This window comes from Urocitellus parryii, chromosome 4 (assembly GCF_045843805.1).
Source record: "Urocitellus parryii isolate mUroPar1 chromosome 4, mUroPar1.hap1, whole genome shotgun sequence".
Lineage (NCBI taxonomy): Eukaryota > Metazoa > Chordata > Mammalia > Rodentia > Sciuridae > Urocitellus > Urocitellus parryii.
This window is the reverse complement of record NC_135534.1, coordinates 113,386,003-113,512,622: the sequence shown is the minus strand read 5'-3', so window position 1 is coordinate 113,512,622 and position 126,620 is coordinate 113,386,003. Positions and strand designations below refer to the sequence as shown.

Below are 126,620 nucleotides of genomic sequence, written 5' to 3'. Positions count from 1 at the left end.
GGCTGCTTCTCCCGAAAACTGCAGGAACAGAAGACAGCAGCCCAGCTCTTAAGGCGCACAGCTTTATAGCTCAGAAAGTACACAAAGGGAGGTTTAAGAACTTACAGATAACAAAATTAATGAGGGTCATTAGAGTTTCAGAGAGGGTTGTTATCTGGTCAGGGAGAGCCAGGCATGGGTGAGTTCAAGGCACAGGTAGGCATTCCAAGCAAGTTTAAAAATCGCAGTAATTTATAGTAAAGATGAAATTAACTTTTCATGCCTTTGTAGCGAGATGGCTCCCAATCTTAAGAGGGAACTAGTCTGGGTTTGTCATCCCCCCCTTTCCTTATGTGTCCCTTTCAAATCTTTGATAGGATAGGGGAAGAGCACTGAGGGAATTTTAATCCCTCAGGTAACAGTCTCCAACTTCTCGAACTCACCCAAAACCAGTCTCCCTGATCCAACCTGACATAATTTACTCATTTATATTGACTGTCTATCTATTTTGGTCCATTGTTGTAAGAAGAGGGACAATGCTCATTTTGGCTTTTTCTGAGCTGAGAAGAGGTGTCGTGAGGGTGCACAGTGTGAGGGATGTGAGTTCCCTTTTAGAAGACAGTTCAGTTTGACGTCTGGTTGGGGAAGAACAGGTTGTAAAGTCATCTGGGAATGGGTGCTTCTATGAGATAAACAAAAACCATGAATACTGAATAAATGTTGTAGCAGTTGGAACTTGTCACTGTATAATAGAAGTCCTCTCACCAGGAGGTGTGAGGGCCGAGAAATTAAGATATATTTTTTCACCAGGAGAAGCTGTCCCCATAATAAGGCCAGAGTGGACAAGGCTTTTATATAGGAATGTAAATCTTTATCGTCTTTAAAATTATCAGGAATGTAAACACAACATTTAACTTTTAATGTTGCAGATGTCCACTTCTATGAGACGTGGTTAAACTACTCAATGTCATCTGATCTTGTAAGATGTTGCTGGTATGACCTCCGTGTCTAGTAGAAATCCCTTTATTTCTGTTACTTAGGGCTAGATAATCATACTAGCAAACATCAAGCCTACCTGTGTAAGTTAGGAATATCTATAGGCCTTAAATTAACTAAAAACTTCTGACTCTTGCAGTTCCTCTTGATAGTCTCTTTTGATAGTTATCAGGCATTCCTGCCTGAGAATCCCTCTTTGTAGCCTCCAGTCTTATTTTGGGGGGCTAACACAAGGTATATACCTTAAGTTACCTTTTATTATTGTTATTATTTAAAATGTCCAGGAATAGCTGTGTTTTGGTTTTAACTGTTTTTGCTAAGTGTTTAAGATGAAACAGTCAAACTGACTTTTGTTTTTGTCTATTGTTAACAGTTAGCTGAGTTTCCATGGGAGTCACTCCTAGGGGAACTTAAGAGCAACTTCTTAGTTCTGTAGTGCCATTTGCACTAGGATGGGTCCAGGTCTTGCTCAACCATGTGGCTTCCCTCAAGAGATGTCTTCCTTCTCCAATGACCCTTCTCTTCATAAAAAATGCATTGATTGGCTTTCTGTTCTCCAGGGGTCTCATTAATCTCCCTGATCGGGAGGTTATGTGGCCCAGAGTTGCAAAGCTCTTTAGAGAAGTCCCCTGTTCCATGGATTCAGACTGACTCAGAGGGCAAGAGCCAAATATTGGTTTTTCTGGCCCTTTTAATTTAACTTTAATTTTAAAACTTAATCTCAAACATCCAGCAAATAAATTTTTAACAGCCTTATATTAAGAGTACTGGGCTTTAATGTCTGTAACTTTATAATTATTCATCTTTTTATTAATTGGGATCTGTATTATCCTATCTGTCTTGTAGGTGATGGCTTATTATCTCAAACTAACCCATGTTGTGTTCTTAAAGCAACACTTCTGTAAAACACTAACAGGGAATCTTTAGATCACTTATAAGGAAATTACAAAATAAAATTAACAAGAGTAAAAACACTTAGTTCATGTAACAGCTACCCTGAATTTTTGGCTGAGTTATACATTATATCCCCTGTTTGAGATCCTGGTAATCTTGACAGAAAAAAACAAAAACAAAAAAAAAAAAACAAACTTTTGAACATAACTTTAAATGAACTAAAATCTGGCCTACTGCTTTCATAATCCTTCTCACATGTAGTAAGATGGGATACAGAGCCTCATCTCAGGTAAGGCAGGGCTCTTTATAAATCTTAATTGTTTTAGTTCTAAAGCTGATCTTTGTATTTTTAAATATCATTTTACAAAGTTTTCATAAATTGAGGTCACATGAACATTAGCTAACACCATATGATATCACATTTAAAACATGAATTAAAGAAAGGCTGAAAGTTTTTAACCTTTACATAGATTAGGCTCTCATTAACTTAAAAATACATTTAAATTGTTCCCCAATGTAAAAAGTAACATAAAACTTTACATATCTTATTGATAACAGGTAAATAAATCCCCAATATATTTTTTACCATACAACTTCCGAACACCAGCTTGATATAATGCTCTTTCAAAGTTTCTACCTTACAGACTTGTATACCTGGAAGATATGAGCACATTAATAGCATCACAATTACATTGATGTTTCTACATTAACCAAGTTTAGCTTTTAAAGAAATGGCAGTACAGTGCTCTAAAATAACAGTTCTTATTTAACCAGTTGTTTAATTTTTATTTTTGCTTGCTCTAGAAAAAAATAAAACTTAATAAACACAATGTTATGGGTAAACTTATGTTTTAAGAAATTTTTGTCTCTTTAACACATGACTGATTTTTACAAACTTATACAGACCTTAGTAAATCAATCAGATATCTAACAAAAGTACTCATGAATGAGTAATCCCATATCAAATTTACTTTACTTATTTATCAAAATATTAGACAAATGTATTGAACAGTGTAAACCATTTTTTGTTGAAGGAAAATTCCTAGAACCAAGGCATATTAGACATTTTATAGACATTAATATTTTATGAGTTTTTTGAACACCTAGAAAAACTTGTAAGCTTAAATTTAAAGACATTTATTTTTATCTGTTTATCCAATTTAAATTGAACCATTTAAATCACATGAATTAAAGATCTTTGGATCCATTTTTTTTAATTTGTTTTTATGAGCGCTCCTTATATATGTTAATTTGTACATCATATATATGATATACAGATATATGTAAATATAGACATACAACACATAACAAAAGTGTGCACACATAACAATAGTAAAGGCATTGTAGCTTTTCGCAGGTGAAATCTCCATTGCAATGTTTCAAAAACTCCACAGTTGGTCAAAGACAGAACTGATCAGAAAAACATTAACCTAGGTCTGTAGGATCAAAATCAAGAGCTCAAAAAAATGCAGAATCTAAGGAAAAAACAAGAGTCCTAGAAAAAAAAATACTGGCCAGTAATTAGTAAATACCATACAATTTACTTTTTTTTTTTTTTTTTTTTTTAGGCCTCAGATCAGTCTCCTACTGAGCTTGCAGGCTTCTTTCATTTGCATTTCAACATAAGTCTTGGCTGAGGTCTGAAGGAGCAGGGAAAAACTGCTATTTTGAGCAGACACCCCAGGCCTAAGGCATTTTAACCATAAGTCATAATTTTCAGGTTCCGATGTTGAAAATTATGATACAAGTTTAAGATACAATTCACAAAATTTTATATCTTTACATCTTGTTTTGTCAACAGATACCATACTATGATTTACTATCCTTGTCCAAATTAATGCACTGGTACACACAGTAACATTTTCCCAGGCTACCCAATTCAAAATTGGTGAAAAAAAGACTGAATGATTGGGAAGTTACTTGCCAACTTGGAAGTAGAGTTCTTTAGTTTTCCATCCTAAGTATTTAAGCTCTCTGGCATAAATTATCTGAAATCATAAACTAAACAATTACCTAAACCCAACTTTTAACTGCAGCATTGTGCAATGCATCAAAAACCCATTCAGATACCAGATTGTTACAATAAAACATCATCTTTTAGACACACATTCAGCCAAGATCATTCCCAAGAAACAATTTATAATATCAACACACTATTGCACATGTCTTAAAGGGTCAGAAACAAAGACACAGGACAGACAGAGAGGAGCTCCAGACTATGGCTGACAGACAGAAACCTTTAAAACAGAGCAGATAAGAGAAAAATCTCCTACACCAGTGGCACCATAGATGTCCCCACAAGGGGACCAGATGTTTTCACAGAGGGGCCACCTGAAATATAAAATCAAGGGTCTCCATGGCGACTTTACTGCAGTAAGTGCCTCCTTTTTCTTTTTCTCTTTTTAAGAAGACAGAGGTGGCATAATCCTTACAGTGCAGGGAAGGAAGAAGGGAATTCCCCGAAGCAACAGGGCTTCGGCAGCTGCTGGGAGTCCCTTAGTCCCTCCTTTTACTTACAGGATTCCACCCCAAGCACGCTCCATCTCCTAACATTTCAGTAGTCAGCTCTCAAAAAAAAAGTTCGGGGGGGGGGGGTTGTATCAAAATTTGTAACTGAAAGTTCGTTTCCAGCAGTCTGGTCTTGTGGTCTGGTAGGGCAGGGTCATCTCGCTGGGGCCTCCAAAATGTTAGACCAGGACGAAAGAAAAGACCACTGACTCCAATTAAAATCAAGTTAAAGCAAGCTTATTATTTCGACTGGCGGGCTGCCTTTTCCTCCCCAAACGTCGGGAACAAGGCAGCCGCCCCACCTTTCCTACAGCCCAGCTTTACAGCCCAGAAAGTTACACAAAGGGGGGTTACAGATAACAGAACTCTGACAAGCATCACACTAATGGTAGTTTACATTTTTTTTTTTTTTTTTGCTGGCCCCAACATCAGAATTTATGAGGACCATTAGAGCCTCAGAGAGAGTCGTTGTCTGGCCAGGGAAGGCCAATATTTATGAGGTGTCACTAAAGTTTCAGAGAGGGCTGCTATCTGGTCAGAGAGCCAGGCATGGGTGAGTTCAAGGCACGGGCAGGCATTCCAAGCAGGTTCAGAATTTGCAGTAATTTATAGTAAAGCCGAAATTAGCTTTTCATGGCTTTGTGGCAAGATGGCTCCCAATTTTAATAAAAGATCAGGTTGGGTCTATCACTAATAACCCTCTTTTTTCTTCACATTTGGAAACAATCCTTGAAAATTTTCGAGTTGAGGCAAATTATTTTATTTTAATGGAAAGAAATACTTTATTTTATTTACAATACTCTTAATTGGAACAGTTGAAACTTTTGGGCCTTTGTATATAGAATTACATCTGTTTACCATTTTATGAAAACACAATGTTTAAGTATATAGAATTATGCCCTTTGGGAGTTTAAATTTTTAGTAAAAACTTTTTAGTGCTGACAAAGTAACTTTAAATCCTTTCTTTCATTTACCAGTTTATAAAAACATCAGTAATGTTACCCAGTGGAATTGAAGGAGTCAAGAGTACATGATATTACATTTAACAGTTACCAATTTAATCTTGTAAGTTAATCGGATGTCTAACAAACAAAATTACTGATAAATATGAGTAATCCCATGTCAAATCTATTTATTTATTTTATCAAAATATCAAGACAAGTAAATTGAACAATATTAGCTGTTTTCCTTGTTGAAGAAAATTTCTAGAACCAAGGAATATTAGACATGTTATAGACATTAATAATATCTTATTAATTAAGCTTTTTGATCACCTTGAGAGACTTGTGAGTTGTTTAATTTTAAAGACATATTTATTTTTATCTCTTTACCCAATTTAAATTGAACCATTTTAAATCATGTGTATTAAAGGTATTTGGATTCAATTTTTATTTTATTTTATTTTTTTAGCACAGAAAGTTACACAAAGCGGGGTTTGAGAACTTACAGATAACAAAATTAATGAGGATCATTAGAGCTTCAGAGAGGGTTGTTATCTGGTCAGGGAGAGCCAGGCATGGGTGAGTTCAAGGCACAGGTAGGCATTCCAAGCAAGTTTAGAAATCACAGTAGTTTATAGTAAAGACAAAATTAGCTTTTCATGCCTTTGTGGCAAGATGGCTCCCAATCTTAAGAGGAAAGTAAGCTGGATGGATCAGGAGATATAGCTAAGTGGTATAGTACCTGGGAGTTCAATGCTCAGGACTCCAAAATCAATAAACAAAAAGATAAAATAAAAAGTCTTTTGTGGGACTGAGGATATAAGTCAGTGGTAGAGCACTTGCCTAGCATTCAAGAGGTCCAGGTTTTGATTTCCAGCACTGGAGGGAAAAAAAGCCTTTTCAAATTCTCATCAAGTTTTAGCCAAGGCAAGCGGAAAATATTCCTGGCTCCCCTTCTCTCCCCACTTTTTCCCTCTGATAATCATCTTCTTTTTTTTTAGAATTTTTTTTAAGAGAGAATTTTTTAATATTGATATTTTAGTTTTTTGGTGGACACAACATCTTTGTATGTGGTGCTGAGGATTGAACCATGGCCAAAAGCATGCCAGGGAGCACACTACCAATTGAGCCACCTCCCTAGCCCCTGATAATCATCTCCTTGAAGTTTGTGTTTTAAAAGGGATGCTTTTGGGGGCTGGGGATGTGGCTCAAGCAGTAATGTGCTTTCCTGGCATGCGCGGGGCGCTGGGTTCGATCCTCAGCACCACGTACAAATAAAATAAAGATGCTGTGTCCACCAAAAACTACAAATATTAAAAAAAAATAAAAAAAGGGATGGTTTTTCAGATAAGACTAGATAGGAGATTTATATCTCAAAGGCATAGAGAAATAATGGAAGTTTTCATTCAGAAGTAATTGGAGGGGGAAATATTTGCCTGTTAGAGGTTTAGGATAAGGACTGGTTTGACTTTTTCTTAAGTGCAGGATAGTGTAGTGTCCTAACATTTTGCAGTAGGTACAGTTGATACCAGTGTTGAAGATTAAACACCACAAACAGTGAGGCAAATATAAAAAGCAAGTTTTACTTAAGAAAGGGACAGAGGTAGCCGACTTCTCAGAGAATGGGGCCCAGAGCTGGGTGCCCATGGGAGTAAGGGTGTCTTGCTCTTTCATAGACCATGGACTGGAAACTCCACCTTCCTTTTTTCTTCTTCTTTGTTTACTGTACCTAAGGGCAGGAAGGAATAGTATTGGGGTAATCACTATCAACTCCTTGTGTTGGGACTTATGATCCTAGAGGTTAGCTGTTAGCAACCTTTTGTCTTTTCTTTGGTAACCAGCCCTCATCTTCTCAACCCCATCAGTCATTATCTATACTGACTTCCAGACCTTCTCTCCCCTGCCTCAGTTTGTTGAGGAATGTGACATTTCCTGTCCTTCAAGCTGGGGGTGGGGGACAGTTGTAGGCAGATTGCTTTTTGGCAGAGAAAATGTAGGTAGTCAATACAGTGGGCTTATTTTATAGATTATTCTCTTAACTTCCTACCATCCTCATCTGTTTGTCCCCTTACATAGTCATCCTGGGAAGTATAGGTGAGGTTTGAGATTTGGAAAGAAGTGGTTATATTCATCAACTTTCTGTTACTGTAACAAAATGCCTCAGATAATCAGCTTATAAAGTTAATGGATTTATTGTGGCTCATGGTTTTGGAGTTTCCAGTCCATGATTATTTGGGTCCATTGCTTTGAGCCTGTGATAATAAAACTGGATTGGTAGTTCAGCTCTTAGTAATCATGCAGGCAGCACACTTAACTCATTGCCAAGGAGGAAGGGAAAGGAGCCAGAGTCCCCCAGTCCCTTTCATGGGCATACCCCCTATGACCTAAGGACCTCCCACTTGATCCTGTCTCCCAGTGGTGCCACCTGGGACCAAGCCTTTTCTATACATGGAAACATTTGGGAAACATTCAAGATCCAAACTATTACAGTGGGCTTGCTTTTAAAAACACATTCTTGCTTCTATAAAGGCTTAATTTTCAAGACAAGAACAGTGACTTTTCATTCCCCTAAGAATTAGGTTACAGCTTGCATGATTACTAAGAGCTGATCTATCAATCCAGTTTTATTACCTTTAACTTGTTTCTATCAGGGAAAAGATCTCCAAGATGGGAATCAATATTTCTTTCTTCCAAATTTAGAGTTGTTTGTCTCTGAAAAATTTTAATAAACCAGTTTGTTTATTTCTGAATATATAATTTCATGTTAACTTAGGAGAAAAGGCAAAGAAATAGGTTCCTGTCACTCTGTAAATATAATCAGCCCTCCATATCTACAGGTTTTACATCTTAGGATTCAATAAACCAATGATTGAAAAGATTTAGGAAAAAAATTCACATGTGCACTGAATTTGTACATAACTTTTTAAATTGTTAATGCCTAAATAATGTAATATAATGTCTATTTACATAGTATTTATAATACCTAAAGCAATCTAGAGATGATTTGAAGTACATGGAAGAATGTGCCTAGGTTATATGCAAATACATCATTTTATATAAGGGACTGGCGAAATGTCGGAGGAAGAGACCACCAAGAGACTGCCTCATGCAACAGCAAAGGGTTTATTTGGGGACCAGCATGCTGGGGCTCAGAGCTCACTAGAGCAAAGAGAGATAGAGCCCTGAGAACAGCTTAAGCAGAGCTTATATACTTTTCTTGGAGAGGGCAGGGAGGGAAGTTCATTGACGGGTCAGGGCGAGTGGGCAGTTTGCCTGCAACCGAGTGAGGGAGTGCATCCTGCAGTTTGGCAGTTGGGGACAGCACATTCTGGGAACAAGATTAGCAAACAGTTCTCAGGATTTTAACAGTGTTTTGTTAAGCATACAGAAAAACAGAGTGACAACTACCTATTTTATTAACCTTTCAATTTTATATGAGGGATTTGAGCATCTATGGCTTTTATGACCTAGGGGTATTCTACCACTGAGCCACAAACCCAGCTACCTGCCCTTTTATTGAGATAAAGTCTTGCTAAGTAGCTGAGGTTGGCCTCTAACTTGCCTCATCCTCCCAAATTGCTGGGATTTCAGGTATGTGTCACACACCACACCCTGTGCGTCTGTGGATTTTGATATCTTGATTTGGTGTGTGGGTGGTTCCTGGAACCAGTCCCTTGGAGAATACTGAGAAATAACTGTATAAATCACAGTTTTCTACCAAAATTATACCTACCAATGACTGATTTGGCCAAAGTGAATAAGCATCCATGAGACCAAAACAGGTCAGTCATTTATAAGAAACCAGGGTTTACATCCAGAGAGGGAGCAAAAAGAGCCCTTCCAAAAAGAGCCCTTCACTCTTAAAGATGACCAAAATAAAGAAAAGCTTTGTTAGCAGCTAGAAGAGTATAACCTGCATTTTTGTCCAGGCATTTTGTGTGTGTGTGTGTGTGTGTGTGTGTGTGTGTGTGTGTTACTGGGAATTGAACTCAGGGGCACATCCCCAGCCCTATTTTTTTATTTTATTTAGAGACAGGGTCTCACTGAGTTGCTTAGTGCCTCCTTAAGTTGCTGATGCTGGCTTTGAACTCTAGATCCTCCTGTCTCAGCCTCCCAAGCTGCTGTATTATAGGTGTGCACCACCGTGCCTGGCGAGAACAGATGTTTTAAAAAAGCAAACTAGACTCCTAAATCTCTGTTTTCCTATCTTATTTTGTGATCTCTTTCCCCCATATTCCTGACCCTATTGTGCCATATATTAAGAGGCCCCCATTGGAGACCAAACTGATATGGTCACTTGACTTTGGACTTTCAGCTCCACCCAAAATAAATTTGTAAAATAAATTTAAAAGTACCCAGTCTTAGGTATTTTGTTATAGCAATAGAAAACAAACTAAGATACCTCCCTTTCTCCACCAGGCATTGCAGGTAAAAAAGCAGTGTGATAGTAGAAGCAAATGTGACTCCATTTTGTTTTATGACTTCATCCATGCCAAGTAGAAGGGTCATGACCAGGGCAAAATGTTCTTTTCCTTTTGCTATAGAAACCTTTAAGAACACGAACTACATAATGGGGCATTGTTTCTGTAACTGGGGTGACTGGGCTAGAGGTTAGCTGATAGCAACCTTTTGTCTTTTCTTTGGTAACCAGCCCTCATCTTCTCAACCCCATCAGTCATTATCTATACTATATTATCATTATCTATCTATATATCCAGAACTTCTCTCCCCTGCCTCAGTTTGTTGAGGAATGTGATTGGTTAGCCTTCCTGCCACTTGAGTGCACTCCCCCACTTCTGTAACCTGGCTTGCTTGCATTGGCTAGACCCCCGAACATCCCTTTTGCGTTTTCAGGCTTATAAGGAGTGCCCTTGCAATTGTTCGGGGCTGATCAGGGGAACAGCTTTATGTTCTGGTCAGCCACCACCAGTGTGCTTCAATAAAGGCTTGATTTGATTACACATGAGTGATCTGGAAGTTAGTTTATGAAACCCCAGGACGAAGCTTTAACTATAACAGCAAGAAGATCTCATTTTGGTTAAGAATTCTTAGTGTTTCTGTTTGCTTCCACCAGGATTTCCTCTATAGGGCTCAAGAGTGAGTAAAGTATCTCAAAATCTTCTGTCTCAGCAAATACAGGAGGAGAAAACAATTTTTTTCTCAACCCTCATAAATTAATAGTTGGGGATATTCTTAAGACAGATTAATAAGAGAAAAACGAGTAATGTGTGTAGTGCACATCATGTGGGAGAAAAGCAGTACAAGATGTTCAAAGCAGTGGCTTGGAATGTCTTAAATTTTATTATTTTTTCCTATTTTTAAAATTTTTATTTTTTTACTTGCTCTTATTATACATGACAGCATAATGCATTTTGATTCACTATACACAAATGGAGCACAACTTTTCATTTCTCTGGTTGTACATGATATGGAGACGCACCACATGTGCAGTCATACATATACCTAAGGTAATGATGTAATGATATTATTCTCATCCCACCATCTTTCCTACCCTCATAGTAATAAATCTCAGAGTAATGACAAGACAAAGGAGCAGGTAGTTTTAGGCTTTAGTGGTGAAAAAACTGAGAAGGTAAGTTTGTGGGAAGAAAGTGGGCTTACAGCTTGATCTGCTAAGGTCTGAGTTGATAAGACTGTCTCCAATATATGAGGATTTAAGTTCTGTCTTTAGGTGGGAAAAGAGGGAGGGGAGGTAGAAAGACCTTCTGTTTTATTAATTTTCTATATCTTTAGACAGGAAAATCAGAGTCCTTCTGCATTTTAACAATCCTCAGTAATTTAGGGAGAAATATTTTGGTTTCAATATGGTAGGTGGACCTTGAAGCTGTAAGCTATTTTAAGAGCAATTACCAATCTCTAGAAATCTAGGGCATGATTCAAGGAATGCAAGACCTGAGCCTATGGAAGGATGTGAGAGAATGTCCTATAGAGCTAAGGTCTCTAAAGGTCTGGCCCCTCAATGAAAGGGTTACCTTAAGAAAAGCTACCCCTCTAATGGAGAAAAGATTGGAAAACCTACCTGCCTTAACCTCTACTCCAGGAGAATAGAAAAGATCTAAGAATAGGCTGGTAGTGTAGTTCAGTGGTACAGCACATGCTTAGCATTCTGAAGACCATGAGTTCCATCCCCAGCACCACGAAAAAAAAAATTTCAAAACTAAGAATTCATAACCACAAGCAAGTCTTGATATTCATAATTGCCTACAGGAAACTCAAACTGAAAAAAATCTATTTAAACTAATCTTCTTGTCTTTATTGACTGCTTACTGTATTCCATTTGAATCCAGAAGAAGTGTAAATTTGTAACTCTTTAAGACATAGTTTTAGATCTCGCTCAAATGGCTTCACAGATAGTTAATTCTGAGCTTGAACTATGCAAAGAATAGAAAAAAGAACCACACTCTAACTATTCTAAAAAGCTGGAATACCTGGGCATAGTGTGGTGCATGCTTATAATCCAAACAGTTTGGGAGGCTGAGGTTGGAAGATCACAAGATCGAGGCTAGCCTCAGCAACTTAGTGAGGCCCTAAGCAATATAAACCCTGTCTTAAAATAAAAAATAAATAAGGGCTGGGGATGTAGCTCAGTGGTACCTCTGAGTTCAATTCCCAGTACCAATAAAGAAAAGGAGGGGAAAAAAAGCCAATATGACTTTGGCAACAACCAAAAGAGGGATAATACAAGAAATGATAATTAAGGGTTAATCCTATATTTGAGCATAAATGTAAAAACCCTAAAGGAATTGTTAGCTGAATCCTGTGATTTATGAAAAATGTAATACATCATAGTGAAGTTGAGTCTCCATGAGAAATGTAAAGCTGACTTTACAGCAGAAAAATCTAATGTTATTTATTGCATTAAAGCAGGAAGTCATCTCAGTAAGTGTGGAAATGAATTTAAAATTCATTGAAAATAGTAAAATCTTAGCCAGTTGGAAACAGCAAAAAACTCTAATCTGTTAAAAATATATCCCATATAAAAATATATGGCGGGAGGTGGGGGCTAGGGTTGTGGCTCAATGGTAAAGCACTTGCCTCGCACGTGTGTGGCCCTAGGTTCGATCCTCAACACCACATAAAAATAAATAAAACGAAGGTATTGTGTCCAACAACTAAATATAATATATATAAATAAATGTATACACACACATAAACACACACACACACACACACCTGTCATTCCAGGGAGGCTGAGGGAGGAGGATTGCAAGTTTGAGGCCAATCTGGGCAACTTAGTGAGACCCTGTCTCAAAATTATTTTTAAAGAGGGCTGGGGATATAGTTCAATGGTAGAATATGTGCCTAGCATGCTCCCTGGGGATATAGATCCTGGGTTTGACCCCACCCCACTCCCCCCCAAAAATGTACCAAAAACCACAACAAACTTTTTAGGGTACTGGAATTGAACCCAGGAATGCTCTACCATTGTGATACAGCCTTTTTTCCCCCCTTTGTGTGGGAGGGGGGTGGAGGTACTGGGATTGAACTCAGAGGTCACACCCCCAGCCCTTTTTATTTTATTCTGAGACTATTTCACTAAATTGGTAGGGCTGGTCTTGAAATTGTAATCCTCCTGCCTCAGCCTCCCAAGTCACTGGTAATGCAGGCATGTATTACCATATCTGGCTATAACACAATAGTAAAATGTTTGAAACATTCCCTTTAAGGTAAGGAGACAAGGATTATTACTGTTGTCACTCCTTTCAACATTTCACTAGAAGTTCTAGAAGACAAAGAAGGAACTAAATTTTGGTTTGTTTTGCAAATTATATGACTGTATTTATAGAAAACCCAATAAAATCTGTAGTCTTGTAGAATAAAAAATTCAGCATGTTGTTAGTATTAGATCAATAATAAATTTCAATCCTTTAGGCCAGTAATACATAAGCAAGTATATAATTTTAAAATGGCTTTTTACAGTAGCAACAAAATGTGAAGTACTAAGGAATAAATCTAATAAAAGATGAAACTAACCAATATGGAAAGGATATATCTTTATTGAAACACATTTTAATACATAAATGGAGACATACCATTTTTATAGGTATAATGGTTCTGTCATCAAAACATCTGTTCTCCCTAAATAAATCCAAATTCAATGTATGTTCAATAAAAATACTCACGGGCTTTTTCCTAGAACCTGAAAAACTGAAGAAACAGTGGAAGAGTAAAGGAATCAGAAAAGTCAAAGTAATATAAATGCATAAAAACAGTAGGGAGAATTGACTGAAAAGCTATCAAAGTTTATTAAAACCTTGACAGTATGGCAGGGCTGGGGATATAGCTCAGCTGGTAGAGTGCTTGCCTCTTATGCAGAAAGCCCTGGGTTCAATCCCCAGCACCACACAAAGAAAACCAGTACATGAAGGGACAAACAAAGGAGAATGGAGAACCTGGTAACAGATCCCCACATATAATAATTCATGACTGCAATGCAGTGGTGAGATCACAATCAGTGAGAGAAAGAATGGATTAGTCAGTAACTGATAGAAAATGAAGGGAAAAAATTATAACTCTGACTTTAAAAAATCAAGAACAAAACACCCCTACCTTAGAAATCCAGGTGGGTTAAAAACCTAAATGTGACAAATACTTATAGAAGGAAATAACAGAAGTAGGGAAGAATTTCCTAAGACATAAAAAGCACAGACAAAAAAGTAATAGGTAAATATTTTATATTAAAATAAAACTTTAAAAAAAGATAATATTGCCATATATTTAAAAACATCTAATAATTTAGAGCTATGTGCTTTAATATTAAGGAAGAGACTTTGACATCTTCTAATAAAACTGAAGATTTATATTATTTACTACTTGCCTTTCCCCACTTAAGCTAAACCCTAGAAAATTGTAATCACAGAATCATGTGCAAAAAGTTGACAGGCTCATTTGTTTTTAGTAGCAAAATGTTGGAAACCTAATATCCATTTGAGAAGAATATATAACAATAGTGGTATATTTACATAGTGGAATGAAAGGAAATTAACTGAAGTAAAACTTGCCAGCACGGATAAATCTCACAGTGAACAAAGAAAGGAACCCACAGCATACAAACACTATAATGCCATTTGTATAAAATATAAAACCATGTAGAATTAAACATGGTTTGATCATACAAACATAATAACTTTATGGAGAAAACCTACTAAGTTTAAAGTTCAGAATAGTGGTTATTTTTGATGAGAGAACTGGAATTCAGGGGCTAAAAGAAGCACCTTAGAGGTGATAAAGGTTTTTTTTTTTCAATGCTGGGAATTGAACCCAGAGTGTTGCACATTAGGCAAGTGTTCTGCCACTGAGCTATACCCACAGCCCAAGGTTTTACTTCTTAAGTTGTGCTGCAGGGGCATGAGTTGCTACATCATAGTATTCCTTAATTCTTTTATATATAATAATTCATACTTTAAAAATTTAGCTAGGCGTGGTGACACACACCTGTAATCTCAGCAACTCATGAGGCTGAAGCAAGAGGATCACAAATTCAAGGCCAACCTGGGCAACTTAGCAAGACCCTATCTCAAAAAGGAAAATAGAAATGAGGCTGGAAATGTAGCTTGGTGGTAAAGTGCCCCTGGGGTTGATGTCCAGTATCATGAAAAAATGACAAACTTATTGAGAACAGATAAATGAAACCCTGCCTATCTCACAAGGAATATAGTCTGCTGCTGGAAGAACAATGTTGAGTCCTTCCAGTCCAAGGCAAAAACAACTACTATGAAAGCATCAGCTCCAATCAAAGCCAGACCTCTCATGGGGTTCCCAGTTACCACAGGATCAGCAGGCTATTTTTTTTTTTTTTTTGGTGCTGGGGATAGAACCCAAGGCCTCAGGCATGCTTGGCAAGCATTCTACCTCTGAGCTACATCCCCAGCCCAAATCAGTAGACTTTGATCCAGGTGAGGGGTGATCCCTGAGCCCTGGTTTTCCTTCTCCCACCCCCACCCCCAGTTCTTCCATCTACTGTACATTCAGAATGGTTTCTACGTTTGTTTCTTTTCTTTCTTTTTCTTTTCTTTCTTTCTTTTTTTTTTTGTTTTTTTTTTTAGTACCAGGAATTAAATTTAGGGGTATTTGATCACCAAGTCACATCTCCAGCCCTAGTTTGCATTTTATTTACAGACAGGGTTTCACTGAGTTGCCTAGCTCCTTGCTTTTGCTGAGGCTCGCTTTGAACTCTCAATCCTCCTGTCTCAGCTTCCCAAGCTGCAGGTATTATAGGTGTGTGCCACTGTGCCTGGCAACGTCTGTTTCTTTTTTGGTGCTGGAGATTAAACCCCGGGCCTCATGCATGCTAGGCATATGATCTACCCTGAGGTACATCTGCAATCCTAGATTTGCATATTTAATGGCACTTGTGCAATAAATAAAATACAGCACAGTGCTGTCTGCACCTTTCATCCAGCTTTCTAAAGTGAGTCCATGTCTCTCGGAGAGAGAACAGCAGTAGTGTGTATGAAGGACTTGACACCTGTTGCTTTCTTCTGATGCCTGTTCCAGGGCTTCTCCAGGCAACTGGGAAGTGCATCCATTCTGAGACCTGCAGTCTAGGCTTCCAGCTCATTGACAGTTGCGTGCTTCTTTAGGAGGGTTGCCTATCTACCCAGTGCCCAGTACCAGGGAAGGAGACAGGTATGTGCCAGGCTTCCTGTCCAGTTAGGCAGCAGGCAAAAGACTGCTGACCCTGCTGGTATCAGCACTTCCTACCAACTTCTATTTCTGGCTTCCTGGGGGACTCCCCTGCTTCCTCATTGTCTTCCTGGGGAGTCCCCAGCTTCCTTGTGGCCTTCCTGGGGAAGTCCCCACCTTCCTTGTGGCCTTCCTGGGGGAGTCCCTGACTTCTCCATGGCCTTCCTGGGGAGCCCACAGTAATAGAAGCCTGATGGGTAGTCTGATCCTAGGGTCACTATAAAATGCTGCAGACTCTGGCTCCTGATGTCTCATTTTATCTGCTTGAATCTGACGCCTTATATAGGCTATATCTAGCTTTATTCCAATTTCCTTGGTCCCATGATAACATAAGAAGTGTCAACTGAGCGTCTGCAGATCTGAAAGAGACCAAACAGAATCATAGGAATTGTCAACCTCCTCAAACACAGCATCTTTATTCCCCCCTTACTGGTCCCTGTGTCTTTGTCTTCTTTTTATTATGTTTCTTCCTTAACCACTGTAATATAATTGTCCCTCCTCTGAGTATGTTCATCATATGAAATTCTAATTATTTTGCTCCTTTTTGCCTTACTAAACTGATATCCCTCCTGGCATTTCCCAGATCTTGATAGACATCTCCAACTAATCTTAGTGAGAAACTTCATACTATTACTGTTACCACCAGCTAATACATATACAGGGTTTGATATGTGCTAGGCCTTGCCTGTAATGAATACTTAACATGTACTAGGTCATACTCTGAACACTTACTGATTATACCTACTATTCTTTCTCTTTTAAGTTCCTGGGTGTTGAACCCAGGGACACTTAAACACTGAGCTCCATCTCCAGTCCTTTTCATTTTGAGATAGAGTCTTGCTAAATTACTTAGGGACTTGCTAAGTTGCTGAGGCTGACCTCTAACTTGCAGTCCTCTTGCCTCAGCCTCCTAAATCGCTGGGATTACAGGCATATGCCACCATGCCCAGCTATACAATTCTTGTTTTACAGTAATGGAAGTCTGATAAGCAATAAGAAAATCAAGGCACACAGGAGTTAAATAACTTGCCTATAGGAGTAACTGCTCACATAATAGATAAAGAAGCCAGGATCCAAACCCAGTCTTTTCCAGAGCCTGCACTTTAAACTACCAGGAGCTATAATGGCTGTCTCCTAAAGGCAATGTAGATCAGATTCTGAGGTTGAGTCCCCTCCCCTTCTTTCACCCTTCCATAGCTTACAACGTATGACAGCTTCCTTGACTTGGTGAAAGCCACGATCAGGACCTCTGCCATCAACATAGTACATGAATCGGAGCTCAGGAGGGTAGGCATCTCTGGTCAGTCCAGTCAGCAAGGGGATGGTGCAGCCCTCGGCCCCGGGTGCCTCAGTCAAAGCCTGCAGCATCTGGTACTTGCACCAAGGATCATGAAGGAAGCCTGGAGTGATAAGCAGCACACGGCAGTGACTACTGCTCAGTGCTTGGCACAGCTCGGATACAATGGCGCCACCTGGGGTTGCATCCCGAAGCTGCAGGAAGCAGCGTAGGCTGGCAGTACTGCTCTCCAGGTAGGAGACCAGTTCCTGGGCAGCTGTCAGGTCCTCCTCACTGTGGCATACACAGACGTCATAGTCTTTGCTCCAGCGGCCCCTGCTGCTGCTGGTATCCATGTGTGCTGATGATGGGTTGGAAGACATGACTGAATTGGGATTTGAGGGTCGGTGGCTATCCTGTGAGGCTGACTGTGAACCATCACTGGAGTGGCTTTCTGGGTTAACAGGCATCTTCTTGGGCTTCTTCAATAGGGCTTGCCTGAACCAATCTGTAGTGGGGGGAAACATACTGCTCAGGCCTACATCTTTCCAGGCTACCTCCTCACACATGGAGGAGTCTCACCACAAGGGAGGCAGGATTCCTGCCAGCTCCCTGCATTGGGAAACACCTTACTCGCAGAGATTTAGCTATGCCAACTTGTTATCCCTTTAGGCCTTGCCTAAGAGTTCTTTCTATCTTGAAAGGATTCAAGAATACATGAGAACTCTAGAATCCTTATTTGGGAGTGTTTTATCAGCTTGATTAAGAGATGTCCTTAGCCAGGTGAGTAATGCACAATAGGGGGATCCTGTAGCCTCTGATGGAAGTGTGCAATGCTCAGCTAGGCCTGGGTACCAGAAATGTGGTCTTAGCTACAAAGGAGGCTGAGCAGGAGATCACTAGAGCCCAGGAGTTTGAGACCAGTGTGGATCACTCAGTGAGACACTGTCTCAAAAACAAGAAAAAAATAGAGATGGCCTTGCCCTGCTCCAAGTCTTTTGATACCTAGTACCCCACCCCTTAAGTAGAATATTTCACTAGAACTAGATGGTCAAACATCTGCATATAGAGCTATGTATGCTGGTAAAGATCACCCTGTTCCAAAGCCCACTTCTAACACTGAGATGAGGTGGCTTTAGGTTAGGGTGGGATGCCCACTGTGGAAAGGAAAGGGCAGGGGGGCTTGTATCTGTTTACCTCCAAGAAATCCTAGATGTTGCTAAGTAGGCAACACGAATCTAGGAAAGAAAGCTACTGCTCTGGCAAAGCACAGGGCTTACTGATTCAAAATCTACACTTTGGAGCCAGGCACATAGATTTGGTTGTGTCCTACTGCTTATTCTATAACCTTAAGCAAGTCAGTCTAGATCTCCATTTCCTTTATCTATAAAATGTGTTCATTTTAGTTGTTGTTGAAGGTTAACTGAGATAATGCAATATCTCATATATTATAAGTACTCCATAATAATATTAAAACTCAGCTATTGATGAATACAGATAGTTTGTGTTTGGGGGATTGATTCATTTTTTCTTTTTATGGTCCTAGAGTAAAGGTTCTAGAGTAAAGATTAGTATGACAAGAGTCACAGTATTAAGCATTTAGCCTAATGATTTCTAAGCTAGGAAAATTGTTTGAGCAGGCTAGAAAACCTTTGAGCCAAAAGGATTGAAGAACCCACCAAAGAATTCACTGATGCATGCCTCTCTCCTCACTCTCCACAAAGCATGGGCACTAAAGTCTAATGAGGAGTTTTGCCCCCTTGGCACCCTTTCTGCATCCCTCCCTGTGTTTGGACCAGGCAGGCCTCCCACCTCGCCAACATGCAGACTAAGGACTACACTCTTAGGAGCAAGAACAGAAGTAGGAATCTGGGTCCACTCACCAGCCATCTTGCCCAGAGGCTTCTTGGACTGGGATTGAGGAGCAGGGAGGGAGGTCGATGATGCCATAGTGTTGGGCTCAAAACTAACCCCATGAGACTAGGCATCAGTACAGCAGTAGAAAGGGGGAGACCCAGTCTTGACCTCATGGAACAGCCATCCTAAAAGGCATAGAGAAAGAGAATCATAAAAGTTATACCTACCTTACTCCCAATCCCAGTTTGTGGGCTTCTGGAAGTTCTACCACTCTGCTAATGCCTAAACAGGTCCTAATCATGAGACTAGGGAAAAACAACACTGTGATTAGAGCTGGTTTCTGAATAAACCATGTTTTGTGTAGTATACTCAGACTTACAGGGTGTGAGTTCAGCATGACTGGCAGAGTGACTGTTCTCTACTCCACCTGGCTAGGATGGCGTTTGGAATCTGGGGTAGAGTTCATGGCAGGGAGCTCTTTATAGGCACTTCTTGTGTAAATGCTGAAATTGGAGGACAGCTGGTATTTGGACAGAAAACTGTGTATCCAGGTAGACAGATGCTGAGCAGTCGAAAGCAAGAACATGTGTGTTCCTTGGGAGACTTCCTCTCTGTCTGCTTTCCCCTCAAAGCCCCCATTCTTCTACCTATCCAGTTCTCAGATCAGGGAGAAAGTGTCATGAAGTGGTGAAGGCTATACTCTGAGGGCACAGTGCCTAGACTCTCACTTCTAGTTAATGGCGGCCTTCAGTAACTTGCTAAGCTTCAGTATCTCCATCTGTGAAATGGAAATACTGTAATGCTAGAAATTTTCTCAGCATTATTGTGAGAATTACATGAGATAATTTATGTAAATCCCAATGACATCTGCCATACAATAAATGCTCAGAAAATGTTTTGGGTTAGTATGCCTTTAAAATAATCTAATCTGAGTACAGTGGTATAACACCTGTAATCCCAGTGACTTGGGGAGCTACAGTAGGGGGAGACTGAGGCAGGAGGATTGCAAGTTCAAGGTGAGCTATGGCAACTTAGCAAGACCCTGTCTTAAAATTAAAAAAAAAAAAGTAAAATAAAAACTGGGAATGTAGAATGTAGCTTAGTAGTAAAGTGTCCCTGGGTTCAATGAAAGAAGAAGGAGGAGGAGGAGGAGAAGGAGAAGGAGAATAATAATAATAATAATAATAATAATAATAATAATAATAATGGTGCTGGAAGCTCTTTAAACCTAGGTTTATGGGAAACATTGGGTGGCTCAGAGTCTGCAGGAGGAAGTCACAGAATTCTAGAGATACTTCTCCAAATTAAGGGCTGGTGGAAGCTTGGCTTGGCTCTGGACCTGCAGAGTAACAGGTACAGGCCTGCTTTCTCACTCTTTGCCAGATCTTCAGAGGTAAAAGGAAAAAAAAAATGTTCCCTCTGGGAACTTCCACAGAAATAAAGTGGATTTTTAGACACACTGTAATACTGAGGTTTTCAAATTTAATGAAGAGCAATCTGTTAGACATTAATGCTCTATTCACTGATGATAAACACTATCACACCAAACTGATGACTAAGACTAGAGATGCTGATGATTGATAAATATTATCACAGTTAAAAAAAAATCACACTGCAGCAACAAAAGGGGCAGAAAGACGAGTTGGAATAAGTGCAGGCACCAAAGAAGACATTTTAAAGAGAAAAGCAGAGAAGTATTAAAATTCAAAAGGACATCAAAAATAGACTCTCTGTGTGCGTGAGTTTCTTTTCCTTCTTAATATCATTAATCTTGGGATAACTTAATATCCTTAATCTTCAGATAACTTAGGTGGCAGGCAGCAGCTATGGCAGGGCCTTATACCATTGTTAGTTTTTTTTTAATTTATAGAGAATAAAGATTTATTCAGTTTCCATTGTTAGGTTTTGAAGTTCTTTTCCTGCCAAAGGATTGCCTTCTCTGTACATCTGTTTTTTTTAAAGGTTCTGTACATCTTTTTAAAAAATTTATTCTAATTTGTTATATATGACAGCAGAATGCATTTCAAATTTATATTACACATATTATAGAGAACAATTTTTCATATCTCTGATTGTATGCAATATAGAGTCACACCATTCATGCCTTCATATGTGTACTGATGTCCATCTCATTGCACTGCCTTTCCTACCCCCATACCCTTCTGCCCTATCTAGAGTTCTTCTATTCGCCCCATGCATACACACCCCCATCCACATTATGAATCAGCCTAAAAAAAACTGAGGATGTAGTTCAATGGAAAAGCACCCCTGGGTTCAATCCACAGTACCAAAAATCAAAACAATGTATACCCCAAACACCCATTTGGAAAGAATAACAAAGACTTGATAGAAAATGAATACAGAACTTCTTCAGAAAAGGAGCAGCATGATACCTTTAGTGCCTTCCAGAATGTTCCTTACCCTATTATATGTAGCAACTTACAAGAGGGAAGTGTTACTGTATAAAATCTAAAGTGAGCTGGGCGGGCTGAGGATGTGGCTCAAGTGGTAGCATGCTCGTCTGGCATGCGACCGGCCTGGGTTCGATCCTCAGCACCACGTACAAAACAAAGATGTTGTGTCTGCCGAGAATAAAAAATAAATAAATAAATAAATAAATAAAAATAAATAAAGTGAGCTAGGCAACTCAGGAGGCTGAGGCAGGAGAATCTCAAGTTCAAAGCCAGCCTCAGCAACTCTGCAAGGCCCTTAGCAATTTAATGAGACCCTGTCTCAAAACAAAAATAAACAAATAAATAAAACAGGCTGGAGATGTGGCTCAGTGGTAGTGGTTAAGTGCCCCTAGGTTCAATCAAAGTAATAATAATAAAATAAAAAGAGATAGGAATGTAACTCAGTGGTAGAGTGCCAATGGGTTCAATCCCCAGTACCACAGATAAATTAATCAAATCAAAGAGTCTGGGCTATAGATCAGTAGCAGTAGCACACTTCTCTAGCATGCATGAGGCCTTGGGATCAATCCCCAGCACTACAAAAAATTTCTTTTTTAAAAATTTGTTTTCAACAGGCTATACTATTCTCAAATACTTGCTAAAACATTTGTCTGCGCAGGATTTTTTAGGGTTTTTAGGATTGAGCATAATTCATTTACAACTTTTTTTTTTTTTGAGACTGGACCTCACTAAGTTGCTTAGGGCCTTGCTAAATTGCTGAGCCTGGCCTTGAACTTGCAATCCTCCTGTCTCAGCTTCCTGAGCCACTGGGATTACAGGCATGTATTACTACACCCATCTGATTACAGATTTTTAAACACAATACAGTGTTTCTCAAAGAGTGGTTTGTAGATTGTGGGGTAGCTCCAACATTCATACTTCTAAGTATGGGATGGAACCATGACTTAACATTTTTTGTTTTATTCTTTGATTAATCTTTATTTTTTTCTTTTTTGTACTGGATATTGAACCCAGGGGCACTTTATCACTGAGCCACATCCTTATCCCCTTTTATTTTTTATTTTGATACAGGGTCTTTTTTTTTTTTTTTAAGAGAGAGAGAGAGAGAGAGAGAAACTTTTTAATATTTATTTTTTAGTTTTTGGCGGACACAACATCTTTGTTTGTATGTGGTGCTGAGGATCGAACCCGGGCCGCACGCATGCCAGGCGAGCGCGCTACCGCTTAAGCCACATCCCCAGCCCTTGATACAGGGTCTTGCTATATCACTCAGGGCCTCACTAAATTGCTGAGGCTGGCCTCAAACTTGCAAGCCTCTGCTTCATTCTCCTGAGTCACTGGTATTACAGGGGTACACCACCCTGCCCAACTTTTTCAGTATTTTTGAGGCAGGGTCTGGCTACATTGTCTATGTTGTCCAGTCTAGCTTTAAATTCATGCTTCTTCTGCCTCAACCTCTGGAAAAGCTGGAATTAAAGGCTTGTGCCACCACTCTTAACACCTGTGTTTTTCTTCTAATCAACAGAACACAGCAAAGGTGATGGAATGTCACTCACATGATTATGTTATTATATGTGACATGTGTATGTCTACATTACATACATCATATGTAAGATTTATGTATATTACATATATGAATATTACGTGTGAATACATACATGTGTACATGTATGCTTGCGTGTGTACACATAGCTCCATCTTAGCAGATGCGAAAGAAACACCTTGCTCTCTCTGAAAAAGGTGCCATGTTATGAGAGGACCATGTATGAAGGAACAATGGGCAGCCTCTGGTTGCTGAGAGTGGTCCCCAGCTAACAACTTGCATGAAAATGTACCTCAACCCTACAATTGCAAGAAGATAAATTCAGCCAATGACCTGAAGGGGTTTAGAAGTGGATCTTTCCTCACTTTTGAACGTCTGATAACTCCAAAGCTCCATGGACACCTGGATTATAGCTGGGTGAAACCCTGAGCAAAGAATCCAGTTAAGTTTTGCTTGGTCCCTTGAGCCACAGAAACTTTGAAATAATAAATCAGGGACTGTGTTAGTTTAAAATGCCAGTTTCTGTGCTCCATCTGAAGTCTACTGAATCGAATCCCTGGGCATGAGATTTGGGATCCTGCATTTTAAACTAGAACTTCAGGATTCTAATGTATCTAAGAATTGGTCCTGTGTGTCCATCAAATAAAATTGCATATCTCAATTCCTCTGGAGCTCTTTAAAACGATTCCTGCCAGTCACAAATTCTAAATTGCTGGGATTACATGTGTATACTTGTAATCCCAGAGGTTCAGGGAGTCTGAAACAGGGGGATCACAAGTTCAAGGTCAGCTTCAGAAACTTAGTGAGGCCCTAAGCAACTCAGGGAGACTCTATTTCAAAAAATAAAAAATGGTTGTCGATGTAGCTCAGTGGTATTTTTTTTTTTTTTTGTACCGGGGATTGAACTCAGGGGCATTTAACCAATAAGCAACATCCCCAGCCCTTTTTTGTATTTAATTTAGAGACAGGGTTCTCACTAAGTTGCTTAGTGCCTTGCTAAATTGCTGAGTTTGGCTTTGAACTTGAAATCCTCCTGCCTCAGTCTCCGAGCCACTGGGATTACAGGTGTGCACCACTACACCTGGCCTCAGTGGTAAATTGCCCCTGGGTTAAATCTCCAGTGCCTCAAAACAAAACACACACACAGAGAGAGAGAGAGAGAGAGAGAGAGAGAGAGAGAGAGAGATTTCCCTGGAGATTTGTATTCAGTGCTTCAGAAGTAAGGCCCCCAAATCAATTTTGTCAGAGCTGCATAGGAAATTTTGGTACAAGGAACTACTAGTTTAGATTATGTTACCTATATTTACAAATTCGTGAAATAATTTAAAAAATGCCTAGAAAATCTTGGGATTGGTTTTGTGAAATAAATTCCGAACTACTTATTTTTGCAAATTTAAGATTGAACTGTGACAGGAAACAGAATTCTGGTTAACTGAAGTATTAAAATAAATCATTTGATTAATACATGTCAAGGCACATATACTTTTACCAAGATATTTTGTAGATTTTGAATAATTAAAAATGTCAAAAAGTTACTGTCTTGTATAACTAAAAAGAATAAAAAATTAGAAAAAAAATTTCAAAAAGTGCACGTGTGTTAAAAATAGCACCCAGTATTTTGAATTTAAGAATAAAACTATTTTTAATTTAGGCATCAAAATCTAAAAACTTGGGGCTGGGGATATAGCTCAGTTGGTAGAGTGCTTACCTCGCATGCACAAGGCCCTGAGTTCAATCCCCAGTACAAAAAAAAAAACCAAAAAACTAAAAACAGCAATCAAATATGAATAGAAAACATTATAATTAATTTTGCTATATTATGTGTGGTATTATGGATTAAACCCAGGGGCACTTTACCACTGAGTTAGTTCCCCAGCCTTTTTATTTTATTTAGTTAGGCAGGGTGTCACTAAGTTGGTGAGTGAGGCTGCCCTCAAGCTTGTGATTCTCCTGTCTCAGCTTTCCAAGTTGCTGGGATTACAGGCATGTGCCACCATATGTGGCTTCCAGATAACTACTTGCAATATTCTTTAAAAATGGCTTTGTGGTGATGTTTGAACAGTATCTAAGCTCATCAGAAACTGCTGAAATGTGATGCTAGAATAATCCTTATTATTCTATTTATTATAAAGTAGTACATTGGTGGACAAGGACAGAGAGGTCAATGGAAGAACAGGGTGTCCTGAAACAGGCCCATATCTGTATTATCTGACACTGTAATGCAGCAGGGAAAGATGGTCTTTTCAATAAATGGTGTTCGGTCAATTAAGATAGTCAATTGTGGGGAAAAAAATGAGTCTCAATCCACATCTCATACCATACAAAAAAGTAATTTCAAATGGATACTAGATGTAACTGCTAATGGTTAAACAATAAAGCTTTTAGAGAAAATTATTTTATGACTTTGGAGTAAACAAAAAAATTTTAATCTGATACTAATAACACAACCATGGGGAAAAGGATGAATTGGAAACCAATGAAATGAAGACTTCTGTTCATCAAAATACATTATTAGGAGTAAAAAGACAATCTACTGAGAAAATGCTTAAAAGTACAGATCTGGGCTGGGAATGTGGCTCAGTGGTAGAGTGCTTGCCTGGCATGTAATAAGGCTCTGAGTTCAATTCCCATCACCATTAAAAACCAAACCATCACCCCCCCCAAAAAAAACAGATCCAATAAATGTCTTGCATTTGAAATTTCAAGAACTCCTACATACTACTAAGAAAAAGAGAGACAACCTATTAGAAAAATGGGCTAGGTTTGGGGGTGCATCTCACTCTGGGTGTAAAACCAAGCCCTATGCCTACCCCACCCCCAACAAAAAGAAAAATGGGCAGAATTGAACAGGAATTTTACAAAATAGGGTATTCAAATGGCCAACAGACATAAAAGGTGCACAGTTCATCAGTCATCAGAGAAATGCAAATTAAAATCTTAGTCCATCACCACTATGTCCCCGATAGAATGAAAAAGATAGTATGGGATATTGGTAAGGATGTGAAGAAATAGGAATTCACATACTCCTGGGGGGAGTGTAAATTGGGCACTATATACTCAAGCAGAATGCGCTTGCAGCTGGCAGTTCCACTCTTAGGTGGAAGTGCTTCCATATATTCACAAAAACACAAGAATATCTTCAGCACTATTCAAAATAACCCCCAATTGGAAAACAACAATGTCCATCAGCTCAAGCGTGCAGTATGTTGGATAAATAAATTGGATAAATAAAACAATCTAGCCATACAGCAGAATGTTATATATGAACAAGGCTGAATGAATTATTGCTAAATGAATTACTGCTAAATACAACCAGGGTGACTCTCAAAAAACATAGTGAACAATGCCATATTCTGGAAACATATCACTACATGGATGGAAAGTCTAAAACCTGGCAAAGCTCCTTTATGGTGTCAAAATTAGCTTAGTAGTCACCCTTGGGGGGAAGCAGTGACTGTAAGAAGGCTGTGGGAGGTTAGTAAAGGTTTATTGTACTAGATGCAGGTAGCACAGGAAATTATCACTTGGTGAAAATGGTTTAGCCATGCACTTAGGATCTGTGCACTCTTCCAAATGTGTTATGTATCATTTCTTAAAAAATCTAAAACACACACACAACACAAACTGGATGTGGCTTCCTCTGAGTCACTCCTGACCCTCATATTCCCTGGGTTAGGTGTCTCCACTTGAGTTTTCATACTTCCCCCTCTCTCAGCAGCACTTCTCTGGTGCATTGATTTCTTTTTTGTTTTTTGTTTTTTTTAAGGGGGGGGAGAGAGAGGGAGGGAGGGAGAGAGAGAGGGAGGGAGGGAGAGAGAGAGGGAGGGAGGGAGAGAGAGAGAATGATTTTTTTTTTTTTTTTGGTAGATGGACACACAATGCCTTTATTTTTTTTATGTGGTGCTGAGAATCAAACCCGGTCCCGCCCGTGCTAGGCGAGCACTCTACCGCCTGCCTGGTGCATTGATTTCTAATTTTCTGTCTCCATGGAGCCCAAGAGGACTGAATTTGTCCTGTTCATCGTGTCCCTCTAGTACTTGGCTCAGTGCCACGGTGGAGGTACTTAACCCCACATAAAACCATGTTTTTTGCCACAAGTTAACCCAAGAGCAGACAGGCTGTGACCTGAGCAGAGAAGGATGCCGCAGAGAAAACAGTATCTACAGTTTAAGACTGAAACAACCAGAGTCAGGCTATTGAAGCCCAGCCAAAGGAGAGGAGCCCCGCACCAGCTTCTTTTGCGACAGAAAAGGTGACAGCTTTCCCGGAGGAACTTCTTAATGCTGCTTACGCGTTCTGGGTGCTGGAGATGGCCAGTCGAAAGGACCGGGAGAAAAGAAGGCGGTCACTCCAGGAAGAGTTGGGACGAGGCCCAGAAGAAAGCAGGACGGATTCTTGCGGCTCAAAGTCGGGTCTGGACCTAAGGGCCCCGGGTTGCCCCAGAAGGCCCGCAGCAACGGTGCCGCCTCTCCCCGGCCGCCCGCTCGCCGGGTCATTCACCTGCGCTCTACCAGGGTCTCGGAAGTCTGCGGGGCGGGCTCCGCCCAGGGAAGTGCTGCGCTGGCTCGACTCCCGGAAGCCGGAGGCCACTGCCCCTCCTGCCCGCGCCTGTCGCTGGAAAGCAGCACCAGGCGGCCTCTGGGTGAGCCCGGCCTCCTCTAGGTGGGAAGGTGGGCCTCCAATGGACATTAGCCTCAGGGACTTGGACATGAGCCCTTACACTCGAATGCCCAAAGTCACATGAAACCCCTGAGCCCCAGTAGGGGCTGGATGGTGGAAAAGAAAAGAAAGTATTTTGCTCATTTAGCCCTCTAACACCTTGCATGGGACGTGTTCACACCCTATTTTATATCACGGAGAAAAATAAGGCTTAGAGAGATTAAGTTTCTCCAGAGTCACACACGGTTAGCTAAGCGGTAGAATGGGGCTGGAGTGCAAGAGGGGTGGGCCCAGTGTGGCAGCTGTGAAGTCGTGCTTCCAGGAAACAGGAGCCCCAGGAACGCTGATGCCAAAATGCTTTGCCCCTATAGGCCTTCCCAAATGGGCGTTACCAACAATTCTACAGGATGCCAACAGAGCTGCTGCAGTATGTGATGTTGGCAGGTTAAGCGATTGCTTTGACTCCCTCTTAGAGCCCTTGAGATGTTCTTGAGCATAGGGATCCCCAAGGGGATAATGTAACATTTCCTAAAGGTGTTTCAACATAGAAGAAATATTAATAATATCTTCTTGAGCAGTGTTCCGTAGCATGCCAGTTTGGGAAACTCTGTCTTAAAACTATATTCTTTAAATGCTGGAGGTTGGAGGTGGTTTAATTGGGCCATACTAAGATTGATTATCCACCTTCTCCAGTCTGATTTCTCAGCCAGAATGGATGAGCAGCACATCCTGTGAGGGTTTGTGCTGTAGGGTTATTTATGCCCAACTCTTTGTGACCACTTTCCTTGTCAAAATTATGGTCTCTGAAAAAGATTAACATTAAACAGGGACGAGAGGTGGGAGGGAAAGGGAAAGAGAAGGGAAATTGCATGGAAATGGAAGGTGACCCTCATTGTTATACAAAATTACATATTAAGAGGATGTGAGGGGAATGGGAAAAAAATCAAGGGAGAGAAATGAATTACAGTAGATGGGGTAGAGATAGAAGATGGGAGGGGAGGGGAGGGGAGGGGGGATAGTAGAGGATAGGAAAGATAGCAGAATACAACAGTCACTAGTATGGCAATATGTAAAAACGTGGATGTGTAACCGATGTGATTCTGCAATCTGTATACGGGGTAAAAATGGGAGTTCATAACCCACTTGAATCAAATGTATGAAATATGATATGTCAAGAGCTTTGAAATGTTTTGTTTTTTTGTCTTTTTTTTTAAAGAGAGAGAGAGAGAGAGAGAATTTTTAATATTTATTTTTTTAGTTCTCGGCGAACACAACATCTTTGTTTGTATGTGGTGCTGAGGATCGAACCTGGGCCGCACACATGCCAGGCGAGCACGCTACTGCTTGAGCCACATCCCCAGCCCGCTTTGTAATGTTTTGAACAACCAATAAAAAAAAATTATGGTCTCTGATAGTTCATGTTGTAAGGATTAAGTGAGTATTCATAAGGAACACAGGGCACCCAGCATTTGACAACATGTTCAGTTAGTGTTCACTTTTGCTCTTTAGCGGGTACACTTCTGCTCTTTCCTTCTCCCAGAGTGTTGTAGGGACAGATGAGGCAAGGTACTGAAGATAGGGAAACAGTTTTATTTGGCTGTAGCCAGGTTCAGAGGGCACAGCTTTTGCTGTAATCAATCAATCCCCTGAACCCCAAGTTCAGGTAGTTTCAGAATTTTATATTCAGCATGTAAGGGAGGGGCTCAGAAGTTCTCAATCTGCAGAAGTTTACATAAAAGCAGCTTTTTCTATCACTGTTCTGGGCAAGTTAACCCTTCTAGGACAACACATGAGAAGGGGAGAGATTTTTTCTTCCCTTTCTCCCCCCACCCCCTCAGCTGTTACCATGGAGCCCTATTGGTAACTCCTCTTACCTTAGAAATGTAAACATCTCTGTGAAGCTCCAGCTCAAGGCTCAAAGGCCTTGTTTACACATTTCTGTAAACTACTATACTGGATACATGTTTGCGAAAACCTAGTAAGGGGGGTCCAGCTCCTGGAGTACTGATTTCTTCCAGGCTAGCGGCCAAGTAAAACAGGGTGACACGAAAATAGGAAGTTTATCTACACTGAATTCTTTTGTAGAAACCCTTTTGCTGACTGTCCTAAAATTAGCCATGGTGAAGATTTTTGGAGAAGGCTAGTTAAGATTTTCTGTGGAGAAATGGGGTGCCACTACAAGAGTGCCCTCCCTCTGCCCAACTCTGCTCTGCAGAATGGCCTTCTTCTGGCCAGGCTCATTTTTGCAGCCTATTCAAGGAAGCCTTTCTTAACGCTGCCCTTCCAAGTCCCTATGGTGCTTTGCTTAGCTTTTTCATTAGACTGAAGTTTCTCTGAGCCAGGGATGGGTCCAACAGGGAGTGTTCACAGGGACACTCAAATGAAGTAGCATTGACAAGTACAGGACAAGCTCTGGGATGGCTAGGTGTTGGGGCAAAGATAAAGGAGGTTTAGTTCAGGCCCTCACATAGGTCCAGATTCTGTAATCTCTACCTACAGACTAGATTGTCCCTTGAGGTCACACCAGTTAATCTATCCTCTATCAGATGACCCTCTTAGATATCCTGCAGGCACTCTTCATTCAACATGTCCCATGTTAGCACGACTCTTCAGTTCCTGGTCTCGTTTTTCTCCTAGGGTTGCAACCATAGGGGCTCTCCCAGTCTGGAATGCTTGTTTTTTGTTTTTTTTTTGTTACTGAGGATTGATCCCAGGGGCACTTTACCACTAAACTGTATCCCATTCCTTTTAATTTTTTATGTTGAGGCAGGGGCTTGCTAAATTGCTGAGGCTGGCCCTGAACTTGTAGTCCTGCTTTGGCCTCCTCATTCACTAGGATTACAGGTGCGTGTCACCACACCTAGCCCTTAATGCACTCTTAATACTTGTGTTGAAGGGCATTACTTCTTGGTGAGAAAGTAATGAAGGCCCTTTCCTTCCAACCTTTAGATTGGGATGTCTGTGCTGAAGAGACAGTGTGCACTGGACATCTGAGGAGCCATCTTATAGGGTTAATGGGATTCTGTCTGCCCTGACCTGTCTGTCCCTGTGCCCTTGCCTTGGCAAGTTCCTTCCTTTCTTTCAGCACTATTCTAGTGGTTCTTCCTCTTCTCTTGCTTCATTTGTCCTGGTTGCCCCAGACCCTGGCAACCATTTCCTCTCTTTTCCCTTCTATCTGAGGTCCATATCATCTTTTACATTTCATTGTCCCGGAAGCCCCTTTTGAGGGAGCGGTCATTTTACCAGCTGGCTATACTCTATTCACTTCTCCTTCTCTGTAGCTGCCACACCTCAAACTTCACCCATCACTGAACTACTGGATCCCACTGGTGTGTCATTTTATGCTGTTGGTTGCTTCCTCCTTAGCTTCCACAACACAACATTCTACTGGATTTTTTTCCTGCTTCACCGAGCATCTCTTCAGCACCTTCTTTAGTTTGTCCTTTAAATGTTGGTGGGTTCCCTTTAGCTTCCCTGCCTAGCCTCCTACTTCTAACCTCCCTTGACACCATCCTGTTCCATGATGCCATCTCTACTTGTAAAGACCAGATTGTTCTGTGAGGCCACACCAATTAATCTATCTCTCTCCTCTTAGATGACCCCATTTGGATGTCCTACAAATACTCTTCATTCAACATGTCCCATATTATTATGGCTCGTCAGTTCCTAGCCCCCTTTATTCACTCCATGATCTTGCCAGCAGTTACTCTGAATCCTGTCATGGCCTAAATGTGTCCTGTTCCCTCATCCTGCTCCCCATAAAGGGGATATGAGGCCCCAGGGCCTCACACACACTAGGCAAGCACTCTACCACTGAGCTACATCCCCAGCCCTTAGTTCAAGTTCACTCAATTGTGCAGGCTGGCCTTGAACTTGTGATCCTCCTAGCTTTTGTGTTTACTCTGGCTCTGCAGAAGTCACACTATTATCTGATCAGCCTCCTGAGTAACTGGGATTATAGGGGTGCACAGAATCTGCCCACCCCCCAAATTCTTGAAACCTAATACTCATTGTGATAGTATTAACAAGTGGGGCCTTTTGGAAATGACTGAATCATGAATTCTGTCCATATGAATGGGATTAGTGCCTTAAAAAAGAGGATGAAGGGAGCTGCCTTAGTCCTACCATGTGAGGATGTAAGAGAATGCACCATCTTTGAGGTAGACAGCAAACTCTTATTAGACACCCAATCTACTAGTACCTTGATCTTAGTCTCCAGAACTTATAAGCAATATAAATTTATATTATTTATAAATTACCTAGTTTAAGATATTTTGTTATGGCAGCCAAAACAGAATAACAGAAATGCCCTGAATCTTAATTCTTATCTCTGAGCCTGTTAGTGTTTTCACCCTGCCTGGATTCCCTTAAGTTGCTTATTTAGGTTGTGCTTGGAGACCAACTTCCCTAAGAAGCTTCATGGAGAAATCCTTTCCTGTCTCACCCAGACCTCCAGGAGCCTAGGTGAGATGTCCATGTTTTGTGCTTACTCTGACTCTGCAGAGGTCACACTATTATCTGATCAGGAGGTAGTGGTGGAGGGCAGGACACAGATATAAGAGCTCTAGTGAAGACTCATACTATGCTTTGCTTTACTTGCTGATGGGTCTCTAATATGTATGGACAGAAGTTAGGGCTGAATAAATATTGAATAGATGAACAGAGCCATCCCTCCCTCTACAATCAATGTTCCTACAAAAACTTGGAAACAGGGGGCACTAGCTTGGAATGAGATGCCTACTACTGGGCTCTAAGAAAGCTCCTGGGAAGAGGATGGGGCTGTGCTTCCCCACTCCTGGTGTCAAAGGCTAATGAGATGCTTGGCAAGCTTCTACCCTGAGCAGAAAAGTAGAAGGAACAGAAGACAGGAGGGAAAGAGATAATCACATTTATTGACTGATGAATAGGATAAATAGACAAGTCATGAATCTGAGCCAGCCTTTCCCAGAATTGTTCTGCCTGGTTTCTGCCCTGGTCTACCCAGAGAGTCAGAGGCCAGCTTTCTGGGTCAGTACCAGGAAGGAGACAGCCCTGGGCCACAGCTCTCAAAACTCCATCTGCCTTGGTGGGTACCATCAGCCTGTGCTACAGATCAGTTCTAGGGACCTACCCCATCACTGTCTATTATCCTGGGTCTGAAAGCCTGTGCTCACTGACTTGTCCAGCCACAGGAGGCCAAAATGGCCTAGATGAGAAGACAGTGGAGAAGGGGATGAGTCCCTGGAATTGGCTGCAGGAGACCCTGGCACAGTGCAGGGAGGACTCAGGAAGTGATGGGCTAGAGTGAGGCAAAGATCACAGCTGGGCCAATGTGGCCCAGTGAAGAGCTTCCAAGCTCAGAAGATATTGTCCTCCTGGAACTTCTCTCCTAAGTGAAAACGGCTGAAGAGGAAGGGGCTCATGTTGATGGTCTGGAAGTGGCCATCCAGCACCATTTCTGCCACAGCTCGCCCCACGGCAGGGGCATGCTGGAGCCCATGACCACTGAAGCCTGTGGCAAAGTACATGTTGACGACTAGTGGGTGGGGGCCCACCACGCCATTCTGGTCAAAAGTGTTGTAGTCGTAATAGCCAGCCCAGGCGTTCCGAACCTGCAGGTACACAAGATGCTTGGGTTTTCAGGAAGACTGCAGACATATTCAACCCTCTTTTTGTTTCCCCTTCCAGTACAGGGGCTTGACCCCAGAGCCTCATGCCAGATTAGCATTCTACCACTGAGCTACACCCCCAGCTGAGGGTCGCATTAAGTAGCTGAGGCTGGTTTGCAATCCTTTTGCTTCAGCCTCCTGAGTAGCTGGGCATTATAGGCATGTGCCACTAAGCCTGGCTTCAACCATCACTGTTCGTCAGGAGTCAGCTACTGAGGATGGGACGGGTTCAAATGACTCTTTAGCAGTTATGAGATGGTAGAAACAAGGCAGAAGATAGATTCAAGGGGACTAAGATACTCCAATATCATCCTTCTTGTCCAATGTCCAAAAGCAAATAGGAAAAACTATACCCTGCTAGTTACCTTCAGACTCTGAAAAGCTGGTACCCTCTCAGCCAAATGGGGCCAAACCCTGTCCTGGAAGAAATTATGGTCCACATCCAGGTTTGTTGAGTCTGGCTCCTCTTCCTGGGTGAGAAAAGGGGACAAGACTTATATTGCCTAAGACATAAGGGCAGACTTAGACCTCATTGATCCTTTTAATCAATCCCCCCAGTAGGTGGGGAACCCAGAGAAAAGGTCCTAGTTCTAACTGGGTAGGTAGTAAAGGAGCTACAGCATCAATGGCACAGGATTTATCCCACCCCAACCCCACCAAAAAACAAGACAAAACAAAACAAAACACCTGGCTCTTTTATGGAAAATAGTCTATTTAGTCTATGTCCCTTCCCAACACTGCTCGCCCGACCTCCCCTTAACTTACCTCAGTGGGGCTACAACCCCCTAGGTAGTTGTTGCCTAATCCTTCCCGGCGGAAGTAGACTCCATTTGTGTTTGCAACAAATGGCATCTCCAGGCCTGGACCTTGGGGACAGTGCCATACATACACATACCTGTCATAATCAGGGGGTTAGTGTATCATAGGAACAGCATGGCTAGCAATCTCCCCCACCTCATCCACACACACACATACACAAGCACATGCATATGCACAACCAACATTTATATTTCTTTCTTTTCTTCCACTAATGTCCTGGGATGCCCTGAGGGAAGCTACCTTTTTCTTGGCTCCACAGGTAGCTTGGTGCCCTGCAGGGTACCAGGTGGCCCCTTCCCAATACCAGCCAGCTCTGCTATTTGCCCAGACCAGGCTCCTGCAGCATTGATCACAATGGCACATTCCACTGGTTGGTACTCCAGGCTGTTGTTCATTTTTACCTACAGGCACCAGAAGATGAGGGGAGGGAGGGCCTGGTCCATGAGACACACAGTTCCCCTAAGCCTTAGTTTACCCATGCTGAAAAGCAGGTAGAAGACCAACATCAGGATAGTTATTACTTTTCTTGTCCCTCCACTGTGTTAAGCATACAGGAACTAGGGACTTACGTGGACTTCATAGATCCTTTTCAAGACCACCTCCTCCCCACTTGAGGTCACCATGCGGTTAGATGAAGTGATAAAACCTGTGGGAAAGAAATCAAATATAAGCCTTCGGAGCTGGAGGTGAAGCTCAACAGCACAGCACGTGCTTAGCATGAGAGACGCCCTGCTTCAGTCTCCAGCACTATCCATGCTGCACCCCTAGTAAAAAAGTCCTTGAGGTAGGTTAGGGGTGGGGAATAGGGTTTCCATTGGTTTCTGTTTTTCTTTTTTTGTAGAACTGGGGATTGAACCCAGGGGTGCTCTACCACTAAGCTATATCCCCAACTTTTTATTTTTTATGTTGAGACAGGGTTTCACTAAGTTGCCCAGGCTGCCTTCAAACTTGAGATCCTCCTGCTTCAGCCTCCTGAGCCAATGAACGGGATTACAGGGTGCGCTACCACACCCAGCTTCCTTGGTTCCTAAGGAAAGAAAGCTAGAATGATGGGTGCTTTTCTAGACACTGAAGTGAACAGAAATCAGGTAGCCAGGACAACTTGGCCACACACAGAACAGAACAGTGCTGGAACTGTGAAACAGGTCAGAAGTCACAAAGCAGTCTAGTGAGGGGTAAGGTCAGGCTATCTATCCCTAGCCCTCAGGGAGAAGGTCTCGGGAACTGACCCTTGCTTAACCTGTGAGAAGATGGGCCCCAATGTAGACCATACTCTGGGTGATAGACAAAAGCAGAGGGAATGGGGCCATGGACTCACGTGTCACCTCTCCCTGGCAGAAAAGGACTCCCATGGACTGGACCTTCCGCCGAAGCCCCTGAAGCAGAGACCAGGGGTCAAACCAACCTTCACCCTCCATCCCTGAGATAAGAAAAAGAGCACCCACAAAGAGGGATTAGGACTCTCTTCTCAAGAGTATATTTCTAGTCAACCCCACTCCTAGTATTTTTCTAGGGCTGGGAAGCCAGGGAAGGTCATCTTGACCAACTGAATCAGAGAGTCCAATCCTGCTAAAGGGCAGAAAAACAGCATGGCTTGGGGCAGACCTCATTGCCAAGAAGGAAAACAGTTCTCCTTCATTATGGCCCTGGCATACTAAGCCCCCAAACCACCATCTTCAGGGAAAAAACTGTCCCTTCTACAGGCAAACCTCACCATAAGATGCCAGGGCCACTCCCTTCGTGTTCATCCAGGGAAACTTGTTCTGAAGCTGCTCAGGAGACATCAGACAAACTTTGGCCCCTTCCTGCCTGAGAAAAATGTATAGGTCTGCATACAGTGAGTATGTGAAAGAAGCAAATATGAACCTCAACTCTACAAGCAGGGAGTCCAGCTCATTCATGTCACTTCCCTGTCCTAAATGCCCTGATTTTTCCTCACTGCTGAATGGGCAAAGACCCAGCTTCCTAGTCAAGGTCCCTCAGTATCTAGACCCTCTTTCCTTCCCTACTCCTGCATTTTCTTTTAATATACTTATTTCTTCTCATTTCCTACCCACTCCATGTATTTTCATGACACAGTGGGGAATTCTGTTCCCTCTACTCCTCCCAGGATAGCCTCCCTCTCCACCACGTAGTATAATCCTATCCATCAGCACAAGTATCTTGTCTGGGACCCTGTTCTCCAAAGGCAGGAGAATGTAGGTGCTAAAGAAAACTCATGAGCCAAAGTGTCTGGTTTTAGTCAAATCCCAGTGCCACCATTTATTAAGTCCTTGTGCCTCAATTTCCCCACATGTGAAACAAGGATTTTCTGATGATTAAATGAGTTAATACTAGCAAAGCATTTAGGAGATTACCTGTCACTAGTTAGACTTGTAGAGGTTTTATTAAAGAAAGCCTCCATTCATTATGTATCACAAAGATTCCCACCCTTGACTGATTCTGAAATTCACTTACGGTAGAGGCTGCTAAATATGACCTGTTGCTTCTTTTTCTAAATGAGGCACACTGAATCATTTATATTTTTATCTATGGTAACTTTTATGGCAGAGCTGAGTGGCTGCAATAGAGATAAAATGGCTGGCAAAGCCTAAAATATTTACTTGCTGGCCCTTTACAAAAAATGTTTGCTAGGGCTGGGGATGTGGCTCAAGTGGTAGTGCGCTCGCCTGGCATGCGTGCGGCCCGGGTTCGATCCTCAGCACCACATACAAACAAAGATGTTGTGTCCACCAAAAACTAAAAAATAAATATTAAAAATTCTCTCTCTCTCTTTTAAAAAAAAAAAAAAGTTTGCTAGCTGGCTGCGGTGGTGCATGCCTGTAACCCCAGCAGCTACGGAGGCTAAGACAGGAGGATAGCAATGGCGAGGCACTAAGCAACTCAGTAAGACCCTGTCTGTAAATAAAATACAAATAGGGCTGGGGATGTGGCTCAGTGGTTGAGTGCCTCTGAGTTCAATCCCCAGTACCCCCACCCCACTCCATAGAAAGAAAATGTTGGCTGACCTCTAACTTAGGGTTCCTATTTAAAAACTCAGATTCCTAGACCCTCCCTAGAATCTAGTTTATTAGGTCTGAGACATGTCCTAGGTCATTCTTATGATCTGGCAAATGCAAGAATCACTGTAGTGTTCTTTCCATATCTGCATGACAACTGTTAGCACTGGGTATCCAGGACATGCACGAGTTCACCTTTCCTGACAAACTGATCTCCTAGAGAGTAGGCACCTGGGCCATCAACTCCAGCTTCCCAGTTCTTAACTTAGTTACAGAACTCACCACAAATGTGAGGTTGAGAAGTAGCAAGGGATGTGCTAAGCACCCACCTCTGCATTTTCACCCTGTTTTCCAAGGTTGAAGCACCCTTTTCTGAAGCCAGCAAGAGATAGCCTGAGGGGTTGAACTGGAGGTCCACGGGAGGAGAATCCACCACAGCCAGGTACTCCTAGTGAAAGAAAAGGTGCTCAAAGAGGCTGACTTAAAGAAAAGAGTATTCCTGGCCTTCTCACCCACAGTTCCTAGCACCCAAACCAGAAAGCCAAACCAGAAAGATGGTCTCCTTTAGGCGCCCATACTGGGAAGAAAAGCAAGGGTTCCGACTCCTAGTTGTTTGGATCACTTCTGCTCCCTGTATCCCATTGCTAGATGGGCTGCTCCTCCTTCTGGGATCACCACCCCAACCCCTCAAATCTCATAGCACACACATTGATGTTCCGTAGAAAGTCGACTGAAAAGAGGGAGAGCTGGACATTCTCAGGCAACGAGAACTGCTGACGAATACCGCCTACAGAAAGCACTGTGGAGGCCTTTGAATACTGTGGAAAGACAAGAAAAGTTGAGGTACATCAGTATGTGAATGGAATACTGCAATGCAAGTTTAGAGTTCCAGACCTAAAGTTAAAGGAAAATCCTATTTGTAAATATATAACCTAAGAGGTGTAGGGGTGGGTGAACCTCTATGCAAGCCAACCAGCAACTCAAAGATAAACATAAAATTGCTATGGGCGAATGAGAAGTGCAGAGAGGGCTGTTCATCTACAAAGGGTCCACATAGTGGACCAAATGGTAATGACCTGGAAATCCAAGGTCAGGAGATTAATATTTGACTATTAGAAAACACAAGGATGTGGCCAAAGTACAAAGACTTGCAGTTAGCTGGCAATGGCAAATAGAAATAACTAAATGAAAAAAACTAAGTAATGGAACCTAAAAGAACATTAAGATAGCTGTTTGCATTAACAATAGCTTGAATGCAGGCTCTTTTGGCCAGGCCTTTGAGATCTAGAAAGATCCAACATTGTGGAATATCTTTTCAAAGCCAAAAACTTTATGCAATGCTCCTGGTTTGCAGAAGAATCTGGGACTATTTCTTTCTCATAAAGGTCAAAAGTCCAAAGCACAATCCCTGTCTTTGGGACCTCCAAAGATTGAAGTCTTTCCTCTAGAGTCCTTAAAATGCATCATCCTCCTTGTCCCACTCAAGACTCTGCCCGACTCCAGGCCAGGCCTCACCGTGTGGTCTCGTTCCACCACCAGTATCCGAATGCCATCTCCTTTCTTTTGCAGCTTCTTCAGCCAAAAGGCTACAGACAAACCAAGCACCCCGCCTCCAACGATCACCACATCTGAGTGTTCAGGGGGCAGGTGGCTAGTGTCATACAGTGGAGTACAGGCCTCTCCAGGCAGGATGGACTTGATCTTCTTCTTAATCTCAGACACCTTTTCATCCCAGTCTGTGGGACATAGTTGTGGTTAGAGGGCCATTTGTTTCCTTCACATGGTGGGGATTTGGAGGACAGGCACAGAAAAAGGTGGGAATACACAGGCACTTGTGTTGGCAGTCCCCACTTTTATCCCTTCTCATGAGGTCAACTCTCACTCATATTGTCACAGCTTTGCTGGCTGTATGGTCTATATACCAACAGTCTGTCTCCCTTTTCATGTATCATGTCCAGCACTGCAGGATTCAATTTCCTAAAATGAACACTTTCTACTCTGTCGTGTAGGCAAGGTGACTCACATATACTTATCTCCTATACAGACTTCTCTCCCTCTAGACTCAGATATTCAAATTCACTGACATCTCCACTAGCATATCCTAGGTCCACAGAAGAGGTCCTGGTACACCCCACGTTGCAGCATTCTTTAAAGCATGGTACCTTTAAGTGGCACCTTATCCTGGAGATCCATCACCACCAGTAAACCGCCATTTACAGAGGATCTGTCACTCAAGAAGGTCTGCCTTGGGATCCACACATCTGCCTGGGTCCTACAAACTCTTGACAGGCAAGCTCTCCTCCCCAAGCTGAACCATTGTCCTGCCAGTGTGGGCCCGGGTCCAGGCCCTGAAGGTCACATAGCCGAAGTACCCCAGAACCACAATACCCTCTTCAACTTTACCCAGAGTAGAGCCTCCTCTGTGCGTGCCTAGTCCCCGAATCAAGAGGCCCCGGCCGGAACGGAGCTGCAGCACGCTCCGGAACATGGCCCAGCACTAGCAAAAGCTTTACCACCGCTACCAACGGGGTGGTCAGAGCCCCGCGCCGACGGGCATTCAGAACAGAGCGCCCATTGGTTAGCAGTACTCCTAGGCCCCACCCCTCCACGCTATAGGCAGCCACCTCCCCGTGACCACCCCAGGAGCCCCGCCTATGCTCGTCCCAACCCACCATTGGCCTGTCTTGCTTATACGTCAGTCCTACGCGTCCTCGGAGGACACGGGGAGGAAACCCAGACTCTCAAAACGGAAGTGCATTAAGCCGGTTTCCGGGACCGCTGGTGTGACGTGTCCAGCGTTTGGCGCAGCAGGAAGCGGCGGCGATAGCGGCCGAGTTCCCGGTGCCGGCCCCAGCTCCTCTCCAGCTGCCGCCATGCTCGACTTCTTCACCATTTTCTCCAAGGGCGGCCTCGTGCTCTGGTGCTTCCAGGGCGTGAGCGACTCATGCACCGGGCCCGTTAACGCGTTGATTCGTTCCGTGCTGCTGCAGGTACCACCCCCGCGGGATCAGAACTCTGGTCTCTTTCTCACTGACCCCATCTATGGTCTCCCTTCAACTGTTCATCCCGCGCCTCCCTCCCCCTACTCCCGGCCACCCACCCTAAACTGGCCACTCACGGGTCACCCGGACTCTCTACTGCCCCTTCAGACTACCTCGCAACTTTGCGACAACCCCCGCCTCTAATAATGGGACTCTAAGCCGGATTTTGGCTCCTCTTAGGAATATATCCGCTCTCTCCGCTCACCAGTAGCACCTTGGTTTTCTGTTATTTGGAGGCTGGGTGAAATTATGGATGAGTGTGTATACCTTTAATAAACTGTAAATGGTGCACAGCTGTTAGTAGATCTGATTGTTTATAGATTTCCCTTCTGGTTTCCATGTGTCTTGCCTCCCCTCTCAACTCTTTCTTACTGTTGGGATTCTGGAAATGCCCCAGCATCCTCTTGCCCTCAGGATAGGTTTGACTTTGCGGGGACGTCTCATTCTTTTCCAAAGGTAATCTTGTAGGTGACCAAGTCTGTGTTCTGTGGGGATAGCCTGAACCCTGAGACATACTCTTTTTCTAGGAGCGGGGAGGTAACAACTCCTTCACCCATGAAGCCCTCACACTCAAGTATAAACTGGACAACCAGTTTGAGCTGGTGTTTGTGGTAAGTGGGGATATTTTAGAGAGACGGTGATTACATTTTGAACATAGTCCTCATTATTAAAGAGAACTCTGATTCATTGTACCCAGTATATGTGATGAAGTAACTAAGAAAACTAGGAAAGTGAAAAGGGGAAAGGAAGCAACGTCTGGGCCAGTGAGCTTGGCTGCCTCTCAGGATAGGGAAACCTGCCAGGTAGCTGAGCCTATCTCTGGAGGCCTGGGTTGGGTTGGCTTCCCTCCATTCTGGTCTGGCATGTAAGCAGATCTGTGGGCTCTGTTTTCTCCTCTAAACAGGTTGGTTTTCAGAAGATTCTAACACTGACGTATGTAGACAAATTGATAGATGATGTGCACCGGCTGTTTCGCGACAAGTACCGCACAGAGATCCAACAGCAAAGTGCTTTAAGTCTGTTGAATGGCACTTTTGATTTCCAAAATGACTTCCTGCGGCTTCTTCGGTGAGAAGGCCTCCTTTGTCCAAAATCAGCTTCTTTGCTTTGATGAGTCCCATCCTAACAGTGTTTCAAGGGTAGTAAATTGTGTGTTAAAAGCCACTTATAATTTGCTACCTAGTTTTGATTTTTGGTATGATGTCTTCTCTCTGGATTTTATTTTCCTTCTCCATGAAGTTGAAAGATCAACCATTCTTCTCTCTTTAGCGAAGCTGAGGAGAGCAGTAAGATCCGCGCTCCCACTACCATGAAGAAATATGAAGATTCTGAAAAGGCTAAGAAACCTGTAAGATCCATGATTGAAACACGGGGGGAAAAGCCCAAGGAAAAAGCAAAGAACAGCAAAAAAAAGGGGACCAAGAAGGAAGGTAATTTTAAGCCCCTTGGACACACTGAGACATGAAAGGTGTCTAACGTGGCACTAAGGACTGAGGTGTTCCTTTCTTTTTTCTTTGCCTCCCAGACACTCAATATATTCACCACCCTATCATCCCCTGATGATTCCCAAGATGTCTGGTCCAAATGTCCTCTTAAAGATTTGGAAGACTTTGTCTATTTGGGTGGGATTTGGTCTTTTTTTTTTTTTTTTTAATCTCCAATGAGACTTCTCCCAACAGGTTCTGATGGCCTTTTGGCTACCAGCAAAGCAGCCCCTGCAGAAAAGTCAGGTCTCTCAGCGGGGGCCGAGAATGGAGTAGAACTTTCTAAAGAGGAGCTGATACGCAGGAAGAGAGAAGAGTTCATTCAGAAGCATGGGAGGGGTATGGACAAATCCAGGTGAGCATTCTGACTGGCACCAGTTCTAAATACATGGACATTGGGGCAAGGGAGTTGCATCTCTGGCTTATGTTCTTTCTTGGTTCTCCACCATAACCCTTTGTTCCATGACCCTTTGCAGCAAGTCCATGAAGTCAGATGCTCCCAAAGAGAAGGGCAAAAAAGCCCCCCGGGTGTGGGAACTAGGTGGCTGTGCTAACAAGGAAGTCTTGGATTATAGCACTCCTACCACCAATGGAACTCCAGAGGCTGCCCTGTCTGAGGACATCAACTTGGTAAGAGGAAACAGACCCGTATGAAGTTCACCATTAATTAGAAATTAGGAAGAAGAGACTAGGAAGGCAATATTTGAATTTGAGTGAGGGGATGAATTATATTTGGAGCCTACCCAGACTGGAGATAGCAGTGTTGATAGGGTAAATCCTTGGCTCTTATCCCTCAGAGCCTGTAGTGTTCCTGATCCCACCTCCTTCCTTTCCCCACATCCTCCAGATTCGAGGGACTGGGCCTGGGGGGCAGCTTCAGGACCTGGATTGCAGCAGCTCAGATGATGAAGGGGCCGCTCAAAACTCCACCAAACCTAGGTAGGGGGATTTCAGGTGGGGAGAGGTATATTTGGCTGCACAACTAATAGACCATAACTTCTGCCTGCGGCTTTATGTGTATTTGATCTCTTGTGCCTGCAGTGCTACCAAGGGAACTCTGGGTGGCATGTTTGGGATGCTGAAGGGCCTTGTGGGTTCCAAGAGCTTGAGTCGTGAAGACATGGAATCTGTGCTGGACAAGATGCGTGATCATCTCATTGGTAAGTTCTGAGGTCTAGACTGATTCATTCATGGAGTAGAGCTGGCAGGAAGCAGAACACAGTTTCTAAGTGGTGCCACAAGGATCAATCACTGTTGACACAGAACTCACACCTGTCCCCATCTCTTCACAGCTAAGAATGTGGCTGCAGACATTGCCGTCCAGCTCTGTGAATCTGTTGCCAACAAGTTAGAAGGGAAGGTGATGGGGACATTCAGCAGTAAGTATCTCCATGTTAAAATGTGCCTGTGCTTACTGAGAGGTTAAACACACAGACCTCCATTCTTATGACTTAACAAGTTCCTTGTCTTCTAAACTTTATTATATAGCCTAGAGTTTTTAGGAAGGTAAATGAGTTAATACTTACAAAGTGCTTAGATCAGCATAGATTGAAATTCTATGACTAGATCCTAGTTTATGGTTCTGGTCTGCTAGCTCAGAAAGGTGTTGGGCATTTTTTAGTACATTCTTTGGGTCTCATGCTGAGTTCCCTACTGCTTCCTTTTCAGCGGTGACTTCCACAGTCAAGCAAGCTCTACAGGAGTCTCTGGTGCAGATTCTGCAGCCGCAGCGTCGAGTAGACATGCTCCGGGATATCATGGATGCCCAGCGTCGCCAGCGCCCTTATGTTGTCACCTTCTGTGGTGTTAATGGAGTGGGGAAGTCTACTAATCTTGCCAAGGTCAGTGCAGTTTCCCAGGCTGTCATTGATAACTTCTTTACTCTGTTTTAGAACCATGTTCTAGGTGACAGGTTTCTTAACTCTTTTGCACAGATATCCTTCTGGCTGTTAGAGAATGGCTTCAGTGTTCTCATTGCTGCCTGTGACACATTTCGTGCTGGGGCTGTGGAGCAGCTGAGAACACATACCCGGCGTCTGACTGCCCTACATCCCCCAGAAAAGCATGGTGGTCGCACGATGGTGCAGTTATTTGAAAAGGGCTATGGCAAGGATGCTGCTGGTATTGCCATGGAAGCCATTGCCTTTGGTAAAGTGCACAGAAAGCGTGGGCTTGTTGGGGGTTCTTTTATCCTTGGGCACTCTTGAAATTTGCCCAGAGGATCAGCCTTCTGCTATTACAGACTTCACTGCTGAGTAACAGAAAAGTCAGAATTAGTTACTTGTGGTGCTTTGCTTTAGGGTAATGTGTATAGTTGGAGATAGAGCTCATACATCCTAACCAAAGAAACTTGAATTTGCTCACTTTTATCCGATTGCTGTCCTTTCTTTAAATGTTTTTGGTGGTGGCCAAGCATGGATATGTTCCTCACATTACCTTGTAACTGAATCCAGAGCCTGAGTAAGTAAACAGGTCTTAACAACCAGACTAGGACTTCTTGGGAGGAAGTTGGCAGAAGCATGAGTGACAAGTGTTTGAGTTGACCACTTTTTCTTTCTCTAGCACGTAACCAAGGCTTTGATGTGGTACTGGTGGACACGGCTGGCCGCATGCAAGACAATGCTCCCCTGATGACTGCCCTGGCCAAACTCATTACTGTCAATACGCCTGACTTGGTGCTGTTTGTGGGGGAGGCCTTAGTAGGCAATGAAGCCGTGGACCAGCTGGTGAGGGCTTGGGCCTAGTTCCCTTTACAACTTAAACTTTGGCAAATCAGATGGTTCTTATACTTCTATCATATTTTCCCTTTGCAGGTCAAATTCAATAGAGCCTTGGCTGACCATTCTATGGCTCAAACACCTCGGCTCATTGATGGCATTGTCCTTACCAAATTTGACACCATTGATGACAAGGTAAGTGTGAAAAAAAACAAGACAGTGAGAAAGGAGGGAGGAATGGACTTCCTTCACAAGGGAGCTGAGGCTTTAAGGATGTTAAAAAAAGCTCCATTACTGAGGGTGAGTGAAAAGGGGACTTGAGTTAATTGGTTGTTCCCTTTCTCCTCAGGTGGGAGCTGCTATTTCTATGACATACATCACAAGCAAACCCATCGTCTTTGTGGGCACTGGCCAGACCTACTGTGATCTCCGCAGTCTCAATGCCAAGGCTGTGGTGGCTGCCCTCATGAAGGCTTAATGTGGCTCTTGCCTAATACCAAATTGCCGCTTTCCCCCACAAACCCCTACTCCTGTTATCAAGAATGTGCTTTAGAGTATGTGAGCAACTTGTCTTCAGTATAGTACAAAGGCAGAGTGAGGGAGCTCTAGGAGCTTGCAGCTCCTTCCAACCCCACTTCCTTGTCAGCCCAGCCTCCATCTGCAAGGAGGACCTAATCATGTTTCAGTCACTGCCCACTGACCTTCCCTTTCCCCCCTTGAGCCTCCCTCTTCCTACTCAGGCATCCCCTTCACTCTGCCTATAGACTCAGTCTCATTACAGCTTTGACCAATGGTTGGAAGACCCAACATAAGAACTTTGTGAACTAGTATGGTCATAGAGCCATCTGAGCCTAAGGAGCAGTTTGAGGTCCCAGCTCCATTAGGTTCTTCTAGAGCCAGCTTTGGGTCTTAAACAGCACCTTCTCCTAGGATACACAGCTTTCAGGTCCCTGGTGCCAGGATGACATCCACTTCACTGTGGCAGTACGTGGCCTGTTCTTAATTGCTGCTAATTCAAAATCTGATGACCCCTATACTGTATTTTCTCCAAAGCATCACCTTGGCCAGAGTGATTTGTTACAAAATGAGTGAAAGGTGAGTCCCTGTTTCCCTCAAACACAGGGAACTGAGCTGCAGTGTTGCATTGGGCTTCTCAGCCTTCTGACTCTTCCCCTAGTCCTGGAATCCATGTGTAAGCCTTGCATGTTCCCCTTCCTGGGAGAAAAGCAATTATCAGAAGGGTATCCGTTGCCCCCTGCCCAGCCCAACCCTTCACCTCCTGAGCAGGTCCTGGCTTCTTTTTCATTCCTGTCTTCTACAGTGCCTGGTAGACAAGTGCTACGTTGAAGAAAACAAACCTCTTGTTAAGACTTGTCCTGTAGCTTGGTATTACAGATGTGCTATTAGTGCAATAAGGTGAAGGCTGTCTGCCCAGAGAAATACATAATTTATATAAGAAAATAAATTTCATAAATAAACTGGCTCTTAGGTCTTAAAGTTATTTTATATAGGATTCCAAATTAAAATCCCAAATCACACTATCTAGTTCTGGGACTTACAGCAAGAAGGGCAATAAAGTAGGAGCTGAGGCTGCTCCTAGGAATCAGGTAAGTAAGGTGTCATCCTAGGAATATATCACCCCATCCCAAGGTGAAAGAACAGAACTTTGAAAATTTAAGTTGTGTTATAAAAATTAGGCTTCTTATAGTACCTTGGTGCAAGTTAAGAGATTTCTACGACTGTCAAAGTAGAGCCAGGGCCCTGGCAGGTAAATGAACAAGCTTTTAATACAGCTCAGTAAGTAAAATACTGTACACTGTAAAAGATCTAGAAAACTAGAGCTTCAAGTCATGTTTTAAAAAAGCCATTAAGCTTAGTTGAAAAACCAATAGAGTACAAAACTGCAACAAGAGCCCCATTGACTCCATGACTTCTAGCTCCCCAAGTCCTTCATGCAGGGCTATAGCCACAGTCAGTGGAGGTATCAACATTGGTCTGCTGTGTGGACGCAAGCATGTCCAGCCTTGGGTGGGTGTAGTGAGGGGGCTGCATTTGGGTCCCGTTGTTACTCAGGTGTTCTTGAACTGGAACAGGTAGCAGAATATCATGAACCAGCCAGCATAAAGGAAAAGTTGGAACATCTCCCCCCGCTACTCTGCCCCAAATTTCAACCTCTGGGTATTGGTGCTTCTGGGAGCTGTGTTGAGTTCTTCTAAATTTGCTTGTTAGACACTGTCCACACTAGGGCCTTACAGCTTGGTGGTGATTCCTCTAGCTCGCTCATGTACTACAACCTGTGAAGAAAGAAAAAGAATGAAATGAAGTTTCACAAAACAGGTGGAAAGCGGCAGATATTTCAATGAGTCCTTACCTTAAAGGCAAGCCCTAGAGAGTCTAGGAATCTTATAATAGACTAGATAGGGAATGGTAAAATTCTAGTGGAGAGGTAAATCATTCTCCAGTCTCAACTAAGTTTTAGGAAACTTTTCTGACATTGTGACAAATGGGAAATAGCATACCTCTTATTTCACTGTGTGCTGCAGATGAGCCATTTAGCTGGCCTTCTCTCACCATTCCTGCTAAAGAGAAATAAGTGTCAGACTAGACTGAAATGTTTGCTATTAACTATTAATAGCAAAAAGGAAACTAAAAGGTTGGGCATGGTGGTGCACACCTGTAATCCCAGCTATTCGGAAGGCTGAGGCGGAGGATCACAAGTTCCAAGTCAGCCTTGTCAATTTAGGGAGCCCCTGTGTCAAAAATAAAAAGGACTGGGATGTAGGTCAGTGAAAACATCACTCGTGGATTCAATCCCTGGTACCACAAGTGGAAACTGGGGAGAGAGAAACAACTAAAGGGAGCTAAGGGTACACGTATGAGTAAAAATTATGGCATTTAAAAATGCAACAGAAGATGAGATAGGAGAATAAATTGGGTTGGTCTTCAGGCTGTTGCATTAAACAAGCAATGAATTTCCTTAGTGTACCAAACTGCTTGTAAATGAGACATTTACATAGAGACTTTGCCTAAGTATTTTTTTTTTTAAACCAAATTTAGGCAAAATTCTGATGATGGGGAGCATGTGAGTGAAAAAATTCAACCTAGTACAAGGGTAAAAAAGTAGCCAATTATTTGCCACAACAGAAAATGGGTTAGATCTGTATTGTCATTGCCTGATATGGTAACATTTAGCCACATACAGTTATTTAGTGTCCAAATAAATTAAAAATTCTCTTCCTCAACAGCTACATTTCAAGTGTTCAATAACTATCTGTGGCTTATGACACTGGCACTGCACAATGAAGACTCTACGCTATGATGGCAGGAAATTCTACTGCACAGCATTGGGATAGAAAATGGTATAAGAAAGTTAGTTTGCTTGCTTATTTATTTATTTGAAGTACTGGGGGTTAAACCCAGGAGCACTCTATCACTGGGTCACATCCCTAGTCCTTTTTACTTTTTTGAGACAGTTTTCACTAAATTGCCCAGGCTGGCCTTCAACTTTAAACCTTCCTGCCTCAAGTCTCCTGAGTAGCTAGGATTACATGTGTGCCACTGTGCCTGGCTTAGGAAAAATTAAAAAACAACACACAAGGGGGGCTGGGGATGTGGCTCAACCAGTAGCGCGCTCGCCTTGTGTGCGTGTGGCCCGGGTTCGATCCTCAGCACCACATACAAAGAAAGATGTTGTGTCCACCGAAAACTAAAAAATAAATATTAAAAAATTCTCTCTCTCTCTTAAAAAAAAATAGTGGTCAAAAGTTTCAAAAAAAAAAACACATAGAAGAAAATAATCAGAAATACATAATATATATATACACATACACACACGGCACTGAAATGTAAAAATTGGTATGGGATCCCATCTTGGAAGGCAATATAGCAGTATTTATCTATTCATCTGTTAATGGGACACCTAAGTTGGTTCCATAGTTTGGCGATATTGAACTGTGCTGCTATAAATATGTATATACATATATCAGTGTAGTATGACGACTAATTCTTTAGGATAAATACTGAGGAGTGGATAGCTGGGTCATATAGTGGTTCCAGGCTGTTTAAAATCATAGTCGCAATAGAAAATGCTAACACAAAAACAAAAAACTCATGAAAATGACCATTTAATTAAACACCAAAAGACCATTCTAGATATTCCTACATACACACACACACATACACACACACACTACACCTACAATTTTCCATGAATGGGACTGATAAAGTGGCAATTATACCTGCTGTTTTCCCCTCTACTCATTGTCTGACATCACCTTAGCAGAATTTCATTTTTCTCTTTTATAGCTTCATTGTATTTCATCAATTAAATAAATGTTGGGGTATCTATATAGAGAGTTTCCTACTCATGAGGACAGGACACTTTGGTGTTTTCCAATTTTTTGCCATTACATATACAACACAGATTATGTTCTCACATGTACATGTGATGGTGCAATTATCCAATTATTTTCTTAGGATCAAAGATTTTTGCCATTTTTGATACACATTACATTCATTTTCATAAAAGCTGTGCTAGAGGCTAAGGCAGGAGGATTCCAAGTTTGAGGCCATCCTAGGCAACTTAATGAGACCTTGCCTCAAATTAAAATGAAAAAAAAAAAAGGGGGGGGAGGGGGAGGCTGGCAATTTGCACAGTGGTAAGAGTACTGAGGTTCTGGGTTCAATCTCCAGTACCACACACACACACACAAAAAAAAAAAAAAAAAAAAAAAAACAAACTTTACCTTCCTTTCACCACCAAACACTATACAAACACTTCAAGAAAAAATTTCTTTCCCCATACCCTTAGCCAAAACTGAGTAATCTTTCTCAGTTTTGAAATCTAAATTATTTTTTTTTAAAATATATTTTTTAGTTGTAGATAAGTTTTTATGTGGTGCTGGGGATCAAACCCAGGATCCCGCACATGACAGGCGAGCACTCTTAACCACTGAGCAATGACCCTAGCCCTTGAAATCTAAATTCTAATTGCATTTCATTGAGAACTAGTAAGGCTGAACATTTTTACATGTTTCTTGTTCCTCCTACATTTATACTGAATTGCTAGAGTATGCCTTTTGTCCACGTTCTTATTACCTAAATGGCATTTAAGTCTAATTTGGAGATTGACCTCCCTTTGAAGTATGATCAGATACTGCATTCTATATCCTGATAATGATTTTACCCATCATTAACACATAAAAGGCCAAAGGGCTATTACTCTTAGACTTTTCTTAGTCTCGAAATGCTTCTTACCTGATCTACCCCTCGTGGCGATCTCAGATGTCAGTCGCTTGAAATACTCTGGAAGATCAGCATAGTCATTTCCATAGGAGATGACCTTAATTCCTTTGTCGAGCATGTTTTCTCGAAGTTTCTTGAACTCATCTACATCTCCTCTCCGAACCAGCATGAAATGTTCTAAGTCAGATTTATGCTTGACAGCTTCTAGGAAAAGGGCCTGGAAAGTGGTGTCATCCACAGTCCAGCCACAACCCAGGAAAAGAAATGACTTGTTTTCATAGAGTTTCTGAATCTCTCTCTTAAAGGGGGGGAAAAAAAAACATTAATCATACCAAATACCTGATACAAGGCATGTCTAAAACAAAAAGTCAACATTTCATTACTGCTAGTTAGCAACTACAATGACCAATTAACTGAGATTCAATTTTTTTTGACTCCATTTGCCTTTTTGTTTTGTTTTACAAACTGATCCATGGGTCCTCAACAGATTTGCTCAAAGAAGTATGACTACTTAGAATATAAACAAGGGTGTGAATGTTGTGTGTAATGTGTATATTTACAAATATACATATACACAAATTTAAAAATGTTACAAATAATTTTTTAAGAAATCACTAAATTTCAGTTGTAGATGCAGTTTTAGAAGATGTCAAGGAATAATAAATCCCTTATTATTAGAAATAGTAAATAAAATAATAATAATAATAAATCCCTTATTAGAAAACACATTTCCTGGATTTACTTTGGCTGTACCATGTAAGGAATCTACTACCATTCTATGTGGTCTAGTCCTAAGGATAGCCAGCACTGAGTTGGGGGCCAATGAATTCCCCTACATATCACTGGCCAGGAAGTACTTCTGGTTTAAACGTACATGTGACCAAGCCCAAAACTTATACCCTAAAAGATCAATAAACAAAAGAAAACCTCCATTTTATCATCCTAGCCAAAATTTTTCAATTTTTTTCCATCAAGAAGTTTAAATGTAAGTGGGTGTACTTAATTCAATTTAGGCCATTTCTGTTTTAACAAAAAGCTCTTTGGATTGTATGCTCTAATAGCGACTAGTATGTAAAAAGTTCCCTAAATTATTTTTGGCCCAGTTATTAATAAATCGAACAATGAAGAAAGGTATGAGTGTATTCTTTGTATATAAGGATGATGCCAATGATGAAAGTACCATCTGCTGGCTGTTTATCAAGTACAAATGAAGAGTCTGTCCTGATCTGAAGGAAAGTTCTCCATTTCCCAGGATGGCTTGCACACTCACAAGCTAAAAGGCATATGAAGGATATTTGACCTTTCAGCTTTTTTTTTTTTTTGCTTTTTTTTGTGGTGCTGGGTATTGAACACAGGGCCTTGCACATGTGAGGCAAGTACTCTATCAACTGAGCTATATCCCCAGACCCCAGCTTTTGATTAATGAAAATGTTCCCCCTTTAAGACCTATGCCATATTTAGAGAGGTTCCCAGGAGAGTTCCTGAGTTCAGCAAGATCAGCACCACTCACCATAACTTCAGTGTTCCTGAGCACATTCTGATATCCAGCTGGATGAAGGACAATGCCACTAGGGTTGGTGTAGACCCCATGGATGTGTAGCACACTTAGCTTCCGCTTCTCCTGAGCCCACTCAAGGACCTGCACAACACAGAGATAGCTCATCTATGTGGCAAAATGGCACCTGCTTGAAGGTCACAATGGGCAAGAGGCTGTTTTGAGGAAAGGACTTCTGGCATAACCTTCCAGCTTCATGGTATCACAGGACAAGAATGCAAAACCTGATGTGGACTGTTTCCATTTCAAGTGTAACTGTCAAGAAGGGATGGCAGGAAGTCTGCTGATTTCTCTTAGAAAGTAATAATCAGAAGTCAGAATTCATTTGTCATCGTTTATAGAAATAACAGGGCCTTTCTACCAGTGACAAACATGAGAGCGACAGAGAAATGCTGCACTGATGGGCCCAAGAAATCAACCAAGCCCTTGTGTAGTCCCTGCTTGTGATAACTCTAGTGTGACTACGTGGCTTACGTTAGCTACTGGGACAACAGCAAACATGATACAAACAGAGGCTTGTAAAGTACTGGCACAACTAGTCCTATTTTTCTCTTTGCCACTTATATACCATGCAGTCCAGATTGACAACCAGATAAATGCAGCTAAGCCACAAAACCAGCCAAAGAACTACCCGACTGAGTCACTGAGCCTAGTTTCAACGGGTTATTGACTATTAATAAACTGCTATTTTAAGTCTCAAAGTTTCAGGGTAGTTTCTTGCAAAACAATACAGAAGTACTAAAAGAGTCACATCAGTTACCCCAGAGAAACCTGAATTAGGAATGCCTCTCAAGACAACTGATGAAATTAGGAAGAAAATACCAAGACTGACAGTAAATAACTTTAGTTTTGGAAAGGCCCTTATGCTTCTGATGCCCATGAATAATTGACTGCCCTCTTTGAAGATTATATCAGAAATGGTAGACAAACTGTTCCAGACACTAATTTTTGAATTTAATATAATCATTTAATTCAAGAAATACTTATTCAGCATCTATCTACTAAGTGCCAGGTACTGAGTCATGAAGGGAAGAAAGGCTGACACATACCTGTCCAAATGGAGTTGCTATTCCTACGAAATAAACAGAAAACATAAAGAACATCCAAGATAAAAACTACAAGTTACAGTCAGTATTATAAAGGAAATGGGCAAGGGAATGGACCCAAAATAATGTACAATTTAAAGATGATGATCAGAAATGGTTTCTCTGGGGAGGTAACTTAGTTGAGACTTATGGATGAAGGAGGAGCTGGCTATACAAAGCATGAGGGCATAGAAGGAAAACGTTCCAGTCATAGAAGAACAGTTTCCATTGCACCATTTCTCTAAATTCAGTTTCATTCTTCTTTTTTTTTTTTTTTTTTTCTTCCCTGCCGGGGGTTGATTCCAGGGGTGTTTTACCACTGAGCTATTTCCCCAGTCCTTTTTATTTTTTGTTTTGAGATAGGATCTCACCAAGTTGCTGAGGCTGGCCTCCAACTTATGATCCTCCTGCCTCAGCTTCCTGAGTTGCCTGGGATTACAGTCATGCACTACCACACCCAGCTTGATTCCCTCTTAAATCCTAGCTTCCAGTCAGCAAAACCACAAGAGTGGTGTTACAGCTACTACTCTGGAGAGGCAGCACAGGGGCAATGGATACCAATGGGTGAATTGCTGGTCTATTGATTATTCTTAGCTGGGATCTAAGGTGGCCACAAAGGTAGGTTCCTGAAGAAAACAAAGCATTGAAGAAAAATTACAAAAACCATACAGGAGGACAAATGAGACTTTCAGCACTTATTCTGTTATTGCTGACAAAGATCAACATCCTTCATTAAGTATTATGATAGATGGTTTAGGTATGGTATAGATTACATTAAAAAGACACTTGCTGCTGGGCGCAGTGGCTCAGGCACAAGGATTGTGAGTTCAAAGCCAGCTTCAGTAATGGTGAGGGGCTAAGCAACTGAGTGAGACCCTGTCTCTAAATAAAATAGCACTGAGGATGTGGCTCAGTGGTTGAGTGCCTCAGAGTCAACCCTGGTACAAAAAAAAAAAAAAAAAAAAAAAGACCTGCTTAGCATGGTGTGGTGGAGCCCACTTGTAATGTCATCTACTCAGGATGGCTAAAGCAGTATAACAAGTTCAAGGCCAGCCTGGGCAATTTATGCAAGACCCTCTCTCAAAATACAATTTTTTAAAAAATGCTAGGGATATAGCTCAGTGGCAGAACACTTGCAAGCATGTGCAAGGCCTGGGTTCAACCCCAGAACCTGAGACATCTCCAAAGACAGTTTAATGTTTCCACGGAAATGTTGGAACCTCAACTTTCAAGCTATCACCTGGCTGAAAAATGTTCTTCCAATCATCATAAAGTAGTTTAGACACCATAAACAATGTATCCTAAGAGAGAACTTTGAATAAATATTACAACATTTGAAACCATCAGGTGCTAAAGAGATCTCACAGTTCAAAGAAGTTCCTCTAATCTTGCTTTTGAAATTGGGCAAAACTGTCAAAACTCATAACTGAACACTTTAAAGATCTGTGCATTTTACTATATATTAATTTTATCTCAAAAACAAAGAAACTCCAAAAGCACAAGTAAGGATAAAGATCTTCCTTTCTCACTCTGCATAAACACCAATATGCTGATCAGGAAGCAGCAATTCTCATGAATTCTCAAAACACTTATGCTTTTTACCTTTTTTTCATCAGTAAGGTCAAGGGATTCAAGTTGTTTTCCTTGGTCTGCTGCATATAGTTCTAGGAGATTATCAAAATTTGTAGTTAAAACTAGGGCTCCATTTTCCATCAGGTGGAGAACTGATTGAAGTAGCTGTTTTCCAGAATCTTCCATCTTTGACTCCAAGTCATCAAATACTTCATATAAACAGTCTTTGAAAAATGTGGATCGAACATTACTGGTACGCTGGGGAGAGATTTGAAACCAGAAATTAATTCAAGGCGTTTTGGTAGGTTGCTTGTTTTAAAGTAATAAGAAATTTATTAAGAACTTTTTGTACTTAAACAATTTCTCTTGTATGGTTGTACTCAGGAAAATGGGGTGATATAAGCCAAGCAGAATGTCTGGCATGTAGCAAGTGATCAAAACTATTATATCTTATGCAAATAAACATAAGTGCTGTAAAACAGACATTTTTCAGAAGGAAGAAAATAGGGAGCTGAAGTTGTGGCTCAGCAGTAGAGCGCTCATCTAGCATGTGCGAGGCATTGGGTTCAATCCTCAGCACCACATAAAAAATAAATAAATGTCCAACTGCAACTAAAAAATGTATTTTAAAAAAAGGATGAAAATAGGTATGCTGAGAGATGAGTATTTTTTAAATTTTGCTCTAACTAGTTACACATGACAGTTGAATGCATTTTGACACATAATACATAAATGGAGTATAGCTTCTCATTCTTATGATTATACATGATATAGGATTATACTGGTCATATAATCATATACATACATAAGGTCTGTTCATTCTACTATTCTTGTCCAGTTCATTCTACTATTCTTTGTACCCTGGTGCTCCCTCCCTTCCCCTCTCTCTAATCCAAAGTGCCTCTATTTTTCCCTAGCCACACCCCTCCCATTGTGAATAGCATCCAAATATCAGAGCAAATATTTGGCCGTTGGTTCTTTGGGATTGGCTTATTTCGCTCAGCATATTCTCTAGCTCTATCCATTTATCAGCCAGTGCCATAATTTCATTCTTCTTTAAGGCTGAATAATATTCTACTGTGTGTGTGTATTTATATATATATAAATCTCACATTTTCTTTATGCATTCAACTGTTGAAGGGCACCTAGGTTGATTCCATAGTTTAGCTATTGTGAATGGAGCTGCTATAAACATCGATGTGGCTGTGTCACTGTAGTATACTGATTTTAAAGTCCTTTCAGTATAAACTGAGGAGTGGAATAGCTAGGTCAAATGGTGGTTCCATTCCAGGTTTTCTGAGGAATCTCCACACTGCTTTCCAGAGTGGTTACACCAATTTGCAGTCCCACCAGCAATGTATAAATACACTCTTTTCCCCACAGAGAGATGAGAATTTAACATCAGGATTAAAGGAGAACAGAGGAGAAAGCACAGTACCAACCACCCTCTAATTAGGTCTCAGACAGGAAGGTGATGCTCTGTTAAACTTCCCTTACCTACAGAATAACCTCTAAAAGATATAACTAAAATGTGTTTAGTATTCTTTTTCCTAATCCTAGGTATTCTTTATGGCTGCTTATGAAGTTAGAAAAAACATTTAACGTCTCCCTGTTTTTTTTTTTTTTCCCCCTGGCCTAACTCAGCAATCTGTTCACAGATTTATTATGAAGAATACCTAGGCCAAGTGAGGTGGTGCAAGCCTGTAATCCCATTGGCTTGAGAGGCTGAGGCAGGAGGATAAGGAGTTCAAAGCCAGCCTAAGAAAAAATAACACTAAGTAACTCAGTGAGATCCTGTCTCTAAAGAAAATACAAAATAGGGCTGGGGATGTGGCTCAGTGGTTGGGTACCCCTGAGTTTAATCCCTGGTATCTCCCCTCAGAAAAAAAAAAAAAAAAAAAAACTAGTATATTTTAAAATTAGTATTAAAAAAACAATGAAATTTTACAACTAAAAATTGTAATTTGCAATTGTTAATATTAAACAGCTGGAAGCCAGGCATAGCGGTGCACACCTGTAATCCCAGTGGCACAGGAGACACTAAACAACTCAGTGAGACTCTGTCTCTAAATAAAAAATAGAAAATGGGGCTGGGGATGTGACTCAGTGGTTGAGTGCCCCTGAGTTCAATCCCTAGTACCCTGTGGCTCCCCTCCCTGACAAAAGACTAAACAGCTGGATATGGTGATGCATGCCTGAAATCCCAGAGACTTGGGAGGCTAAGGTGGGAAAATTGCAAGTTTTGAGGCTGGCCTGTTCAACTGGTGAGCCCCTGTATCAAAATAAAGAACAAAAAGGACTGGAAATATACTCCAGTGGTAAAGCATCCATGGGTTAAATCTCCAATATCACAGAAAACAAATTAACTGTATCTCTGAGTACTAATGAGGAACTAGAATACAAACTTCAGGTGGGAAGCTGGCTTTATAGCTTAAAGGAACAAAGTGACCCCTAGGAGAAAAGGAATTTGAAATGATAAAGTAACTATGTATGTGCTGAATCAAATATCTGATCCCTAGTCTGTTCCTGAAAGACCATTCCATTAGGTAATACTGAACCAAGAATGAGTTTTTGAGATGGGGTCTTGCCCTGTTGCCTAGGCTGGCTTTCAACTCCTGGGTTCAAGTGGATCTCCTGATTTACTCTCCTGAGAAGCTGGGACTACAAGTGCAAACCACCATGATTACCTCAAGAATTAATTCTTAAAGGTTCTGATATTTCCCATTTAAACTACAGTCAATTGCACTTGGCTGCAAGAGAGAGAGATTAGCTCCTAATGCTTTCCCTCAAATTTGTCCTGCTACCCTTCCTGGTTTCCTCTGTGTATCTTTCTCATACAGCAATGCTCAGAGCTGTGTCCATGGAACCACCTAAGCAGATTCATATAATACATTTCAATTAGCTAAACTCTTTCCCTAATTTGGAGGAAGTATCTAATAAAATTATCAATTATTTAATCATACCTACCAAAGAAATGTTAACTACAAATGGTAGCTTCACAACAAAGCATGAGAACACTGAGGTGAGACAACGCCTCTGCTTGGTGGGGATGCAACTCTAATTTAATTGGTTTCCGTCAACCAATGTTCCAAGCTGCATCCACCAGAACACAGGCTTCTTGCTATACCCTGCTGTCACTAGGTTCAGAGATTCTTTTATAGTGCTAAACAGATAGAATGATTCATACCTTATATGGCTAAGAATGTGGGTCATGGTCTTCATAAATTAACAGCACACAGGCAACCAACTGTGGACTCACTAACATAATAGATTTGTCATAAAAAAATACAGTGTTCTTTTAATATCTATCAAACTTATAAACTCATTTACCCTTACATCTTGCAATCCCATTTTTGGGAAGGTATTCCACAGATAAAACTGCAAAAAATAAAAAAAATGATATATACAAGGTTAACATTGTTCTGTTTCATAACAGCAAAAGACTGTAAACAAACCAAATACTCATATAGGAAACTGGTATGGTCCAGTACACATGTTACAATTTGAACGTCCCCAAAGGCCCAAGTATTAAAGGTCTGGTCCACAGAATGATGCTATTAGGAAGTTGTAGAACCTTGTGGGAGGTCCTTAAACCACTGATGTGTGCCCCTGAAGGGGACTGAGAGACCCTGGACCCTTCTAGTTTTTTTTTTTTCCTTCCTTCTTGGCTCATGATATCAGTAGTTTTGCTGTCATGATGTGCTACCTTACCACAGACCCAAAGCAATGGGGACAAGCAATCATGGACTAAAATCTCTAAACTTTGAGCTTTTTACTTTAAAAGTTAATTATGGCAACTATTTCGTTATAGTGTTAGAAAGCTAACACACCACATATAAGACAATGGCACGGAAATATCTCCAGGACACACTATTAGGTAGAACAGGCTGCAGGACAGTATGCCCAGAAAGCTATGTTTTGAATTGGAAGATGGAGATTGTAAGGGAAGAAATATTTATAGATCTGCTTTGTTATGGCTTAGATATGAGGTGTTTCCCCAAAAACTCATGTGTGAGACAATAAGAAAGTTCAGAGATGAAACAATCGAGTTATTAGAGTCTTAACCTAATCAGTGCATTAATACTGATAGGGATTAACTGGGTGGTAACTGTAGGCAGATAGGGCGTGGCTAAAGGAGGTGGGTCACTGAGCTTGGGCCTTTAGGCACAATTTATATATTTTGTCCATGGTGAGGGGAGCTCTGTCTTTCATTCTGTTTCCTGGTACTATGCCCTGAACTGCTTTCCTCCTCCACACCCTTTCACCACGATGTTCTGCCTCATCTCAGGCCTAGAGCAAGGGAGTCAACCATCAATGAACTGACACCTCTGAAGCTGTGAGTCCCAAATAAACTTTTCCTTTAAAATTGTTCTTGTTACATCTTTTGGTCACAGAAGTAAAAAAGCTAAAACATGCTTCCAACTGCAAAAAGAAACACTGGAAAGATACATAAAAAACATTAGTGGTGACTTGTGTCAGGTGGGTTAGCAAAGAGAAGGGAGATAAACATAAGAATGTGAGAAGAATGTTTCAATATCTGCAAAACTATTTATAACATTTTGATTTCTGCAAAGTGTACAAATAATATCTATTCAAAAAAGCAAAATTAAGTTGCAAATTCAATAAAGAGTACAGTGACTTCCTTCTTGTTGCTATTAAGAACTTCCTTGTTGTATTTTATTATAGTTTCATTTTGTACCCTGACTCATACACACACAATGATACATAATATATTTTAACATCAGTCAAATTATCATGCACACAGATAAAAAGTCATGGGTATAGAATACATTTTCTTGATTCTAAGAAAAGATATTCAAAAGGTAAAAACTTGGAAATATATGTCTTGAATCACTTATTTTTAGCTCAATATCTTTTAGTCCTATTTATGTAAGTTATTCAATCTTGTATATCAAGTAAGAAGGAAAGAGGCTTTGGTAGCTGCATTGATTTCCTCAGATTTGAAACGAAACTTTCACTTAGGCCAAGTGATCCTAGAACTAAATTTCCCACTAGTGGCCTCTGTAACTAAAAACAATGGAATGAAAAACAAAACAGGGAGGTTTAGAAGTCAAAAGGAAATGTCCAATTCCCACACAACTTAAAAGCCTTTCCCCCTTCATTTAAAACAGTGAACTGAATCCAATGTTGCTTCACTTCCTTCTACCCTGTAACTCTGATTTTTTGAAACCTGTAATAAAAACAAAACAACAACAGTAACAACAAAAATTCCTCTTTTCTCCCAAGGTTGTTATGAAAAAGGGTGGCTAGTTCAGCTTACAATCTACTCCTTAAATGTTACTAAGTGTCACTTAATTCTTCACAAAACCATATGAGGTAATTAATATCCCAGTGGGTTTTTGTTTGTTTTTGCAGTGCTGGTAATCCAACCCAGGGCTTCTATCACTGATCTCATTCCTAACCCCTATCCCAGGCTTATATATCTGCAAACAAATGAACAGAGGTTAAAGGACTTGCCCAGGGTTCCATGTGCACTGAAATGCAGGGTCTTTCTGATTTTGGAATCCAGACTCTTTGCCTTGAATCCATAATATTAAAATGGATCCTCATTATATTAAAATGGATCAGTATGTGGGCCAAATAACCCTGCTGTATTATAGTTGATTTTTCCGATTTGGCTTTTAAAAAATATGGACATTTCCAAACATACACAAAAGCAAAAAGAGCATAACTCTCCTCCCCCCATGTAACCATCACCCAATATCACACAGAACCAATCCTGTTTAGGTTTAACCTAAACTCCCCTCTACTATGCCTTCTTTCCTCTTCACTGAATTTTTAGGAGTCAATTCCCAGGCATCATATAATTTCATTCACAGATACTTTACATTCCCTAAAACAAAAAGACCTTCCTTAATATACAAGTTGAAAACATAACTACAATACCAGTATCACAACTATAAAAGTATTGATTCCCTAGTATCAAGTAGTTTAGTAGTATTCAAATTTCCCCAAGTTCCTCATTTTTAAAAAAGTCATTAAGTTGCTTGTATTTTTTCTTACATATGTAGGGTTTCACAAAATTTGGCCCACAGACTTGACCCCACAGACTCCTGGGGGATAAGCAGTTATTATTTTCATAATAATGTTATCATAATTATGTTTTTTAAAATGTGTTGAAATTTTTATTGATGGTTCAAGAACAATGGTGGGCAAAATGCTGGTACCTTAAACAAGGTGGTGAAGCTCAACAGTGACAGTAAAGATTGTGCTGTCCATTAAAAGAAGTGGGGTGGGGGGAGGCTGTTTCACCTAACATTGGCCTTCTCAAAGCAGTAAAAACTGTTAACTGCATTAAATCTTTACCCTTGAGTACATGATCTTTCACTATGCTGTGTGAATGCCCACCTTTAATCCCAGACATTCAGGAGGCTGAGGCAGGAGGATGGCAAACTTGAGACCAGCAACAGCAATTTAGTGAGACCCTGGGAGGTGGGGGTAAGGGTGTAGCTCAATGGTCAAGTGTCCTTGAGTTAAATCCTCACTACTATCAAAAAATAAAAGAAACAGGGCATATGCATAAAAAGCACTTCTGCAACATACTGGAATATGAAAGCTGAATTGAGGGAAAACATTTGAGAGCAATTATTTTAGTTTTAAGCTGATTTTGCCACCCTTTTCCTCACACACTATTTTTACTTGAAAGAATGACTGACAAACTTTTGTTCAATAGATACACGTATTCTCAAGCATGTTCTCAAAAATGAAGTGAGCCTGTCCTTTTGAGGAAAACTGATGACTGCTGCCACTGTTGCCAATGGTAATGTCTGAGCTTTCAAGCAAAAGTTGGAATTTTAGAAAATTTTCAACTCCCACAGTGAGCTTTCACAGCAACCAAATGTTCTTCTGATGAGCTGGTGATAATATCCATGAATGTAATTCTTTTTGATTGCATAATGAAGTCTGTCAATATCTGGAAGATATGCATAACTCGGCAAGCCATTATTTTCCAAAAAATGACCAATGTAAGATGTTATAAAATCACACATGATAAGATTTATTCCAATTGCAAAACAGAAAAATAAGATTTTTTTTTTTAGTTGTAGTTGCACACAATACCTTTATTTTGTTTTTATGTGGTGCTGAGGATTGAACCCAGCACCCGCACATGCTATGTGAGTGCTCTACTGCTGAGCCACAACCCCAGCCCCCATGACAAATAGATTTTAATACAACAGAATAGGAAAAGTTTCACTGATACTGCTATTAAAATGAAGGAATCCATCACTTACTGAGTTTTCCATATAGTATCAACAAAGAATATCCACAATTATCTGAAAAGATTATTAAAAGAGTACTCTCTTTTCCAACCATGTATCTGTCTGAGATTAAATTTTCTTCATATATTTAAACCAAAACAACATAACTACAGTAACTACAGAAAACAGACATGAGAATTCATGTATTCTATCAAGTCAGATAGTAAAGAGATTGGCAAAAATGTGAAACAATAGTACTCTTCTTATTCATTTATTTTTGTTTTAGAAAACATAATTATTTTTAATAAAATATTATTTATGTTAACATGTAGAGGGGAACTATTTTTAAATAAATTAATATTTAAAATTTTTATTTTGATTTTTAACAGTGACTGTTGATAGATCTGACCTATATAAACAAAAATTATTTGAATCCTCAGTAATTTTTTAAACTTTTTTTTTTTTTTTTTTTGGAGCGGTACTGAGGATTGAACTCAGGGGCACTCTGACCACAGTGGTAGAGTGCCCCTGAGTTCAATCCCCAGTCCTATTTTGTATTTTCTTTAGAGATAGGGTCTCAATGAGTTGCTTTAGCTTTTATTGAAGCTGACTTTGAACTCATGATCCTCCTGCCTCAGCCTCCCAAGTTGCTGGGATTATAGGCATACACCACTGTGCCCAGCTGGTATGTAGCTTTTTAAAGATGTCTGGTTTTGGTTAGCAGGATAGAATTTACCTTGTAAAATGAGTTGGAAGTGTTTCCTACTATTCTAATTTTTGAAGTGACTTGGGAATAATTTTTAAATTAAAGAAATTTAAAATATTAGTACCTCCAACTAAAATATTTGCATAAAGGCTGCTGTTTTTATTTTTTTGACAGAGTACACATTACATAAAATTTACTCTTTTAAAGCGAGCAATTCAGTGTTTTTTTAGCATATTCACAAGACACAACCACTATTATCTAATTCTAAGAACATTTTTATCAACCCAAAAGGAAACCTTGTACTCATTAGCATTTACTTTTTTTTTTTTTTTTTTTTTTTTGGTACCACGGACTGAACCCAGAGGTACTTTACCACTGAGCCACATCCCCAACAACTTTCTGTTTTTCATTTTGACATAGGAATTACTGAGGTTGGCTTTGAACTTGTGATCCTCTTGTCTCAGCTTCCTGCATGGTTGAGACTACAGGCATGTGCCACCATACCCCAGCAGCATTTTTCTCCTCTCCTACCCTTGCAACCATTTATCTACTTTCTATCTCTATGCACCTACTTATTATGGACATTTTATGTGAATGGATTGTACAATGTGTCCCCTGTCTGGCTCTTTCACTTAATGTTTTCAATGTTCCTCCATGCTATGGCATGTATCAGTACTTCATCTGTTTTCATAGCTAAATAAATGTGTCTGGATCACATTTTATCCATCTATTCTTGCATTAATGGACACCTGAATTGTTGCCATTTTTTGGCTATTTTGAAAAATGCTGTTATAAACATTGTGTGCAGTGCTTGCATAAATGTGCTTTCAATTCTCTTAACACCTAAAAGTGGAATTGCTGGGCTGGGGATGTGGCTCAAGCGGTAGCGCGCTCGCCTGGCATGCGTGCGGCCCGGGTTCGATCCTCAGCACCACATACCAACAAAGATGTTGTGTCCGCCGAAAACTAAAAAATAAATATTAAAAATTCTCTCTCTCTCTCTCTCTCTCTCTCTCTCTCTCTCTCTCTCCTCTCTCACTCTCTCTTTAAAAAAAAAAAAAAATAAAAGTGGAATTGCTAACTGATAGAGTAATGGTTTAACTTTTTAAGGGCTTATCAAATTATTTTCAAAATGGCTACACCATTTTACACTCCAAGCTCCCCAAAACAAGTATGAGGGTTCCAATTTCTCTGCAACACTTGTTACTATCTTTTTAAAACTAACCATCCTATGTGGGGAAAAAGGCACACTCATACATTGCTGATGGGACTGCAAAATGGTGCAGCCTATATGGAAAGCTCGGAATGTAATGTAACCACCATTTGACGCAGCTATCTCACTCCTCGGTCTATACTCAGAGAACTTAAAAACAGCATACTACAGGGACACAGCTCCATCAATGTTTATAGCAGCACAATTCACAACAGCTAAACTATGGAACCAACCCAGATGTCCTTCAGTAGATGAACGGATAAAGAAAATATGCACAATGGAATATTACTCAGCAATAAAACAGAATAAAAATCATGGCATTTGAAGGTAAATGGATGAAGTTGGAGAATACAATGCTAAGTGAAGTTAGTCAATCCCCCACAACCAAATGCCGAATGTGTTCTCTGATATAAGGAGGCTGATTCATAGTGGGGTTGGGAGGGAGAGCATGGGAGGATTAGACAAACTATCTAGGGCAAAGAGGTGGGAGGGGAAGGGAGGAGGCATGGGGTTAGAAATGATGGTGGAATGAGATGGATATATTACCCTAAGTACATGTATGAAGACACGAATGGTGTGAATATACTTTGTATACAACCAGAGATAAAAAAATTGTGCTCTATATGTGTAATATGAATTGTAATGCATTCTGCTGTCATATATATAGCAAATTAAAATTTAAAAAGTGAAAACAAATAAATAAATAAATAAACTAGCTATCCTAGTGGCCATGAAATGGCACCTCCTTGTAGTTTTGTTTTGCAATTCCCTAATGACTAGTGACTAGTGATGTTAGCCTCCTCTCATATGCTTATTGACAGTCTTCCTTGGAAAAAATGTTCATTCAAATCTGTTGTCATTTTAAGATCAGATTATTTACACTTTTATTAAATCACTGACAAAGTCATGAAGTCATATTTTCTTTTTTTTAATATATTTTTTTTAGTTGTAGATGGACACAATACATTTATTTATTTATCTTTATGTGGTGCTAAGGATCAAACCCAGGGCCTCACACATGCCAGGCGAGTGCTCTACCACTGAGCCACAACCCCAGCCCATGAAGTTATATTTTGTTCTATGAACTTAATACTTTTTGCTCTGACATTTATTTCCATGATATTTTTTTGTTGTTGATGATGTTGTGGGGGAATACTGGGAATTAAACCCAAGGGCTGAGCTATATACCCAGCCCTTTTTAAAATGTTTTATTTGGAGAAAGGGTCTCACCAAGTTGCCCAGGCTGGCTTCAAACTTGTGATCTTCCTACCTCAGTCTCCTAAGTCACTGGAACTACAAATGTGTACCACCACCGCATGGCTATGTAATCCGTTTGAATTAGATTTGCATGTTGTGTGAAAAGAAGATCCCATGAACCCTTTAATTCTTTCCTTGGTTCTAAGTAAGTAACAACATTTCCCAATTAAGGCCAAGGAAATGAAAACAGGAAGTGAAAAGCCCTAAAGTTCTATAATGAACCAATAGGAATTTATTTTTAAATGCTTATCTTTTTCATTCTTAAGGATACTTCTTTGGGGGTAAAAATGGAAATCATCACTGATAGCTGACTTTTTAATAAGTAGGAGTTATGTTTTTTTAAAAGGTGCATTTGACTTATTAAAATTTATAACTCTATTGATGGAGATGCGGCTTTGTGGCAGAGTGCTTGCCTAGCATCAGTGAAGTCCTGAGTTTGATCCCCAGTAGCAAAAAAGAAAAATAAATTTAGAACATGGTCTGAAATATTGAGCCCTGATTTTTAAAAAATATCTTTATTAATTTTTATGTGGTGCTGAGGATCAAACCCGGTGACTCACAAGTGTTCTACCACTGACCTACAGCCCCAGCTCCTTGAGTCCTGATTTAAAAAAAAAAAAAATTTAAGGCAAAGCAAGTCAATGAGGCCCTTTATCCAACTTGGTTTTGATAAAACAAAATAAAAATATTTTGAGTTTCTGTCTCTAAAATGAACATTAAGAATTGATTTTGTTTCATCCATAAAAGTGCTAAGAATTATCTCCAATTTTTCTCATGTTCCCTAAAAGGCATGGATGCCAGAGAATACAAATTTATAATAGTGAGAATAGAAAAAGTAAATTCAAAATACAGTGATATTGGGACAGTAACTTCATTTTGGTACAAATGAAGGTCTCTATATCACATACCCACACACAAGCAGAGAATAAAATGGGATCAAGATAACTACCCTGAATAGGGTCCATAAATAGACATTTTACACAAAAGCCAAATGTTATGCAAATCTACAAGTTATAAAATGAATGCCCCTATTACATCCAGCATGCTGGTCATGGTTTGAGGAAATTTCAAATGCTATGATATATAGGAGGATACTCACAGGAGAGAGTTTCTGAATAAGGTCATGGGCAACATGGACAAGGTTCTTGTCTTCATGGAGACATTTCTGAAACTTTTTGCTCTCCTCATCTTCTAGAAGATCAAAATCAATGGCAGCATCCAATAAGGCCTGAATTAACCCCTTCCAGGATTTTAAGGCTGGAACCTGAGGAGCAACTGCAGCACTTATGCCAGTTCCAATCACCAGCACAAGTTCCCGAGGTTTCTTAGTTTTTAAGCTTGGAAGCAGCTTCCTGAAATAGCAAAATATACAAGAGGACTGGTATCTGCAATAGATATGAGGCACAGGAAAGACTATCTGACTACTAAAGCTATAGTCAGTTATCACTATATAACAAGTTTTCAGCTCTAAGTTTTATAGTTGCAAAGATGCCAAATACATTTCTGACACTTAAATAAAAGACCAGAATACTATGCCAGTGCCTATTGAAAAATAAAGTGCTTAAGAAAAATAAACCTGCTTCAGTAATCCTAAAAAAAATCTTAAAAATGAATTTTCTCCTTCATAATTCTTTCACCTGAGAAGATCCACTAATATTAGGAAAAAGTCCAAATGTATTACAACTAACTTGTGTTCTGCCAATTAAATTATATTTTAAACTAGTATTACATTTCAGAAGAACATCTTTGACTTATATTCTAGAGAGAAAAGATAACCCATACAAATTAAATTCCTATCATTGAGAAATGTTAAAACAGGAGATGAAAACCAATAAAAAACTGAATTATAAATTTTGTAAACATCATTAATATAAAACTGAGCATGAGCTAGATAGCCAAGTATGAGGACAAATTTGACCTCAGTTTTGTTTAGATATCCTTAGGCAAAAAAAGAAGGAAAAAAGAAAAAGGGTCAGGAGGGAAAGGGAAAGAAAAATAAAAGGAGATGACAAAAAATGAAAAACATTCCTTTCTTACCATGAGAAGCACACATTTCTGTTCCAAAGCACATGTGAGATAGCATGGATACAAGTTTTTGTTTCTGTTTCTCATTCCCCTTTCATTCTAGAGACTGCCTTTCCCAACCATTTTTTACCAAATAGCAAAATGAATAGAAATAGGATCAGCATTTTAGTAAAACCCAAGAAAGAAAAAGTACTTTAAAAGTCTGGGAACTGTGGTTTGGGGGAAACAACCTCTCAAAGTTTTTTCCCTACCCCTAACTCCGGCATTCAGTCATTCAACACTTGGGAAAAACTTGTAAATACCAGACAATATGATAGGTATTAGTGATGTACTTATGGACAAAACAAAATCTCTGATCTCAAAAACAGTTTTTTTTCTACTAGAAAAGCCTGATAATAGATACTAGAGAGAGAGTGAGAATTATATACAAATCCATATACACATGTAGAAAAAACTTAGAGAAGGATTCACAAGAACAGCAAATAGTGACTAACTGGGGACTGGGGAGAAGCAGCAGCACTTTTGATGGCTAGCAGATAGACATGAGCAGTAGGATGAAGTTAAGAAAATAATTCTATAGAAGAGGCCTGCTGTGCTGCCCATCCCCCCAGGTTTGCTTGCTTGCTTTTTTCATTTTTTTTATTAGTACATTATAGTTATACATAATGACCTGGTTTATTATTACATATTTGTACGTGCATACAATGTAACAATAATTTGGCCACTCTCACTCCTCAGCTCTTTCCCTCTCACCCCTTGATCCCTTTCTTCTACTGAACTCCCTTTGATTTTCACCAAACTTTCTTCTAAAAAGAAATTAACCTAAGGCAATTCTGGCCCTGACCTAGTTCAAGTCAATAAGATGTTACATTCTTTGGCAAGCAACCTGTTATATGTAGAGCTATATTTCCCAAGAATCTTGATTGTAAGATCCTCCCTATTGTTAACAGATGTGGCTGGATAGGGGGGCACACTTGGGAGGCTGAGGCATAAGGACTGCAAGTTCAAAGTCAGCCTCAGAAACTTAGCAAGGTGAGACTCTGTCTCAAAATAAAAAAATAAAAAAACAAGAGCTGGGGATGTGACTCTGATTCAGTAACCCCGGGTCCAATCTCTGGTACCAAAAACAAAAAACAAAACAAAACAAAAAACCCAACAAACATCAAAAACATAAGTTACCTTTAAGAAGAAATTTTTTTAAAAATATTTTTTAGTTGTTGATGGATCTTTATTTTATTTATTTGTATGTGGTGCTGAGAATCGAACCCAGTGCCTCACGCACGCTAGGTAAGTGTGTTACCACTGAGCCACAACCCCAGTCCCAAAGAAGGAATTTTTGATACACATCAAAGCCCACTGACCAAAAAATCTGGAAAAATAAGTTCCAATTAGAACTCAATGGTCTAGCATCATGTATTAGGCCCTGGGCTCAATCTTTAGTACTGGGAAGGAGGGGGGGAAATCAAGAAAAATAAAACAGAAGTCAAGACTCAATCCAGGAGGTCCAATATCTGAATAATAAGAGCTCTACAGAGGAAAAATTTTGGAAAGTATCAAGTAAGTATCATAAGACAATTTCTTTAAAGTGAAGTTACTTATAGCTCAAAAGATCCTCCCAAGGTCTAGACTTATATAAAGGTATATCATGTGAAATTTGAGGTTGCTGAGATTATAATTTTTATAATTATAAAAAAGTGAAGAAAAAAGATGTCATGTATCACAAAGAACTGGGAACTCTTTAGAAAAGAGTGATTATTTTGGCAGGAATATTTAGACATTAGCAGAAAATGAGTGATACTTTCAAAACTCTACGAAAACTCTCGAATTGTGGCTCAGTGGCAGAGTGCTTGCCTCGCACCTGTGAGGCACTGGGTTCGATCCTCAGCACTACATGAAAATAAATAAACAAAATAAAGATATTGTGTCCATGTATAACTAAAAAATATTTTTAAAAAACTCTCTTACCTGTCATACTGGCTGTATTGTCATACCAGCAAATAAATATAAACTATGATAAAGACATTTAATGCCTCCAAGAAATTGCCTCCTATAAATCCTTACTACAAAAGCTACACAAGGGTATGCTTCAACTAAATGAAGGAGTATATCAAAAAACAAGATATGAGATATAGGAAACAAGATCCAATATAGTAGAGATGTAAAATGCTTGGAATGATGAGAAACAGAAATGGCTAATATCAGCACGCATCAGGCCTGGAAAACAACTTTCCAGAGTGGAATAGACTCTAGAGGGAAGAATCCCTGAAATAAATTCAAACTAGTAAGTTATTGATGTCTTTTTTTTTTTAAACTTTTTTTATTTTTTAGGTGTAGGAGGACACAATATAATGCCTTTATTTTTATGTGGTGCCGAGGATCAAAGCCGGGTCCCGCTCATGCTAGGCGAGCACTCTACCGCTGAGCCACAATCCCAGCCCTACTGATGTCTTTTAGCAAGTCTAGGATATTTACTCTTCTGTTACAATGTCTGAGGATAGACTGAAAGATACCCAGAAAACAAAGCAAACAAACAAAATGAGGCAATCTTTAACAACACAGAGGAAAACAAACAGGCAAGAAAGGAAATACTATAACACATTAGTAGGCTCAGCTATGAATACTATTTATACAATCATAATAATGTAAATATTAGAAAATGGTTGAAACAAACACTGTTAATATAAGCACTCTGGGAGAATAAAGAGGATGCATGTGGGACAGCAATGTGGGGAAGAAATCAAGAGAGCAAACGGAATCATTACCTTCCATAATTGGAAAAAACTAAAATACTGTCAATGCACATATAATATTTAAATATATCAATGTCAGTATCACAAGAAACAAAAAATTTGGAAGTGATTATCTCTGTGGGGTAGGGCATTGTGAGCCCTATATATATTATTTTGATAAAAAAAATCCAAAATAAAAATAAATTAAAAAAAATAAAAGTCAATACTGATTAGTAAAAACAACTGGAATACAGATAAGTTTATGATTTTTCTTTACCTCCCACTAATGGTTAATTCACTCTGTTCCTCTGATTCCCTTCTCTTGTTTACCTGGGCTTTTTTGTGGGGGGTGCGCCATCATTGAAGAATCCAAAAAGCTCGTCTATATCAGAGGCCTGGCTCCCTGTAGAAGCCATCCAGTTTCTAAAACAAATTAAATACCATATACCACAATTAGATCTGTAAAGAACACCATTTAAAATAGCACATAGATTCAATAGTTTTAATAAACTATATACGCTTTACAGTTTTTTTGGGTGCCCCCTACTAATGAAAATCCAAAGCATTCCAAAGTCAAGGAATTAATTTGTCTAAATGAAGTCATCTTGAAATTATAGAACCTTGGTGCCCTACAGTGTCATCTTATTTCTTCTATTCCTGAAGGCCTCCCATGCAACCTGCCATCCAAAAAAACAAACAAACAAACAAACAAAAAAAAACAACAACAACAAAAAAAAACACCTCACAATGTCCCAACTCATGTTAATTATTGGCCTTCATTTTGTGGGGTTTAAGAAATACCTGATAGCCTTCCACATAAGACCAGTTTAGGGAATACTTAGAAGATAAAAACACCCATAGATAAGTTCCCAATTATCCACTTACTCTCAGCTGAAGAAATCACTTGAGTCAAGATCGAACAACCAATACTAATTTGCTGACTATTAGAGATTCTTGGTCACCTACTGGACAACTGCATCCTCAAAGGCAGTGGACATTCCCTAGTATTCTCATGTAGGGGACTTTGAAATCAGTCATTGTGATAAACGGTAAAGGTAATATAAAGGTAACAAAGATGAAAAATGGCCAATATGTTCAGGTACCGGAAAAACTAGCAAAAGTAAAAGGATTAAATGGATTAGCATGAGAACTACAAAGAACAGTTTTACTACTCAAAACTTTAGCAAACTTACTAAATCTAAGGAATTTTAAAAATGGCAATAACATTTTAAATGCACATTCCCAATACAGAAGACAAGGCATACAACCAGAATTTTGGGTATTTTATTACATTCCATTGTCAAAATTTAGAAAGAACAAAACTACTAATAATTACTGGAACTTACTATTTCATTAGAAAGCTTTTTTCTTCATTAAAAAAAGTTTACTGAACCAATTCTTCTGGTAAACAGAAGGCTTGGTTCTTTACCCCATATTTTATCCCACATAAGGAAATTCTTCTTTAATATCTAAGTCATCAGGAAAATAGAAATCATAAAAATCACAAGAGTTAGGAACCAGATCACCTTCCATTCAAACCTTTGATTCTGACTGGTGAGAAAGCTGGGACTCAGGAGATGACAGATTACTGAAATCAGTAAACCTAGCCTTAACTCAATCATTTGGTATACTTGCTAAAAGGATACTGTAGATTCTAAAAAAGAAGTCTTACTTTTTAAAGAAGGACATTTCCTGATCAAAGACTAAAACCAATGAATCAGAATCTTCAGGGTATTCTTTAAATAGGAAACATCTAAATAAAATACAAATTTAATTTTTCTAGAATGCAACTATTTTAATATACATTGGGTACATATTAAGTACACCATCATGTCATTTTCCTTTCAAGTGTATCATTTACTATAGTATCAACAGCTTCCCAATGTGGTAATACTCATTCTGTTTTGTTTTTGTTTTTTTTGGTATTAGGGATTGAACCTAGGAGCACTTAACCACCGAGCAACATCCTCAGCCCTTTTTTATTTTCCATTTTGAGACAGGGTCTCACTAAGTTGCTTAGGGATGTGCTACATTGCTGAGGTTGACCTTGAGCTTGTGATCCTCCTGCCTAAGCTTCTTGACTTGTTGGGATTACAATGTGCACCACCTCACCAATCCTTTCATTTATGTGGTTATTTCCTATTGTAATGTTCTAGATGAAGAACTTGTGATAGAAAAGTGGTTACTTCTTCCATATCAAGGACAACTCATGAGTTTGGGATACTATTTAGAAGATACAAGGAAAAGCATAATTGCTTATGCTCTTTCCATAAATATGGTTCTATAAAACTCTCATCTAAACAAATCAGAACCAAGTAAAACATCATGTACTGAAAAACATAAAATGTAAAAGGAAGTTGATTTAAGTTTTGAAGATACAGTTTCAGAATTCAATGCTAAGCAGGATGTTGTGGCACAATGCCTACAATCCCAGCGACTCAGAAGATCTATCTCACGACTGGATAGATCTTCCAAACAAAAGTTGAATAAAGAAACTATAGAACTCAATAACACAATCAATAACTTAGACTTAACTGATATATATAGAATATTTCAACCTGCATCAAGTGGATACACTTTCTTCTCAGCAGCACATGTATCCTTCTCTAAAATAGACGGTATACTATGCCGCAAAGCAACTCTTAGCAAATACAAAAAAGTAGAGATATTACCATGCATTTTATCAAATCATAATGAAAAGAAATTGGAAATCAACGACAAAATAAAAAATAAAAATTTCTCCATCACCTGGAGACTAAAACCAATATGCTACTAAATGAACAATGGGTAGAGATTAAAAAATTCCTAGAGGTAAATGAGAACATGGACACAACATATCAAAATCTCTGAGACACTATGAAAACAGTACTATGAGGAAAATTCATTGCATGGAGTTCATTCCTTAAAAGAAGAAAAAGTCAACAAATAAATGACCTCACACTACATCTCAAAGCCCTAGAAAAAGAAGAACAAACCAGCAGCAAAACCTGTAGAAGGCAAGAAATAATTAAAATTAGAGCTGAAATCAATGAAATTGAAACAAAAGAAACTGAAAAAATGACAAAACCCAAGTTGGTTCTTTGAAAAAAATAAATAAAATTGACAGACCCTTAGCCACGCTAACAAAGAGAAGGAGAGAAGCAGAAAGAATCAAAGTGATAGAGTGCCAGGGATCCCAGCAGCCTGCAACAGGGCCCGGAGAGCCAGGCCAACTGATTCGCGTGGCCTGCCCTGCGGCTACAGAAGGCGTGGCGCCCCAGTGAAGCCATTAATTGGCAAGCAGGGAGGTTAGGGAAGGCCATTAGGTGGAATCCCACCAGCCAAGCCCACACGGACCCTTGGGCCGAGCACGGGTTCTCAGAAGGGGAAGGAAGCGGTACAGTCCCATCCCCCACAGCGGACACTCCGCCGAGCCAGTCAGCGGCCACCATCCGGGAAAGCTGAAGGATACACCGCCACTCTCCTTCAGAGTGCGACATCAAAACAGGTCGGTGTCATTCAGCTCACCCCCCAGACAGCGGGAATTCGCATAAAATCTCTCCTAGGCTTGCCGGGAGAGGGAGTATCAAGCTGAGCCTCCATACAGGCTAGGGGGAAACCAGAGACACCTGACCTCCAACCCCTCCTCCCAGTAACAGCCAAAAGGAAACCTGGCTAGCCAGCGCTGGGGGAGGGGCAAGCAGAAAGAATCAAAGTGATAGAGTGCCAGGGATCCCAGCAGCCTGCAACAGGGCCCGGAGAGCCAGGCCAACTGATTCGCGTGGCCTGCCCTGCGGCTACAGAAGGCGTGGCGCCTCAGTGAAGCCATTAATTGGCAAGCAGGGAGGTTAGGGAAGGCCATTAGGTGGAATCCCACCAGCCAAGCCCACACGGACCCTTGGGCCGAGCACGGGTTCTCAGAAGGGGAAGGAAGCGGTACAGTCCCATCCCCCACAGCGGACACTCCGCCGAGCCAGTCAGCGGCCACCATCCGGGAAAGCTGAAGGATACACCGCCACTCTCCTTCAGAGTGCAACATCAAAACAGCGGACACTCCATCCAGGCAGTCAGTGGCCACCATCCGGGAAAGCTGAAGAATACACCACCACTCTCCAACAGCTTGTAACATCAAAACAGCCAGCAGCAGGACCCCGGAGATCCAGGCCAACTGATTCGCGCGGCCTGCCCCGCAGCTACAGAAGGCGTGGCGCCTCAGAGAAGCCATTAATTAGCAAGCAGGGAGGTTAGGGACTGCCATTAGGTGGAATCCCACCAGCCAAGCCCACCGCCCACGCCCGGAAGAGGCCCAGCGATCTGCCAGCATTGTAGTCACGACACCCCAATTGTAATAGGGACAGAGCAGAGCCGCCTTCCACTCCCGGAACAGGCCCAGAGAGCCGCCAGCGTGATAGACACGTCACCCCAATTGGAGTAGGGGCACAGCCGCCGCCCGCACCTGCAAGGGAGACTTTTCAAGTATACAAGAGCAACATAAATAAATAGGGGGTAAATTTCAAAACACAACAGCTGCACCAAGCAGAAAGAAACGCGGGCAGTATGAAAAGACAAGGAAAGAAAGGACCACAAGCAATGCAGGTCAACTCAACTTTAGAAGAGGTAATAGCTGCAACAGATGGAATATCAGATAAAGAGTTCAGGATATATATGCTTCAGATGATCTGGAGTCTCAAGGAAGACATGAGACAGCAAAATCAGACAATGAAAGATCACATTGACAAACAAATCCAGGAAGTCAAAGATCAATTTCACAGGGAGATAGAGGTAATAAAAAACAAACAAATTGAAATTCTAGAAATGCAGGAAACAATAAACCAACTTAAAAACTCAATTGAGAATACTACCAGCAGAGTAGATCACTTAGAAGAGAGAACATCAGACAATGAAGACAAAGTATTTCAACTGGAAAAGAACATAGACAGCTCAGCAAGTCTGCTAAGAAACCATGAGCAGAACATCCAAGAATTATGGGACAATATCAAAAGACCAAATTTAAGAGTCATTGGGATACAGGAAGGCACAGAGCTCCATTCCAAAGGAATAAACAGTCTATTCAGTGAAATAATACGAGAAAACTTCCCAGAATTGAAGATTGAGACAGAATCCCAAATCCTAGAAGCCTACAGGACGCCGAATGTGCAAAATCATAAGAGATCCACACCTAGACACATTATAATGAAGATGTCCAACATACAGAATAAGGAGAGAATTTTAAAAGCTGCAAGAGAAAGAAAGCAGATTACATTTAGGGGTAAACCAATCAGGATAACAGCTGATCTCTCAACACAGACTCTGAAAGCTAGAAGATCCTGGAATAACATATTTCAAACACTGAAAGACAATGGGCTCCAACCAAGAATCGTGTATCCGGCGAAATTAAGCTTCAGGTTAGAAGATGAAATTAAAACCTTCCACAATAAACAAAAGTTAAAAGAATTCGCAGCTAGAAAACCATCTCTTCAAAAAATCCTTGGCAAAACATTACAGGAAGAGGAAATGGAAAACAACATTGAAAACCAACAATGGGAGGTAGGACAGTAAAGGGGGGAAAGTAGTCATAGAGGATAACAAATCAGGTTTAGTAACATCAATAAACAAATATGGATAGAAGAACAAACCATATCTCAATAATAACCCTAAATGTTAATGGCTTAAACTCACCAATTAAGAGACACAGGCTAGTAGAATGGATCAAAAAACAAGACCCAACAATATGCTGTCTACAGGAGACGCATTTGATAGGAAAAGATATACATAGACTGAAGGTGAAAGGTTGGGAAAAATCATATCACTCATATGGACCGCGGAAACAAGCAGGAGTGTCCATACTCATATCTAATAAAATAGATTTCAAGCCAAAGCTAATCAAAAGGGATATAGAAGGACACTTCATACTGCTCAAGGGAACCATACACCAACAAGACATAACAATCATAAATATATATGCCCCAAATAATGGTGCAGCTGTATTCATCAAGCAAACTCTTCTCAAGTTCAAGAGTCTAATAGACCAACATACAATAATCATGGGAGACTTCAACACACCTCTCTCACCACTGGACAGATCTTCCAAACAAAAGTTAAATAAGGAAACTATAGAACTCAATAACACAATTAACAACCTAGACTTAATTGACATATATAGACTATACCACCCAACATCAAGTAGCTACACTTTTTTCTCAGCAGCACATGGAACCTTCTCAAAAATAGACCATATACTATGTCACAGGGCAACTCTTAGACAATACAAAGGGGTAGAGATAATACCATGCATCTTATCTGATCATAATGGAATGAAACTGAAAATCAATGATAAAAGAAGAAAGGAAAAAGCAAGCATCACCTGGAGAATGAACAATAGGTTGCTGAGTGATCAATGGGTTTTAGAAGACATCAAGGAGGAAATTAAAAAATTCCTAGAGTTAAATGAAAACACAGACACAACATATCGGAATCTATGGGACACATTGAAAGCAGTTCTAAGAGGAAAATTCATTGCTTGGAGTTCATTCCTCAAAAAAAGAAAAAACCAACAAATAAATGATCTCATACTTCATCTCAAAATCCTAGAAAAAGAAGAGCAAAACAACAGCAAAAGAAGTAGAAGGCAAGAAATAATTAAAATCAGAGCTGAAATTAATGAAATTGAAACAAAAGAAACAATTGAAAAAATTGACAAAACTAAAAGCTGGTTCTTTGAAAAAATAAATAAAATTGACAGACCCTTAGCCATGCTAACGAAGAGAAGAAGAGAGAGAACCCAAATTACTAGCATACGGGATGAAAAAGGCAATATCACAACAGACACTTCAGAAATACAGAAGATAATCAGAAATTACTTTGAATCCTTATACTCCAATAAAATAGAAGATAGTGAAGGCATAGATAAATTCCTTGAGTCCTATGATCTGCCCAGATTGAGCCAGGAGGATATAGACAACCTAAACAGACCAATAACAATAGAGGAAATAGAAGAAACCATCAAAAGACTACCAACTAAGAAAAGCCCAGGACCGGATGGGTATACAGCAGAGTTTTACAAAACCTTTAAAGAGGAACTAACACCAATACTTTTCAAGCTATTTCAGGAAATAGAAAAAGAGGGAGAACTTCCAAATTCATTCTACGACGCCAACATCACCCTGATTCCGAAACCAGACAAAGACACATCAAAGAAGGAAAACTACAGACCAATATCTCTAATGAACCTTGACGCAAAAATCCTCAATAAAATTCTGGTGAATCGGATTCAAATACATATCAAAAAAATTATACATCATGATCAAGTAGGATTCATCCCTGGGATGCAAGGCTGGTTTAATATACGGAAATCAATAAATGTTATTCACCACATCAATAGACTTAAAAATAAGAACCATATGATCATCTCAATAGATGCAGAAAAAGCATTCGACAAAGTACAGCATCCCTTTATGTTCAAAACGCTAGAAAAACTAGGGATAACAGGATCATACCTCAACATTGTAAAAGCAATCTATGATAAGCCACAGGCCAGCATCATTCTGAATGGAGAAAAATTGAAGGCATTCCCTCTAAGATCTGGTACAAGACAGGGATGCCCTCTCTCACCACTTCTGTTCAACATAGTCCTCGAAACACTGGCCAGAGCAATTAGACAGTCAAAAGAAATTAAAGGCATAAAAATAGGAAAAGAAGAACTTAAATTATCACTATTTGCAGATGATATGATTCTATACCTAGCAGACCCAAAAGGGTCTACAAAGAAGCTATTAGAGCTAATAAATGAATTCAGCAAAGTGGCAGGATATAAGATCAACACGCATAAATCAAAGGCGTTCCTGTATATGAGCGACAAATCCTCTGAAACGGAAATGAGGACAACTACTCCATTCACAATATCCCCCCAAAAAATAAAATACTTGGGAATCAACCTAACAAAAGAGGTGAAAGATTTATACAATGAAAATTACAGAACCCTAAAGAAAGACATAGAAGAAGACCTTAGAAGATGGAAAAACATACCCTGCTCATGGATAGGCAGAACTAACATCATCAAAATGGCGATATTACCAAAAGTTCTCTATAAGTTCAATGCAATGCCAATCAAAATCCCAACAGCATATCTTGTAGAAATAGATAAAAGAATCATGAAATTCATATGGAATAATAAAAGACCCAGAATAGCAAAAACAATACTAAGCAGGAAGTGTGAATCAGGCGGTATAGCGATACCAGACTTCAAGCTATACTACAGAGCAATAGTAACAAAAACAGCATGGTACTGGTACCAAAACAGGCGGGTGGACCAATGGTACAGAATAGAGGACACAGTAACTAATCCACAAAACTACAACTATCTTATTTTTGATAAAGGGGCTAAAAGCATGCAATGGAGGAAGGATAGCATCTTCAACAAATGGTGCTGGGAAAACTGGAAATCCATTTGCACCAAAATGAATCTGAATCCCTATCTCTCGCCGTGCACAAAAGTTAACTCAAAATGGATCAAGGAGCTTGATATTAAATCAGAGACACGGCATCTGATAGAAGAAAAAGTTGGTTATGATCTACACGCTGTGGGATCGGGCTCCAAATTCCTCAATAGGACACCCATAGCGCTAGAGTTAACAAATAGAATCAACAAATGGGACTTACTCAAACTAAAAAGTTTTTTCTCAGCAAAAGAAACAATAAGAGAGATAAATAGGGAGCCTACATCCTGGGAACAAATCTTTACTCCACACACTTCAGATAGAGCCCTAATAACCAGAATATACAAAGAACTCAAAAAATTAGACAATAAGATAACAAATAACCCAATCAATAAATGGGCCAAGGACCTGAACAGACACTTCTCAGAGGAGGACATACAATCAATCAACAAGTACATGAAAAAATGCTCACCATCGCTAGCAGTCAGAGAAATGCAAATCAAAACTACCCTAAGATACCATCTCACTCCAGTAAGACTGGCAGCCATTAGGAAGTCAAACAACAATAAGTGCTGGAGAGGATGCGGGGAAAAGGGCACTCTTGTTCATTGCTGGTGGGACTGCAAATTGGTGCAGCCAATTTGGAAAGCAGTATGGAGATTTCTTGGAAAGCTGGGAATGGAACCACCATTTGACCCAGCTATTCCCCTTCTCGGTCTATTCCCTAAAGCCCTAACAAGAGCATGCTACAGGGACACTGCTACATCGATGTTCATAGCAGCTCAATTCACGATAGCAAGACTGTGGAACCAGCCTAGATGCCCTTCAATAGATGAATGGATAAAAAAAATGTGGCATTTATACACTATGGAGTATTACTCTGCATTAAAAAATGACAAAATTATAGAATTTGGAGGGAAATGGATGGCATTAGAGCAGATTATGCTAAGTGAAGCTAGTCAATCTTTAAAAAACAAATACCAAATGACTCCTTTGATATAAGGGGTGTAAACAAGGACAGGGTAGGGACGAAGAGCTTGAGAAGAATATTTACAGTAAACAGGGATGAGAGGTGGGAGGGAAAGGGAGTGAGAAGGGAAATTGCATGGAAATGGAAGGCGATCCTCAGGGTTATACAAAATGTCATATAAGAGGTAAGGAGGGGTAAGTCAAGAGAATACAAATGGAAGACATGATTTACAGTAGAAGGGGTAGAGAGAGAAAAGGGGAGGGGAGGGGAGGGGAGGGGAGGGGGGATAGTAGACAATAGGACAGACAGCAGAATACATCAGACACTAGAAAGGCAATATGTCAATCAATGGAAGGGTAACTGATGTGATACAGCAATTTGTATACGGGGTAAAAGCGGGAGTTCATAATCCACTTGAATCAAACCGTGTAATATGATGTATTAAGAACTATGTAATGTTATGAACGACCAATAAAAAAAAAAAAAAAAAAGACAAAAAAAAAAAAAAAAAAAAAAAAAAAAGAGAAGGAGAATTCAAATTACCAGCATATGTGATGAAAAAGGTAATATCACAACAGACATTACAGAAACACAAAGGATAATTAGAAATTATTTTGAAATCTTATACTCCAATAAGATAGAAGACATTGAAGGCATCAACAAATTTCTTAAGTCATATGATTTGCCCAGATTGATTCAGGAATATATACACAATTTAAACAGACCAATATCAAGTGAGGAAATAGAAGCCCAGGACCAGATGGATATACAGCCGAGTTCTACAAGACCTTTAAAGAAGAACTAATACCAATACACTTCAACTTATTTCAGGAAATAAAAAAAGAGGCAGTAATTCCAAACTCATTCTATGAAGCCAATATCACCCTGATCCCAAAACCAGGAAAAGACACATCAAAGAAAGAAAACTTCAGACCAATATCTCTAATGAACATAGATGAAAAAATTCTCAATAAAATCCTGGCAAATCGAGTACAAAAACAATTAAAAAGACTGTGCACCACGATCAAGTGGGATTCATTCTAGGGATGCAAGGTAGGTCGAACATATGGAAATCAATAAATGTAATTCATCACATCAATAGACTTAAAGATAAGAATCATATGATCATCTCAATAGACACAGAAAAAGCATCTGACAAAATACAGCACCGCTTTATGTTCAAATCACTAGAAAAACTAGGGATAACAGGAACATATCTCAATATTGGAAAGGCTATCTACGCTAAGTCTCAGGCCAACATCATTCTAAATGGAGAAAAATTGAAGGCGTTCCCTCTAAAAACTGGAACAAGACAGGGATGCCCTCCTTTCACCACTTCTAATCATCACAGTACTTGAAACACTGGCCAGAGCAATTAGAGAGATGGAAGAAATCAAAAGGATATGAATAGGAAAAGAAGAACTTAAATTAGCACTATTTGCTGAAGATGATTCTATACCTAGAAGATCCAAAAAACTCCACCAGAAAACTTCTAGAACTTGGGCTGGGGATGTGGCTCAAGTGGTAACTCGCTCGCCTGGCATGCACAGGGCGCTGGGTTCGATCCTCAGCACCACATAAAATAAAATACAGATGTTGTGTCCACCGAAAACTGAAAAATAAATATTAAAAATTTCTCTCTTTTCTCTCTCTCTCTTAAAAAAAAAAAACTTCTAGAACTAGTAAATGAATTCAGCAAGTAGCAGGATATAAAATCAACACCCATAAATCAAAGGCATTTCTGTATATCAGTGACAAAGCCTCTGAGAAGGAAATGAGGAAAACTACCCCATTCACAATACCCCCCCCCCAAAAAAAAGATATTTGGGAATCAACTTAACGAAAGAGGTGAAAGATCTAAACAATGAAAACTATAGAACCCTAAAGAGAGAAATCAAAGAAGACCTTAGAAGATGGAAAGATCTACCTTGCTCCTGGATAAGCAGAATTAATATTATCAAAATGACCATACTACCAAAAGCACTATACAGATTTAATGCAATTCCGATCAAAATTCCAAAGGCATTCCTCATAGAAATAGAAAAAGCAATTATGAAATTCATCTGGAAAAATAAGACATCCCGAATAGCTAAGCAATCCTTAGCAAGAAGAGTGAAGCAAGTGGCATTGCTATAACAGACCTTAAACTATACTACAGAGCAATAGTAACAAAAACAGCATGGTATTGGCACCATAACAGACTGGTAGACCAATGGTCAGAATAGAGGACACAGAAACTAACCCACAAAATTACAATTATCTTATATTAGACAAAGGTGCCAAAAACATGCATTGGAGAAAAGATAGCATTTTCAACAAATGGTGCTGGGAAACCTGGAAATCCATATGCAACAAAATGAAATTAAACCCATCTCTCTCTCCATGCAAAAAAACTTAACTCAAAATGGATCAAGGACCTAGGAATTAAACCAGAGACTTTGCGACTAATAGAAAAAAAAGTAGGCCCTAATCTCCATCATGTGGGATTAGGCCCCAACTTCCTTAATAAGACTCCTATAGCGTTTAAGAATTAAAACCAAGAATCAATAAATGAGATGGAATCAAACTAAAAAGTTTTTTCTCAGCAAAAGAAACAATTTGTGAGATGAACAGAGAGCCTACATTTTTGGAGCAAATCTTTACCCATCATACATCAGATAGAGCACTAATCTCTAGGATATATAAAGAACTCAAAAAACTAAGCACCGAAAAAACAAATAACCCAATCAACAAATGGCCAAGGACCTGAACAGACACTTCTCAGAAGAGGATATACAATCAATCAACAAATATATGAAAAAATGCTCATCATTTCTAGCAATCAGAGAAATGCAAATCAAAACTACTCTATGATATCATCTCACTCCAGTCAGAATGGCAACTATTATGAAGACAAACAACAGTAAGTGTTGGCGAGGATATGGGAAAAAAAGGTACACTCATACATTGCTGGTGGGGCTGCAAATTGGTGCAGCCAATATGGAAAGCAGGATGGAGATTCCTTGGAAATTTGGGAATGGAACCACCATTTGACCCAGCTATCCCTCTCCTCGGATTATACCCAAGGACTTAAAAACCCCATATTTCAGGCACACAGCCACATCAATGTTTATATCAGCACAATTCACAATAGCTAAACTGTGGAGCCAACCTAGATGCCCTTCAGTGGATGAAAGGATAAAAAAAAATATATGGCATATATACCCAATGGAATTTTACTCAGTAATAAGAGAATAAAATCATGGCATTTGCAGGTAAATGGATTGTGCTGGAGAAGATAATGCTAAGTGAAGTTGGCCAATCCCCAAAAATCAAATGCCGAATGTTTTCTCTGATATAAGGAGGACGACTCATAATGGGATAGGGAGGGGGAACATGGGATGAATAGATGAATTCTAGATAGGGGAGGGAGGGAAAGGAAGGAGGCAGGGGATTACCAAGGATGGTGGAATGTGATGGACATCATTATCCAAAGTACATGTATGAAGACACGAATTGGGGTCAATCTACTTTATAAACAAATAGATATGAAAAATTGTGGTATATATGTGTAATAAGAATTGTAATGCAAAAAATATACAAAGTACATGTATAAAGGCATGAATTGGCGTGAATATACTTTATACAAAGATATATGTGTAATAAGAATTGTAGTACATTCTGCTGTCATGTATTTAGAAAAAAATCAAAAGAAAAAGAAAAGAAAATAAATGTTAAGTAATTAATATTATTTTAGTTATATTTTATTATAAAATAAACATATAATGTGTTTTATAATTATGCATTATACACACTCTCTCTTTATATATATATATATATATATAAAGAGAGAGAGAGAGAGAGAGAAGGCTGAGGTAGGAGGATCCAAGTTCAAAGCCAGCCCTGGCAATTTAGCAAGACCCTGTCTCAAAAATTAAAAATAATTATAATAATAATAAAATAAAAATTTTAAAAGGAACTTGGAGATATTAGCTAACTGGTAGAGCAACCCTGGATCCAATCCCCAGTACCCTGTCAGAACTCAATGCTCAATTCAGTTACTAAACCAGTTTTACTTAACTCTTGTAGTATTTACCATGTGCCATACACTATTTATAAATACTAATCCATTTAATCCACATAACCTTATTAGGTACTATGTGGTCAAGCATCCCTAACCTGAAAATCACAAATCTAAAATGTTCCAAAACCTGAAACATTTCGAGCACTTAATAAGATGCTGGTAAGTGAAAAATTTCACACCTAATTTCATGTGATGGGTTACAGTTAAAAAGCAAATATATTAAAAATGTGCTATGAGATTATCTTGAGGCTATGTATAAGGTATATATGAAACAAAAATGAACTTTGTATCTAGACATGGTTACATTTGCAAGATACCTTCATTATGTCTATGCAAGTATTCTAAAATCTCCTGTTCCCTCACACCCCCCAACCCCCAAATCTAAAACACTTCTGGTTTCAAGCATTTCAGATAAGAGATTCTCAATCTGCATTTTATAGATCCTCAACTCAATTTTACAGATGAGAAAAAGGAGGTTAAAAAAAAAAAAGATTGGTATTTAGTAGTACCAGCATTCAAATCATGGCAACTTTTGCCTTCCAAGAATATGCCCATAACTACACTATTACCAGCTAAAACATTCTCCGAATATTAGCTTTTCAGTTGTTTTAAGCTTGAAATTAAAAGAAAAAAAAAGCACCAAAAAAAAAAAAAAAAACAAACACCAACATTCTAAAAAGTGTAATGCTTAACAGCTGCTTCTTAACTAGGCAGTATCAGGGCACATATTCATGGCAGTGAATTCTAAAGCTGGATGAAACTACTTTCTTTCTTTTTTGGTACCAAGAATTGAACTCAGGGACACTTAACCATTGAGCCACATCCTCAGCCCTTTTTTGTATTTAAGAGACAGAGTCTTCCCAAGTTGCTTTGGGCCTCACTAAATTACTGAGGCTGGCTTTGAACTCACCATCCTCCTGTCTCAGCCTCCCGAGCTGCTGGGATTACAGGCATGCGCTGCCACTCCTGGCTGCTGGATGAAACTACTTTCTCTGGTGACAAGCCCTATTTGTTATAGACTTCATACCACTAATCAGCAGAGCTTCATATTAGTACTATCATTTTATCCTGGAAAATATGTACAACCATTTGTGCTGGATTCTATTTCTGACTTATGGTCAATTCTAAATGCTTACACCTCAATACTAAACTTCCTTTTTTCTTTACAAAGTCAACTGTTCTGAAGGTACATTCCATCTACTATAATTAAAGAAAACTGGGTGGGGGGGGTGGTTTAATGGTAGAGTGCTCTCTCACCTAGCATGTGTGAGGCACTAGGTTCAATCCTCAGCACCACATAAAAATAAAACAAAGGTATTGTGTTCACCTACAACTAAAAAATATATTAAAAAAAAGAAAATTAAATATATTCAATAGTTCCTGCCTGGAATGTTTCAGGTCCCATTATTTAGGAACTGAATGAGAAGTTATTCAATGTACCCTCATTCAAATTTGATCATATGGTCATTATGTTTTAGGACAGAATAATATCTTATTTTCAGTCTAAAGGATGTCTTATGACACTACCTCTAATGTGTATACCCCAGATATAATATATATAATATTATATAAACCATATTTTATCCTTTCTAAAATATTATATAACATTAATATTAGACAAACCATATTTTATATATAATATTACATAAACTATATTCTAGCCCTTCTAGAATATTACTTTTGGAAAAAAAAAATCCATTTTACGATTTACCTTAAACAATATGCAATTCTGCTAAAGAGTTAACTGCAAAAACCTGACACACAATTCCTAAGCTGCAACAAATAGTCCATACCTATTTCTTTGAAGTGATTGCTATTTGGGTTTTCATTTCAATGGGATTTAGTATGAACAGCATAAATGGGAAAATGCTTTTCTGCCACAAGAAGGCAAAGTCAATTGCCTGTGGCAGTGTCTTCATTACTCCAATGACTATTAAGCCACTGAGAAATTTATCAAAGCTAACAGAGAACAGCAAAATAAAAAGTGGATGGTCGGTAGACACTGAACAAAGTAACAGAATTTTTAAGGCTAAAATCTTCATATGAGATAGAATACTTATACTTAAAACCTGTCAACTTGGCGAGAAATAGAATGCTATGTCTGGTATATGGCGGGGGGGCGGGGGGAATCAAGATTGAGTCTTTTAGGGAAAAATCCAGTAAGAAAGAAAAGGATCAAGACAAAACGTACTGAATGAGATTTGAGTTTGAATGTACTGAAGGACCTGAGGATACCATCAATGAATCCCTGTAGCTCTTGCTTGGCCAAGGACAAAAAATATGGCTTTTCTCCTCAGTCAGAAATTGAGTAAGGTTGCCGGGCATGGGGGGCACATGCCTATAATCCCAGTCGCTCAGGAGGCTGAGGCAGGAGGATTGCGAATTCAAAGCCAGCCTCAGCAAAGATGAGGCGCTGAGCAACTCAGTGAGACCCTGTCTCTAAATAAAATACAAAATAGGGCTGGGGATGTGTGTGGCTCAGTAGTTGAGTAACCTTGAGTTCAATACCCAGTACCCCCCGACACACACACACAAAAAAGAAATTGAGTGAGGTCTCCTGACCGGCTTTCCTCTTTCTAACATAAGCATCTCCCCTGTGTTTCCAGCATATAGTATTCAGCTCAACTAAGTGACATGCCAGAAGGAACTCAACACAATACACTGTGGAAGACCAGCAGATGGAATAAATTGAATGAAGTAAAAAGTTAAAAAAAATTTTTTTTTTTTTAGCCTCTACAAATGACTAGCTTGAGAGAGTAGTATATTTCTTGTTTTAAAAAAAGCAAGCTTGAGGGGTTGGGGTTGTAGCTCAGTGGTAGAGTGCTTGTCTAGTATGTGTCAGGCACTGTGTTCAATCCTCAGCATCACATATAAATAAATAAAACAAAGGCCTATGACAACTAAAAAAAAAAAAAAAAAAAAGCAAGATTTCCTTCCTTTAGTTAAAAGTGACTGGAAAAAGAATGGCTTATTTTTCTAGAATGAATACAGACAGGGGTTAACTTCATTTTTTGATAGTCATCTTATGACCTGAGAGGAAACCCAACCCCTCTAATTGTGGCTTTTGAACTAATTCTAACACATCTGGCTTTCAGCAGCTGTGGGGGAAGGGAAGAAGAAAAAGATGTTGAGAGTAAGGTACTACAAAAGAAGACTCAAGTTGTTGACAATGAACAAACTGAATAAATCATTTTGCTTGGGTAGTTGATAAATTCAGTTCATAATGTAGACTGCAGCTTTTCCTATCAGTGTTTAAAAGCAAACTTACCCTTTCCTTCTTCCAAGGCACACACAGAGATAGAAATTATGTCTAGCTGTGCAGAGATTTGATTCCTCTGAGTATGCTGAAATACTGAGCTAAGTACCCTGATCCTTCTAAGCTTGAAATATTTCTTCTACCCATGGTTAATTTGTTAGCTCTTACTTTTATTTTAAGTGTGCCTGACACCCTTGACTTTCTATAGTAAGATCTGTATCAGACTCATTTCTTTAAAATTTCTTTATCATAGTAACTAATAAAATGATAGCTTTCTGCCTCTATTCTTGGCATTTACCAGCAAATAATGATCCACACGTGAACAATGTGAGAAGAGCCTCACCAGAAGTAGGATTTGTGAAGGAAGTTAAGGACCGGGACCCAATCTCAGCACATTGGCACACACTTGTAATCCTAGCAACTAGAGAGACTTAGGCAGGAGGATCACAAGTTCAAGGCCAGCCTCAGCAACCTAGCAAGCCCCTGTCTCAAAATAAAATAAAAAAGACTGGATATATAGCTCACTGGTAGAGAGCCCCTTAGTTCAATCACCAGTAATCACCTCCTTACCCCCCCCACAAGGGAAAAAAAAAACCCAGAACAAAACCAAAAAGGACTGAAACTCAAATTCTAGTAAGTCATTTAACCCAATATCCAATAAGTCACACTAGCATTTCAGGCTCCTGTTTATATTGATTATTTTCAATTATAAGCCAAATTAACACATCACATATAAGAAGCAAAACTACTTTAGGAAGGAATATGGAACTTTTGAATTAGAAGTTGGTGATCAGAAATGACAATTTTACCGTGCAAAAATGACAACTTCTTTCTTTGTCACTGACTTCCCTCCCGTGAAACTTCTGAGAAGATATAGCCTGCGAACAATGACACATGTTGCTAAAGAAGGACTTTGAGAGTATTTAATTCAATCAAAATGTGTTCCATGTACCAAGCAGTATGACCTTACAAACAATTCCACCACAAATGACAAGTTATTCATTAAAAATGAAATACATAAATCTTTAAGGGCAAGATTTTATGTTCAGCGAATCATTAAAAATTAAATTCCTCGAAACCCTGAGTTTGATCCCCTGTACCAAAAAAAAAAAGAAGAAAAATTAAATTCCTTTAAAATAATGTGAGTTATGTATGTTGATAACCTTGATAGGTTACTTTTCATGCTGGTAGAATAAACACAAAATGCTGCCTACAAATGCTGATCCTTCTAAGTCTGAAGAATCCCAGAAGATGAGAAGATGCTCATTATAGAGGATATCTTTTATGAATTGAAATTTGACCAGTCTTTTTGTTCTAACTAGTTACACATAACAGTAGAATGCATTTTGACACACCATACATAAATGGAGTACAACTTTTCATTCTTCTGGTTGTACCTGATAATAGAGTTACAATGGTTGTATAATCACATATGCACATAGGGTAATTACGTCCAACTGAAATTTGACTGGTCTTTATGATGGAAAGACTTTCTCTGTCATAAATATCAAAATGTTAAGTATATACCAACCTAATTTTCATACCTTTCACTTCCTTGAGGATTCTGACCAAATTAGAACTGAAAATTTTAAAAATGTTTTAAAAATTTTAAACCAAAAATATTTTAAATAATAAAAAAATAAAGCTTAGTCAATTTTATGAATGAAAACTTCCAAGAATAGGTCAATGTCTGTAGTGATTAAGTAAATTCACTGGCAGCATAAGGTGAAACATCTTGGAAGTCCTCACATTGTGGGTATGGATCCAAACCCATTAACAGCAAAACCAAAGACAGAAGAATAACAAAGATAGAAGGTAGATCTGTTTTTACTTTATTGTTAGAACTAAAAGAAAAATAAAATGTTCTACAATATTAAGACATACACACACACACACACCCCCACTAAATCAAGTCCATCAAGTTCAATCATTATAAGATTACTTTTGAGTTTCTATCCAAAACACACTATTTAAAAAAAAATGGATTAAAAAAAATCAGATACCCATCATAGGCTTCTAATTAGAATTAAAGCAGTTATCAAAAACCCAATAAAGAGGGATTTAAGAATAAGCTTGTTTGAGTACAATTATTCTCTTTTAATTTTGTTATGTAACAGCTTTAAGCTATTAATGTCTACTAAATGCTAGGCTTCTGACCTTCCTACTTAGAATGGCAACAGAACTGGAGGCCCAAAAGGGGTTGTCACATTTCCTTTTAAAGAAAAGGAGGATAAACTACTAGATTTGGGGGAGATTTCTATGCAGTTCTGCCTCAAGGAGAGAAAAGACCTGCTAAGTTTCTCAAGGGCCCTTCCATTTGGCAGTTGAATGACAACCCATGGAATGGATTCCAATATAAAACCACTCTAATATGTAACCATCATGACAAACTGGGAAAGGAATCAACTACAAGTTTTTAAAAGTACCAAAGGATATTGTGGTTAGAGAACAAAAATTCAGAACGTGGAAAAAAAAAAAGAAAAAAAAAAAGCTGTGGGCAAGTATGGCTAGAATAGTGCTAGTGATCTCACTAGATAAACTGAGGACAGTTTTCGCCAGTCCTGGGAATTGAACCCAGGGCATTGCACACACTAAGCAAGCACTCTACCATTGAGCCACATCCCCAGCTCTTTTTAAAAATTTTATTTTGAGACACGGTCTTGCTAAGTTGCCAAAGCTGGCCTGGAACTTTTGACTCTTGCCTGATGTCTTGAGTAGCTAGGATTATAAGAATGTGCCATGAGTGTAGTTTTTTAAAAAATAATATGTACTTTAATATTTTTATTAGTGCTTTACAGTTATACATAATAGTGGGGTTCATTCTGACATATTCATACATGCATATAATAGAGCATGGTTCTGTTCTTTATGAAGAGTATTGTACATATGAAATAAAGATGATGCTGAATAGCTATACCCATAGGATACACTTGATATGCACACAACTTTAGTAATATTCTACTATATTGGCCATTGATTAGAATTTTATGAAAGTAGTGTGCCCAATTTAAAACTAGAACCTTAAGGAACACATGTAAAATTTCACTGACTCAAAGAACAGAAGATGTGAATCACCAAATATTTTTAAAAGGATTTGGTGCTGCTGGTATAGAAAGAAAACAAGAGATGTGATAACACCTGCTCTTAAAACTGAACCCAATCTTCATCCTATCTCTTCCTCTTTAGATGCAAGTGACTTGATACCTCTGCTATCCTTTCCTGTAAAACAAAAGTCTTTTTAATTTGAATCCATCCCATTTATTGATTCTTGACTTTAATTCTTGCACCATAGGGGTCTTATTAAGGAAGCTGGCGCCTAAACCCACATGATAGAGATTTGGGCCTATTTTTTCTTCTAATAGGCACAGTGTCTCTGGTTTAATTCCTAGGTCCTTTGAGTTGAGTTTTGTGCATGGTGAGAGATAGGGGTTTAATTTCATTTTGCTGTATACAGATTTCCAATTTTCCCAGGACCATTTGTTGAAGAGGCTATCTTTTCTCCAATGTATGTTTTTGGCGCCTTTGTCTAATATAAGATAGCTGTAATTATGTGGGTTAGATTCTGTGTCCTCTATTCTGTACCATTGGTCTACCAGTCTATTTTGGTGCTAATACCATGCTGTTTTTGTTCCTATTGCTCTGTAGTACAGTTTAAGGTCTGTTATAGTGATGCCAACTGCTTCACTCTTCTTGCTAACACTTCTTCTCAGCAAAAGAAACAATAAGTGAAGTGAACAGAGAGCCTATAGATCGGGAGCAAATTTTTACCATTTGCACATCAGATACAGTACTAATCTCTATGGTATATAAAAAACTCAAAAAGCTAAGCACCAAAAAAACAAATAACCCAATCAACAAATGGGCCAAGGACCTGAATAGACACCTCTCAAAAGAGGATATACGATCAATCAACATACATATGAAAAAATGTTCAACATCTCTAGCAATTAGAGAAATGCAAATCAAAACTACTCTAAGATATCATCTCACTCCAGTCAGAATGGCAGCTATTAAGAATACAAACAATAAATGTTGACGAGGATGTGGGGAAAAAGGTCCACTCATACACTGCTGGTGGGACTATGGAACTAACCTAGAAGTCCTTCAGTCGATGAACGGATAAAGAAAATGTGTATACATACACACAATGGAATATTACTCAGCAATAAAAGAGAATAAAATCATGGCATTTGCAGACAATGGATGGAGCTGAAGAATATAATGCTAAGTGAAGTTAGCCAATCCCCCAAAACCAAATGCCGAATGTTTTCTCTGATATAAGGAGGCTGATTCATAGTGGGGTTGGGAGGGGGAGCATGGGAGAATTAGACGAACTCTAGGTAGGGCAAAGATGTGGGAGGGGAAGAGAAGGGGCATGGGGTTAGAAATGATGATGGAATGAGATGGATACCATTACCCTATGTACATGCATAAGGACACGAATGGTGTGAATATACTTCGTACACAACCAGAGATAAATTGTGCTCTATATGTGTCATATGAATTGTAATGCATTCTGCTGTCATATATAACAAATTAGAATAAAAAAATTAAAAAACATAAAAAGAAAAAGAACCCAAAGTCTGCTGGCTTCTAAGATGACAAGCTAAAAATTGTGATGATAAAATCTTTAGTTTTTACTAAGTGCTAGGTCCATAAGAATGTGATCCAACTTTAGTCTTTTATTCACAGAAAAGGAGATGTTTGTTCAGCTGACCTATTATCTGAATTTAAGAAACTTTGTGTTACTTTGTAATTACCTAATTCAAGTTAAGAACATGAGTGTGTGTGTGTTTGTGTGTGTGTGTATTGATTACCATCTGCAGAAAAGAATCTGTTCTCTGCCTAATTATTCAGGTTTTGGCAAATATGAATTTTTAAAAACGGACTCAGGAGAAACTCATTATTAAAAGTCTCCCTCCAGTTCCTCTACAGGCCCAGTATTCTCTGTCCTGGAAGCCTTTCTTTGTATTGACTGTTTCTTCTGTCTAGAATGCTGTCCCTCACTTATGTGCCCAGGTTTCCAAGCTTTTCCTCAGGTCACACCCATTGATTTGATGTTACCCTAACCATCCTATTTACAATGTAAAATGGATTGCACATATTCTCCTCCCCCCATGTTAACTCATTTTTCATAGTATATGCCAACCCCACTATACCATATAACACCCCCACCATACCATAAGAACCCAGGGATGCTTAACCACTGAGCCACATTCCCTGCCTTTTTTAATTTTGAGACAGTATTTCTCTACATTGTTCACAGCCTTGCTAAGTTGCTGAGGCTGATTGAACTTGTGATCCTCCTGCTTCAGTCTCCCAGAGATGACAGGCTTACAGTCATGTACCACCACGCCCAGCTTCCAATTTTATTATTAGTATTACAATAACTATACTAATTATGCTTATAATTTGACATTGCCTTCTTTGACTAGAATGTAAGCTCCTTAAGGACATGAATCTCTTCTTTGAAAGAAACTTCTTATGAAACAGAGAAAGGATTTTCAATTAAAAGAAACACTCTGCTAACCAGGGACGGCAGTGTGCACCTGCAGGACCAGCTACTTGGGAGGTTGAGGCAGGAAGATCACTTAAACCTGTGAGTTTAAGACTAGTCTGGGCAAAATAGCAAGACCCTATCTCAAAAAAAAAAAAAAAAAGAAAGAAAGAAAGAAAGAAAGAAAGAAAGAAAGAAAGAAAGAAAGAAAGAAAGAAAGAAAGAAAAGAAAAGAAAAGAAAAGAAAAGAAAGACCCTGTTACTGTCTTTAATACAGCAAGGACCATGACCATAAAATGCAATTTTAGATTTTCAATGGCACAAATGGGAAAATTGTATACACAGTAAATCAACACTTAGACTATCATTATGGTAATATTTATATGAGTGAAGGAAATCTGACTGAGGAGACAAAAGGCCTTCAGACTTTCAATTTCAAAACCATCACTTGCACTAATATTTTATATAAAACTGCTTTATTTCTATAATTCAAGTTTCAGATATCTAAGATGTAAACTTATTTTTAAGGGTGGATTGGGGTGAGGACTATCGGGAATTGAGCCTGGGGCCTTGCACATGCTAGGCAAAGTGCCCTACTATTGAGCACTATTTCCAGCCCTTTTTATTTTGAGACAGGGTTTTGATAAATTGCCCAATTTGGTCTTAAACTTGTGATCCTCCTGCCAAATTGCTGGGATTACAGGTGCATGCCACTGTACCTGGTTTAAGAGTGGTTTCTTAAGGGGAAAACTCCAGCAAATGATTCAAAAGGAGACTAAAAAATTTAGTTTTTATTTTACAAATCTATCTGAAGTACTTTACAGTCAGAGAAAAAGAAAAGTTCAGGGAGCAGCAAAGGGATTTCAAAATACAAACTGGATTAAGTCATGGTTTAAACTCATTCCATGGCTTCTCACTGTGCTTAATAATGTGAAACTACTCATCATATTTACAAGACCTGGCATGATCCAGCACAAGAGGGCTCATTTCAGTTTAACTATTCCTGGTTTTCCATTCCCTTCACTCAAGTGCCTCATCTGTACTTCAGCTCTTTAGCTGCATCTCTTCATACCAGGAGTCACTGGACTCTCCCACAAGAATAAAAGCTCTTTTAAACTAGGCAAGGTGATATACATCTGTAATCTCAGCAATGGGGGAGGCTGAGCCAGTTAGTATCATCAAGTTCGAGGATAGCCTCAGCAATTTAGTGAGACCCTGTCTCAAAATAAAAAGGGCTGGGTATGTATGTAGCTCAATGGTGGAATGACCCTGGGTTCAATCCCAAGTACCAAAAAAAAAAAAAAAAAAAAAAACTATTTTAGTACAAGTACAGATACTATCTGTCTTACTGATAATCCTATCCCCAGCCCCATCCCAGTTTCAAATAAACAGTCAGTGTTTACAATGTAGAAAATGTTAATATTTGCTGATCTAATGAATGTACATCTACCATGTGTTAAAACGTAAGATATCAACTGAGGGCTGGGGATGTAGCCCAGTGGTAGAGTGACTGCCTGACATAGAAGAGGTCCTAGGTTAGAGCCCCAGCAAAGAAAAAAAAAAAGTTAGTTGAGATCGACCAATCGATATGCCTAATTTTTTGAGCTGTTATAAACCAGGATGAGTGGGTAAAATGATATAATTTCCTTTCATGCTAAACAAAGACCTTCTCAGGCTGACATCTATCACCCATCCACCACTCACCTTCTTAAGACTAATGTTGATCCCTGCACATAAAAATGCTAACCTGTTGTGGAGAAATTTTTAATTTTTCTTTTCTTTTTTTGGGGTAATACTGGTGTGATTGAACCTAGGCCCTCGAGCATACTAGGCAAGTGCTCTACCATTTGGCTATACCACCAGTCCTAGAGGAATCTCTATCTTTCAGTTTCTGCTTCCCAACTACATGAAAAGAAATTAAGGTCATAGAACACTTTTGCTGAAAGTCTACTGATGTTTTTTATGAAATGAAGCTTCTTGCACTTAATTCTGTCCACTTTCAGTGTGTAGTTTTCTTATGGTCTGACCATTTTATATTCTGTAGTTTGTAGCGTTTAAAATAAAAGGAATAACATTAGATACAAGTTTTTGAATTTTCATGTTCAAATACCTACTAAATGTCAGGTATTGTGTTAAGAATATTACTATTACTGCCTCTAGCTCACCTCCCCTAAACACTACCCAGAATTTACAAAAAGCAAGGCAGTGTTTTCTGTACTGCACATTCACCCTCCTGTAAGACACTCTATTATCATCCCATATCACCAACACTGTAGATAATGCAACTGAGGGGCAGATGTCTGAAGCAGCTTGCTAAAGGCTGTTCAGCTATTATACAGTAGACATGGGACCTGGACTCCAGAGTCCATGTTGTTAAGACCCAAGGAAATGCTGCCTAGCCATAGATGAGTAAAACATGGGCCATACCTTTAAAAATAACTGTAAACAAGTATTTAGGACATGTTTGAACCAAGTTTAATAGGATCAAAGATACTAAACTAACATTTGTGCTGTAGGCAGATCAAGGAAGGCTTTAGGGAAATGAATAACCTTAAGGCAAAATTTGGGGAAATTGTTGGTATTTATCTTCCTTTGCCTCCTGGGAGCACCGGACACTTAAGTCCATTCTCATGTTTTCCTGGCTTTTCTTCTACTCTCTAGTAAAAGATTTTTCTCTGCCCATTTGCTAAAAGTTGAAAGTCCTCACGGCTCTCCCTATTATTTACTTCACCCATTCACTCCCTTCCTTAAACCATTACTCTTATGGTGTAAAAGAGACTCTCGGCTCAGATCTCTATTGTGTTTCAGGTCCACAAGTTATCTACTTTAAAGTTTCAGTTAGCTCTTTAATACTTAGGGTTCCTTGAGGTTGAAATACAGTTCAACAACCTGCTCCTTATCATGTGCTATAAATCTCTGAATGGTAGAAATAATCCTTGGGTGAGAAGATCATGGGCAATTATTTCCTACTTTCTGTTTCAAGAACTAACATAAGTATTTCCTGATTTTGGAAAAAAAAATTGTCCTGTACTTCAGGAATGTACCATAAAGCATATTCTGTAGATCCAGTTCCAATAATCTTTTCAGAGAATGAATAAAAGGCAACCTAGGAAAGTCTAAATCTGTAATGTTAACCTAGCATGATACTCGACAGGTTATTTTTTTCCCTAACAAAAATTAATTGAAAATTCAATATTTTCTTTGCTATGTCAATGAGCTGAGAGTTGAAAACACTGGTTAGATCTGAAACAAAAATCTCAAAGCTCCAAGGAGAAAGGTGTTATCTGTCACAAAGTGCACCAGCTTCTAACTTAGAAGAAATAGTTCTAAAAGCACTGCTTTGTCGAGTGGGAAACATCACTCAAAATGGTCAGTTACAATAATTGAGGAAAAAAATTCATGAGAGAAAGGCAGGTTAGGGGAATCTAAAGCATGCTTTCACAAACAGCTCAGACTTCTTTCAGAAAGAGGTCAGTGGAACATCATTGTTTATTGCAGTTCTAGTCACAATAGCTAAGCTATGGAACCAACCTAGGTACCCTTCAGCAGATGAATGGATAAAGAAACTGTGGTACATATATACAATGGAATATTACTTAGCCATAAAGAAGAATGAAATTATGGCACTTGTCAGTAAATGGATGGAACTGAAGTCTATCATGCTAAATGAAATAAGCCAATCCCCAAAATCCAAAGGCTGAATGGTCTCTCTGATATGTGGATGCTTACACACAATAAAGGAAGGGGGAGAGAGGAATATAAGTTCATTGAATTGGTCAAAGGGGAATTAGGGGAAGGGAGGGGAGATGGGAATATGAGGACAGCAGAAAGAACTGGACATAACTTTTCTATGTGCATATATGAATACACGACCAGTGTAGCTCCATATCACATACAACTGCAAGAATGGAAAGATATACTCCATGTATGTATAATATGTCAAAATACATCCTACTGTCATGAATATCTAAAAAGAACAAAACAAAAGGTCAGTGGAAGACAAGGGAGGACTTCCAGGGAGCACACAGAGTGCGATGGATACTTCATCCTGGAAAAAATATTTTGCCAGGTGCAATGGTGCATGCCTATAATTCCAGCAGCTTGGGAGGCTGAGGCAGAAGGATCACGAGTTCAAAGCCAACCTCAGCAGTGGTGTGGGGCTAAGCAACTCAGTGAGACCCTGTCTCTAAATAAATAAAATACAAAATTGGGCTCGGGATATGGTTCAGTGGGCAAGTGCCCCTGAGTTCAATCCCTGGTACTGCCCCCCAACCCCCCAAAAGAAAGCATCTTTCCTCCCTGGTTGAAATAGAACAAAGGCCATTTAAGTACTGTAGGAAATAAGTCCAGTTAAGTAGATAGCAAAATGAAAGGATTGGGATGTGGTTCAGTAGCAGAGGGATTGCTTAGCATATAAGAGGCCCAGGGTTCAATCCTCAGCCCTGCAAATAAATGAATAAACAAAAGGCAGAGCAAAATGAAAACCAACCCATTTCCCACATGGAGATAACCACTGCCAACATTATGGCTTATTAGGAGAGAAGCACATTTAAAAGGAATTATTGGAAGAAGTCCAAGCATCCTAGGTTCAGGTTCTTATTAATCAAAAGAATACTTCACTACAGTGTGCACCTGCTTTACACCATAAATCTTCTGACATACTAAATTCCCTTTCTTAGTGTCGTCTTTTGTTTCCCAATTCTTCTTCCTCCATTTATTTTAGTGTTTTAGTAAAAGTAACTTAAAAATTCTCAAGCAGCTTGTGGATTCAACACAAGTTCAGTAGTGCTTGGTGCTGGGTGTGCTGCTAGGTACGTAGAGCATTTGCCTAGGATGTACAAGGCCCAGGCAGCGTGCGCGTGCGCGTGCGCGCGCGCACACACACACACACACACACACACGCACGCACCCACGCGCACACACAGGAGTACCTGTTTCCCCAAAACAAAGCAAGCATCAGCACACTTCTGGTAGTTGGGGAATGTGAGGCACTGGAATGAGTGGGAATCTGGGACAAAGACAGTGGAGGACTACTGGTCTCTGGCCCCACCCCATGGACAGAACTGCCATGGAATCTGTAACACTGCAACGAATCACAAATTCTGGCAACAGATCTCAAAGGGCTCCTTAGGGCAGAGTTAAAAAGGCAAGGCCAGCTCTTAAGGCACTTGAAGATAAATAAGCAAAAGCTGAAAGATCAGCTTCTGAAAAGAACACAGGAAACATTTCTTCTGTTTGATTTATAGGTATTATTGTGCTGCTGTCTTTCATGACACTTAGAATAAAAACTTGGTGATTTGTTTGTTTGTTTGTTTGGAACCAGAGATTGAACCCAGGGGTGCTTAAGCACTAAGCCACATCACCAGCCCTTTTTGTATTTTATTTAGAGACAGGGTCTCGCTAAGTTGCTGAGGCTAGTTTTGAACTCACCATCCTCCTTCCTCAGCCTCCTAAACTGCTGGGATTATAGGCACTTGCCACTACACCAGCCCAGCCTGGCTGGTAAGAATTTCTCTCTTACTGTTTTCAAGTATCCCCATCAAAATGACAACAGATTTTTTTTTTTAAATATAAAACCAGGAATGAGGGAAAAGAAGATAAGACTTCAGCAGACGAACAGAAAGTTTTAAATGTCAACCTGAAAACCTGGATCGGCAGAGTCTCTATTTATGGCAGAATTCTCTTTACCCCCGCTAAACCATAAAACTATCCCATGTACTTTTCCTAACTTCAAATCCAGAGGCTTAGAGAAAAATGAACCAAAATCTGAAAAGGCTCCTGAGTTAAATACATCAGTAGGAACAAAGAACTAAAAATATATAGATTATGCCAAAAGGCACATACTAAATGTGGTTCAAGCCTTGTTCCTTGTCCTTGCAACCAAAACACTGTCAGCTGAACAAATACCAGCAAACACATACATCTGTACAAACACATGCACAAAATCCATACGTGTCAATCACCCTACAGTAATGCTCACCATCCAACAAGACACAACATGGTATTTCACTCTTAACAAAAAAAAACAAAGCAAACAAAAAGAACAGTTAGGATCATTAAACCTCTGAAGAAATCATTCATGGAAGAGTTCATTCATTCCTTAATCATTATAAACATCTACTAAGTGCCAGGTACTGTTCTAGATCTGAAGTTATAGCAGTGAATGAAACAAAACAAATAAAATCCCTGTCCTTGTGGATTTTATATTGTAGGGGTGGGGAGACAAATAAGATGCCTAGTGTGCTAAATGGTGACAAATACTCTTGAGAAAAACAAAGCAGGAAACAGAAATGGGGGCCTGCATTTTTTTTTTTGATATTCAAATTTCCCAAAACTGGATTTTTTTCAAAGACAATTGTTAAAATAACATCAAATTTTGAATAAGATTTGTAGAGTGAATATTCATAATATAGTTTCCCTATTTTGATCATTGCACCATATTTATAGAAGATAATTTCTCATTTTTAGAAAATGTGAATATTTAGGAATAAAAAGACATTGTGTGCATCTTGCAAATGGCTCACAGATAAAAACTGTTATGTACCTATACTTATCTAGAAATGGAAAAGAAGAGATAAAACCAGTTAACAAAATAGTAACATTTGGGGAATGTTTCTTCAGAATTCTTATTATTTATTTATTTTTATTATTAGTTGTTCAAAACATTACAAAGCTCTTGACATATCATATTTCATACATTTGATTCAAGCAGATTATGAACTCCCATTTTTACCCCGTATACATATTGCAGATTCACATCAGTTACACATCCACTTTTTTACACACTGTCATACTAGTGTCTGTTGTATTCTGCTGCCTTTCCTATCTTCTACTATCCCCCCTCCCCTCTTCTCTCTCTACCCCATCTACTGTAATTCATTTCTCTCTCTTGTTTTTTTCCCCTTTCCCCTCACTTCCTCTTATATGTAATTTTGTATAACAATGAGGGTCTCCTTCCTTTGCCATGAAATTTCCCTTCTCTCTCTCTTTCCCTCCCCGCTCTCGTCATTTTTAAGATGAAATCACTTGAAGGAGCTTAGAGAGCTCTGGATATCTGAGGGAAGTTCTGGGCAAAGAAGTATAGGTGGAAAGCCTCCCAATCACCTGGAGGAAATGGAGTCAATGCAGAGAGCAGAGGAAATCTAAAAACCCACAATGTGAGCCTATTGTATTTGTGTAACAAGAACGAATGTTATTTTTTTTCTTTTTTAAATTTATATATGACAGCGGAATGCATTACAATTCTTATTACACATATAGAGCACAATTTTTTATATCTCTGGTTGTATACAAAGTATATTCACACCAATTAGTGTCTTCATACATGTACTTTGGATAATAGTGATCATCACATTCCACCATCATTTCTAACTTGATGCCCCCTCCCTTCCCCTCCAACCCCTTTGCCCTATCTAGAGTTTGTCTATTCCTCCCATGCTCCCACTCCCTATCCCACTATGAATCAGTCAGTCTCCTTATATAAAAAAAAAAAAATTGGTATTTGGTTTTTATGAATGAATATTATTTTTTTAAAAAGCAAAAAGAAAAGGAAAGAAAGAAAGAAAAGATGGGAGAAAAGTTAGAGAAATGATCCAAGGAAATGTTCCAGAACTGAAAGACAGAATGAATGAATGAATGAATGAATGAATGAATGAAAGGGCCCACCAATAATACAGCACAAGAAATGAGGAAAGACCTGTACCATGGCACACCACCCTGAAACTCAGAACATCAGGGTCAGAAAAAGAAAACAGAACAAGGTCACATAAAAAGAGTTTAAATCACCAGGCCTCTAAAGCAATTACAAACATCACTAAATAGTATTGCAATGCCTTCAATGCTGTGAGGTAAATTATTTCAAACCTTTAACCTGCTGAACCATCAAACATTGTGTGGGGCAAAATAAAGTTATTCAAATACCTGTCAGGAAATGACGGGAATACATGCTTCAAGAAAACAAGGAGGAAGCTCAGAGAGAGGAAGACCTGGTTCCCTCACGGGAAGGAGATGAGAGAAGGGTAGGGCAGTTCTAGGACACTTGGGCAGCAGTGCCTAAGAGGAACAGTAAATCTGGGAGGAGGAAAAGGCAGGGCTCCAATAAGCAAACAAGGTGGTACAAGTGCAGACAATGTTAGTGATAAGAATGTGACAAATACGTTAGCACACTTGGAAAAAAATTAACAGTAGGTACATGAAAAACACATGCGCAGGCCAACCTAAACTGGAGGAACACAGCTGTATCAGGCCATCTGACTCTACAGTGAACAATATGTGGCAACACGTTGCCTGTGATAACCAAAGATGACAAATATAACTCTGTTAAGGAGAAGAGGGTGGGGAAAGGTAGGGAAGTGGTCAGATGGGTGAACTATAGGTCCACTGTAGGAACTCAACGGACCCAATGTGAGGGGGAAAATAACCAATAGTTTATCAAATGATTTAGAAACATGAAGATCATGCCAGAGGAAAGAGCAAAAACCCTTACTGGCTGTCTCTAAAGAACAGAAATATAAGATAAGGAGAGAGGGAGAAGAGTCCTCCCTGCCCCATTATGAGTCTTTCAGTACTATAGGACTTTTAAAATCTTATAGATGAATTACTTTGAGAGGGAGGAAATTGATTCCTGGGTTCCAATTTGGCATTTATTGAATCAAAATCTCGACAGCAGTGTTCTGGTGATCTGTAAATTTACAAGCATCCTCAGTGAGTCTTTCTTTTGGACTAAGAATTGGGTTCAGGGGCACTTTACCACTAAGCTACTTCACAGCCCTTTTTATTTATTTATTTGGTGGTGGTGGTGCCAGGGATTGAACTTGGGCACTTAACAACTGAGCTACATCCCTAGCCCTATTTTGTATTATTATTATTATTATTTTTATTAGAGACAGGTCTCACTGAGTTGCTTAGCATCTCACTAAATTGCTGAGGCTGACTTTGAACTCATGATCCTACTGCCTCCGCTTCTAGAGCTGCTGGGATTACAGGTGTGCACCACTGTGCCTGGCCCTTTTTGAGACAGTCTCGTTAAGTTGCTGAGACTGGTCTCAAACTTGCAATTCTCCTGCCTCAGCTTCCTGAGTTGGTGGGATTACAGGTGTGCACCACCACGTCTGACCCTTGTGATTTTTATCATCAGTCAAGTTGGGAGATGCACATTGGGATCAGTAAACTCTGTATGGATTTGGTTTTCTAAAATCAGTTCACAGTTCAACTCACCTAACAACAGCTAGTGGGATTTATTATCATCATATTAACAATATCTTACTGAGAAACAGTATGCGCCCATAATTAACAATGAAAATGCAAAGATCCACATCTTTAACTTACTCTTGTTCAAATTTCAAATGATGAAGAAAATAGGTTTATCCTACCTTAAGTAAACATCTGTCACAAATATTTCTCTAATTTCTCTAGGTTTTGATATTTTCGGGCTTTTATCCAACCACATGGTTTCATAGTTCCTCAATTTTCCACTGTTCTTGTTCTGGAAACCAGGTTCACCCTTCAAGTGTGTATTCATTTTCCCATATTACTATCTTGATCATCCTTAAAATACACTGTTTGCTACCAGGGACTAACTCAGGGGCACTCAACCACTGAGCCACATCCCCAGCCCTATTTGTATTTTATTTAGAGACAGGGTCTCACTTTCAGTGCCTTGCTTTTCGCTCAGGCTAGCTTTGAACCTGTGATCCTCCTGATTCAGCCTCCGGAACCACTGGAATTACAGGCGTACACCAACACACCTGGCTAAATACACAAATCTTTATACAGTTTTGAAAATGTGCTAATATAATGCCCTGTATTCATGATATGCTACTAATAATGTTAAGTATCTACTATATGCTAGGCACCACATATATTTATTTGTTGCTTATCACAACAATCTTATCAGGTAAATATTATTAATTTCATTTTACATACAAAGAAACTAAGGCTATAAAGCATAAGTGCTTGTAAATGACAAGGCCCCCAATGCAAAGCCCAGTCTTTTACCAAAGTTCATGACCTTTCTAAATACTGAGCTCTTTACTTCCAATAAGCACTAGAATTTCATCATCTAGTTGTTCAATCCACCACCTTTTCTGGGTGAGAAATTTAAGGTCCAAAACTTTGAAGTGAATCACCTAAGTGCCAGAGATAAACTAAGTACCCTATCTCTTGACTCAGTACATTTATGATCTATCTGGCAAATACTTATGCACCTGGTGCACTATGTGCTGGGAATAGCCAATATTCATTGACAATGTGCTAAAATCTACAAGAGTGCTTTAATATGCATTAATTCACTTAATCCTCTAGTAGTCCTAAGCAGATCACTCACATTTTACAATTTAAAAATACTAAAGTGGGCTTGTGGGGAGGGGCGTACAGCTCAGCTTAGAACACATGATTAGTTTGTGGAAAGCCCTGGATTCCATCTCCCATACCCTCCCCTCAAATTAAAATGCTAATGTGAGAGAGGACAAGTAACCTTCATAAGGTCACAAAGTTAGCAAGTGGCTGAAGTGAAAGCTCTTAGCCACTAGGGCTCTATCACTTGCAAGGTTTAGAAACAATGTCTCTTCTATATGTCCACTGGGTATTATTATTTTTTTTTAATAATTAATCATTTATTTTTGTAAAAACATTTAATATTTAGTTATTAAGATGGTACTGGGTATTTTTATTCTAACCAAAAGTATATGCATCATATATGGATCTTTCTTGAATGTCAATTCAAACTCTTCAACAATTAAGTGCAGGGGCGGTGGGCGGGGAGGAATATCCACGCATTGACTGGTTACTTGATGATATTAAGGAATACATTTATTATTAAGGAATGATAATGGTATCATGGTTATTTTGAAAACAAATCATTATCTGGAATCTGAGTCAAAACTATCTGGGAGGTGAAGGAGGGCATGGAATGCAGCTGAAGACACTGTTTTGGTTAAATGTAGAAGATGGCTGATGAGTAAATGGAGGTTTGTTAAGAGTATCTTCTCTACTTCTGTAAACATTTGAAAATTTCCACAAATAATAATTCAAAAAAGGACACACACAAAAAAAAGACTAGAGAAAAACTATGATATTTACACATATGGAAAAGAGAAGCTAAGAATGATTTCTTCCCACTCTTTTTTTGGTATTTTTAAATTTTTTTAAAATATTTATTTTTTTAGTTATAGTTGGACACAATACCTCCATTCCATTCACTTACCTTTATGTGGTGTTGAGGATTGAACCCAGGGCCCTGCACATGCTAGGCAAGCGCTCTACTGCTAAGCCACAATCCCAGCCCCTTGTTTTTTAACTATTACTTTTATTTATTTTTTTAAGTTGTAGGTGGACACAATACCTTTATCTTATTTATTTTGTTTTTACATGGTGCTGAGGATCGAACCCAGTGCCTCAAGCATGCTAGGCGAGCGCTCTACCACTGAGGCACAACCCCAGACTTAACTATTACTTTTATAAAAGAAAGCATGAAATAAACCATTCAAAGAAATTCACATATTCCCTTGCATGGTGGTCTTTGACTCTGGATATTATTTATCTTTAAATAGGCAGACCAAGACTGCCTATACTCTTAACAGTGTCACCATATTATGGCAAAAGTATTTCCCATCTCTTCATCAGTTAGCTATCATTCACATACTTTTAGAAAAGCCACTGTGTAAGGATAAGTATGGTCTTTAAATGTAAACTAGCCAAAAGTAGAAAGGAACATAAACACAAAAAATAATATTAGAGACCAATTTAACAAAAGTAACTAATAATACAGTTCCTATTCATAGTCCGGCAGAGTTTGGGGCAAAGACCTTGAATGTGCAAAGCTGACCTTCCTAATATTCAGTCAGGTCTCAGGGTAGGGATGTATCTCCTTAGCCTTGGTGTTGCCAAGTGGGGACTGTGGACTGCCACAGCTCCCAGGCCAGTTGCCTTCAGTGGTAACTTTCAGCTTTTCCTAATGATACAACAATTATTTCCATATGTGCTGTGAAGCAGTGGTTTAAGTTAGATTTGCCCGGATCATTATTCAAAAGCTAAATAAAAGTATGAGAGATACTATATGTTATAGATTTAATATTTTAATATTTTTCCCAGTGCAGGGAAATAATAAACACGTAGAATGCCCTGAACCCAGGGCATTCTACATGCTTACCACTTGCTCTACCATTGAGCCTCACACTCCCAAATATTTTTCTATATGCCCCTCCCCTGCCCCATTAGAAATCTTGATTATTCCAACACCATTAAATGAAGTAAACTCTAAATATAAATATTAGTTTAGTGGCACTGGCAGATTTTCTGTACCAATGCTAAATGCATTCAAGATAAGTCTGAGAGAAATTCCACTTGTTAACAAGTCAAAAGTACTGAAGTGTCACTGGAAAATCTTCACAGCAGAGAAGCTTACAGTTGTAAAGCTCTTAAACTTTTAAGTGACAAAACTGAAACCCATATTATTTCTTCAAGTTCATAAAAGCTGAACTGGGACTAGTCTCCAGATCTTCTGGCTCACAAGAACTGCATTTTCCAGAACACCTTCAGAGAGTTCCTGCTAATTGCTTCTTTTAATCTCTTTAAAACATTGTCCAAGTACTTCCTGCTCTTAGGGGAAATGTGATCTCTGGTTAATCTACAACTAGCAAATCACTACTTGAGGGGTTGCCATTTAACTTGATGCCATTAATCAACCTTATGTATACGGTATTTAACTTCAAGTTCCTTTACTGGTAGTCCTTGTTCCTGCACAGAGTGAAAAATAGTCTTTAAAAAATCAAGTTTTTTTAAAAATATTTATTTTATTTATTTATATGTGGTGCTGAGAATCGAACCCAGTGCCTCACGAGGCTAGGCAAGCTCTCTGCCACTGAACCACAACCCCAGCCCAAATTCTTCTTTATTTAATTATTTTGAGGGCATATATGGTGATATGTCAAAATCTACATAATTAAGTTATGTTTGAACCGAATTAGACTTCATAAGAATGAAGACCCATTAATAGAATTTTATACTGAGAAAACAGTTCAGACAAGGGTAGTCCCCAACCAAAAAGACAATGTGCAACTGTGAAGAAGTAGAAAAATGAATGCCTAAAATATCATCAATTGAATGAGGAAGAGGAAGGAGGCAACAGAGATTTTAAAAAATAATGCTGGGCACAGTGCACATTTGTATTTCCAGCTATTTAGGGGGCTGAGGCAGAAAAACTACAAGTTTGAGGCCAGCCTCAGCAACTCTGCAAGACCCTGTCTTAAAAAAGAATAGGCTGAAGATATGGCTTCATAGTAGAGTGCTCCTGGGCTCAATCCCCAGCACCACAGACTTTCAAAAAAAGGAAAGAGACACATGATATTTGCATACATTCTTTATACTGAGACAGCAGCCTAGCCTCATAAGAGAAACAAGGAAGTTGTACCTTCTGGACCCAAGTTGGCTAAAGCTAGTAAAGTGATAACAAAAACTTTGAATTCTTTAAATTCTTCTTACAAAGTTTCAACAAGAAAAACACAAACGAAGAAGAAAGAAAACAAAGGTTCCTTCTCCAGAAAAAAAGTGACTAATGTTTTTATTCTCCAAGGCACTATGGTGTGTGCTTTGGGTTAACCTGAAACTGAAGAACACAAGTTCTAAGTCAAGAAGCAATGACATCTGAGTTGTTCTTTCTTTTGTTTTCTGTCACAGAATGCCTTTTTTTTTTTTTTTTTTTTGGTACTGGGGATTGAACTCAGGGACACTCAACCCCTGAGCCACAATCCCAGCCCTATTTTGCGTTTTATTTAAAGACAGGGTCTCATTGAGTTGCTTAGCACCTCACTGTGCTGAGGCTGACTCTGAACCTGAGGATCCTCCTATCTCAGCCTACCTAGCTGCTGGGATTACTGGCCAGAACGCCAATTCTTTAGAAGTATTTCTTGAATGCCAAAAGGCAGAAAGATTCTCCCAGTACTTTCACTCACACCACAAAAATCCTGTATAGAAAACAGGTTTGTAATTAATGTAATGATATTTAAACTCTGAAGTCCAAATTTCAGGGTCCTTGGAAAAGGGACTTCATGTAACTAAGTAACAAGGCATGTGCAACAGTTTAATAAAATTAGAACTTGGGTCTGGTGCATATAGATAAAGGGTAGTAATTTTTTAGGGTGGAATTTCTCAAGATTTATAAATTTATGTTCTGTGAATTTACTGGGGAAAACAAAAACAAACAATAATAGAAGGGGAAACACTGGTTGTTTCTCAATCTCCCTTGGAGTTCTTTGTATTTATTCCAGATCATTTATCTTATCTCAGAAACACACAAGATTTTTTCCATATTCCTTACAAATATATTTACCCCTATCTTTACTCTTCAGGTCCAAAACTGACAGAAATAAAACAATTCAAAAAGTTTAGAAACACCTAAAATGTCCATGATGTAATTCAACCTCCTAACAAATATTTGTGAACTTACTAAATGCTAGGTATGGGGGACAGTCCTCAAAGGACTCACAAATCAACAGCAGTTGCCAATGATATATCTTTTTTTTTTTAAGAATTTAAATCTTTTTTTTCTATATCTTTATTTTTATTTATTTTTATGTGATGCTGAGGATCGAACCCAGTGCTTCACATGTGCGAGGCAAGTGCTCTGCCACTGAGCCACAGCCCCAGCCCGCCAATGATGTATCTTGACTTGCATATAACTAAATGGATTCAAACAAAAAACAGTACCTTGTAGGGCAAAGGGTCCACTAGAATAGGGCACAGCCTCATTACTGATCACATAGATTGCAGCATCCCAGATAGCTTCCCTGCTACAATAGGTCCTGCATTTAAGTGTCACATTCATTTCCAGAATTCCACTTCCAAGGAGTCTCTCACGAAGCTTCAAAGACTCAGCTACCCATCATTTATAGTTTAAACTCTTCAACTTAAGGTCTTCATTAGGCTAGTTCCATCTGTTCAACTTTGTTTTATGCTCCATTACTCCCTTCTGTCAATCTCTTTTGGAGAGGAAGGACCTAAACCTAATTCACTTCCTATTCTCTTAACTCCCCAAGCAGACCTCCTGCTATCCTTCTACCGTCATTTCAGTTTCATGGGTTTTTCTCAAGACATTCTTTCAGAACTCAGCACAGCATTACCTTTATTCTTAAGGAAAGGTACGTACATCCCAAGGTATTTTTAAGACTACCATCCCAAACAGATGTTCATCTTCCCAGCCGTCCCTTAAGTGAAATCAGAGGAAGTCGCTTGCAGTTCAGGCATGGGAGTCCCAAAACTGCACCATGTAAGAAGAAGAAAGCGTTTGGGGCAGCAAACTACGGAGGGGAAAAATAAAGCAAAAGGGAGAAGGGAAGGTCGGTGCCCTGTACTTCGTCTTTTCTCTGTGAAGAGTGGAGAAGGTAAGCAGGAGGAGACGGCAAGAAATGAATTCCCGAGGAAGGACAGAAGAACCTGTGTGCTCCCTTAGCAGGAAATACGGGCTAGGGGCTTTGGATGAAAGAAGGGACCATCATCCTTGGGAGAGGAAGAGAGGGTAGGTTACAACATGAACAAAGACATACAGAGTCGGAAGGCGAGAGGTGGAGAGGCTAGAGATCCGGGCATCTCCGGAGGTCGAGCGGTAAGGGAACAGGAGGGGACACGCCGCGTCCCCGCCAAGGATGTGGTTGCCAAGAGGGACGAAGTAGGTGCCTGAGAAGACAGTGGGGCAAGCGTCTGTGGGGTTTCTCTTCTAAGAGGGTGCGGGGGCGGGGAAGTGTTTTTGATTGGAGTTGTGTCCCAAAGGGACAATCGCTTTCGTGGGCTGTGTTTTCCAAGAACCGAGATCCTGGGGACGCAGAAAACGTTGAGGCACGGACATTGCCCAGTCCCAGCCCGGCTTCCCCTTACACTCACCGCGTCTCCTCCAAACGCCACGGCTCCAGCTGCAGCTACCGGCCGGCGCAGCCGCACTGAGCGCGCACCGCCCACGTGACCCGCAGGTCCCGCCCTCTACACGTGACCCGAGGAGCCCACCCACTCCCTCCACCCTGTTGTCACTCTTCTCCACGTGGTCGTAGCTTGCCCCTCCCTCGGTAAGATGGCGGCGCCCAGCTGTACTGCGTCTGGCGCTTGGATCCGGGGTACCGGCCCGCGTTTGGGGAGTCTTTTCACTCTCGTCTCTAAGCCATTTTGTTCCACCGCTGCTGCTACTAGGCCTCTGAATGCCCAGAGACTAGCGGAGAGGCTCCGAGCCCAGAAACGGGAACAAGAGAAGAAAAAGCCGGTAAGCCCGGAAGGACCACGACTCCCAACAGGCAGTGCGCGCAGTTTCCCAGGCAGGGTGTGAGGTAGGAGGGTCCTTGGGCGGCAAGTAAGTAAAGGTAGGAGAATGGGCAGACCGCGGAGAGGGTAGGTCTGTAGGGTTACGTGGGCTGGGTCTTTGCTGTTGCCAGGCTCAGTTCCGACCACCGCGTAGGTACGAAGGTAAGACCTGAGTCTAACGCAGAGATACAGGCATTCCCTACCCAAATACTCACGCTTATTGAGGGCCTTCCCTTCTGTTTCGCTTACTACTAGTTACCAGGCATTCCCACCTCTCCTTCTCTCCGTAGGAACCAACAAACCGTATTCAACGGAGAGTGCAAGAACTCGTGCGGTTCACACGGCAGCTGCAGCGAGTTCACCCTAACGTCCTTGCAAAGGCACTGAGCCGAGGGATTCTCCACCAGGACGAGGACCTTGTGGTCATCAATAAGCCCTACGGTCTTCCTGTCCATGGTAAGAACCATGTGGGCAAGGGAGCGGGACCTGTTACTGCTTTCTGCCACAACTAGGGGCATTTATGAAGTATTACAGGTGAGGCACTCTTGCATTCAAATTAATTAAACCTTTGTAGAGTATTACATAAATAAGGTAAACCCATTTCCAAACATTTGACAGCAGTCATTCCTGGAATGTTGTGTGCAGACTACCACAGGGACTATTGTAGAAAAATATAAAGTCTGTGTGTTCTTAGTCCTCAGGCTATTTTTCATCAAAACTGGGAAAAAGAGAAAGGTGCAGTGGCAAGTGCCTGTAATTCCAGATACTTGAGAAGCTGAGGCAGCAGGATTGGGAGTTTTAGGTAAACCTGGGCAGCTTAGACCCTGTTTCACAAATAAACACACAAAACTGGGAAAGAGAAAATAACACAAAATACATAATAATATTTTTAAAAGGTGTGTTTGTGGTGGAGTATGCCAAATAAAACTTCTGGAACTTAACAGGACACTCGGATCTGTCTTTAAATAACTAAATGTTGAATGTAGTGATAAGGAACAGCTGAAGTCAGAAAAGTTCGATAGGGTAAAATGTGTTGGTGAAAAAGGTGGAGAGAGAGAAGGAATATTTTTTCTAGAAGAAGGTAATCCTTTGGGGGAAGTTAAGAGAAAGTAGTCCATAAAGACAAAGAATTAAAGCGGTACTTTACATGAGTTTTTTCCTCTTCCAAAAACAATTTCTTGCCTTATCATTCCCCAGTGAGATTATTTTCCAGTTATTTACCTCCCTCTTTTTTTTTTTTTTCTTTTACATGAGAAAACAAAATTGGAAATACAAGTAATCTGTCTGAGGTCAAGTGGCTAGTTAGGTGAGTACAAAAAGGAGAAACCAGGAATGTCTAATTCCAAACCCCATCCCGGTAACCACTCTTCTGCAATGCCTAAGAGGGCCTTATGGTCCTGCAAAGTATATCCAGGAGAAAGCCACATAATCTAGGACAGTGTTTCTCAAATTTTAATTGCCTGTAAGTCACTTGGGCAGCTTGTTAAAAGGCAGATTCTGACTTAGTAGCCTGTATTGGGGACTTTAGATTCATTTATAGCTAGAGAGGTCTTTAGATATACTGATGTTGCTAGCCCTTCCTACACTTCAGTAGTATTTCTCTAGAACACATTGACAGTTTATGCATGAGGACTTTTCTCTTAAGTTAGTTCTTTGGTAATAGCTCTCAAACTTCTGTCTTTTTCCTTAGGTGGCCCTGGGGTCCAGCTCTGCATCAGTGATGTGCTGCCTATCCTGGCAAAGATGCTTCATGGCCACAAGGCAGAGCCCTTACATCTGTGCCACCGGCTAGACAAGGAAACCACAGGCGTAATGGTGTTGGCTTGGGAGAAAGATGTGGCACATCAAGTCCAAGAGTTGTTTAGAACCCGTCAGGTGGCAAAGAAGTACTGGTATGAGGATCATTGATGGAAGTAGAGGTGGTATAAATGGAGGAATCTCTTCTGTTCCTCATCATACAGCAGCAACTATTAGTAGAAGGCCCTGCACTATCACCTATTAGGATATAAAAAATACTTAAAACAGATTTGGTGTTTAGAATGTTAAATAAAATAGTGGTTTTTAATTATGATTGTACATCAAAACTATCAAAATTAATTGTACATGAAATATATGATTTCATTTTTGGTTGAAATAGTGAAACAAAGACAAAAGCCTCTGGAGAATCAACCCACTCTGCCATTCTAGTCTCTTCCCTTGAAGTAGCAACCACTGTGATCTATTTAATTTTTGTTTCTCTGGTCCTTACTCAATTTATTTACACGTGTCTTGTATATGCGGTATTTGTGTATGTACCTACATACACTTATGAATACACATATATCACACATTTAGATATACTTATTCGTATATTTTTCACATTGTACAATTTGAATACTTGTCCCCCCACACACACATACACACGTACATATATATATACTTAATTTGTGTCTTAGGGATCTTTCCATATAAGTACCTCATTTTTTTTTTTTTAATAAAAAGGATACATGAGTCAATAGAGAAACCCACTGTTCTGCATTTCAGCAATTTCCTTCCCCAAAGGCAATACTTCTACCAGTATCTTTTGTAAACTTTTAAGTGTTATACTGGGCATACATAAACATTATTATATGGCAACACATTTATGCACTGCTTTGTACCCTGCTGATTTCATTTGGATCAAATAGCTTGGAGAGCATTTTGTGTTGTACATTTAAAGCTGTTCCCTTTGTAGTGACTCTGTTATTCTACTGTATGAATAGATGTTTAGATAACTTCCCATTTTTCAGAGTCTATTGTAAAGAATATGTGAATATTTATTAACTCATTTTTTGTTGCTGTAACAATACTTGAGCTTAGGTAATTTATAAAGTAAGGTTTATTTTGGCTTATAGTACTGGGGGCTAGGAAGTCCAAGAGCATGAGCTGGTGTGCTGCTTCAACTCATGGCAGAAAGTGGTAGGGTAAGTGGGCATGTGTGGAAGAGAGGAAACAGGAGGGCAGCCTTGCTTTGTAGTGGTCCACACATGTGGTAATGATCCAGCATGCATCCTTCTCAACGTCCTGATCACCTCTTAAATTGCCTACCTTCCAATACCACTACAGCAGCAATTAAATTTCAACATGAATTTTGGCAGGAACAAACCACATCTAAGCCATGGCAATATTTTTAGAATAAATTCCTGGAAATAATTGCTAGGTTGAAGGGTGTGCATGTTTTTTTTTTTTTTTTTTTTTTTTTTTTTATTTTTTTTATTTTTTTTTTTTTATTGGTCGTTCATAACGGGTGTGCATGTTTGATATTTTAATAGTCCCCAAAGTGCTCTCCAAAAGTCACTTTATACTCCCATGAGTGGTGGTCTTACCTACTTCCCCTTATACCAACCAAAGCGTTTTTTAAAAGCTTGCCACTCTGATGGGTTAAAAAAAAAAAAAAAAAAAAAAAAAACTTTATTTCCCTATGTACTAGTGATATTTGCTATCTTTTTGTATTTATTGGTTGGTTGAGTTTTCTTTCTTGGAATAATAGACTGTTTACTTCTCTTTTGCCTATTTTCATATTGGGTTATTATTTTCTGTTTGCTTTACAAATATTTATATTTTGGATGTTAGTCCATTTGTTTGTTTTGTTTTTTTTACAGATTTTGCAGATAGTTTATGATCTGGGGAGCCCTTTAAAAATCTGTGTGCTTAAGACCCACTCACAGAGGTTCTGATTCATAAATCTGGTGGCTGTGGAGATTGGTGTCTTTATTTTTTTTTTTTAAAAAAAGCTCACAAACAGGAGGTGGGGATGTAGCACAGTGGTAGAACATTTGCCTAGCATATGTGAGACCCTGGGTTTTATCTCTAGTATTGCAAGAAAAAAAAAGTTCTAAAAAGCTCTATAAATGTCTAGAATATACAATCAAATTTAAGAACCATTATAATAAGAGATCATTCTTGGAGAGTCCCACATGATTTTCTTTGGTATAATGCTTAATCTGAAAACTGGATACTACTTATATTCTTAAGTCTTTTACTATTAATGTCATGAAAACTAATTATAGAATGTTGGGGAAGGATAAAAAATTATATTAATTACGTGGTCTTTTATTCCAGCATTTAAGAGTGGATATTCGGTTAAAAGAAAATTGGGGTGCGGGGTTATGGCTCAGTAGTAGAACACTTGTCTGGTATGTGTGAGGTACTGGGTTCAATTCTCAGCACCACATAACAATAAACAAAATAAAGGTATTGTTTCCATATACAAATAAAAAATTTTAAAAAAGAAAATTGGGAGAATAGGGTTCTGGTGTGTCCTTTTTTTGTTTTTTTCTTTTGGGTACTAGGGATTGAACTTGGGGGCACTCAACCACTGAGCCACATTCTCAGCCCTATTTTGTATTTTATTTAGAGACAGGGTCTCACTTGAGTTGCTTAGCACCTTGCTGTTGCTGAGGTTGCCATTGAACCTGTGACCTTCCTTTCTCAGTCTCCCAAGCCACTGCGATTATAGGCGTGCACCACCACGCCTGGCCCTGTTTTTCTTTTTTTAAGTAATAAAAGATAGTGGGTTCTGATTGTAGACTAAATGAATAAATGGATCTAATGACAAACTCAGAGGACCACTCCTACCGTATTTGTCACATAGGTAAATCAGGACTTTACTGTGCCCCCAGAAAGTCACAGGAACTTCAGCCACAACAATCGCCCGATCTGAATCTCTTTTATTGGTGGTCTCATCACAGACAGGCATAAAAGTTCATAAGAAGTACCCATGTTAGTGCAGAAGGTCTGGAGTGAAATCCTCTATACAGGCAAATCCAAGAGCTCTTCTCTGCCTTATGTGACTAAAGCAACCATCTGTGTGTCTCAGGGCCATCACTGTGCATGTCCCCGTGCCCTCGGCAGGAGTTGTGGATATTCCCATCATTGAGAAGGAGGTGCAAGGCCAGCAGCAACACCACAAGGTGGGTGAGCTGCCTTTCTGAGGAATGGGTTTCTGTTCTTCCTTGTAAATCATATCTTGATTACTTTATCTTTAGATGACGCTGTCCCCAAGCTACCGCATGAACAGTGGTAAGATGGTCAAAGTACGGACCAACCGGAATGCCCACATTGCCATGACACAGTACCAGGTGCTCAGCAGCACTCTGTCCTCTGCCCTCGTGGAGCTCCAGCCTGTAACTGGTGAGGGTGCCCCCATTCTGATGCAAGGTGGCTACCGTACTTTGTCCGGGGCCTTGTGCTTGACTCTGCCCTTGTTATGAGACACTGATACTGTGGGTGGGATGAGGGGTAGCTTATTTATATGACCATGGCCTTTTGGTACTGCTCTGAGACAAGTGTCCCCAGAGGGATCATTGTGGGTAGCAGAAGGCTAGATTTTGGATACCTTTATTTGAAAATACAGTTGGGTATGGTCATGCAGGCCTTTAATCCTATGTATTCAGGAGGCTGAGAAACAGGAGTAATACAAGTTTGAGGCCAGCCTTGGCAATTTAGTGAGACTCTGACCCAAAATAAAAAGGAGTGAGGATGTAGCTCAGTGATAAAGTACCCTTGGATTCAATGCTCAGTACAAAAAAAGGGAGTTAAAGAAAATTCTGATGTATACTACAACTTGGGTAAATCATGAAGACATTATACTAAGTAAAATAAGCTAGATACAAAAGCACAAATGCTGTATGATTCCATTTATATGAGGTACCAAGAGTAGTAAGATTCACAGAAACAAAGTAGAGTGATGGTTGCCAAAAGCTTGGGGTCGGGGTTGAGAGAAAGAAGGAAGTGATGGGGAATCATTGTGTAATGGGTTCAGAGTTTCAGTTTGGAAAGATGAAAATCTTTGAGAAATGGATGCTGATGCTCTAAAACAATGTGAATATACCTAATATTATAAATTGCATACTTAAAAGTGGTTAAAATGGGAAATTTTACATATATTTTACTGCAGTTTTAAAATGTGCAGAAGAATACTATTTATTATTATGTAGTAACATTATTAAAAAGTCAGGGTAATGGTGGATGCCAACTTCATGGGGTGATTATCTAAAGTGATTATAATGTTCATTTCTTAAGCTGGTTGATGCTGCATAGCTTATAGCTTGTTAAGTATTCCTCATAACTGATTGTAGTTAGGTCTTTGCCAGTTTACTGTGCTTTGATTTGAAGCAGATTCCAGCACTGACATTGTTTCTGTAGTTTCTCATAAGTCCTTCTCTTTCTCAAGGAGTGAAACATCAACTTCGAGTTCACCTGTCTTTTGGATTGGATTGCCCAGTCCTTGGTGATCACAAGTACTCAGACTGGAATAGATTGGCCCCTCAGGTAACACTGGTTTAATAGGGAGTATTAAACAAATAAGGGAGAGCACTTGAGTTTTTTTTTTTTTTTTTTTTGCTAAAATCCTGAAGTGGGGCTGGGGATGTGGCTCAAGCGGTAGCGCGCTCGCCTGGCATGCGTGCGGCCCGGGTTCAATCCTCAGCACCACATACAAATAAAGATGTGTCCGCCGAAAACTAAAAAATAAATATTTAAAAAAAAAAATTCTCTCTCTCTCTCTCTCTCTCTCTCTCTCTCTCTCTCTCTCTCTCTTCTTAAAAAAAAAAAAATCCTGAAGTAAGTCATGGCAAGTATTGTTTCCAGGCTTGGCACTATATTGATTATCTAACTCTACAGAATTTAGAAACAGATCTCATTCTCATGGAGCTTCAGAATCTGAGCAAAACCTTACTCCTTTATTTGATCAGCATCAGATTTTGTTGTGATGTTGTGGGCAAGGGGAAGAAATCTTCCTGAAACTAAAAGCTACCTTTCATGCTAAAGAAATATGGAGTAACTTTTTTCATTGTTTAATGTTGTAGTTTATTCTCTTGCAGGGCCAGAATATGAGCCCATAAAATTTCTTTGGTCTGGTTTTTTCTTACCTGTTTCTGAGCCCTTCCTAGACATGCCACTAAAAGCAGACTATCCATTACTGGGATTTCCAGGGGGTTAGTTAGTTTTAGGTGGGAGTCCTCTGACTCTGCATGCTGGTCAAGGGTGGACAAGGGTACTTGCTCACAAGGGTATGTCTTGTCTTTGTGTAGAAGCTTCCTGTTGGCATTCTGAAGAAGTTGGGGCTGGAACAGTCAAAGGCCCGCCACATCCCCCTTCATCTGCATGCCCGGCAGTTGGTGCTGCCTGCCCTGGGGTCCAGGAAGGAGGAACTCCATTTGGTCTGTAGGCTTCCTCACTTCTTTGCACGTTCTCTGCGTCGTCTGGGTTTAGAGATTCCAAATCAAGATCAAATTGGGGACAATGAAGCCAGGCATCTGAGAGCACAGTGAAGACTGTTTGGCCCCTGAACTCTGCTTTGTTTCGTGGACTGTTGTAACTTCTCACTTGGAACAGACTCCAGAAGAGCCTGGTGGCATAAATTGAAGAAACTCAGCTGTGTCAGGGCTTTTAATGGAGAATAAAATCTATTCACTGAGAGCTTGAGCGTTCTATGAAAAAGCCTGCTAGAAATCTCCCCACCACAGGGTCTCCTTGCCAAGATGCAAGAGAGCCCAGGACCAGGGCGATTGGTACAGTAATGGAAAAAAGGAGAACTAAAGGACAAAATCTGTGGTCAGGAATTGTTTTCATCCCACATCTTGAGCTATCAGGGAGATTCTTGTCATTGTAAAGAACATAATGGTTAAACACATTTACGGAATCCAGAATTCTTTCTGGCTATCAATGAAGTCCTCACTGTACTAGTGATTATGGAATCCAGGAAGGGAGTGTTCAGGGTCTGGATGGGGTGGGCTTTTGATAAGAAAGCAGGTGTAAATGGCAGGCAGCTAACAAATGAGTGAAGCTGCCAGGATGTAAGGCAGTGGTGGGGACAAACCTAGGAGTTTCGTTTTTTGATACTAGGGATTGAAACCAGCGGCGATTAAGCACTGAGCCACACCCCCAGCCCTTTTCGTATTTTAGAGAGAGAGTCTCGCTAAATTGCTGAGGCTGGCTTTGAACTCATGATCCTCTTGCCTCAGCCTCTTGAGCTGCTGGGATTATAGGCGTGGACCCCTGTGCCAGGCTTCACACACTGTTTTAATAGTTGTTAGCTCCAGGTGGTTGTTACCCTGTGGAGGCAGATTTTTAAAAATTTTTTTTCAGAGAATAAGGCAATCTAGAAGCTATGTGAACTCCTAGCCAATTGCCAGCTAAATCAAAAATTTAAAAAGACACTTAGCCAAGCATATTTGCAGAATGAATTTGGTCTACAGGTTGCTAGTTTGCAATCTGTGTTTAATGAATAGTAAGTGTAAAAGTTGGGGGAGAGAAGCCATCTTGAAAGTTTTAGTTCAGTAGCTGGCATTTCAGCTGCCATATGTCCTTTCTAGACTAGGGATGGCTTTGGTTAATTCAAAAGAGTGTGGTTAGAAGGGAGCTGCCATTTAAAAAAATTCTTTGTTTTGAAAACAAGCCTCCTGTTCTTAGTTCTCAAGAAGGAGATGGCCATGCCCAACACCAGTAGTGTACAAGTTTCCTTGGCTTCCCTGCTCAGTTGATCCCTCTGGCTCTCTTTTTTCTACTTATACCCAGTTGTCTAATACGCAGATACATCGCACACTACTTTGGGCTGAGCTGAAGAAAGTTGGAGTGACAGCACATTGGAGAGAAAAGCCCCAGAGTAGCTTTTGTATGCTCCCTCTGTATATAAGGTACTCCTTCTATTCATGGTTTCTCGCTCCACGGTTTCAGTCACCTGTGGTCAACCACAGTCTGAAAATATTAGATGGAAAAGGTCAGAAATAATTCTCAAGTTTTAAATTTCACACCATTTTGAGTAGCATGATGAAATCTTGCACTGTCCCTCTATCCCATTTGGAATGTGAATCATCCCATTGTCTAGTGTTTCCATGCTATACATGTTACCCATTATTTAGTCACTTTATAGCTCTTAGTTATCAGATCACCTTTCTCAGTATTAGTATTGGTGTTCAAGTAGCATTTTTACCAGTCTCTTAGTGTACCTAAGTTAAACTTGATCCCAGGTTTCCGTGTAGGGAAAATATATAGAGAGTGGTAATATCCATGGTTTCAGGCGTCCACTGGGGGTCTTGGAATGTATCCCCCTTGAATCAGGGGAATTTCTGTATTGTTAATACAGCTTTCTAAATGTCCTTCCCCATTTCTACACTGCTATTACTATGCATATTGAATTTAAGAGCACAGATGAGAATGACTTTCTATAAGGCCTAAATATTTTGGCTGTTTGGTAAACTGTGATTCTCAAGAGGGATTCTCCAAAGGGACAAGAATGTGACACTTAAGAACTATTAATAATTTACTTTGGCATAGTGAGATGATCAGAAATGCCTTCAAGAGTGGAGAACTATATTAGCAGATGATGAGAATAAAAATTGGAAAATATAGAAAAGATGCTAATCAGGACACACTTGGAAAGTGATATAGGATTTCTATCATTCTTCCAGTTGTGTTTCCTTTCAGTAGGGATGTATGGTCTATAATTTGGCAAACTGAATATTTACTAGGTTGAAAGTAAATGGGGGCATTCACGTATCTCCAGAGGTCTGTCATTAACTGGGAAAATGTAATCACCTGTGATTGACAAGTGTGGAGCAGGGATGTTGCTCCCTAGTCTGGCACAAGCCACAGAGGTGGACAGAACCAGCTGTCAGTGTCCTTAATCTTACTCAGTCTGGGCAGGGAGCTACCAAGAGAGAGATAGTTGGTATTTTGAGAGTTCCTAAGCTGCCCTGGTATATGGGTCTCTGCATTGGAAAATAGAGAAGCGTCTTTATCCCTACACTCAGGGCTGTCTCCCACCCTACCTGTTGAGTCATGGATTAGAATAACCTAGTAGGGGATTTGCAACTTTGGGAGTAAGGGTGGAAGAACAGACCATATGATTTCAGTTGGTATGCTGTTTGGTTAACCAGAGGAAGCATGATTTTTTTTAAGGTTTATATTTGAAATAACTTATTTATAAATATGAATTGTCCTTTTAAAATTAATAGAACACTTAGGCTAGGATTGTGGCTCAGAGGTAGAGCGCTCTCCTGTGCATGCGTGAGATACTGGGTTCGATCCTCACACCACCTAAAAATAAAGATATTGTGTAAAATTAATAGAACACTTAAGCATACCAGAAGAAGCATCAGATATTAGCTAATGTAGTCTGCTTGTAATTAGTTGCCATTGAAGCATTCACCACTGTCCAGTGTCCCCAAAGAAGGGGACCTATGTTAGGAAGTGTGGCAGATATGTCTGAGGTCAGATCTAGACTCAGATCTGCCAGGGGTGATCTGATATGGGGATGCTGCTCTTGATGTACAGGGAGGGTAAGGTGTAGGGTCTGCTTATCAAGCCAGGTTCATCTGGCAACAGAGATGGGACCCACCCTTTTGGGATTGGAACCTGCTGGGTTAAGGTGAAATGACCCAGTGGTGCCTAACACTGCTATGTTAATATTTCAAAATAAGTGAAGTTCATTTTTAATCATGTTCCAAGCTCCTTGGCTGTGTAACTCCAGCTTCCCAGGCAACACTACCCTATGAAACCATCCTTCTTAAGTTATTTGCAGTGATCAAAAAGAGCCACTGTACCAAGCAAGACCCACTATGTAGGTAGTTCAGCCAAGTAAGGATCAGAGCAAGATACTTAAGCATTCAAAGCAAGTGCTCAATGAAGGGAAAGCAAGGAATGAGAGACTGGTAAGTGAGAAATGAAAGACGGAGGTCAGGCAGAGATACACATGTGAGTGTATTTGTCAGAGAGAGGCAAAATAGGCTTGGGTTCTGGGACTTTTATCAGGGAGGCTCAGGAACCAGAGCTGGGCGGGTCCTAATGTGTTAAGGGTTGGGTTGGTCTGAGGGAGTGGTGAGCCTTTCTCAGAAAGGCCTTTGGACGGGAAAGTGAAACTTTTTCCTTAACATGGCGGCTGTCACTTAAGGTGGCCATCCAAATCCTAAGCAAGGACCTTATACTCAAGCTGCTTGGAGATATGCTCTGTGAAGGATCAGATGGCAAATATTTCAGACTTTGCAGGTCACACAGTTCCTGTCAAAACTACTCAACTCTGCCATGTAGCAAAAAACCAGCCAGAGATAATATGTAAATGAGTGAGCAAGGCTATATTCTAATAAAATTTTATTAATGGACTCAAATATGAAGTTCATATAATTTTCATGTGTCACTAAGTGTATTAGCTCAGGCTGCCATAGCAAAATACCACAGATGGATGGCTTAAACAGCAGACATTTTCTCACATTTCTGGAGGCTGGAAGTATAGTGTCAGGGCTGGGCAGGTCTGGTTTCTCTTGAGACCTCTTGGCTTATAGATGACTGTCAACTTGCTGTGTGTTCACACAGGTTTTTTTCTGTACATGTGCATCCCTGATGTCTCTTCCTTATATGAACATCAGCCAGGTTGGGTCAAGTCCCACCTTTATGGCCTCATTTGACTATCTCCTTAAAAGTCCTATTTCTAAATATAGTTGTGGGGTTAGTGCTTTTACAAATTTTGGGCAGGAGTGCACAATAATATAACACCATCTGTTATTATTTTGATTTTTCCAAACTTTAAAAATAGAAGATCTTCACTCTGTATAACTGAGGGAAAGTCTAAATAAACCCTTCAGCATCACTTGGGTTTTAGGTGACTTTAAAAGTCATTCATTCTGGAGGTCGTGCTGCTGAGCAATATGCCATTAGTCTCCCCCTAGCTTTGCCTTCTTTGGCTGTAGCCTGTCATCTTCTCATTTTGCTGGCATTCTGAATAAATATTTTTCCTTGGTCCCACAACTTGTCCTCAATTCTTTGGGCCCCTTTTCAAGTAACAAGTAAACAGACTTGGGTATAGTAACAACAGGACAAAGAGAAACATGAGCTGCATTCAGCTAACAGACTGTGGTTTGGCTATTGTTCCTATCTCCAATAAACCATGCTTCTTAACAAAGGGATAATAATATGACACTTAAGAAATAGTGATAACTGACTTTGATTAGGGAGACAGATGAAGAGGGCCCCTGATCTAGTGGTGTATAGAGAAATCTCAGGTACCTAGGGAACTACCCCCAGGCCTATGTAGTATCCAGCATACTGTGGGTTGAACACAGGGCAGAACAGGGCCACTGTATTGCCTGGGGAAGAGGTGGACTACCTGAGCTGTGGGTTTTGTTGGGCACCTATCTGGAGGCCTTTAAAGAGACTGGACAGCAGAGTTGGTGGAATCGAAGTGAGTGAGGAGCCCAAGGTGGGAGAGATCCAGTCCTTAAATGTAGAATGGTGCTTTTTGAGTTAGGCTAGCCAGGTACAGCCTGGACAAACACACACTGCCCAGAGAGAGAGGTGCTGCTTCTAGAGGGGGCGCTAGATGAGTCACTCCCTAGCCTCAGAGTACAACGAGCACTTCCCAGAGGCACACACAGACATTTCAGGGAGAGCTAAAACCAAAAGAATGAAACATCGTTTTCTTTACTGACATATCATGACTTAATACTAAATCAAATTTTTTTCCTTCTCCATCCCCAATTCCCTTAGTCATCTCCTTTCACCTTGCCATCCCCAGTGAATGACCAGTCTTGGTGGCTGTCTGCATAGATGTCCCCATCACTGGGGCCTTAGGATCATTTTAGGCAAGAGTACCTGAGACATTCCTGTTAATCTTTTCCCTTACACCTTATTTTGCTACCACTGTTAGCAGTGGGAATTTGGTTTAATCAGGTGTGATTACAGAGCAGACCGAAATCTTTTCTCAGATATTTTCACGACTTGTAACCAAACATATCTTAAATGCACAATGGACCCTCACCTCACATACACTCTACCCCACCTAGGTGGTCTGCACCGCCAGAACTATAACTTTGACAATTTTGTATATATTGTATAAATAGGAACTTACAACATATAGTCTTCTGTGACTGGCTCTTTCACGTAGCATAATGCTTTCAAGGTTCATCCATGTTGTAACATATAAGAGTGTTTTATTTCTTTTTATTGTGAAATATGTATATATAAAATACATATTACATTTTGTTTATACATTTGTCAGTTGATGTTTCCTCTTTGGGGCTGTTATGAATCATGCTGCTCTCAACATTCATGTGTAGGTTTTCATGTGGATGTATGTTTCACTTTCTCTTAGAGACATATCTAGGAGTGGAATTGCAAAAAAAAAATTGCTAACACGTGACAGCTCTTTGACACTTTGTAGAACAGCCATAGTGTTTTCCAAAGTGGTTGTGCCATTTTACATTCCCAGGAATCGAGTGCAAAGCTTCCAGTTTCTTGCCAATATCTGTTATTAACTGTCTTCCTGATTATAGCCATCCTAGTGGATGGAAGTGGTTTCTCATTCTGGTTTTGATTTGTATTTCACTGATGGCTAATAGGATTTGACATCTTTTTACATGTTTATTGGTCATTAATATAATTTATTTGAAGAACTGTCTCTTTAAATCCTTTCATTTTAACTAAAGATTTTTATTGGTGTTTTATAATTACACATAATAATGAGATTCATTGTGACATAATTTGGTCATTTAAATTCTTTGTGCATTTTAAATTGGGTTATTAATCTTTTATGAAGTAAGAGTTCTTTATATATTCAGAATGCAAGTCATATAGGTATATTATTTACAAAAGTTTTCTTTTGTTTTCATTTTTCTGATGATGTCATTTGCACTATGAAATTTTTAATTTCAGTGTAGTCCAATTTATTCTTTTGCTGTTTGTGCTTTTGGTACCATGTCTAAGGAACCATTGACCAATCCAAAGTCATAGAGATTTACTCCTATATTTTCTTTTTTTCTGTATTTTTATAGGTGCATTTTAATTATACATAATAGTTGGACTTGTTGTTGTAAATTCATACACACATGATATAACAATATAATTTGGTAAAATATATATTTCCTTCTAATAGTTTCTAGTTTTAGCTCTTTCATTTAGGTCTTATTCCATTTTGAGTTAATTTCTCTGTATGGTGTAAGAGAAGTGTCCGACTGAATAGCCAGTCCTCCCAGAATTATTTATTTAAAGACTGTTCGTTTCTCCATGGGATTATTTTGGCCAATTGCTATTTTTGAAGATCACAATGAGTTAAATATAGACAACAATGTCACAGGGTACGATTTCCTTTTATGATAGTATTGTGAATAAAATGAAATGCATTTTCTAGTTTTACCACAAGATGGCAGCAATCCCCCAGATTTTATTCCTTCTTGCCTACTTCAAAAGGTGAGGACAGGTCTTGATCAGTCTTCTTTTTCTCTACTTCCCAATAAAACTAGCAAATCTCTGTCCTCTAACTTCTTTTAGCTAGCTTAAACCTGGGTTTTTCCATTCTCTTGTGCCAGGCTGAAGTAGTAGTAGGAGACCATGTTTTGGGTTCCTTGAGTAAATTTGAAATAGAATTTGATTCATATACAGTTATAAAAGCATTACAGGTTTATTATATAAAAATGTGAAGATTATAATCAAGTTAGTCTCAACTATCAAAAAGCGTAATAAGAATATGCTTTTCCGGGCTGGAGATGTGGCTCAGCGGTAGCGCGCTCGCCTGGCATGCGTGCGGCCCGGGTTCGATCCCCAGCACCACATACCAACAAAGATGTTGTGTCCGCCGAGAACTAAAAAAATAAATAAATAAATAAATAAATATTAAAAAAAAAAAAAGAAGAATATGCTTTTCCCACCACAAGGGTACATGGCTTAGCTAAAACTTCCAGTTTCCCTAGTTGTTAGCTGATATAGTTTGGGCTCAATGTATAACTTTTTTTTTGGTTATAAATGGACACAATATTTTTTTAAGTATTTATTTTTATGTGGTGCTGAGGATTGAACCCGGTGCCTCACACGTGCAAGGCAAGCACTTATTACTGAGCTACACCCCCAGCCCTCTATGTATGACTTTGATTAACTAAAAATGGGTAAATAAATTATTATTTACTAAACAATGGAGGGAAAAGAAGGATGACAAATTTGGAAGCTTCTTCTCCAAGAATGAATTTTATTTTATTTTAATTAATAAACTTGATTTTTGAGAACAATTTATTGTTCACAGGAAAACTGAGTGGAAGGTACAGACATTTCCCATACACTCCCTGCTGCCAAACACAGCCTCCCCCACTCTCCACATCCCCCATGAGAATGGCGCATTTATTACAATCTGTGAACCTACATTGACACACTGTTACCACCCAAGTGTAAAGATGCACTTTTATTTATTTAGGTACTGGGGATCAATCCCAGGAGTGCTTAACCACTGAGTCACATCCCTAGCCCTTTTTTATATTTTATTTAGAGAGAAGGTCTCGCTAAGTTACTTAGGGCCTTGCTAAATTGCTAAATATGGCTTTGAACTTTATCCTCTTGCCTCAGCCTCAAGAGCCCCTAGGATGACAGGTATTCACCACCTTGCACAGCAAGGATGCATTTTAGATGCATAAAGTGAGTGCCCCAGGCCCTTCTAGTCTCCTCCTTTGCTCTTGGGTGAGAAACTCCTCAGGGCAGGCCCCACCCTTCTCTCTGCAGGATCCCTGGTGGCTTCCAAACCTCATCACCTCTCCCTCCCTGCATCTGTGGTTTCTGAACCCCAGTATCAGAGATACTTGTGAACCCTCCTTATTCTGGGGAGCTGTGAGGACGGGTACAGAAAAGGGGCAGACAGGGCAGCAGTCTTCCCTAGCAGAGTCTGGCAAGGGCCAGTCCTGACCTGAAGTCCACGTCCCCTTTCAGCACTCTGGGAGCTATTACCATTTGTCCATCAGCAGCTCCATAGCACACACAGTGATGACCTGGACCAGTTCAGGCTGCAAAGCTAGGGGAAGAGGTCGCCACTTTGATGTGAGCCACAAGGTCAGGGAGAGAGCAGGAGGTGAGGGCTGCGGGGGAGGGCTGCTGGACACAATCTCTTCTTCCATCATAGGCTTCTGGGGGAAGATGCCAGCTTGTCTTTGTCACCCCTTTCATCTCTCCATTCTCTGGGGCCAGTTCTCTTCCACCCAAGTTAAGCAACAGCTTTGGGCTCCTCATCCTAAACCTCCAGTCTGTGTCCCAAGGGGTTCCTGATGGCTGGACCCAACTGCGCACTTCATTTGTAGTTGATGCATGAAACGCCCAGCTCTGAGAGTCAGGAAAGAGAATGTCTCCCTTGCAAACAAGGCAAACTGGTGCTGGGAGGGTCCTCGGATGTCTTGGAACTCTACCTGCAACTGCATGCTATATTCCTTCTCCTCTACTCCTTTCAGGCAGTACACGTGCCAGGCCTGACCTTACACACTGCAACTGCAAGGAACTCACTGACCACCCTCGCTGGTGGGAAGAGAATATGAGGAACAGTGTGTGGGGGTTGGGGGTGGAGGGAAGACAGAAAGACAGGGAGGGGGTGTGCCACAGCTGCCTTGAGCTCACAGTAGTCCTCCTGGTCACACACCCCTCCCCACATTCTACAACTCCTGCTCTTCCCCCTCCACATCCCACACCTCCTTCTACCCCTCCCCGCTACCCCCACCCCCACCCCCACCCCCAGCCTCCTCCAGGCCAGGCCTGAAAGTCTGCCAGCTCATCCACGGAGTCTGGCCTTTTTCCTGTCTAAAGTTACAGAATTTTCCAGAAGTTTCCCTGGGTTTTAATTTTTTTTTTTTCTTTATGGAGTCACAAAGCAGATTTCCCCTGTAACCCACTTCTCCAGTCTATGGAGGAAAAGCCAAAGAGAAGAAGGCTTAGAGAGCCTGTTGTCATAGCCCAAACTTCCTTTCTCCTCCTACGTGAGACCTAGAAAGCTAAAAGTAACAGTAATTTCAACATTGAATGTTCATCGCCTCCTAAATGTGTTAGTTATTTAAAGTTTCCAATAATAGCCTTTCAAAGAATATACTATTCCTTCTTTATTTTCCATATTATAGATGAGGAACATGAAGCTCAGAGGGGTCAGGTAACTTCCTGAAGTCACATCTGTACACAGCAGAACTAGGTTTTGGCTCTGATCTGTCTACCTTTCGAGCCCTTGCCCTTAAGCTGCATATCCCCAGAGGTCCACATGTCTTAGAGACCAACAATGAAGTTCCAATTGTCCTCTTTCCAAAGAGTGAGGTGTGTGTTTGAAGCAGGAAGAAGTATCTATCTCATCATGGAAAGACGAGACAGCTGAGTTCTGGTGTTTATTCTGCCACTAGCTGGCTGTGTCACAGTCTCTCTGCACTTTGAGGTTCTTGTCTGTAAAATGAGTGGATGAGACAAAGTCTATGACCTTAGTCTCTAGATAAGACAATCTCTGAGGTCCCTCAAGTTCCAGGATGCTTGTTTATGATTATGCTGAGATTTCTTATTTGGGATAAAAAATAATATACCCTTAGACTCTTGTCTGGAATTCACAAATTTGGCATCTCAGAGAATTGCAGAGCTATAACTCAATATTTGGATCCAGCCTAGGAATCCAGACTCTCCTCACAGGTGTAGCCTCCCAGGAGGGACCCAGATACAGGGTGTGGACCATTCTACCCAAAACCTTCATCCTGGGCAGAGTGATTACACTGTATGAATCTGCTGGGGCTTCACAGCAAAATGTAACAGACTAGGTGGCTTAAACAATAGAAATTTGTTTTCTTGCAGTTGTAGAGGCTGGAAGTCTAGAAATCAAGGTTTTGGCAAGATTGGTTTCTCCTGAGGACTCACTCTCTTTGGCTTGTAGATGGCCACCTTCCCCCTGTATCCTACTGTGCTGGTGACACTGTTCAAGTCCTAATCTCTTCTTATAAGGTTGCCAATCAGATTGGATTAGGGACACTCTAGTGGCCTTTTTTCAACTTAATCACCTCTTTATAGGCCCCATCTCCAAAGACAGTTACACTCTGAGATCCTGGGGTTTAGAGCTGCAATATATGAATTCAAGGGAGACATGGTTCAGTCTGTGACAGTTAACTAACCTTACCCATGGAGGAGGAGGAAGATAGAACAAAGACCGGCTTCCATTGGACACTTCTGATATACCAGGCATGGTGCCATGCTTTATGTGGAACCTCATTAAATCTTTACCACAGTTCAAAAAGGAGAAATTTTAGAAGATAAGGAATCTGAGTCAGGCAAGTGGCCTAAGGGCTCACAGATAAGAAGTGAGGAGGCTGAGATTCCAACTCACGTTCTTACTTACTGCACTTGAATTGCTACCCAATTCAAGAAGCAGTCTAAGATTTCCTCCAATCTTTCTAGAGAGGAGGCAAGTCTCAGGGTTGGGCTCTTTGGGGCTATTAGTCTGTTCATATAGAGTCCCAAGAGTGCAGAGAAGCTCTGATGACAATATCCTGCTATAGTTTTGGGAAGCAGCTGAGAAGGAAAAGCAAAGGGACAGGATCAGCTCCTCCCCATGCTGTGAAGAGACCAGAGTTCCCAGCTGGACACGTAGTGGCCTTGAGCTGGGAGAGGCCATACATTCCCAAGCAGTTAGAGTTCCAGGGGTGAATGGGAGGGGCCCCCAAGCTAGTTTGGGAGATTGTTCCCCAAGAATAGGGAATGTCCACCAAAGATGGGGCTGGAGACCATGCACCTGGGGAGTGAAGGGCCTGGCAAAAACCCTAGCTAAAGGCTCAGGCCTGGAAGTGGGGAGATATGAAGGGGGCACACAGCATCACTAAGAGCTCCTGTAGGGCCTTGGGTTCTTTGAGGAGTATGTGGAGGGGTTTAAGCTACTGCATCAAGCCAGGGCTCTTTGGTTCCTCCTTTGGGGTCCAGAAGTCAAGAATACTGGGTATAAGGAAACACCCAGATGAAAATCAATTTCTTTCCTTGCCCTTAAATGGAAGGACAAAGCATGGAAGGTAGAGGTTGCCATGTCAGAGTGTTTTGCTTCCCATCCTCCTAAGGACCCAGTGTCACTCATCCCTGGGCAATTTAGCTACCATTACTGACTGCTATTTGGTGCAAAGAAAGGAGAAGGAGGTCACAGTGGGAAGGAGGGCAGAAGGGACACCAGGGGCTTTGTTCCCTGTGCTCACCTCCTAGGAGGGAGGGGCAGGGATCAATGTGGGCCCACTTGCTATCTGGCAGACAGCCCTGTGTCTGAGGCAGGGAATTAGCCTGTCCTCACCTCTCC

General features: G+C 40.0%; 5 protein-coding genes across 8 annotated transcripts; 2 read left to right on the top strand and 3 right to left on the bottom strand.

Annotated features, from left to right (window-relative positions):
• Nucleotides 1-15,416: 15,416 nt before the first annotated feature.
• On the bottom strand, nt 15,417-27,692 carry Tirap (TIR domain containing adaptor protein). The gene is made up of 4 exons (XM_026404591.2): nt 27,407-27,692; nt 19,185-19,343; nt 17,228-17,809; nt 15,417-16,384 (listed from the first exon to the last, which is right to left on the bottom strand). Exons 2-4 carry the CDS (start codon nt 19,249-19,251, stop codon nt 16,365-16,367), a joined length of 669 nt encoding a protein of 222 aa, XP_026260376.1. The 5' UTR covers nt 19,252-19,343; nt 27,407-27,692; the 3' UTR covers nt 15,417-16,364.
• A 4,954-nt stretch (nt 27,693-32,646) lies between these two features.
• Nucleotides 32,647-39,778, bottom strand: Foxred1 (FAD dependent oxidoreductase domain containing 1). 2 transcript variants are annotated; one of them, XM_026404604.2, is made up of 11 exons: nt 39,644-39,778; nt 38,756-38,976; nt 37,948-38,058; nt 37,570-37,688; nt 35,956-36,050; nt 35,560-35,661; nt 34,811-34,887; nt 34,482-34,642; nt 34,188-34,317; nt 33,788-33,892; nt 32,647-33,365 (listed from the first exon to the last, which is right to left on the bottom strand). In XM_026404604.2, exons 1-11 carry the CDS (start codon nt 39,726-39,728, stop codon nt 33,111-33,113), a joined length of 1,461 nt encoding a protein of 486 aa, XP_026260389.2. In that variant the 5' UTR covers nt 39,729-39,778; the 3' UTR covers nt 32,647-33,110. The 2 variants fall into 2 exon arrangements, with proteins under 2 accessions (XP_026260389.2, XP_077653912.1); XM_077797786.1 differs by lacking the exons at nt 37,948-38,058; nt 38,756-38,976; nt 39,644-39,778 and having other exon boundaries at nt 35,956-36,046; nt 37,570-37,685.
• Nucleotides 39,779-39,985: 207 nt separating this feature from the next.
• Srpra (SRP receptor subunit alpha) lies at nt 39,986-45,965 on the top strand. The gene is made up of 14 exons (XM_026404537.2): nt 39,986-40,230; nt 40,809-40,892; nt 41,186-41,349; nt 41,551-41,711; nt 41,961-42,120; nt 42,242-42,395; nt 42,613-42,704; nt 42,807-42,925; nt 43,058-43,144; nt 43,434-43,606; nt 43,700-43,913; nt 44,328-44,491; nt 44,579-44,677; nt 44,832-45,965. The coding sequence occupies exons 1-14, from the start codon at nt 40,114-40,116 to the stop codon at nt 44,958-44,960; spliced, it is 1,917 nt and encodes a 638-aa protein (XP_026260322.2). The 5' UTR covers nt 39,986-40,113; the 3' UTR covers nt 44,961-45,965.
• Nucleotides 45,966-46,251: 286 nt separating this feature from the next.
• On the bottom strand, nt 46,252-107,215 carry Fam118b (family with sequence similarity 118 member B). Of its 3 annotated transcripts, XM_026404539.2 has the most exons (9): nt 107,162-107,203; nt 86,601-86,669; nt 69,419-69,511; nt 65,434-65,686; nt 53,969-54,196; nt 51,237-51,365; nt 49,739-50,024; nt 47,002-47,061; nt 46,252-46,776 (listed from the first exon to the last, which is right to left on the bottom strand). In XM_026404539.2, exons 3-9 carry the CDS (start codon nt 69,502-69,504, stop codon nt 46,763-46,765), a joined length of 1,056 nt encoding a protein of 351 aa, XP_026260324.1. In that variant the 5' UTR covers nt 69,505-69,511; nt 86,601-86,669; nt 107,162-107,203; the 3' UTR covers nt 46,252-46,762. The 3 variants fall into 3 exon arrangements, with proteins under 3 accessions (XP_026260324.1, XP_026260323.1, XP_026260325.1); XM_026404538.2 differs by lacking the exon at nt 86,601-86,669 and having other exon boundaries at nt 107,162-107,215; XM_026404540.2 differs by lacking the exon at nt 86,601-86,669 and having other exon boundaries at nt 47,002-47,058; nt 107,162-107,215.
• Nucleotides 107,216-107,331: 116 nt separating this feature from the next.
• Rpusd4 (RNA pseudouridine synthase D4) lies at nt 107,332-119,294 on the top strand. Its single transcript, XM_026404600.2, has 7 exons — nt 107,332-107,531; nt 107,860-108,025; nt 109,260-109,461; nt 112,407-112,500; nt 112,576-112,720; nt 113,763-113,860; nt 114,622-119,294. The coding sequence occupies exons 1-7, from the start codon at nt 107,346-107,348 to the stop codon at nt 114,859-114,861; spliced, it is 1,131 nt and encodes a 376-aa protein (XP_026260385.2). The 5' UTR covers nt 107,332-107,345; the 3' UTR covers nt 114,862-119,294.
• The last annotated feature ends 7,326 nt before the right edge of the window (nt 119,295-126,620 follow it).

Coding starts and splice junctions, on each gene's coding strand:
- Fam118b (XM_026404538.2), bottom strand. CDS start 69,504: ATGGCTTCTACAGGGAGCCAGGCCTCTGATATAGACGAGCTTTTTGGA. Junction 65,687..69,418: donor CCCCCCACAAAAAAGCCCAG/GTAAACAAGAGA, acceptor TTGCTATTTCAG/GAAGCTGCTTCCAAGCTTAA. Junction 47,062..49,738: donor CGCCACGAGGGGTAGATCAG/GTAAGAAGCATT, acceptor ATTTCTCTTTAG/CAGGAATGGTGAGAGAAGGC.
- Foxred1 (XM_026404604.2), bottom strand. CDS start 39,728: ATGTTCCGGAGCGTGCTGCAGCTCCGTTCCGGCCGGGGCCTCTTGATT. Junction 38,977..39,643: donor CAGAGGAGGCTCTACTCTGG/GTAAAGTTGAAG, acceptor TATGTCCCACAG/ACTGGGATGAAAAGGTGTCT. Junction 34,643..34,810: donor AAAGGATCTATGAAGTCCAC/GTAAGTCCCTAG, acceptor TGGTGCCTGTAG/GTAAAAATGAACAACAGCCT.
- Srpra (XM_026404537.2), top strand. CDS start 40,114: ATGCTCGACTTCTTCACCATTTTCTCCAAGGGCGGCCTCGTGCTCTGG. Junction 41,350..41,550: donor GACTTCCTGCGGCTTCTTCG/GTGAGAAGGCCT, acceptor TTCTCTCTTTAG/CGAAGCTGAGGAGAGCAGTA. Junction 44,492..44,578: donor ATGAAGCCGTGGACCAGCTG/GTGAGGGCTTGG, acceptor TTCCCTTTGCAG/GTCAAATTCAATAGAGCCTT.
- Rpusd4 (XM_026404600.2), top strand. CDS start 107,346: ATGGCGGCGCCCAGCTGTACTGCGTCTGGCGCTTGGATCCGGGGTACC. Junction 107,532..107,859: donor AACAAGAGAAGAAAAAGCCG/GTAAGCCCGGAA, acceptor TTCTCTCCGTAG/GAACCAACAAACCGTATTCA. Junction 109,462..112,406: donor CAGGTGGCAAAGAAGTACTG/GTATGAGGATCA, acceptor TGTGTGTCTCAG/GGCCATCACTGTGCATGTCC.
- Tirap (XM_026404591.2), bottom strand. CDS start 19,251: ATGGCATCATCGACCTCCCTCCCTGCTCCTCAATCCCAGTCCAAGAAG. Junction 17,810..19,184: donor GCCTCTGGGCAAGATGGCTG/GTGAGTGGACCC, acceptor CCCCCACTACAG/ATTGGTTCAGGCAAGCCCTA. Junction 16,385..17,227: donor CAAGGAAGCTGTCATACGTT/GTAAGCTATGGA, acceptor GGTCTCTTTCAG/ATCTGCAGACGCTCAGTTGA.